The 144,179-nt window shown below is 43.0% G+C and overlaps 3 protein-coding genes across 10 annotated transcripts in view; 1 reads left to right on the forward strand and 2 right to left on the reverse strand.

Moving 5' to 3' along the window:
• Positions 1 to 3,679: 3,679 nt before the first annotated feature.
• On the reverse strand, positions 3,680 to 62,112 carry LOC147034979 (acyl-CoA dehydrogenase family member 11-like). Of its 6 annotated transcripts, none has more exons than XM_085891851.1 (16): positions 61,970 to 62,112; positions 46,553 to 46,746; positions 45,081 to 45,349; positions 44,883 to 44,982; positions 43,727 to 43,840; positions 43,371 to 43,395; positions 43,132 to 43,277; positions 27,131 to 27,331; positions 26,805 to 26,899; positions 26,489 to 26,588; positions 12,256 to 12,432; positions 12,032 to 12,124; positions 9,083 to 9,190; positions 8,785 to 9,001; positions 6,067 to 6,133; positions 3,680 to 4,211 (listed from the first exon to the last, which is right to left on the reverse strand). In XM_085891851.1, the coding sequence occupies exons 2-16, from the start codon at positions 46,736 to 46,738 to the stop codon at positions 4,097 to 4,099; spliced, it is 2,013 nt and encodes a 670-aa protein (XP_085747977.1). In that variant the 5' UTR covers positions 46,739 to 46,746; positions 61,970 to 62,112; the 3' UTR covers positions 3,680 to 4,096. The 6 variants fall into 6 exon arrangements, 5 of the variants coding, with proteins under 5 accessions (XP_085747977.1, XP_085747996.1, XP_085748004.1 ...); XM_085891870.1 differs by lacking the exon at positions 61,970 to 62,112 and adding an exon at positions 55,864 to 56,156 and having other exon boundaries at positions 12,322 to 12,432; XM_085891878.1 differs by lacking the exon at positions 61,970 to 62,112 and adding an exon at positions 55,864 to 56,156 and having other exon boundaries at positions 8,789 to 9,001.
• A 1,093-nt stretch (positions 62,113 to 63,205) lies between these two features.
• Positions 63,206 to 69,666, reverse strand: LOC147034980 (myosin regulatory light chain 2, ventricular/cardiac muscle isoform-like). The gene is made up of 7 exons (XM_085891897.1): positions 69,406 to 69,666; positions 68,299 to 68,382; positions 66,512 to 66,587; positions 66,179 to 66,283; positions 65,402 to 65,480; positions 64,666 to 64,714; positions 63,206 to 64,028 (listed from the first exon to the last, which is right to left on the reverse strand). Exons 1-7 carry the CDS (start codon positions 69,406 to 69,408, stop codon positions 63,927 to 63,929), a joined length of 498 nt encoding a protein of 165 aa, XP_085748023.1. The 5' UTR covers positions 69,409 to 69,666; the 3' UTR covers positions 63,206 to 63,926.
• A 7,129-nt stretch (positions 69,667 to 76,795) lies between these two features.
• The window catches only part of LOC147034981 (protein CASP-like), a 71,260-nt gene continuing 3,876 nt past the window's right edge, over positions 76,796 to 144,179 (forward strand). The window contains exons 1-22 of one of the 3 annotated variants that reach the window (XM_085891910.1): positions 76,796 to 77,056; positions 86,148 to 86,258; positions 87,549 to 87,596; positions 89,090 to 89,168; positions 89,282 to 89,410; positions 89,515 to 89,638; positions 89,755 to 89,831; positions 95,990 to 96,056; positions 96,167 to 96,215; positions 96,304 to 96,402; positions 107,287 to 107,457; positions 113,746 to 113,804; positions 117,144 to 117,207; positions 117,301 to 117,385; positions 117,528 to 117,661; positions 139,363 to 139,423; positions 140,479 to 140,558; positions 140,953 to 141,069; positions 141,220 to 141,303; positions 141,474 to 141,530; positions 141,950 to 142,030; positions 142,205 to 142,269. In XM_085891910.1, coding sequence (XP_085748036.1) covers positions 76,874 to 77,056; positions 86,148 to 86,258; positions 87,549 to 87,596; positions 89,090 to 89,168; positions 89,282 to 89,410; positions 89,515 to 89,638; positions 89,755 to 89,831; positions 95,990 to 96,056; positions 96,167 to 96,215; positions 96,304 to 96,402; positions 107,287 to 107,457; positions 113,746 to 113,804; positions 117,144 to 117,207; positions 117,301 to 117,385; positions 117,528 to 117,661; positions 139,363 to 139,423; positions 140,479 to 140,558; positions 140,953 to 141,069; positions 141,220 to 141,303; positions 141,474 to 141,530; positions 141,950 to 142,030; positions 142,205 to 142,269 — 2,024 coding nt within the window. In that variant the 5' untranslated portion in view covers positions 76,796 to 76,873. Of the gene's footprint in view, positions 77,057 to 86,147; positions 86,259 to 87,548; positions 87,597 to 89,089; positions 89,169 to 89,281; positions 89,411 to 89,514; positions 89,639 to 89,754; positions 89,832 to 95,989; positions 96,057 to 96,166; positions 96,216 to 96,303; positions 96,403 to 107,286; positions 107,458 to 113,745; positions 113,805 to 117,143; positions 117,208 to 117,300; positions 117,386 to 117,527; positions 117,662 to 139,362; positions 139,424 to 140,478; positions 140,559 to 140,952; positions 141,070 to 141,219; positions 141,304 to 141,473; positions 141,552 to 141,949; positions 142,031 to 142,204; positions 142,270 to 144,179 lie in introns of those variants that run through there. The other 2 variants (XM_085891918.1, XM_085891927.1) reach the window with 2 other exon arrangements.

The following is a 144,179-nucleotide window of genomic DNA, read 5'->3' on the forward strand; positions in this document are numbered from 1 at the left end:
CTGGTAGGCTCGGAGGCAGTGTAGTGCCCGGGGGTGCCATAGCGGGAGAATCGGCAGAGGGTCGTGCCTGCCAAAGGGAGCCACGTGTCCCAGCCATGAGACCGTGTGAGGGCACGGAGAGAAAATTGGGGGGCGAGGCCCGAAATTGTGAGGACACCAACACAGGCGACGGGAATCTGGGTTGTTAGAACCAATAGTTTAAGCGAGAGGCGCTTGTTGAAAGCCCAGGGGTAGTTTAACAGTTAAATGGTTAGGGTAGATTAGGAGATGTACCCCTCCGCACCATCCATCCCCTCGCTGTCGTTGTGGGCCGCTGGACCCACTTTGGGTTAGATAGCCGAACTCTGGGGAGGCCATTCTGAGGCTTCGTTGGGCCTCGACACAGGACGTTAGCTCTCCCTTATTCCCCTCCGGGAAGGGAACGTAGGGGTTGGGAGTAGGCTAGGTGACAGAATAGGTTAGCCGAACAAGGAAGATAAAGGGGGTTAGGGGACGATTTATAGTGGGGAAGTAAAAATAAAAACAACAAAAAAATAAGTTGGGGCTAAATTGGGGTTTGACAAATTAAGGGAGTGGGTATGTACAGTGACAGGCAAAGGCGATAGGTTGGGAGGGAGACAGGTAGGTAGGTCCGAGCCCGCCCTCCGAGTGGCCAGCACCACCGCACTCCCTCCACCAACCTCCACTGAACGGCAAAGGCTGGCCCACTTCATCTGCTGGCTGCCTTTCTTCAAGGCCTGTGCCGGCTGGATCGTCTGCAGCTGCTGTGCTGCAAGGCCTGTGCCGGCCAGTTCATCTGCTGGCTGTTTTTCTTCAAGGCCTGTGCCGGCCAGTTCATCTGCCGGCTGTGTTTGCCTGCGACGGCCTTCTTCTGCGGGCTGTGATTGCCTGCTCACCTTTGCCATGCCATGCCCACTGCCCACGTTCACCAGCCCCGTTCAATTTTTGCTTTGCCCCCCCCTGTTCATTGCCATGTGCGCCAGGATCGTAAAAGCAACAGTTTGCAAGCTGCAAGAACTGCCCTGTTGGCAGCTACAACACGGGCCTGCAGTGGCGGCCCGTGCACCGTGTTTGTGTTCATCCATCCATTCTTTGTGCTCATTGCGTGTGCCACTTGAGCTGGCACGGAGACTGCGTTGTGCAGCCCATGCACCATTGTGGTTCACTGCGTTCAGTTCAAAAGGGAAGGCCTTGGACTGCGTGTGAGCAGCCAGCCACGTTCCCTGTCACCTGCATTGTTTTGAGCCAGAGACTGCATGCGGGCAGCCTGGCTCCCTGCTAACTGCTTTCTTTTTGCAGAGTTCAATGATCCTGGGCCATGGTTTAGTGTAAAATTTGTAAGTTAAGGTTAAGATGTACTGTAAATATGAGTGCGCCCCCGGCATGTCTGTCTAGCGCCGGCAATTTTATTTAAGTCGTCCGTGTGAGTGAGTTTGTTTAGGTAGTTACGCAGCCCTCAGGTTATTTATTTTGGGGACACGAATACCATGAATGTCGCACTCAGGGATCCGTAGGTAAAATGTACTCGGGGAAAACTACACATGATGGCACACGAAAATTTGACGACTCGGGACGAGTCTGTAAAAAGGGGAGGGGGTAGTGTTGTGGTTACCAAATTCGCAAACCACCATTCAGGTCCCTTAGGTGAGGTATCTCGGTAAGTACATGTGTAGTTAGGCCCAAACCCGTTGTCTAGTGGGAATACATGTCATTTATGCGTGCTGCGACTCTTCAGGATAGCCGTTTTTCTTTTACTATCTTTAATTTGGACCAACCGCCATTGTTACCACCACCAGTCACAACATCAACCACCAACCACAACGCCGCTTCACCACAACCTCCACGACCTTCACGTCACACCTCGCAACCGTCACCTCGCCCCCAGGGCGTTGGAGGGCGATCGATATATGCAAATTTATGGATCAAAAAGCATTCACGCCCACTTTTTCTCGAGCCAATGGGGAGCGAGGTGAAAGGTCGAAGGGAGGGGGTCAAAGATGAGAGGGCGAGGCTACGGGGCTGATAAAAGCGACCGTGTTCGTCAGTCCAGGGTAGAGAGTAGGAGAGTCGAGAGGGAACAGAGAGTCAAGACTTCGCGGGCGGTGGAGTTGGCAAGAAGGAGCTGGTCGTCGTGTGCGTTGGAGTCGGAACGGAGGGGACGGAGCTGTGGAGAGGCGGCGAGGGCAGACGAGGGGGTGCTCGCGTCGTGCAGGGAGCTGCACCCCAGGGAGGCCGACAGCGTGACCTGGCCGAGGTGGAGACGCTCGTCGCGGGGCAATAAAAATCCTCTATACCCCGAGCATCAGCAACCCCCTCCTGTTTCCCCCCGCGCTGAGATAGTGCGACCAAGGGGGCCCCTTTCCCACCCCCTACCAGACACTGCCCGCGAGGCCCGCGGAGTTGAGGCACCATCGCCGCTCCGCGTCTCATCACCAGACGGGTAGGCCCGACCCGGTCTCGGCCTCAGGCCCGCCTCATCCTTGAGGGTATTCTTTCCTTGGTTTTGGGTATGTGTTGTCGGCGCCGTCTGTGAAGTAAAATTGTATAAGTGTTGCCGTGTGCTCGTGTAATCGGTATTAGATCTGCATTGTTTTATTTGCTTTTTGTGTAAATTGAATTGTGTTTTTCTTTTCTGTGTGCTTTTGGTGGAATTGAATATGTGTGCTTCCCGTGTGCCGCGAATAAATGTGCTTTGTGTTGAACTGTTTCCCGCTTCGCTTCGTCATTTCCTTCATTGAATCCTCATCTTGCTTCACGTAAAGGGTTGGTAGTGGGCTGAATACGCCCGATAATTAATCGAACCGTCGAGGTCGACGATAACACCGCTCGGTTATCCCGATAGTACGGAACGGGTCGCTTAAGTGGCCCGTGTCCGAAGTCGACCTGCGGCGAGGTGCGATCGCCCGGTCTACCCTCCGCGTGGGTACTTAGGTAGGTCGAATTTGGCGAGCAACCCTATCCCACGCGGGGGCTGATTGGCTCGATCGCGGTGAGACCGAAAGGTCCACCCATGACTGGTTCCCGGCGTTAGTCCGAGAGGGTCACGACTGGATTGTCCGTCCGGTGGGCGACGTGCCGCGATTCGAGTTACGTGGCCGTCAGCACGCCGGCGGGCGCGAAATCCGCAACAATATATATATATATATATATATATATATATATATATATATATATATATATATATATATATATATATACATATATCTATATGTATGTAGATGATATATATGTGCGTGAATCTGAACCAATGATGTGCCTTCTGGTTGAAATTGTTTGCATGAGCAAGAACAATCATCTGGATGGCAGACGGTTGTTCTTTGCGGATGTGGTTTTACCATGTGAGACATAATCCGTGGCGATACTCACCATAAGTCAGGCGGTGCATCTGATGTATGTGTTCATATTTTGTCCACTTTCCAAAGCAGAAAAAGGCAATAAAACATGGGAATTCCTCTAGATTTTTTGCAGTCGAGTCTAAAGCATCTTCGGTAAAGTGAGTGTGAAAATAACATGGAGTCCTCTTATTCGTGATACAATTGAGGGTTCTGTCACGTCACCTGTAATACCCTCTCCCTCCGCCACTGGGAGCGGCGCAACATGGTGCACATTTACGAAAATAATTTGCTTTGCCCCACCTTTGGAACCCCTGGTTCGGGGGACAAATGAATTCACTACAACCTTTGCCAGATGACCCTTTGTCCGATTAACAAGTTTAATTGGTTGAGATCGCATAAGTAACGACCGAATACATCAGCGTTATACATACGGACATCAAATTGCATATTTTGGTGTGATGACAGACCGACAGGGCTCACAGGTGCCCCAATGCGATACTGTTGTCTTTTGCATTGGGCTCACAATTCACGAATGCTGTCTCTGCAGATGCCTCAATGTCTTGTCCCTACTTTCTTCAATGATCAACACACAAAGTTCTCAAACTTACATCAAGAAAATTAAATGAAATTGAGATTCATTGAGCAATCATATGGACCATCATACAATGCTGATATGCTAATCTGTTGCTATAAAAAAGACTTTCTCCAAATCTAAGAGAAGAAAGGAAAGTATAAATGGAGAAAGGTAAATGATTTGAAAGTTAATGTGGTGGCTGCATCTTTCTCAAGCTCTCATTCACAAGCTCCTTGTCCATGGCATGATCAACACTGTGGCAGCCTTGTGCTGATACTAAGCACAGCTGCTGATTACTCCACCTAAGGAAAGATATCAGCAAAATAAATGCACATGTGATGGGAAAGGGGAAGAAAAGGTTAAAAAGTGCAAGTTTGAAAAACAGATGTCATTATCAAAGTATTTAATGACCCAAAAGTCTGCTTTTTTGAACAAAAATGAGACTCGTTGAGGCGAGGATATTTCACAGAGTGGCAAAAACAAATGGATACAACCAACGCTAAAGTGTGAAGATAAATCAAATGGAAAAAAACAATCTGAGAGATTAACTGAGCTAAATTGAAGGATGTAAATGTATAAGCTATTGATCAAGAAGAACGTCGAAGGATAAGATACACAAATCATATCAAAGTTACAAACTTGGTGACAAGGTCAAAGTAAGTCAGTAGGTCTTGGGACATAGATGGTGTGACAAAAAAATGAAATGGGTGGATTATAGACTCTCTTGTCAGCCCTCACAAGCAAACCAGGAAGGATTCTTAAGATCACACAAAGCAACTCATTCGGATGGGCCAAAGACAAGCTATTTGTGATGTCGAGTGCCACATCTTGTACAATGGCTTTCCCATACCAAAGGAAATCACAGATTCTCACAATGCCCCTTAATATGCAGTATTTACAAAAACTCCTATAAAAAGGAATCGTTGGTGATGAAATGCCAAGTGACCTGGTAAAAATTACAGCAGCCTTGTAACCTCAGATCATCTTGAATACAGATGTAAATTCTGAGATATTCATGCTGGTTGATACATATGAGAGAGGAGATTGGGACCATACTCTGTGCAGAGCATTGGTGCTGCCTAAGCAGTCTCCTTGGCTAATGGGCACAATCCTGGATGGGTCGCCAATCAGACACAGTATACCAGTATGCTGGCACTCATTTTGCTGACCTCGGAAGGATGACAGGTTGAGTTAACCCCACCTGATATTAATTCAACAGGTAAGCGGGATTTGAACTCGGGACCCTCGGATCCAAATCCCACCACCCTAACCCTTAAGCCAACACCAGATACATATGGCAAGACTGCAAATTAAACCATATGGTCATCAGACTGTACAGAGTAAAAATCTTGATTTAGTCAATTACACAGCATTCCCAATGACGACCTACTGATATATAAAAAATAAATAAATGACCGTTTTTACAGCCATTTTTCCCTGCTGTGCAGGGGTTGGGCTTTTTCTAGAGGCAATGTTTTATGGCCGGATGCCCTTCCTGACGCCAACCCTGGTCGCCTCTTACGACACACAGGGATACGGTACACCTATTCTAACCAGGGCATACACCGGGACCAGTACACTGGTACTCATTTCGTCGACCTCGGAAGGATGACAGGCTGAGTCAACCCCTGGTGTTAATTCAGCAGCCAACGGGGCTTGAACTCAGGACCACTCAGGACCCTGGGATCCCAAGCCACCACCCTGACCACTAAGCCAACACCAGGCTTAACCTACTGATATATCAAATGGGGAATGTCATCATATCTCCCACTTTGCAGAATGCACCTCAGCCAAGCTCAAGAGGCCACAACATTACAATGGTGCACTGAAGGGCAAAATTCATTACACGATAGGGGTCTCGGCAACACTCAATGAGAAAAACAAAATTAATTCTTATCTAATTGTGATGGAAAATGATGAGGGGATTCCAGTTCCGATTTCATGGCCTTTGGACATACTCTTGCTTCGCTCTTGCAAATCTAAGTTTTGTCTCCTGTTGCAACTGGCGTTTTGTAGTTTACATTAACTACAAGGTATTGTTCTTCCTAATGAGAATGCTAAATGACAAAGCAAATTCCAGGAAAAAACTGTTGGAAAAACATTTTGAAGTACAAACTGCCAGTTTCTTTTTTAACCTGTTCTGAAATAACCTCTCACCTCTGTGCAGCAAACACATCTGTTGCCTGAGCTCCTGTCCAGCTCGCATGGTCAATGAGGAGATAACCTGCCAAAAATACAAACACTTAACTTTGTTTCCTTCCGTACACACACACACACACACACACACACACACACACACACACACACACACACACACACACACACACACACACACACACACACACACACACACACACACACACCTCATCCATTGTGGTTGTCTTAAAGGGTATACAGGCAGGGTCTTTTGAGTCCTTGGGGTCTTTTGGGTCATCTGGGTATTTGGGGTTTTTTGAATCCCTGAGATCTTTTGGGTCTTCGGGTTCTTCTGGATGTTTTGGGTCTTTTGGGTCTTCTAGATTTTTGAGTCATCTGGGTTTTTTTGGGGTCTTCAAAGGTCCAAGGGTCTCAGCAGCCAAAAAGGTCAAAAGATGCATTCCAATCGTGCATAATTAATGAATAGATGTATGAAACAAATCGACACAAAAAAGTATGCCTCCCCCCCCACCCCCCGACCTGACACAAACACAAACACACACCCCTCATCCATTTATCATACATTCATAAATCCTTTGACAGCCACTTGCAACACAACATCATGAAGGAGTTCACAGTGGAGGAGTGACGCCTATATGAACGAGTTTCTGCTTACCAGCATTGTCAGCACATTTTGACGACTCCCTTGTCCACATTCTCCACCTCGCACCCCAAATCCCCCGACTTAATAGGGCATCCCATCTGAGATAATGGGTGATCAATGGCAAACTATCTAAAGAAAGACGCAGTTTAGAGGCCAAAAGCTGCAATTCGAATGTTATCAAATGACATCTGAAAAACTGCGCTCATCCCCATCGATTCCTGTGAAAGGAGTGCCCAAAATTATGTCGACTCAAGATGAGTTACACAGAAACGTATGTACTTCTTTGCACACATTTATATTCCAGATTTATATTTGTTATATTCTGGATTTATGGCCTCTACATTTATATTCTAGTGAGGTGTGAATCTGGAAGCAGAAAAAGACCAGTGTGTTGAGCAAGGAGATGAGGAATGCTCCAAAATAACAGGATGAAATCTGACTTGTTTCAGTATTGGAGTAAACAGGGGCAAGTTGAGTAAACAACTCGGCAAGCTAAAAGATAATATAAGGATATGGCCAAGAATACTAAACAAAATAGAAGGCATTATTTTGTACATAAAGCATAAACAGGTTAAAGCCAAGTATGGGGCCATTGAGGAATAGCATAAGGGGATTAGTTAGGAACAAAACTGAGATGGTTGTTGTGTTACACCGTGCACGAAGCGCAAAGCGAGGTTAAGCAATTCGTCCATTCTGTATATCTGTCCGTCTGTCTGGCAGACATGAGTCAATGATCTAGAAAACACTTGATTTCGATTGAATTGTATATTTTGAACACTGTAGAACACAAATCGAAACACAAATCAGAACATGAACCTGCAGGACTTTAGTTTGGCTCTAAATTTGGTATATTGTACAGAATCTTGTCCCGAGAGTATATCGGCAGAAAGGAGTATGGTAATTGACTTTCAAACAGGCAGACAAACCAAAACAAACAAAATTGAAATTCATTCCAAACAGGAAACGATGTTTTTTTAGGGACGTCATGAAGGACACAAACAACAGGCATGAAGAACTCATGTAACGAGTTAAATAAGGTGATGTAAAGATGGTGCATCAACGGCAGTAAACTTTCAAATAAATGTTTGTTTCTTTTTCTACAGCCTTTAAAACTTTTTATAATTTAAATTTAATCATTTACTTAAACACTGTAGAACACAAATCGCCCTGTTTGCACCTCCAAAAACCTTCAGTTTTGCATGACTTGGCCCAAATTGTACACAGTCTTGCGCAAACGAATTTGCCGCATTCTCTGAGAACGGAGTTGGTAGAAGATTCAGCTCTGGACTATTCCGTTTGAGACCAGCTTCGTATGGTTGCCACCAAGCCTGTTATTCAAAGTTCATGAACAAAGCTAATATAGATCGTGCTTGGAAACACAAAGCAAGACTTGAAAAGACCATTTTTCTCAAGATTGCGAGGGGTAAGGTGTTCTATGAACTTTCTTGTTACCCTCACCAGAGGAGAGAGTATTGCATTTGGGTCCGTTTGGCTGTTTGTTTGTACAGAATGTGCTAACGTAGGCCACAAACACGACCGAGTGGTATAGAGTCGTACACATTAAAAAATTTTCAACCGGGTACCTCCATATAATATGGACATTTAGAATGCAAGTTGGTCTATAAAAGACGTACTCTTAAACATTTACACAAGAACTAAATACATTGGTGAAACTAGCGACACTTTGGCAGGCTGGCTCACAGAGCATTGAGTGCCTTGCATAGTGACCATGCAAACCAGTTGGCTGTGGCAAGACAAAAGTGTGACTTACATTCCATTGCAAAGTTTTTGGATGGTTACGATTTGGATGGTTACGAAGTGTTTTGCATTCACATTTCTCATTCCCTTCATATATACAGTACCAGCTATTCTCATGCCACTGCAATTCTACCACTCCTTGCATTATGTAATGTATGCATTAATTGCAGATCAATTTTTTATAAAATATAAACCATCATGAATAATTTTACAACATTCATTCCAAAGATGTTTGAAAATTTCACTTGCCACAGCTCTTTTCACAAGAATGTGCAAATGTCTTCCAACTGTTTTGGTACTTGAGGCAAAAGCCTTACCTACATAGCAACGAGCGAAGCTGTAAGCAAGATTTCTTGCAGAGGACTCGAGGACTTGAAGGATTCCTTTATCGTTGTCCTCTATACATTTGCCTGTTCCCACAGATTTCTCCTCTTGCATTGACCAGCGAGCAAAATCCACAACCAAGCGAGAGGCTTGGATAACTTGATTGGCTGGAGTCTTCAGAGTAGATGGAAGATGATGAGAGAGACCTTCCTGGAAAAAAAGTGGAAGCAAGTATGAGAAATTGATAGGGTTAGATGATTGGAAGATTACTCTGCAAGAGCAATATCTGACCTCAATATGATCCAAGAAATGTGTCAGCACTGCAGCTCGTGACTTGTGCAGGACACGAACCATATCCAGCGCAAGAACATTGGTTGTCCCTTCCCATATCGGCAGCACCTAGGGTTGATGATTCAGGCACCGTTTGGAGTTGAAAATCGTCGTGCATTTTCTTGCCATTAAGTTTTAAGTAACAATAAAAATCAATCGGTTTGATAATATAAACAAAATTTTAAAATAACCTTTTCGGTGTTGTAGAATTTATATATATATATATATATATATATATATATATATATATATATATATATATATATATATATATATATATATATATATATACATACAGTGGTACCTCTACTTACGAATGTCTCTACATACGAATGTTTCAGGTTACGAAGCGCCTGAACGGGAAAATATTGCCTCTAGTTACGAAGGCGTTTCAGGATACGAAGTCAAAAATACAGTACAGTACGCGCTGCTTTTCGCTGCTCCCAGAGTTTCCCGAACGTAAACAAACTTGTAGCTGCTCTGCCATTGGCTATCGCCTAAAATCTGCCTGGCAACCCTTTGCGTATGCGTGTATCCCAGCATGCTCTTCGTGTCCCCGTCCCGCTCTGTAAATATAGTTATACTGTATACAGTCTATGGTCCCGCTACGAAGTGCTCGGACAGTGTTACAGTACAGTACGCGTGTGGATTACAGTAACTTTTATTCACAATGGACCCCAAGAAAGCAATGAAGAAAAGTGGACAAGGAGAAAAGAAGAAGAAGAGAGTTTTTCTAGCCATACAAACAAAGCAAGAGATAATAGAAAGGTATGAAAAGGAGATGCGTTTGATTGATCTCGCAAAAGAATATGGCCGTAATATATCTACGATCGGCACGATAATAAAACAAAAGGAAGCCCTAAAAGCTACGGCTCCTTCCAAAGGCCTCTCTGTCATTTCGAAGAGGAGGTCGGCAGTGAACGATGAGATGGAGAGGTTGTTACTCGTGTGGATAAAGGAGAAAGAGATCGCTGGTGACACAGTGACAGAGGCCATAATTTGCGTAAAGGCAACCGCCATCTTCACTGACCTCGTGAAGGAGGATACAGGCGAGGGAAATTCGGCGCAAGGACTACACCAGGAGTTTAAGGCACCGCGTGGGTGGTTCGAGAAGTTTAAAAGGAGGACTGGACTTCACTCTGTTCTTCGCCATGGCGAAATTATTTCGCTGGGAAAGGGCATGGGTCTTGAGGTGGATGACGAGGACATCAACGAGCTGATTCAGGAGCACAACGAGGAGCTTTCGACGAAGGAGCTGCAGGAATTGGAGGTGATGCAACACACCGCGGTGCAGGAGGAGTTCAAAGAGGACGAGGAGGAGGAGGAGGAGGAGGCAGCCATTATTCCATCAGCCCAAATCAAAGACATTTTAGGAAAATTCCATGAAGTCTCGGAATTTGTTGAAAAGAATCACCCGGAAAAAGTGTTCACAAGTCGGGTTATCGCGCACTATGACGATGTCTGCCTCGCGCATTTCCGACGGATTGTTAAAAGCCGGCAAAAGCAGACGTCATTGGATCAATTCTTCACGAAACGCGAGGCAAAAAACACTGCTGATAAGGACCAGTAAACAAAGCGGCCAAAAAGTAACGAGAATAGCAGTTAAAAGGTAAATGAATATTTTTATTATTTCCTTTATTCTTTGTTTTTTACATTATGTGCCTCTCGTTTTATGTTTATTGTGCGGTAATCTAATTTTAACATGTTTTTGTTTCATGTTCTGATGCATTTTTATGATTTATTAAAAAAAAATGTCCGAATTTTGCGGGGCTTGGAACGGATTAGCGCATTTACATTCAAAAGGCGCCTCTACTTACGAAGGTTTCAGGTTACGAAACTACTCCCAGAACGAATTAAATTCGTAAGTAGAGGTACTACTGTATATAGAAGCATTTCAGGGTTTGGCATGAAAGTTGAGCAAAATCAGATATTAAAATCTTTTTGGCTTTTAGGTAAAAACAAATCAGATTAACCCTTTAAGTGGGGTCGAGGGGTTAGGAAATATGACTGCACGTCTAATGGGTTATAAATGGGCACACAGACATTTTTCAAGCAATTAATGTACTTCTTTCATTTCATTAAAACAGTTATAAAATTACCCAAGATAAACCCCACTCTTCATGAAAGAGAAAGGCTGCACCAACGGTTGAACCTGTGGATATGATACAATTTGGAGGGCCGTAATGGTGTTTCTCAGTTGAAAAGGAAATTCCTTAACGAGACTATAAAAATGTAGCAAATTTTTGGATGAAATTGTTTGGTTTTTTTATTTTGTGAAGAGAAAAAGACAAAGAAGAATCATAAGCCACTAGGACGGCACTCGGTACAGTGTCTACCTCCACCAGGTTGAACAGTTTGTTTTGTATCCCAATGATAGTCCGGATCTGGATCCAGAACTGAATCAAAATCGAATCGGCTTCTTCTCATCACACACCCAACCTGTCCACAAAGTTTCTGCAGAATCCATCCATAACCTTTCGAGATCGAGATTGTACTATGTATCGTTTTTGGCCCTATCTCTCAATGGTGAAGAATCACTTGAAAATACTATTGTCTGGATCTTCACCAAAAATCTAATCAATTCGTCCATATCACACACCCAACTGTCCACCAAATTTCATCCGAATCTGTCAACATCTTTTTGAGATATCCTGCTCACAGAGAAACAGACAGGGGTAAAAACATAACCTCCGTGCACCTTCGGTGGTGGAACTTGATACTGACATCTTTATCGTAGCAAACTGTTAAATACTTTTTCCTTAACGTTCCCAAATAAAGGAGAGAATTTTTAAACACTCAAGGCCACAAACCTCTCAAATATATAAAATCGATGAAATAAAAGGCACGTGCATTTTCCTTTTGCAAATTTTTTGATGTAATCAAAAAGACCAAAAAAAAGGAAGCGGGAACCTGTGTGTCTCGCAGAAGGCATGGAATTCCAGTCTCCTCCATATACCCTTCACCTCCAAAACATTCAAGACCCTCAGAAACCACTCGAACAGCCTGCGGTACCAAGCAATAGAGTGAACGGTTGTCATGGTAATCTATCACACGTCAGCGTTGGTTCCAAGGCCACCGCAGCAACATCAACAACTTCAATACATCAACAAAATCATTTCCATCAAACCGGGAACCTGTTTTGCTGTGTACAACTTGGCAATTGGTGTAAGAAGCCGGAGAAGGTGTTCATCTCTTATCACCATCTTTATCTCTTGCTGTGCATCTTCCTGCTGTCCCCAATTACGACCTTCTGCAGCTCCTAACAGTCGAGCAACTTCAAGTGTCAGAAGAAGTGCTCCACGTGTTTCAACCTGACAAAAGGGACAGTGGCAGTACAACACAAAAATTGAATAGATAGGCTGGGTGTATGTTTTAAAATGCTCTTACTAGAATCACCAGCTATCATCTACAAGGAAAAAGCCAAAGAGTGAACTGTGGTTCCAACAGTTGCATTCTATTGCGACGACCTTTTAGATGCTACAGTTTGAAACGTATGTATTTCAGAAATCGAACAGTTAAGTAACACAACTAGCTTGATCACAAGAAAGTTGGCAGCTGGGAGTAAAACTACTGGAGCATCAGTCCATGTGTCTCATTCCAAAATATTATGATTAGGAATTAATTACCTCTCTAGAATATGAAGAAAATTAGAAAGTTAATCTTCAGATTGAGAAGAATGAGAAGCAAGGCAAGAGAAAATGGTGAAAAGAACAGTGTGGAGATTTTTAAGGCTTTATAAAGATGATGCAGATCCGATCTTACTTGTGAAAATTGTGATGGAAAAGGAAAGAGAGTAGCTATAATGTTATCTCAAGAGTAAAGAGGTGGAGCTCTGACAATGTCTGAAGATATTGAGAGATTGAAGGAGTATGTTGAGGAATCTACATTATAAATGGAGCCGTCTCTGTCTGTCTGTTGTGTTATAACATGAGAATGGATCAACTAATTTCAATAAGTCCAACGACGGTGGTTTCAGGGAACTCCCGGGAAAGTTTGTGATGAAATATATATATATATATATATATATATATATATATATATATATATATATATATATATATATATATATATATATATATATATATATATATATATACATATATATATTTTTTTTTTGTGGGTACATGGGCACATGTACAAAAACTGCAAACGCCAACTTGCGACGCTAGTTATCCCCGCAATCCCAGGAATCCTTTTTCTTCTTGCCCTATTGATTAGCCATCACAGCAAAGATTGGTATTTCCATCAGCGAAGTGACGGGTCTTATGCTCTAGTTATAGGAAAAGAAAGACAGGTCGAGAAGATTGCAGATAAAAGAAAGCACTGAGGTTGCAATTCGGAATTTGGGGCACATCTGATTGGGAATGAAATTGAAGTGGCAGTGAGTGAGTTAAAAACTAAAAAAGGCAGGAGTGCATAACATCCCATTTGAGATGTTAACTAAGATGGTGGTAAGGCCACTGATAAAGCAATAAGCATTTTTATAATGATGGATGAAAAAGGGAAATTAACTCTGAATGAGGGGATTAATGAAAGCTATGAAAATACCACTGGAGTGACGAGCATTCGTGCGATACATTTTACACATGATAACATTATTTCTCAGCTGGCTTTGGTGTGCTCCTGATAAACACGGGCTGAGTTAGCAAAGGCTTCGGATGGGACAAAATGAAGTTCGGTACTCGTCGCAATCTACAATATAAAAGTAGCTCGGTTTTGGTGTGCCTGTGTCCGGCCATCCCTGCATGTGTCCATCCTGGTGTGTCCCCATCAACAATTGTCCTATATATGGGATAATACTAATGAAGCCCAATCTGCAAACAATATGATATAATTGAGTAAGGTGAGGATAGATATACACAGTGTTGAACGTTGTGGCAAAGTTTAATCGAAATTGTATGTGTAGTTTCAGAGAAGTTGCAAGTATTTGCAGATGGATGGATGAACGGACGACACGCCATTCCATGAGCTCCCCAGAACTACGTTCCTCCAGGTGAGTTCAGAATGGCGAGTCTCATTCAATTCCATTTCTCGTATCGATTAAATGCTGGCTATATTCAATACTTTTTATGCCTCCGCTGACGAAGTCGCAAAGAGGCATTATGTTTTGGGGTTGTCCGTCCGTCTGTCTGTACGTACATACACGTATGTCCGTGCTAATTTTCTCTGCAACTGCTTATCCGGTTGACACAAAATTTTGAACATCGGTGCGACGAATCATGTATAATGTATAAATGATAATTAGAACACCATAGGTCATGTGGTGTGGCAGCTGTGTTGGAAAAGAGGAGAAACTGAGACCTCTATCTCCGAAACCGCTCCAAGGAAAAAATTTAAACTTGGCACGTGTGACGTACTCCCCATTGGAAACAAGTGTGATTTTTAGCTGACCTGGAACATAGTTCCAGGGAGATTACAGGATGGCACGTCGTCTGTCCATCCGTCCACAAATACTTGCAACTTCTTCTCTGAAACTGCACATCCAGTTTCGATGAATCTTGACCACAACCTTCATCACCCATGATGTACCAAAGTTTGTTCATGGCATTAAAAAAATCTGGCCTAAAGGGGATCTATGGGGGTTGCCCCCTAAAATAGGTATTTGCTTTCTTCTCAGACACTACACACACAATTCCGATGAAACTTGACCAACGCCTTCATCACTCGTGATGTACTAAAGTTTGTTCACATTTTTAAAAAAAAATGGGGTCTAAGGGGCTCTACGGGGGAGTTGCCTTCCAAAATGTGCATTTGCTTTCTTCTCAGAAACTACACACATCATAACGATGAAACTTGACCACAAACTTTATCACCCGTGATGTACCAAGGTTTGTACACAAAATAAATTTTTTTTAAATCCATAGATATTTACTTTCTTCTCCGTTACATATTTTGTGGGTCATCCATGCCCACCAGTGGTTCGCAGGTTGTCTTATCCAACCACAACCAGTGAACGCCCAGGAGTATTGCCCCTATGTTGTTGTTGTTTTTTTGTATACGCTGTCAAGGCTCGTATGAGATCTAACAGAACGTACAACAAGGGGAGCAGGAGACAAGAGGGGTGGGAGAGGGAAGGTAAAAACAGTGTGGAACAGAGACATGAGATTCTGTGGAAGTGAGAGCGATGGGGTGGGGTACACAGGGTAAGCAAGATGGACAACACAGGGACTTTCAGGTCCTTACACAATGGGAACTTTCAGGAAGGAAAGCAGGAAATTTGAAGGAGGTGGGTTTGAGGTGAATTAGTGGGGGTAGAAAATATCGTGGTTTTGGAAGGGGGGAGATATGATATGGTGGTGAACAGTGTATTGGAGTTTGTTCCAAAGGTGGGAAAAAGGGGGAATGAAAGGGTGAAGGTGAGCAGTGATTCTTGATTTTGGTCGTTTTACCAGAAAAGGGTTGCTGGCATACCATGAGCACCCTGTGAAAAATATGGGAAGGGGGGAGGGGCATATCTCAGACAGAGCAGGGGAGCAGGCCGGAGAGGAGACAGTAGAAGACAGAAAGACGGCCAGCCAGTGGTGAGAGAGTGAGAGACCCAAAGACTCAGCCTCATCTCGGGAGATCCTAATGATCCTAAATACCTTGGTTTCCACAGCGTGAAGTCGAGAAAGGTGAGAGGCAGGAGCACCAGCCCAGAGGGGACAGCAGTATTCCATCAGGCTGTGAATGAAAGCTTTGTATGTGGTCAGGAGCTCAGGTGTGCCAAGGAAGGACTTTGCACGATGGAGGATGCCCAGTCGGCGACTGGCTTTGGAGACCGCCTTGGAAATGTGGCTTTTCCAGGAGAGATCTTGGCAGATATTGAGACCTAGAAGTTTGAATGAAAGGACTTCTTCAAGAGGATTGTTGCGAAAGTAGATTGGAGGGGGGGTCTTCCAGATGGTCCTTTTGGAGCGACCTAGTGAGAGTGGGATATCTGTGAGGATTGAAATTCCAGTATCTGTGATTGTTCCACGTGTTGGACCAGTTTGTGATTTTATACAGATATGCAGAGTGAAGAGGCTGCTGCTTGCCGATCTGAGGGATGACAAATGGTATGGCAGAGGGTGGAGTCATCAGCAATAAGATAAGGAGGATTTTCTAGAGTCAGAGAGATCATTGATGAAAACGGGAAAAAGAACAGGGCCCAGAACACTGCCTTGAGGAACTCCAGTCTGGACAGGAAGAGGGGATGAGAATTCCATTAAGGGCCACATGTTGGCTGAGACGGGAGAGGAAGTCTGCGAGTCATGAGTGGAGATGTCCTTTGATATCATAGGAAGAGAGTTTTGTGAGCAGGGCAGGGTACCAGACCATGTCAAAAGCACACGATATGTCTAGGGATATTGCTCTGATCTCATGTCTGGCATTGAGGACCTCCATCCATTGTTGAGAGAGCAGAAGCAGCATATCCAGGGTAGAGTGACCTGGTCTGAATCCAAATTTATGATCATAAATCAAGCCATTTGGGAAGAGGAAGGATTTAATGAAGCGATAATGGATTCCATAACCTTGCTGATGATTGGGAGAAGGCTGATTGGTCTGTAGTTGCAGGGATATGTTTTTGCACCTTTTTTATGCAGAGCAGTAATGCTTGCTGATTTCCAAGCAGATGACCTTAAGCAAATGAGAGAGTGAATAGAACAGAGAGAATGTGAGCAAGAGCAGCAGAGCGGCACAGCAGGTTTTTTTACCATACTTGAGCTCATGCCGTCTGGACCGGTTGCAGGATCTGAGTCGAGGTTTGACAGCAAGTTCTCCACCTTGTCAGGAGAAAAGGGCACACAGTCCAGGAACAGCTGGGTTTGACTGGGTAAGGTGGGTACAGAAAGCGATGGGTTTGGGACATGAGATTAAGAAGCAAACACGGAGTTTAGCCATTCAGCCTTTTCACGTACATTGTCAGCTATGCAGCCATTTTGAGGTAAGGGAGGGATGGAGGGTGAACATACACCAGAAACAGACTTAACTAGATGCCACCAGGATTTGGAGGAGGGAGACAGGTTTGAGAGCTCAGATTTGAGATTAGAAAGATGTTGTTTTCTGGCTCTCCTGAGGGGAGACACGTGCTTGTTCTCCGAGCTTTGTCGAAGGAACTGAGATTGTTTCAGTTGGATTTGCCTTCCATGAGCGAAGGCAAGTTGTTTCAGGACAACTGCCTCGCCACTATCTTCAGTGTACCATAGGTGGGAGGAAAGGTAGGACAACTGAAGATGAGTTTGGATGATGATGTCACACGTAAAGTTTCCTTCGTCCGATACCGTTCCCTCTACCACCTCAGGTCACCATGTGTGCGTGTTGATCTCCGAGTGAGCCGAATCTGGGTGCGCCGAGTGTCGAGAGTATTGATACCAACCAGAGTGCGTCGAGTACTAGGCATCAGCCGACCAACATGGATGCTCACTGCTCCGACACGGGCCGAGGCATTATCAATGGCACGCAGTCTTGACGCACAAACTGTCCGTGCACTTCACCTTCTTCAAACACTTAACCCTGCAAACTGACTTCGAACACCAAGTGGTCAAGCTTGGTCCAGGCGCTGGTTTTGTCGGGGCAGCTTCAGCACTGGAATCCATGGAACCAAACAGTTCTGGTTCTGGTACTGGCAGTTCACCAGTCGCTGTCAGCTGGCATCGATTGCAGACTATGCTTCCTATGTGCACGTCGTAGGACCATGGTGCGACTTCGCACAAGCAGGTGTCAGCTGACCAATGTTGCTTAACTCACAGGCACATGTGCAATGTGTCACCAACTCTGAGGCATAGCAAAGGGTGTGCACTCGTCATAATAGTAGGCTTGCCTGGCCTTTAGCCCCTTGAGACCAGCAGTGTCCCCTGTAATATCATGCCTTGGTGCCCGGTTTTTTGGCAATACAGTCCGACAGTGATGGCCAAACGCGTTGTGTGGGGCTGGTGCCCACACCTTGAGTCAGAGTGTGGCGCCAGTCCATTAGCACAAGATATTCAGACTGAGTTGTGTCCCCGCATTTCTTGAAAAACTGTTTTGTGATCTTGACTGCATTCTCACTTTTACCATTACTTTGGGAATAGTGCGGGCTTGAGATCTGGTGTTCGAAGTCCCATATCCGAGCAAACTGCTGAAATTTCCCAGAATCAAAATGTCTGCCTTTGTCTGACACCACAGTGTCAGGGATGCTGTGTCTTGCAAACCATTCAGACAATTTAATCAAGGCAGATGAAGTCATGCTAGTCAGCTTTATAACTTCAATGTAGCTGGAGTAGTAATCTTCAGCTACCAGCAGTTGGCATTCTTGGAGTTCACAAATGTCTCTACCGACCTTGGACCACAGCCGGTTACCCACCACGTTCTGCACAATTGACTTGTGGGCTTGGTTTCGTCCGTTGGTCAAACACTTTTTGCACTTCGCAGGACATACTCCCTCATGTGTCTGCTTATTCGTGGCCTGAACACATTCTCCGCAGGCAGGATTCTCGGCCCACATGAGCCTTGTGAGCACACTCCATGATTTCTTTTCTCATTGATGCTGGGATGACCAGATGTTCACCTTTGAATACTGGACCGTCATCCACCGTAAGTTCGCTCCTGAAGCTACAGTATGGCTGGGCAAATGTCAGGCACATCGTGCTTTTCAGGCCATCTGTTTAGAGTTATTCGCATCAGTTCAGGTAGTACTACATCTGCTCGCATAGCGGCCCTCACATATTTAATGGCAATCTGCCCGAATGGACAGTGTTAACAACATTCACCCCCTGTTGGCTTCTCCCAAACTGTGATACTTCTTTGTCCTGCAGGTAAGCTCGGCTGAATGTGTCTGCAACATGCATCTCAGCGCCCTTGTGGTACACCACATCCACATTGTACCTTTGCAGTCATGCAGGTGCAGTTGTGAACGGCTTCCTGAATATGATTTGCAGTAGCATGTGATCACTCTGTATGGTTATCTTTTCGTGCCTGAACCCAGAGACACAAAAGCGTTAACACCCAAAAACAATGGTGAGAAGCTCCTTCTCAATCTGAGTGTAATGTGTCTCTGCATCTATGAGGGTATATGGGGCGCACGCTGCAGGCTGGCCGTTTTGTAACAGCACAACCCCTCACCCTGTGCTGGATGCATCACACTAGATGGTGACTCCAGGCTGTAGTAGCGCAGAACGGGACATGCTTGAGAAACCGCCTGCTTAACTCGAGCAAAGGCGCTTTCTTGCACGTCACCCGAGGTCCAAACAATCTCCTGAGTTAGCTCCCTGAGAGGCTTTGTCATCTCAGACAAGTGAACCAGTACCTTGCAAGAACTTTGCCAGGTACTGGACAAGCCCCAGAAATCTTATCACACCTGCCACGTCCCCTGGGGCAGGCATGTTTATGATTGCTTTGATCTTGCCTGGGTCAGCTTGCAGACCATCCTTCGAAGTAGTGTGTCCAATGAAAGGCACTTCCGCAGCATGCAGCTGCACCTTTTCACTGTTGAATGTCAGTGCCTTTTCTTTTCACCACTTCACTTCCAGATTACTCTCATGGTCTTGTGTGGCATCCTCAGTGTAAACTCCAAAACCAACCACCAAAAAATCATCAGCGACTACCTCACACCCACGCATGCTTTCCATGACTTTGTGCATGCGGCGCTGAAAATGTTCTGGTGCTGATGAGATACCAAATGACATGCGCTTCCATTTACCATCCAAACGGTGTATGGAACATATTCAAAAGTGATGACTCATCGTCGAGTGGTACGTGCCAGAATCCCGACCACATCACGGACTGAGAAAATGTTTGCACATTGCAGGCGCGTAGCGACGTCTTCAATTGTCGACATCAGGTAGTGCTCCCATTTAATAACTTTATTCAAATCACAGGGGTCCAGACATATGCGTAGCTTGCCATTCTTCTTGAGCGCGACCAACATAGGGTTGATCCACAGGGTAGGACGAGTGACCGGTGCAATAATATCCTGTTGCACCAGGCCATCAAGAGCTTCCTTCACCTTGTGACGCAGCATGACTGGAACTTTGTGTGGTGCATGCAACACTGGCTCCACAGATTTGTCTATCTTTATGTGGTGCACCCCTTAGAGCTTGTCGACCTCATCTGTGAACACAGTCTTGTATCGAGATGTCAGTTCTTCTGAAGTTGCAGGCTACCCATGCTCACCCTTGGTTATAGTTTGAGCCATGGCATGCACATAAGCGCCACACATCAGGCTTCTTCACCATTTTGTTATCCAGCACTTGAACAGATTTCATGCCAATGCAGGCTTTACATCCCAAGATAGGGTGAATGTGACGACCATCCACCAGCAGCAACCTCAATCTTCTACAGGTCAGCATGTGCCACCACACACGTAATGACGGTGCCCTTCACATGCCACTTATGCCTTCCATATGTTTCTATGTGCATGTCAATCGGCTCCACATGCAGCAGCTTCTTGTCACCAGTCACGGCTTTGTTGATGGGCAGGGGCATCACATGCACCGAAGCCCCATTGTCAGTCTGGAATTTCACATAGTTTTCACTCAAGTTTCAGTGCAGCAGACTGTTCATCAGTCGGTTTGAGAAACAGCACCCGGTTGATGTTAAAGACCTTGTTTCTCCCAGCAGTAACAGCACACACCGGCTTACTGTCCTTCGCTTTGCACTTCTTCTTGAAGTGCTTCACCTTCCCGCACTTTGTGCATTCTTTGCCCCATGTGGGACACTTCTCCTTGCAGGATAAGATAACAAAGGTCTCGATATGTCACAGATATCATAAATGGCTTCGTTATGACATCATAATTGCATACGTCCAACGCCTAATCCAATCAGCTGGAAAATTTTTGAGGGTCATCTTCTGCTAAATTGTATGGTGGGGGGGGGAGGGGGAATTGATGATGTCATCGATCACGTGGTTCGGCAGCCATGTTTTGTTTTACATAAAAACCTTCAAAAATCTTCTTCACAACGGCTGTACATAGCAAGGCGAAACATTACAGATATGAATGCCTATTCCTGAGAAACAAAAACTTCTCCACCTATGATGTCATAGGCCACATGGCTTAGCAGCTATGATTTTTTGAACAACAAATCTTTCAAAATCTCCTCCTTCAAATCAAGGGGAAACTTCACCCACATATTCCGCAAGCCTTGGAGATACCAGGGTGTTCACAAATAATTAATCGGTCACATGGTCTGGCAGCCACATTGGATTGTTAGAAAAATCTTTCTTTTCTCTTGAACCACTTCATAAATCGATGTGAAACTTCACAATTATGATCTAATAATCATGGGGAATATATGTTTTAAATTTCAACCCGATCGGACACAGGGTCTGGCAGCCAGATCCATTTAGTATTTTCATTGTGGATTGGGTGATTTAAACCAAACTTGGTACAAGTATGTAAAATGATGTAATAATGTGGGCGGAGGCATATCTGATGATATCGCCCGTACGTCGAAGATTGCCGTCGTAGTTTTTCAAACATTTCTGTTTGATTCATATCGCCCTATCAAACAGTATTTCCGATTATACACTGCCTTTCAAACCATCACAAAGCAGGTAGCTCTACTTGCAACACAGGTGAGAAAAGGAGACCAACAAAAAAGCAGCTGATATTTCTTTGCACGATTATTAAAAGGAGAAAGTTCACTTTTTATTTATTTTCTCTGGAAGCGACGGGGTCTTACATTCCAGTTATAATGAAAGGGGTTGTCTGAGAAAGACGATTAGGCAAAGGGAAGTTATAGATTATTGGCGATTACATTTTGATGGGGATTTCAAATAAATTGTACAACTGGATCACTTCTGCAGAGGAGCCTTTCTTTTTTTTTCTTTTTTTCATCAAAGTTGCCATTCTTGCATGAAAACTTGGCAGGTAAAAAGATTGGCGACCAGCATCTAATTACATCCATCGGTCAGGCCTGACGTTCGGCGAAGGTTTGGGAAGGAATTTGTAATTTGGCCAGGGTACCGGTGATAGCTCACCTACTCTTTGCGGAAGACATGGTTAGAGGACAAAAGGGAAAGACAAAATGGTCATATATACATGCTTATTGGAGGGACGGGGTCTTAAATGTCCACCAACTAATGCCGGAAGACGGGATGACCGCTAAATGTCCATCCTAAGGACGGCACACACGATGATGAATCACCTTGTCTGTGACACACCGTGATGACAGTTTATAGCTGGGTCGAGATTCAAACCCAGGCGAATGTGCGTACCTCTATAGTCTATGCCATCCAGCCAGGCCCAAAGCCCCCATCATTCCTCCCCTATGAGCATAATCTTTTAAATAGTTTTCCTTTGTAATCTGGCAATGTGTTTTTTTTTTGGCAATCATTCTGCAGCTTCGAAACCAGCGAATAAATAATGCACTCTCCCCTCAACAAAGCTTATCCAAAACCTCCACCTTCTGAGTCAGACATCACTTTCCCTGACTTTTTTGCACTTGCTTCACCACTAAAAACAGTTTTCCTCTTGGGAGCCATGGTTAAAATCACTCGGGTAATATTAACCAAAAACAAAGGAATTGATTACGATTACACTGAATGTCGTGTTGATGAGGAGATGGGTACAGTCCAGTCAGTAATGTATGCGCTGCGTGTCTCAGTTACCACCTGCACCGCAGCGGCCCCGCCGATTTACAATTACAGTAATCCCCCGCAATATCGCAGTTCACCTATCGCGCCCCCGGTTTATCGCGGGTTTTCCCTTGGAACCTAACTAATTTTTTACGCAGATTCCCCTGGTATATCGCGGTAATAATATATAAAATATAAATTTAAGCAATAAATTATAAGGCGTGGCGCTTGACCAGTCACACAACGCACGAGACAAAGTTTCGCTTGTGAACTTCGAATATTTTCTACGTTTTTTTCTCCAAGCCCCACGATGCCGCCCAAACGCCCTGCACTTTCTAAGGCTTCTGGCAAGGAACCGAAGCGCCGGAGGAAGGTTTATATTCACGCGATATAAATCAAACCCAATCGTGTTTATACACCGCCCAGCGTTTAATAATCACTCGATATAAATCAAACCGAATTGTGTTTATAAACCACCCAGCGTTTAATAATTCACAATGTAACAAAGATTTTGTTTGAGTGAATTTTTTGGTTGTTTGTCTTTTATTAGGGTTGATATCTTGATAGGGTTCGCCACCATCTGCTTGAGCACCAGCGTCCAGAGCAGTCAGGCTTTACACCAAAGAGGTCAACGATTGACCGTATCCTTGCCCTTCGTGTCCTCACCGAACGCAGATGAGAGTTTCGGCAGGGGCTGCTTGCAGCCTATGTTGATCTCTGTAAAGCGTTCGATTCAGTGAATCGGGATGTCCTCTGGAGGATTCTTGGTCTTCGTGGGGTGCCACCAAAACTGATCGATCTGATATCTGAACTCTACTCTGGTTCTGAGAGTGCTGTGAAGTGTGGTGGTACCACCTCTGACTTATTTCCAGTTGTTACTGGAGTTCGTCAGGGATGTGTACTTGCCCCCACACTTTTCAGCATTTGTATGGACTGTATTTTAGGGAGGATGTCGGAGAGATCAAGTTGCGGTGCATCGTTTGGGAATGTCAAGATCTCGGACCTTGATTTTGCAGACGATGCAGTCATCTTTGCGGAGACTTTAGACATCCTTTTGGGGGCCTTCGAGGTGCTGAATGAAGAGTCGGAGCCGCTGGGATTAGGGGTTTCTTGGGTCAAAACTAAGATCCAGGCTTTCGGTGACATCTTGGATGCTGCTGTCCTGTCTGTGTCTGTTTGTGGTGAGGATGTTGAGGTCGTGGAGAGATTCACTTACCTTGGCAGTGATATTCATGTCTCTGCTGGCTGCGAGTCAGAGGTCAATAGACGTCTGGGTCGGGCCTGGGGAGTCATGGATTCACTGGATCATGGGGTGTGGCACTGCCGGTACCTGTGCGGGAGGACGAAAGTCCGAGTCTTCAGGTCCTTGGTACTTCCAGTCTTGCTCTATGGGTGCGAGACTTGGACTCTGACCAAGGATCTGAGACGGAGACTTAATTCCTTTGGTACCAGGTGTCTTCGGAGAATCCTTGGCTATCGCTGGTCGGATTTTGTGTCCAACGAGTGGTTGCTGAGAGAGACTCGGATGAGATTTGTTACCTGCATAGTCCGTGAGCGTCAGTTGCGGCTGTATGGACATGTGGCTCGTTTTCCTGATGCTGATCCTGCTCACCAGATTCTCTCAGCGAGGGAGTCTCATGAGTGGAGGAGGCCAGTGGGCCGACCACGTGCCTCATGGTTGCAGCAGGTTGACCACCATCTCAAGGAGATGGGGATTGGCCTGGCATCTGCCTGGGGGATGGCCAGATGGAGGCCCCTGGAGTACCGACGGAAAGTGGACGCAGCGACGCGCTGTTCTGGCACATGCTCCCATACCTGACCTGACCTGCGGGGGGGGGGGGGGTTTGGAACGTAACCCCCGCGATAAACGAGGGATGACTGTATATGTGGAAAGTGAAAAACTTTAAACAATAATCACTTCTTTTCTCCATCGTTTTACACCTCAGCATCATAACGGTGCATGAGAAACAACAAAAGGCTCATGGTGCAAAATAACCATCACAACTCTGCTCAAAAACCACGATCGGTCGAAATTAAACCGTGATCACTAAATCAGGACACAAGAGGTTGCCTTCGATTTGTAAAACCCCACAACATTTAAGGGTTTCTGTGGCTAGTTTGTGATTTGAAAACAAGCCAAACAGCTTAGAGATGAGTGTGGGTACTTCTCGGCTTTCCTGCTAGCCTGATAGAGGTAATAAGTAATGAACCAAGGGTCGAAAAGGAATGGAGGCTAACAAATATGAAGAAGACCAAGGCAATGAGAATCTTAAGGATTACAGGCAAATGCTTCAATATTTACGCGGGTGGAAACGAATTTGAATGAGTCGGTGAATTTAAATAGTGAAGGAGTAGGCAAACAGAGAATGGGATATGCCACATTGCGAACAACAGAAGAATTGCAATGGGCAAGGTTTTCAACAAGATGGAAGAATTGTTGAGAAATAAATATATATATATATATATATATATATATATATATTTGTTTTTTGGAAGGATAAGGAGCTCCTCTATATAGATCAGCTCCCAAAACGTCAAGTCTGTTTCAATCCACATCTTGTGATGTTGGTTTGTCATGTTTCAATCCTCTAGCGTCTCGGGAGTTGTCATCTCCGGAATTCTCATGCAGTTTTGTTGACTCCTGTTTATAAATTCAGTACTCCTTTTGGGAGAAAGCGATAAGTGGTTATTTTTATTGTTTTCTATATCTCCTATCATGATTTTGTACAAGGTGTTGTGCATTCATTTTTGCTTGTGGGTTTAGTAGTGTTCATCGAGATTCGTGGGAATTATTGAGTTTTATTTGGAAGTGTGCATTCGTTTTAGTGGCAAGTCAAGTGGGATTTGGTTTTTTTTTGTTCTTTTTTCCACTTTATTTTCATTCACTTTCACACAAACACAGCCGCTAAGATTGGGGCAAGTGATGTCACTTCCCCAAGCACACTGGGTAGCAGGGACGTCATCTTTATGACACCGCTTCTCTCTGTGCATTCAGCATAACAATCAAGGAATTTCCTCCTTGCCGTGGATGCCAAGCAATGGGACTGTTTGTCCATGCTCTATCCTTGAAATGCTGAACTTCAAGCAAAGAAGCTGCACATACCACTTTTAAAGTCTTTGCTATGACAGTGGGTGTTTGAACCACCATCCTCCCAGACTCAGAGCAGACATTCTAACCATAATGCCACCAAATAGTGGTGGCAAGTTCTTGAACCCTTGATTGGCCTCACCTTGACGGTGCAAATCTGTGTCCATTTTTCACTCCAATGTTACGTACAGGTGAATCAACTATTGCATATTAAAATCACCTGACTGCTCCATCATCATTTGATCCACCTCTTTTGCCCTATGCTAGGATGTCATCATTAATCATCTTAATGAGCGAAGTCGTTGAAGGCATTCATTTACTCAATTAGTTAATCTGCATGCTGGTCATTAAACCATTACTTAATCTGATAATTGTGACATGATTTATTAACCTTAATCTTAATGTTCCAAACAGACCATGTCCATTGGAGGCAATTTGTTCCTTCGTTAAAGCTGCTTAGAAAGTTAAATGGAATGTTTATGTATCTCAACAATGTGTGCTGCCAGCAAGGACAGACAGAGGCCGAGCAAAGAGTTGTCACCATCTTGCACATAGACAACTGCAACTGTGCTTCTTCAATGACAGTTACTCTACATCAAGGTATCTATTCTTGCAAATTGAATTATCATTTTTACCAAATGACTCAAAAAAAATCTTGTCCAATATCTGACAAGCAGTTATTTTGTTTCTTGAAAAATGCCTGATCAGTTTGGTATGCCAAGCAAGTAAACGAAGGAAAAGCAAAAAGGTACTTGCCAGTTACCTCCATGCAAGACAGAGTATGAACATGGAGAGGATGCTCAATAAGGTGTCGACTGAATGCTGAACGCCTATGAGCATAATCAATTGCCAAACTTGTGATCCTATGGGAAAAGGTGAAAAAAGGGAGGAAAAAAATTAATAATCAGGAAGTACGGGAAGGGGTATAGAAAAAAGAAAAACACATGTTAAAAGAAAAATAATCATAAAATTGGAAGGATGCATCATCAGTGTGAAGTTGAGTCTGCAATCAATCATGGAAAAGACTAAAATATTCGAAGAGTGGAGGGTTGAACAATAAAGATGAGAACAATAAAGACCGGCGCATAGCTGCTGCTGATGAAATGGCATTATGCAGACGTGTAATCGTCAACATCTTCGACACTCCAGAAATTCCCCTGCCTTCTTCAGATATCTGTGTGATATAAATGTGGAGTAGCTATGATGCCCTCTCACTCATTCTGCATGCCCAAAACCATATTTAACATATGCTTTCCATATCTTCCAAATTACAAATCTCCAGTTCGTAAGAATTCACATAACATTAAAACAAACTTTCACTATTTTTTTCTTCTCCAGGTTCTTTATGTGCGTTTCACTTTTACCAGGGGCAGGTGGAGCGAGGGTTCATCCTCCCAGTGCTCACCAATATAGCAGGAGTTCCACGAAGTTCTATTTCGGCTGTTGGAAGTTGCCTCGTTCCCAGCTTGTTCTTGAGTCTTCGAAGATGTAGACTCTGCTCAACTCCCAAATCGACCCCAAAATCAGCCCCTTTATCATCTTTACTCCACATTCCCCTGTGACCAAATCCAGTCTCCACATAAAACAAAGAAATTCCTTTGGTTCCCTGGTCAGGGGAGGTGGAAAGAAAAATGGATAAAAAGAGACTATAACAAAAGCAGATGATAAATGACAGCAACTTATGCATCAATTGAGGATAATCTACAAGGTTTTTTTACATGAAATAAAAAAAAATTAATATTCTGACATTTCTTTCCCTAATCTAATCCAACAAAAATTCAACTCAAGAGATTATCTGTTCCTGCTTCACTGGGGAAACTGCTGCCTGCCCACCAATGTGATGTGAAAATCGTGTGAAGAATTCAACATTGTATGCAATGTTTGTCTGATGTTATCAACAAAAGTCATGTCTGGTGTTGTCTCAGGTTTGTGCGTGATTTGTGTGACAACACTTCCATGAGTCTTCGACTCTTTTAATAAATACAAAACCAGATATACCATGCAATTTTTCCTTCTCCAAATGTAATCCCAAAATTAAAGCTAAAACTTTCAAATTAGAGACAAAATCAGATACAACTCGAGAGTTCATAGAACATGATACCCCAGCAGTGTTTAAGTGTATACAGGAGGGCCTTGCCATTCACGGGGGTTACGTTCTTGAAAATCGCCAAATGAGTATATTAGAGGGACAGCGCAGGTCGGACTGTTTGAAGACAAAGTGAGAGAGGCGAGATTGAGATGGTTTGGACATGTGCTCAGGAGGGAAGCGGAGTATATCGGGAGAAGGATGTTGAAGATGGAGCCGCCAGGCAGGAGGAGAAGAGGAAGGCCAAAGAAGAGGTTCATGGATACGGTGAGGGCGGACATGCGGGTGGTTGGAGTGTCAATGGAAGATGTGGAGGATAGAGCGAAATGGAGACGGTTGATCCGCTGTGGCGACCCCTAACGGGAGCGAGCCGAAAGAAGAAGAAGAAGAAGACGTTCTTGAAAATCACCGTGAATCGCAAAAACGCAAACTTAAGGGGTAATGGGGAAAATAGAATTTGGGAATTCAACTTTAAAATTTGTCCAAACTGGACCCTTAATTAACATGTTTGTGGATTGTTTTTGTGCTATTTATTTTCATGAATTTGAGTTATTCAGAACATAAAATAAAGTGTTATTTTCCTGTTTTGAAAGAACATAAAATAAAGTTTTTTTTGTTGTTATTATTATTATTATTATTATTATTTAATGTGCAACCTGTGACTGCTGGTTGCACCATTGCTCAGAGCACAGCTGTGCCGTTGATGCAGTAAGCTGGTACTCATTTTGCCGATCTCAGAAGAATGACAGGCTGAAACAACCCACCTGGTGTTATTTAATGGCACGACAGGGGCTGAACTCAAGATCTTAAGCCAGCCACATATGCCGTTAAGGCAACACCCTGCTTATTTTCCTGTATGAAGAAGATAAAGTGAAGTTTATTTTGAGTTATTAAGATCATGAAACTTACCTTTAATAATGATGATGATGAAGACGACAAACTTGATCCAATAATGTGATGGCGACGTTTATGATGGCGATGCTAAAGACGCGTTTATGGAGATGACGATTTGTGTCCTTTATGACATCTATAAAAACAGTTAGCTTCCTGTTTAGAAAGATTTTCAATTTTGTTTGATTTCCAGATGAGCAGACAGGGTAAAAAATATTACCTACTCCTCTCTGCATGTGTGCGATTGGAACGAATTCAGAGCCAATATACGGTAAAACGGCAGACATATTTTGAACATGAATCGGGACATGAATAGAAAGACAATTAAACATATGATTTAAATAAGTTGTTCCTCGATCATAAACTGACGATCATAAATTGATAAGACAGAAAGACGGACAAAAACCAATTGCTTAACCCCGCTTTCCGCTTCACTTGTGCAGAAATAATGTGAAAATACACTTTTTTTTTAATCAATAAAACATGTTTAAACCATCACAAATAAATCGCAGCTGGCTAAAATAGAGCTCCACTGTCATATTATGGCAGAGAGTTAAAAAAAAAAAGTTTTGAAACAAAAAATGCATTGAAATTCGTTTGAGAATGAATAAATTTGAAAGCAGTGGCTTTTCAAAGTAAAAATTTTTCAAAATCAGCAAATATACAACCGAGTGAAGGTTCATGATATTACTACATCCCCTAGAACACCAATGTGTCTCACGAGTAACGTCATCCATAATGTGGAGTATGACATACCCGAAAAGGAAAAACCTTTTTTTTTTTAAATACTTCCAATTACTATTTAAGTTTAAATAAAAAACATTCTTAGTATGTTAATAATGATTGAAGGTGCATTCCAAAATCATTTATAGGCATTATCTATATCTTCGCTGCACTAATATAGACACATATCACACTATTCTTCGACATCTTGTGTTATTTTCAGGTTCTGGCCTCTGCACAATTTGTGATGTGAAGGAACATATTACTGCCTGAAAAAATTAAGAAATCACAAGTTATAAACACCGTATATAAAGTGAGTCACTATAATCCATTATCTGGGCATCCTATACCCGACAGTGTATAAAGGGTTAGCCTTTAAACACTAATGTGGGTATAAGATGCCCAGACCATGCTATATAACATAAACCAGGAAAGGGAGCTTGGTGACTTACCCTCTCTCAGTAATTCTGCCCATGCACTGAAAGTATACGGAGTCCCAAGCTCTGACTCACGGGGTAACCTCGTGGAGAATCGAGCTGTTCACTTTGTGCGGGTACCTCATACCCCACGTTGGCAGGGTTATAGTTACAGACATTCATCTTGCTCTACATCTGCACCAGAGTCCAGTCCTTTTGTGCCAAAATTCATCCAACTGGACATGTCGCTTGGACAGGTACTTTGTAAGCACGAGCACATTCACCATAAGCAGTGTTTTGAAGATAAGCAGACCACAAATGAAGACTGTTGCCAAGCTGTATTATTTTATCATCTTACACTGGTACATGCTTCAACTAATTACAAAGTACTGGGCTGTGGTACACATGTGCATGGTTCCACTAAAGAAAAAGTGAATATTCTCCAAAGGTGGATCCATTATATTGTTGCAGTTCTGCGAAGCCGGCACCACTCCAAGGCAATAGGACCCAACATATAGCGATCCCGAGACAGTTATTTCGTTCGTATTCGTCTTGTTAGCCCTTTCCACATGTCTAGTGGGTAAATGGGACAAGATGCAATGCGTAGAGCTTTTAGTTAGGTCTTCAACCCCTTGTTGTTTCATCTGTTTCAACCCCATTTCTTTCACACACAACCCCCTTCACACATGCATGCACGTCAGGCCAGTAATGCCAACTGCAGAACATCAAGCAGGCACAGCAACTCAGCTCATTTGCATACGCGTGCCATTTCCCTATTCAAACGGCGTGCCATAAACCAACCGACACCTCATCTCAGACCCTCACCATAATTCTCATAACGCCTCCCCAAATTCCCCACAACCTACGCTCGACCCTCTTGCTACAATCACCTCATCCACTTCAGTCTCCTCACCAAAACAGCCTCAACCATTCCCAATGCTTCAACGCCTTCACCACGAACGCCACAGTGCTTCCTCGACCTCACAACAACCGCTACAAACCGCCCCAATCACAGTTATCTCCATGGATGCTCACTACAGTCTCTGGGATGCCGGGGGAATGAAGGATATTACAAGGCGGGTACTGCGGCATGTAACTCGAAGTGCAAATATGTGCTGGAGCGAGTTCAATGATGTCTGGGTGGCCCGACCGTTCCGCTAAATAACAACACTCAAACGGAGTTCAGCACACATTCATGGCAGGAGAGCACTCCTGAAAACCCTCAGCCAATGTAAATTACGGAGCTCTGTCAGTCAGACGGTGAGGCTGGAGAGTAACTGAAGCCATTTTTGGCTCTGGAGCCTGGCAGGGTGTGCCCACTGCTCGGGGTGACATCTACGCATCAATGGGAATGCACGGAAATGCCCACAGCACCTTTTGCTCCACTTCCTGGCTCCTCCTCCTCCTCCACTCTGGGTTCTATAAAAAGAGAGCAAATCCGAGTCAGTGGGTCTCTTTCGTCCAGAGGTTTTGTCAAGCTGAGCATCATCCGAGCTGAGAAGGCAGTGCAACCAAGCGAGGCGAGCAGCGTTTGCCGGGTCGTGATGTGGCGGGTCATCACCGAGTCAGCGACGCTCGGCTTCCACGACGTTCCACAGTCATCCTCGTTAACCATACACATACAGATTTTTTTACATGTGCCCTGTTAAGCTCTTTCTCTCACACTTCTTCTTTCCCATCTGAATGTCTCATCCACTGTGGATGCACAAACTAATTAGACTAAACTAAAAGAGCAACAATTACCAATTCTTACCTCACACTGCACATTTTGCACCTCCCACTCACACGCCGTAAACACCCCAGTTTTCTTCCCTCCTCACCCTCCAAAGCGATTGAGTTGCGTAGGTCCGCCAACCACGCCAGGTACAAGGGGATCGTCTTCACCTCAACTGCTTCTCTTCTTTCTGAACTCCAGCTTCTGTGTGTGTGTGTGTGTGTGTGTGTGTGTGTGTGTGTGTGTGTGTGTGTGTGTGTGTGTGTGTGTGTGTGTGTGTGTGTGTGTGTGTGTGACATAAGTTAAGATTGTTGAAGTTATTATCGGGTTAATTCTGCTCTGTGTATTCTGCCTTTGAAAATAATAGTTGCATTTATTTTGCCACACCCACAGATCCCTTTGCTTTTCCTGCAGTACATTTTGTGAATAAACACTTTACTATGCCACGTGACTTTCCTCACCCTTGCTTTTAATAAATTGCTTTTGTTATAAATAAACTCAGCCCGTTTTCATCTTTTCCTTCATTGGTCCAACATGGTCCGCACATTAGCTTAGCCGGGAAGTTACACCCCAATAATTTCTTATTAGCCAGCACACACTCACTGGATCGCTTGGCAGTAATCTGAGTGTGCGCTGAGGGCACGAGACCCCAATTGATTCGGCCATCCAAAGGGAAGGTATCACGTGAAGTCGTGTAACCCTGCCCATATTGGCAGTGCCAATTGGCATTTGTGGTTGCTTATCAACTTGCCAGTGTACGGAATTGTCTGTGCCTGGTGGCCTAAGGACCGGTTCGAGAGGAACCCGAGTACTTCCCCTCGTGGCAAGCCTCGAACCCTGAGTCCGCAACAATATCATCCGAAGGATCAAACAGCATGGCAAACATCGCTGCTTGGTAAAGGAGCTCATGGTTAACTTGGAGAGGAGAGCCACCTATTTTTATATTTTTATATGTAGAAGAAGCAGTTCATACAGCTATTGTTCCTTGCAGCACTGCAATGGAGAACGTGCATCTTAGGTTGAGAAATTCTCACAAGTGAATTGCCATAAGATGGCGAGTTTTCTTCGGGGTCATCCACATATTACTCTTTCAAAACAATAACAATTTCTGCTCACACCCTCACCTTCCCAAAATTCCCCATCCATATGCTCTCCAAATTTGTATGTCCTCCACCTGCCCACACTTTTGCCTATCATCCTCCATCCTTTTTCACCCACCAGAACAATGACACCACTACTACAAGGACTGGTAGAGTGGCACCCTATCCTATGCATGAGGGCATGTTGAAAAGTAATGACATCGTTTTTCTCCAAAACAGGACATGATGTCACAACAGGACATTTCCCCCAAGTAAATATCCTTCACCAACAGTCAACTTTTCCTTTACTGGAACCGTGTACATTTTACCAGCATGAGAACTAGTTAAATACTCTCCCTAACAATTTCTGACGACATCCAAACAATACGAGTCATTCACCAATTTTGTAGTTTACAATTGTGGAAGTAGATTTGGTATACAGTGGTCTGCAGAAGTATTCACCCCCCCAACGTTTTCATATTTTGATGCTGCATGAGCATATTTCATGATGCTTTAAAATCAAACTTTACATATATATATATATATATATATATATATATATATATATATATATATATATATATATATATATATATATATATATATAGTTACAAATTTGGAATTCGATTGCACACAACATACAGGTTCCTTTAGTCAGCTTTGTCGATAAGTGCTTGTTCCCTAGATAGCTCACCTTCCATTGTTTAAATGTTCAGAAATCGATTAGATGTGTTGCGGATGGATTTAATAGTTAGGGAACGAACAATGGAGACATCCCTCCCCCTCTTCTGCGAAGAGCAAGAAGAATCCTGCCGTCCCGTGACTCATGATGTCAACAACTCCCTCCCACCCGTGGCTGAGCGGGGTATGGAGCACGAGGGCATGAGTCATGAGTCACGCCGGGAGCTGGGGAAGGGCGGGAGAAGGATAAGAGGAGATCTTTTCTTTGTTCGTGTTTTGGGAGTTGAGTAGTAAGCTTTTTGCTTCGGCAGAGAGTAGTCATTCAGCAGACCGTCGGGTCCTGCTTGGCTTGCGTTAGGGTTGAGGCCTTCGGAAGCTTTTTGCTTCGGCTGGCTCGGTGAGCTTCGGCTGAGGCCTGGCTCGGGAGGAGGCTTTTTGCTTTGGTGGTTCAGTGAGCTTCAGCTTCTGCTTGGCACGGGAGAGCTTTTTGCTTCAAGCTGCTTTGCTTGGAAGAGAGTTGAGCTGGTCGCTCGGCTCGAGCTGCGAGTGGTAGCTTCTTCTTCTTCTTCTTCTTCTTGGTTCGTGGAGCTCTTTGTTCTCCATTTTGGTTCCCGGCTTGGTGCGACTCATTGACCTTTTCTTGGAGGTGGTTCCTTGGGGGAAACGGTGCATCGACGGGAAGGATTGGCGCATCGACGGGAAGGATCGGTGCCTCGTCTCACCAGCACGTGTTGAGAAGCGCGGGAAGATTCACGGGAGCTCGTGAAGGATCGCAGCTCATGGCAATTGGATCCAGCTCGCTCTCGCTGGAGCTCGGGTCCGAACAACTTGAAGGCCACACGAGGTGGAGAGGTTTGAGATAGGCTCTGGGTTTCAGCTCACCTGTCCTCCGAGCTGGAGCTCGTTATTAAAGGCCTCTGCCACCATTTCTTGGGTGTGTGTGTGTGTGTGTGTGTGTGTGTGTGTGTGTGTGTGTGTGTGTGTGTGTGTGTGTGTGTGTGTGTGTGCGTGCGTACGTGTGTCCGTGGGCCCGTCTAATATGTGGGAAATTGTTAAGTGCTTTGTGTGCTGTAAATGTTTGCATTGCATTTCGTATAGACGGTCGTAGTTCTTTTGTCGTGCTTTTGTTGCTTCTATAATTGCATACGTGTTTTGCCTTGTTTAATTTCATACGTGCTTTATTATAATAAATGTCCTTGTGTGAAAGTAAACCTGTTCGTTGCGTCCATTCCCTCATTGAACTGAGGTATTGAGGTCGGAATAAATAGTTGGTTTCTTAATAGCCGGTAAAGTGATCGGGTCCAACGGGAATGCGCGATAATATCCCGCTCGGTATCCAAAAAGGAAGCGAGCTGCTTAAGCGGCTATATATATATATATATATATATATATATATATATATATATATATATATATATATATATATATATATATATATATATATATATATATATATATATATATATATATATATATATATATTGTTGTGGTTACCAAATTCGCAAACCACCATTCAGGTCCCTTAGGTGAGGTATCTCGGTAAGTACATGTGTAGTTAGGTCCAAACCCGTTGTCTAGTGGGAATACATGTCATTTATGCGTGCTGCGACTCTACAGGATAGCCGTTTTTCTTTTACTATCTTTATTTTGGACCAACCGCCATGATTACCACCACAACCACAACATCAACCACCAACCACAACGCCGCTTCACCACAACCGCCACGACCTTCCCGTCACACCTCGCAACCGTAGCATCGCCACCGTTCTTGCCCCGCTGTGGGTACCGGTGTTGGACTCGTGCAGAGCGCGCGTCGAACAGCGTGTACAAAATCACGGATTTTGTGCTTCAAAAACGGATCAAAAACGACACACGCCCACTTTTTGCCGTCCAATCGGTGAGCGAGGGGCGATTTGGCCCCGCCTCCAGGACGATCGATATATGCAAATTTGTGGATCAAAAGCCTTCACGCCCACTTTTTCTCGGGCCAATGGGGAGCGAGGTGAAAGGTCAAAGGGAGGGGGTCAAAGGCGAAGCTACGGGGGATAAAAGGACCGTGTTCGTCAGTCAGAGTGTGTGGAAGTCTGGAGCCCGAAGCCTGCAGTAGCTGGAGAAGCTGAAGAGAGTCGAACGAGGAGAGCCCAAAGAAGAGTCCAGGGTGGAGAGTCCAGAGGCGGAGAGGCGGCAGCGGCGAAGGCAGACGAGGGGGTGCTCGCGACGGTGCCGGGAGCTGCACGCCCGAGGAAGGCCGGCAGCGCGACCTGGCCGAGGTGGAGACGCACACCAGGGATAATAAAGATCCTCTATACCCCGAGCATCAGCAACCCCCTCCTGTTTCCCCCCGCGCTGAGATTGTGCGACCAAGGGGGCCCCTTTCCCACCCCCTGCCAGACACTGTCCGCGAGGCCCGCGGAGTGAGGCGCCATCGCCGCTCCACGTCTCATCACCAGACGGGTAGGCGCGACCCGGTCTCGGCCTCAGGCCCGCCTCATTCTTGGGGGTATTCTTTTCCTTGGTTTTGGGTATGTGTTGTCGGCGCCGTCTGTGAAGTAGAATTGTATAAGTGTTGCCGTGTGCTCGGTAGTCGGTATTAGCTCTGCATTGTCTTCGCTTTTATATTTGCTTTTTGTGTAAATGGCATTGTGTTTTCGCTTGTATATTTGCTTTTTGTGTAAATGGAATTGTGTTTTTTTTGTGTGCTTTTGGTGGAATTGAATATGTGTGCTTCCCGTGTGCCGCGAATAAATGTGCTTTATTATTGAACTGTTCTCCCGCTTCGCTTCGTCTTTTTCTCCCATTGAATCCTCATCTTGCTTCACGTAAAGGGTTGGTAGTGGGCTGAATACTCCCGATAATTAATCGAACCGTCGAGGTCGACGATAACACCGCTCGGTTATTCTGATAGTACGGAACGGGTCGCTTAAGTGGCCCGTGTCCGAAGTCGACCTGCGGCGAGGTGCGATCGCCCGGTCTACCCTCCGCGTGGGTACTTAGGTAGGTCGACCCGGCGAGCAACCCTATCCCACGCGGGGGCTGATTGGCTCGATCGCGGTGAGACCGAAAGGTCCACCCGTGACTGGTTCCCGGCGTTAGTCCGAGAGGGTCACGACTGGATTGTCCGTCCGGTGGGCGACGTGCTGCGATTCAAGTTGCGTGGCCGTCAGCACGCCGGCGGGCGCGAATACCGCAACAATATATATATATATATATATATATATATATATATATATATATATATATATATATATATATATATATATATACATATATATATATATATATATTGTTATGGAAATGGCCCTTAGTATGCTATTAAATATAGAATTAGCCCAGATCTCAATTAAATGCATGTTTAGCCAGGTTGTTCGGTAATTTGACGTTACATGTGTGTCGGGAGGTGTCACAGGATGTTATTTGTTTGTGCAGTGGTAGTATATGAGAGCTTCTTCTTCTTCCTTCCCCTCTCCGGACGAGGCCCTGCCCAGTCGGCTGAGAGGGGGAGTGGCCAGACAAGAAAAGTACAAAACTGCAGTCGGCTTTGAGGTGAGCCAGCGCCAGAAAAGAGGAAGTGAAACTGGAGAAGTACAAAACTGCAGTCGGCTTTGAGGACAGCCAGCACCAGAAAAGAGGAAGTGAAACTGGAGAAGTACAAAAACTGCAATCAGTTTTGAGGCGTGCTCAGGCTTCGAGGTGAGCAAGCGAAGGAAAGACAGTGGTGATTCTGCAGAGAGAGAAATTGAACCTGGGCGCGCCGGGTATGCCTTCTGTGGCCTGGAGATGCGAGCCAGGGCCGAAGGAAAGGCAGGGAAAGGACTGCATGAGGTCTGTCTGCAGTCGGCTGGATGAGAGACGATTGGTGGGGGTCGTGATATGCTGTGTAGAGGACGGCTGTGTCTGTCTGCGATCTGCTTCGTGAAGGAGGCCTAGTGAACAGGTCAGGCCTGGACTTGTATGCTGGACCTTGTGAAAAGCCAGCTGGAGCATACCACCGTGAATCTTTCGCTCTGGTGCAGCCGAACTCGTGGGGTCTGAACGCGCGAGAATGCATGAGGTCTGTGACAAAGGAGGACTAGCGCCATTTTTGACACGCAGCGTGCTCGAGCTTGGGGCTCGAATCCGTGGACATCGGCTTGTTACGAGCCACATTCATGCTTTTGACACTTTCCTCTCGTCCATGAAACATCACCAAGTACTCTGTCTTGACTGCATGCTGTCCATCTCTTGTTTGCATGTCGTTTAAGGCTTATCTCATTAGAGTTCCCTTCGAAACCCATAATCCATAGCCCCCGAGTTAAGAACGGGTTATAGATTAATTAAAACATTGTCGTGAATGTTTTGCTTGTGTCATGTTCCTCGCTGTCTCTCTCTGGAGACTCTCGTATGAAGTTGCCGCTTTGAATTAATTTGTGCCATGTCAAGGAAGGATCTGCTCGATTTGGATATAAAAACGAAAATGGTTACAGACTGGTAGACTCCACTCGGTCTCTGACAAAACCAGTCTGTAATCCGGGGATATTCCCCCAGCTGGCAAGGTACAGGTGTAATTTGGTATCGTGGTTCGAGACGCGTAACCCGAGAACTGTGCCGAACCAGCCGGCGTTATAACCCCGGAGACTGCGGTGGTGAGGGTGGCGCCGAATCTGTACTATTTGGCTCTCAAGATTCGGGAGCGACCCCCCCCCCCCCACCCCCGGATCCGTAACAATATACATACATACATACATACACATATACATATACAGGGTAGCCCGAAAGTTACTTTACCCCTGATAAATTTCTCGCACTTCCCTCCGTCCTTTCCCCTCTGCCCTCGCCCCTCACCCGCTTTGTATGCGGAAACACTGACTCAGAAGAATGATGGAGCACATACAGATACAATGACAAATTAATTATTGTAAGTACTGTGCAATAAAACCTGCATATTAAAAGAGTTCAAGAACATTGCTTCACTGGGAAGGGGTAAAGTGACTTTCAGGCCACCCTGTATATATATATATATATATATATATATATATATATATATATATATATATATCTATATCTATATCTATATATATCTATATCTATATCTATATCTATATCTATATATATATATATATATATATATATATATATATATATCTATATCTATATCTATATCTATATCTATATATATATATATATCTATATCTATATCTATATATATCTATATCTATATCTATATCTATATCTATATATATATAGTTGTGAATTCGCGCCCACCGGCGTGCGATCGGCCGCTCGACTCGAATGGCGGCCGCCTCGCCCACTGGAACGGACAATTCAGTCGTGACCCTCTCGGACCAACGCCGGGAGCTAGTCACGGGTGGGGGTTTAACCTCACCATGATTGTGCCAATTGCCCACCCGCGCAGGATAGGGTCGTTCGCCAAATTCGATCTACCCAAGTACCTGCGTGAATGGTCGACCGGGGATCGCACCTCGCCGTAGGTCGAATCCGGACACGGGCCGCTTGGGCGGCCCGTTCCGTGCTATCGGGATAACCGAGCGGTGTTAACGCCGACCTGGATGGTTCAGATTAATTACCGGGCATATTAAGCCCACTACGAACCCTTTACGTGAAGCAGGATGGAGGGTCAATAAAGAAAAGACGAAGCGAAATGGGAAAACAGTTCACACAATGCACATTTATTACGCGACACACGGAAAGCACACATATACAGCCAAACAGTCAAAATGCACATGTAGCAGTAAAAACAAAAGAAACAATGACGCAGAGTTACTACCGACTACGCGCACACATGGCAACACTTATACAGTTCTACTTTACAGACGGCACCAACACACATTTACTCAAAAGCAAAGGAAAGAAGCCACCCTCATAGACAAGGGGCAGACGGGCCTGTAGGCCAATATGCGCGCGTGACCTGAAGGAGCGGCCAGGTCCGCGAGACCGGGGGGTCCTACCCGCGTCTTCGTGACGCGTTGGCGGACGTGCCGCAGATGTGGCCGCGTGGCTGTGCCCCGACTCCGTGCTCCTTGGCGGGTTTCGTTGGCACGACGTTTGGAGTGGGGTGGGAACGGGGCCCCCTTTTTGCGTTATCTCAGCGCGGGGGAAAGGGGGAATTGTTGATGCCCTGGGGGAGGAGAATGGCTGGCTGGCTTTGGTCCCGCGACGAGTGATCTCACACCGCGACGTCGTCGCCGACCGCCGTCCTTCTCGCCTCGGACCCGAGCTCCTTTGCCTCTTCCCGCAACTCTCCTCAGCCGACTGCAGAACCCAACTCGATGCCTTCGCAACCCGACTCCACTCTCTGCCACACCGATGACTCGACTCACTCTGCCCTGCCAACAAACACTGCTACTGCCACACTCTGCCCTGCCGACGCACACTGCTACTGCCACACTCTGCCACGATTTGCCTTGCGCTCGCTGTTTTATAGGCCTGCAGGAGAAAACAATATGCAAATATCCGGATCAGGATGACCTCGGGGGCGGAGCCACGCTCCCCAATTGGACGGAGGAAAAGTGGGCGTTAACCTCCCCTGATCCTAGAATTTGCATATATCGATTTCACACAGACGCGCCTGGAGACGGGGCCAAGCCGCTCCGCACTTGCTAATTGGACGGATCAGAAGTGGGCGTGTATCATTCGTGATCAGACTTCTCCTCGGAAAGGCCGCACTTTGTACCCGCGGCTCAGCGCGCGCCCTGTACGAGTCCAGGATCGGTGCGGGAAAGGCCGCAGAAGGAGAGGTGCAGGTGGCGGAGGGTTTATTGTGGCGGTGATGGCCATGGCGACGCTTGGAATGGCGGTGATGCGATGTTTGCGGGAGCGAGTTGTGAAGGTAAAGGTCGTGGCTGTTGGCGTTGTTGTTGTCTGAGGGTTGGAGCGTGGTTGTAGTTGGTGACGATGGCTGGCATGGTGGTTAAGGTGGTTGTTGTGTGATGGCGGTTGAGACGTGGTTGGTTCAAAATAAAGATAGAACAGAAAAACGGCTATCTCAAAGCGTCGCAGCCCGAATGAATCACATTTATTCCCTCGAAACAACGGGTTTGGGGCTAACTACACATGTACTTAGAGTTTTCTCACCTACGGGCCCTTCATGGTGTAATGCGAATTTCCACAGCCGTAACAATAGATATAAACATATGGAGCCTTCACAAACTAAACCAAAGTGATAATGCTAAAAAATGCAGATAAAATATGAATAAGTTACATTGACAGAGAAAATCAGATGATTCTCAGTTGCATAAGTATTCAAACCCTTTGACTCATTAACCCTAAATCTCTCCAGGAGCAAATTATTTGTTTGAAAGGTTAAAAATATAGGTTTCACCTGTATATAATTAATCAGTGGTTTAAATTAAAAATTAAACTCCCCCACTTATCTGAGTTTCAAGGGGCATCTTACCTGGGTAACAAAAAAGGAAAACAGGAAGGCCAAAGATCTTTCCAAAGAGGTCAGATGTAAAGTGGTGAAGAAGCATCATTCAGGATAGGGTTATAAGAACATTTCAGTCACTCATTATCCCTTTGAGTATGGTGAAATCCATCATTAGGAAGTGGAAGAGATATGATACCACCCAGACTCTACCCAGATGAGGTCACCCATCCAAACTCAGCAGCTGAGCAAACAGGAAACTGTTTTGGGATGCCACTGTAAAACCAACAATGACTTTGAAAGATCTGCAAGGCTCTAAGTTTGAGATGTGGGTCAGTGTTCAATCACCAATATCCAGCTCCCTTGACAAAGCTGCCTCTATGGTCAGCTGAAAAGAAAAGCCATTCCTGAAAAAGGTCGGATGGAGTTTGCGAAGAAGCATCTTAATGATATAGCACGCATTTGAAGAAACGTTTTGTGGTCAGATGAGACAAAAATTTCACTTTTTGGTCTAAATTCAGTGTTGCGTCTTACACAAGCGTAACACTGCACATCACCCAGTCAACACCATCCCTACTGTCAATCATGGTGGTGGCAGCATCATATCTTGGGGCTGCTTTTCATCAGCATGGACTGGCAAGCTTGTCAAGATAGAAGGGACAATGGATGGTGCAAAGTACAGGAGAATCCTTGATGAAAACCTACTTGAATAAGTCAAGCTTCTGAAATTGGATTGGAGATTCATATTTTAGTAGGACAATGATCTGAAGCACAAAACTAAAGCCACACTGGAGTTGTTGAATAAGAAGAAAATAAATGGTCTTGAGTGGCCCAGTCAAGGTCCTGACATGAACCCAATTGAACATTTATGGCGACACTTGAAGATTGCAGTCCATCGACGATCCCCATCAAACTTGGCAGAACCAGAGCAATTTTCACATGAAGAATGGGTAAAGATTTCACCATCTCACTGTGCAAAGCTGGTAGAGACCTATCCAAAAAGACTCGTAGCAGTCATTGCTGCAAAAGGTGCTTCCACCAAGTACTGACCGAAGGGGCTGAACACTCTTACAACTCGTGAATTTTGATTTGTACTTGTTTTTTTGCAGATATTCCAGACATGTAACCTCCTCCAACTATAACAATGCTGAGTTTGATCTCTTCAGTTATGAATTAAAAAGTTAATTTGGAAAACAAAAAAATTCTGCATTATTTGTAATTCATCTAAATGTGTCATTATTGGTCGGGGGTGAATACTTTTGCAGGCCACTGTAAGCAAAATACAACAAAATTAAATACAAGTGATTTATTTAGATATCGAACAATGGTGGAAGCTGCCCTGGTGGTGACGCAGATGCTAAAACCCATATATAATCATGGCTTTAATCTTAAAAACACTGGAAAGTTACAACAACAAAGAACATGTTCAAATGGTCACATGGTCTCTTTGTCTTTTCCAACATTATTTAAGCTTAAGTCACATTAGTGATTTGTCAATTTTCATGAATGCAGGATGTCCAAAGGGGTGAAAAAAAAAAAATCCTCTTCTATTGACTAATCTCTGGGACCACTCGAAATACATATGTCCTTCTCTCTTCTAAACCACTAAATGCCACATTTGTAGCTTCAACATCCTTTCATCATCGCCTCAGTCCAAGCATTGTCATCCAATTTAGCCACGATTATCTGTATAGAAAAGGAACCTTCCATACGTGCAAGCATGCTCCAGACCCCCCCAATACCTTTAGACCCTTTGACATCCCGTAGACCCCTTAAAGACGCAAAGACCATTTAGAACCTTAAGACCCCCCAAGATCCATAAAAAACCCTAACACTCCCCCCCCCCCCCCCAAGACCCTTTTAAGAACCCTAACAGCCCTGACTACCCCCAATGCCTTTAAGACACCAAGATCCCAAGACCTTTTAGACACCCAAGACCCTTTAACACCCCTAAGTCCCCCTAAAATCCCAATACCCTTAAGACCCCCAATATTCTTAAGACCCCTCAAGACCTCTAATAACCCTTAAGAGAAAAATAATTGCAAAATATTCAACCCCTACAGACCCCTAAGACCCCGTTCACATTTAAGACCCTTTTGACACTTAAGACACCTTTAGACCCCTTTAGACATGTTGGACAGTTTGGACCCTTGACCATTTCGAGCTTTAGTCCACTTCATAGATTAACCCCTTGGACCCTAACTATGATTGGAACATACCGTTTCAACCTTTAAAGTTTAAAGTTTAGACCTTCAGACCATGTAGAAGCTTTTAGGCACACACCAAGCAAGCCCTCTAATCTCCTTGCAAAACACAAACTATACTTTTTTCTCAGAAAGTAATGTGCAAACTCGACCCACCCAGAGGGTGGGTGCTCTGCTAGTAATAATAAAAAGCAACAAAATGCATAAAAGAAACATGTCAATGGTCAATCATCCCTCTCCCCATTTCACCGATGTCACGTTGTCTCCTTCATCCTGAATTCGAGCCAAAACCAACGTCATGTTAGCATCACTGGCTGAACAGAAATGCTTGTCACCATAAAGGCTGAATGAGCCACTGTTTGCATCCTTCTTGGCTATGGTCTCTGTCGCACCAGCTGCAGACAAAAAAAAATATTTAAAAGTTAAATGAAAAAATTGATGTTCTTCCAATAATATTCAAATCTTCTCTTCGATAATCTCTGCTTTACCCTGATCAGCAACCACTGCAACAAACTAAGAAAGAAAAAGGTGAAATTGTAAAATAGTCAACCAAAAAATTATAAAAGCAACAAATACTTGCAGTTTGAGAGAATGATATTCATCAATAGATATTTGGCAAATGTAAAAATACAAGAACTGTATAATCGAAAAAAAAATAGAGAATGGTGAATAAAACAAAAACAAAAGCCTTCAGTGCCAAAAGCCTTTTTAAAAAGGGAATGGATTCATCCAAACCTTCAATCAGAGAATGGTCTTCAGTCACCAAGAAGATCCTGAATTTACAATAATGTACACAGGGTTTACTGAAAGAGAAAAACAACTTATCTCTATTTCCCTCACCCACATCAGAGCCACCACGCCTCTCTGTCATCCATTGGCCAGAAGTCCAAAAGTGGGTGGGGTCTCTAGAAGTCAAGTGTTCAAGGGCCACAGCGAGCTCACCTTTTGCCTTTATGTCCTGCAAGTGTAGATATAATTACCGCGGTTTTGGTTAATACACGGCCGTGATTTATACACCGGAAAATACGGTACATACTGTTATGTTTGTGGGGTAGATGGAGGAATTTCATTGAAAAGGTAGGATTGTTCAGTGTAGCATGGTCCGTGGATGGACAGGAGACATCTCGATGTAAATCAAGTTGGAAAAACTGTTCGCTGAAGATCGTTTTGTGTCACTACACGGGGGTGGTGCTATGTTAACCCGCTCGGGTTGAAGGCTAGTTTCTCCCAGTATGTGATTGCCCTCTGTGACCTTTTTCTACATTTTTGCATTTACAAGACCGGAAATAACCTTGACGCATGATTAAGGGTGAAAACACGTGTGGAGGTCAGGTCTCAATTACTTTGACGCATGATTAAGGGTGAAAACACGTGTGCAGGTCAGGTCTCAATTACCTAGACGCATGATTAAGGATGAAAAACACATGTGGAGGAATTTCAAAATATATGTCTTTCCCACATTCTCTTCAATCGCATTCTTTCCTCCTGGGATTCAAGACAGCAGTTCACCACCATCTCAAAACATCCCCCATCCAAAACAATGATCTTTTCTGCCCTTAACAACCCTCCCCATGACCACCTATTTCCAAGTTTCCAGTTTTTCTTTCCTGAAAGTTTGTGTCTGTATCCTTCTTGTTCACACCGTGTCCTTCCCAAGCTCTCATTCTTCACCACATCCCTTATTTCTCAAAGTCTCCCTCGATTTTATCCCTCATCCCTGCTGTTGGTGCGTTTCCCCCACCTCACTTTCTACTGTTGCTTTTGTTCTGTTACATCCTGATCCATTCTATGTTCCAGTTCCTCCACAAGCTTCAATATTGCATACAAAAAAAAAAAATAATCAAAACAATACCATTCAGTCATGTCACTAAGTTATCTTAAATAATAATTAATACATTTGAACGTTAATGATTTGTGGTAGTGAATAAACACTCCTGCTCTGTAGTAATCTCTGACACCAAAGGTGGCAAGCCTTTCTCTTGGAACAAAATTTTACTCACTTTCAATACAGCAGCTGCTCCATCACTCATGGCAATAGGACAAGTGAAAAGTCCAGAAGAAGGAGAAAACAGGTAGAGTTTGGCAGCTTGATGCACACGGCTGCTCTCACGCACACATCATATGCAAACCCAGCACAATAGTCACACTAATTGATGAGTGAAGTGTCTCGACACATGATAACCCAAAACAATTCTCACCTCCAATCTCCATGCTTTCTCTCATAAGGAGCAGACACCAAGCCTTCTCTGGCAGACATTTTTCGAAGCAAACTCCAACCAGGGGAGATGAGCAAGAAGTCTCGTCTTCCTCGCTCTGCAAAGTCTGCTCTCCTGCCTTTTGCTCCTCCAAACCCTCCATTTGATAGCAACATGGGCCCCCAGGTCTCACAGGAGCGACCCAGCCCATCAATTTGCTCTTTCACAAGGTGTGAGAAGCGAGATAGGTCAGCTGTGACATCTGTATGGGTCTGAGTGAAATAATATTACGTGAGTAACTTCCTTTTTTTTGGCCTCAGCTAGAATTTTCACCTTGAGTAACTTGACTCTTTTTCTACCTTTCCCATCATCACCATTCAAGGGAGGAACAAATGGGAGGAGGGGGATAAGTAAAGTGTGAAAAATAAAATAGAGAAAAGGAAGAAAAGGGTTAAAACAAGGAGATAGGCAAAGTGTTGAAAGAAGGGGAATGTTGGGAATATTTGGAATAACAGGTGTAGGGAGGAGGGAAGTGAGATTTTGAGTTTTTTTTTTAATCTAGGCTCATGGATGAGCGAGGAGACAGATGACAAAATGACAACATACAGATGGTGGGGCCACAGTTGGACGCAAACAAGGCAATGGACAAATAAGAAAGAGTAGAGAATTTTGGCAAAAAAAAAATACTTTTTGGTTTCCTGAAGGATGGAAAACTGGATTATCACGATATTTGGGTTTTATATGCATAGGGGGCATGATTGTCTTCAATTTGGTACCATCTGTGCATATATAAGAGTAAATATTAGTTAGTGCCTGTATGTAAAATTTATCAAATTTTGAAATGTCACGAATCGTGTACACGACGAGCCACATGAATATGCTCACAATTCAGTTCTTGAAACCTTCAGAGAATGACGATAACTGGGAATTTCTAGTCCCCAAAGGTTCCCTCGAGCCAAATAAATGGGTTTAAGGTATAAACACTGGGAATTGCAATTTAAGCCACTTTATTGAAGTTGGTTCCTCCACTATAATGGAAAAATGTCAAATTAAAACATGAATTTAACATCCATCAGGGCACAGTACTTGCATATTCCTTTGCTGTGGTGTTAGTTCAACACCATATAAACAGCAGAATTCCATGTAAATGGCTCCATCCTCTCTACAAAAAAAAATCAAGGATGGTGTTTATCGATATTGGAAAAAAAAACGCTTTTACTCAACATTGTTGCAAAAACACAATGTTGGTGTCTGTGAGTATAGTTTGTGTCTAATCACTATTAAAAAAAATGAAGTACAACAGCTTGCCTTCAGTGACTTTCCAAGCTTTGGAATGGTGTCTGTTAACATTAATCAATGCAGATTTTTGGAGCAAGGCCCTTTATGTATGCAAATGACCGCAGTCCTTGCTATCGTGACAAATGCTACGAAACATTATCAGGTAAAGATCCCAAACACAACATTATTTATCCTACTTGTTTTTGTAGATTCCTCATGAGATAGCCTTGAAGCAAGGGGTCTGTGCTGTAAGGATCAGGAAGTTCAGGTTCATCTTGGTAGAATGATGAAGGGAAAGTAGAGGAATATGAAGTACAAGCATTTGGAATCCCCGACACCCTTCTTCGGAGAAGGGGATGTAAATGAGAAATGTGTTTCAACATTGGAGAAGCTGTGAGAAAAACAGAAACTGGAATTAGGGTTATCATGGTGAATACAATATGTTATACTGTGCTGCAAAACTGCAGGTTCGTGTTTCGATTCGTGTTCTAGTGTTCAAAATATACAATTAAATTGCAATTAAGTAGTTCCTCGACCAAAGACAGACGACTGTAGAGACAGACAAACAGACAAAGTAAACCAACTGCTTTTCCCAACTTTTTGCCTTAACAAAACACAAAAACCGGCTGGGCCAAACTCCACCAAACTTTGCATTCGCAGAGGGAACAGGTATTAGGAGTCGATGGGCACATTATGGATGGGAAGTCAAAAAGTACTGTTACAGTTGTGGGGGGCGGGGGGGGTGAGGGGAATTATACATTCCAATCGAACAGATAGAATGGAATGGTCCGTGTACGAGGAGCTAGCCCATCTTGATGTAACAAGTAGGACACGTCAGCTTCAGGATTATTTTGTTTGTGCACCATACAGGGGATGGTGCATGATGGTAATTAATTAGGCGTTATGGTTAAGGAAATTGAATGTATAACCCCATTGTAAACATCTACTGGTGGCAATGGGAGGTAGTGCAAGAGAGAAGGGCAGAGCTTGGATCATTTCTAAAGCGAGGGTTGGAGCGTTTCGTCACCTCCAAAGGGGCGGAGCTTTGAATCGCCTTCAAGGGGTCGAGTTTTCATTGCCCTGAGAGGGGAGGAGCCTGAATCTGGCGGGTCCGAGGGGTGAGAGAGGATCGTAAAGGGAGGATCGTAAACCAAGTGAGAAAAAAGGAGTTCTGAGGAGAACTGATGGAGAGGATCACGAACTCAGGGGGAGAATAGTCTCCCCGAGGAGAGAAAGAGAGTTGGGGTCTCTGAGGAGAGCAATGGAGATCGTCTTGCTTGCTTGCTTGCCTGCCTTCGCCCAGAGCCGTTCGTCTGCCTGTTGCCTGTTCATCATCCTGCGCCCATCACCTCCTCATCCCTCATCACCTACTCCATACCCATCTTCTCCCCCCACCGTTCGGTACATCATGAGATTTTAACCTCCCGCCGCAACGAGCTCAACATTAGTTGAGCCTTTGACGCTTCAGTACTTTCTGAAAAGGGCATGTGGGCTGGATGGAAGACGTGATATTCAGTGGCAAAACAGTGGATGCTTTACCAAGGACACCAAGCTGTGTTGTGGCATCCAATAGACGGTGATGTTTGACATCAATGAGGAGATTGAAATTATGCAAAAAATCCACGCCTGGGATAGAGTATATGGTGTTGGCAATCGTAAATATCCACAGAAATGAGCAACATGAACCCAAATCAATCTGGAGGAGACGTTCTCCAAAAGTAGCAATAGCACAGTTGTTAGCGGCATGTAGTGAATATTCCTGTTGATTTCCTCGTTCAGTAGCAGACGGCAGCACATTGTTCACCTCTGCCCCTGAATCCACAAGAAAACAGTCTGCTACTTAAATCCACCATGAAGGAAAGGCAACTGACGTATGGCCCAGGTGAACTCGACAGCATTAGTTGTGGGTTTCATTTCCTTGTGGCCGGTACAAAGTCATTTCCTTGTGGCCGGTACAAGCACAGTGCTCTACACAAGCAAGCCTCAACACCGAATGTCATGTGGAATCAACACCTAGCTGGAGAGTATACGGAAGGTGATGACGAACATTACCACGAGGTATGGCGTTTCTCTCTGTCCCAAGAAGGGGTCACCAAAGATGGGCATGATTAGTGTTGCACAGCATGGAGCTCCAGGACGAGCTTCTTAAGGTCCACCATTTCAGATTGTAGTTGTGTGACATGCTGTGCTGGAGGTGTCACATTAGCCATGGTTGGTGTAACGGTGTCCATGAGATGATCGACCAGATCCACAGTGGCAGGTAGTGCCAGTTATGTGCCAGCTGCAAGTATCATGTGGATGTGTGGAGGTAAAGGTTGCAAGAAAAACTCACGAAGGAGCGACTGGTCGAAGGTGGTGTGGCAGTCATCGAGAAGCTTCCGCATGTCACGCAATAGTGGTGTGGGTCTTCAATCTCTTAAATCCTCGGCTGTAAAAAGTTGGTGAAAGTGGTGGTGCTCAGATGGAGTCGTGCATATGAGGAGCACGGTCTTCAAAGTCCGTGCATGGGGCGTTTGTTGGATGTTGTTGTAAAATATCTCTCACCTCCATGGCATGCTCTGGTGACGAGGAGCCAACAGTGTATTTGAACCACTTCAACGTGGTAGTAATATTTTGGGAGTCAAATTGCACTTCCACTTGCATAAACCACAGCTGCGGGTCATGAGGCCAGAATGACGGCAGCTTTCACGAAACCTCTACCATCGATAAGGCAGGCTGTTCGTTCCAGGCGACTGATTGCATGCTTGCAACTCCTCGCCCTTCCATTTGGATCATGTCTGGGTCAGCAATTTAGCATGGAAAAGACATCCAGGCCATTCGGATTCTGAGTCGAGACTTTACCGCAACGGTGAAACCTCTCAAAAAACCCTGCCGGAAAATCCTGTACGAGAAAATTCCCTGATAATCCAAAGCTAAAGCGTATTCACATATGATGAAACAAAAGGCAAAAATGATGCCCTTCAGGCTCAAGCTTCATTTAATGATAAAAAGCACAGTGTTTGGTTTTTCTTTGTAAATGTATGCTTCATCCATTAATAACTAGAACGACACTCAGTAGAGCGCGCACCTCCACCTGGCTGAACAGTTTACATTTTGTATCCCACTGAAAGACTGCCTCTGGATCCAGACTTCAAAAATCAAATCAACTTGTGTTTGTCCAATACCCAACTCGTCCATCTCGTTTTGTCATAACTCATCCACAACGTTTTGAAATGTCATGTTATACGGTATATCGTTTCTAGGCGCATCTCTCAATGGTGAAGAATCGCTTTCAAAAAATAATAATAATCTCATATCCAGATGCGGATCAGTATCTTCAACAAAATCGAATCGATTCCTCCTCGTCAGACACCTAAGCTCTCCACCAAATGTCGTCCGAATCCGTCCACAACTTTTTGAGATATCCTGTTCACAGACAGCCAAACAGTGGTGAAAACATAACCTTGACCCACCTTTGGTGGCAGAGGAAAAGATTGAAATAATCCATACGAATAAATGTCAATGTGTCAGTGCGTCTCCTCAAAAACTCCAAAACGATAAAACCTCACAGCCTGAAACTTTGCATGCATACGACGAAAACTCCAAGGAAGCACAAGAGTGAAAATTGGATGTTTGGGTTAATTAAAACACTCCTTTTGATTATAATTAACGGCCTTATTTAATTATATCCTTTCTCAGGCACATCCTCGGTCACTGCTCAATAAGGGGTCTTAAGGCATATCCTAGGTAACCTCGCTGGGGTCTGAAGCGGCCATGTTTTTTGGCCTGCTCGACCATGCCTTCCTCGACTTGGAACAGATTGCAACGATTACTCAATGATAAAGTTTTTTTATCCACTTTCCTCACTCATATTATCAAATGCCTGTTCATAATGGCTAGGAATCGCTGTGCACATTGCATTTGTAAGTGTGATAGTTTTCAAAATAGGAGCTTGGAGTGATTTCATGCATGATATAAGATTTTCCATGATCTACTTTCACAGACTCATTAAAGTATATCATCGAAATATTATTTCTGTTTTGAGGATCGGATATCGTCTGAATTAAGTGTCGAAATCTGGAGGGAAATCTCATAATTTGAGGAAATAAAAGGTCTTATTGTTACGAATCTGGAACCCATCGCACACAACAGCCAGAGTCCTTATAGATCAGTTATATCGGTAAGTATGTGTTTCTCGTTAGGGTCCCGTTCCTTGTTTAATGGGTGATTAAGTGTATGTGCGCTGCAAAGTTGTTTTATAGTCAGGTCTTTAAATCCTTAGCTCCGACAAACTAACCACCATGCTATTCTCATTCACAACTCCTCCACTGAGCTAGCGCTTTACCAGGCTCCCCTTGCTGTTCAGTTGGAGCGAACAGCGCGTTACCATTCACAGCTCCACCACTGAACTGGCGCTTTGCCGGGCTTCTCTTGCTGTTCAGTTGGACTTTTCACAGCGTGTCAATACACCTGATCCCTGTCTAACCAAGCGCGGACAGAGCGTCCGACGCTGAGGCTCCGCCCCGCTCAGAGAGTGGATGAAAAGACCAGGCTTCCTTTGGTGTGTGTTCGTGTTGGCGTCAGAGCCTGGTTGTGTGTCGGATCCTGAGGAGAATCACTTGCTTCGCCTGCCTCGCCGCCTCCTCGCTTGTTTTTGCCGTCCGGATCATGCTGGCGTCTGCCGCTCCACTCCTGGTGCCTTCGTCCTTGACGCCACGTGAAAGCTGTGGGTTTGAGTCCCGCCACTAAGCCAGATCATAGAGGACCGCACGAGGTGGACAGGTCCAAGCACAGGATCTGGCCTCCAGCTCACCTTTCCTCAAGCTGGAAGCCTTCAATAAAGACCTGCTGGGGTCCGTTTCTTTGTGTGTGTGTGTGTGTGTGTGTGTGTGTGTGTGTGTGTGTGTGTGTGTGTGTGTGTGTGTGTGTGTGTGTGTGTGTGTGTGTGTGTGTGTGTGTGTGTGTGTGTGTGTGTGTGTGTGTGTGTGTGTGTGTGTGTGTGTGTGTGTGTGTGTGTGTGTGTGTGTGTGTGTGTGTGTGTGTGTGTGTGTGTGTGTGTGTGTGTGTGTGTGTGTGTGTGTGTGTGTGTGTGTGTGCCCGTCTCTTAAGTAGAATTGTCAAGTGCTGTTGCTCACTGTATATTGCCTGCCTGATATTCGGATAACTCTGCCCTTATGTGCTTCCCGCCCCGATTATTATTGTAATAAATTTCCCTATTGTTGAATGTCCCAGCTTGTTTCTGTGTTTCTTTCATTGGCTTAGCATGGTGTGGGTTTGAGAAATAGTGAGGCTGTAAATTGTTCATGTGGTCCGACGGGCTTTGGTAACCATCCGCTCAGGTTACGCACGGTTCGGGCACGGTAACGGCTCATTCCGCTCGAGGTCTGTCGAGGGTGTGAATTCCCCGGTAGCTTTGCCGCGTGGGTAATTAGGTATATTGAAGTTTGGCAATTGACCCTACTCCACACGGTCTAATTATTGGCGATTCATGGTCCTGTAAGGGACCTTCCGGACTTCATGGTCCTTCCGGACTTATCCAAAAGGCACGACCTAAATTCCGGTGTGTTCGGTGGAGCCAACTCTACTGCTCCCTCTAGCGGTCGCGCTCGCCACTGATAGCCGGCTTCACAACATTAAAACTAAGCCGATATACCTATTTACTTAAAGCAAGCAAGGCTATGTTCATCATACACACATACACAAGAAAATGTGAAATTTCCAAATCATTAAACTTTTATTTTTCTACTGTTTAGAGAATTATATTGAGTGAACAAAAAACTTGAGGAACGTGCCAAAATTAACCAGCTTCATTGAGCAATATGATTTAATGCATTCACTTTTTGACCTGTCCCCAAAAAGGACGACCTATCCATCGCGTCTGCCAGATCTATGTCCGATTCCCTGGAGAGCACCGCGATACCTCCAAAAATATAAAGCAAATCTGGTGAAAAATAGACGTTTTAAAATAAAGTTAAAACGTTTGTGTGGACCCCGAACAGATGTACCACGTGACGCATACACAGACATCTACCGGTGGCAATGGGAGGTCGTGCAAGAGTGAAGGGCAGAGCCTGCACTGTTCCTCAACATTGGTTTACATCTGGAGTGATTGGTAATAGAACACACCCCAGGTCATTAGAAACAAGAAAAAAGGCAACATGGCAGACTTTCTGCAATGTTTATTTCACAGGTGATTGAACTTTGCGATGTCTCCAAGGTTGTTCTGCATAAAGCAGCAACTCTTTTTTTGGATCGTCATTATTTAAATGAATTCATTTTATTTCATTAACTGCTACGTGCGCGGTGAAGACTGGCTTTAAAGTTAAAGGCATCCCATGTGGGATGCAGCAACAGCCTGGCCAACTGTCCCTTGTCACCCATTTAATTGGAGTGCATGCTGGAGTGCTGATGCCACTTTCCGAGCAGCCATTGTCGATAGAGGTATTGCGCGACATCATTCTGAGTGAATTGTTCACTCACTGCGGATGCTTTGCCGTGCTTTGTCATTCAGAGCAGGTGGTCCGTGCCTCGCAATCCTGAGCGGGCGGTCCGCGCCCCGCCGTCCCGAGCGGGTGGGTCCTGGTTCGTGCTCCGTCGTCCTGAGCGAGTTGTTGTGAAATAACACCCAATTTCTGAGCCGTTTGTCGGATTAACGTGTTTTCTAAAAACATATCTCTGAAATGTCCATGTAAATGCAACGTTGTTTTTTGGTGAAAGCTACTCAAGGTTTTTGGATTGTATGCAGTGTGTCCTGTCGTCGGTAATCACACCGATTTCAACCTGCCGATGTCAGCCAAGTGTGTGTGTGTGTGTGTGTGTGTGTGTGTGTGTGTGTGTGTGTGTGTGTGTGTGTGTGTGTGTGTGTGAGTGTGTGTGAGAGAGAGAGAGAGAGAGAGAGAGAGAGAGAGAGAGAGAGAGAGAGAGAGAGAGAGAGAGAGAGAGAAGAGGAGAGAAGAGGAGAGAAGAGGAGAGGAGAGGAGAGGAGAGGAGAGGAGAGAAGAGAAGAGAAGAGAAGAGAGAGAGAGAGAGATAGAGATAGAGATAGAGATAAAGATAGAGATTCACAAAGCATAACATATTCTCTCGACTAACTCACCGACTGCAACCCCTCTCTCTTTGTTCCATCCTTGCTCTACCCCTCCCAATACAGCGCAACACCTTCATCGCACACCTCTCTCACTCCCCTCTCTCTGTGTCTGTCTCGAGACTTATCCGGACGGTGATTGTCTCCGGACGCGCCCGAGCGGCATTTACGTCCGGATGGGAGTTTGTCTTCAGATGTGTTCGAGCAGTGTTTGTGTCCAGACGGTTTGGCTCTGGATGCGTCTGGTGGGTTTCGTCTCCAGACATACAGTTTGTCTTCAGACCGTATTTATTGTATGACCGTTAGAAAATGGATTTCAGACATTATTTTAATGCCATCTTCACTGTTATTCTGTGCAGAATAATTTTGATGAAACAGTATGAATCGTAATTAATGCTCCACCACACGTCTGCCTTCCCTTCATCTCACTGCACACCATCTTCCCTCGCCCCCCCCCCGCACTCCTCTTTGTTTCCCCTCCCTCCTCTCTCCTTTCTCCTCCACCTCTTCACTCTCTCTCCATCTGTCTATCTCTTTCTCTTTCTCTCTCCACCACCCCTCTTTAGTTTTCCCTTCGAGGAAGTGACAGTGGTATTTGTTTGTAATTGATATATTTTTGTAAGAGTTTCGATATTTATAAATACTGGTGCGTGCCCGTACGTGCAAATTTTTTTTTTTTAATTTCAAACGACATGCCAGAAACAACAACCATACAGGCCGTTCCTTCGCTCTTGAGTGCCCGTACGTGCATGGCCGTACGTGGAAGAAAAAAAAAACATTCAAACCGCTTGCCAGAGACAACAACCACACAGGCCGTTCCTTCGCTCTCGCATGCCCATACGTGCGAAAAAATAATAATAACTTTCAAACCGCATGCCAGAAACAACCACGCAGACCGTTCCTTCGCTCTCCCGTATGTGCGTGCAAAAAAAAAAAACTTTCAAACCGCATGCCAGAAACAACAACCACATAGGCCGTTCCTTTGCTCTCGCATGCCCATACGTGCGTGCCGTACGTGCAAAAAAATAATAATAACTTTCAAACCGCATGCCAGAAACAACCACGCAGACCGTTCCTTCGCTCTCCCGTATGTGCGTGCAAAAAAACAAAAACTTTCAAACCGCATGCCAGAAACAACAACCACATAGGCCGTTCCTTTGCTCTCGCATGCCTGTACGTGCGTGGCCGTACGTGCAAAAAATAATAACTTTCAAACCGCATGCCAGAAACAACCACGCAGACCGTTCCTTTGCTCTCCCTTACGTGTGTGCAAAAAAAAAAACTTTCAAACTGCGTGCCAGAAACAACAACCACACAGGCCGTTCCTTCGCTCTCGCGTGCCCGTATGTGTGTGGCCGTACGTGCAAAAAAAAAAAACTTTCAAGCCGCGTGCTAGAAACAACAACCACACAGGCCGTTCCTTCGCCCTCGTGTGCCCATACGTGTGTGGCGATACGTGCAAAAAAAAAACTTTCAAACAACCACACAGTTCGTTCCTTCGCTCTCGTAAACGACGACTGGATTGGGGCATTGTGTTTATCTATAAATGCGCATAAGAAGTCGAGAAATTATTATAATACAGTAAGTCATCACTATCTGGAAGTCCGTACGTTGTAACCCGTAATGGGGAACGCGCTCCAGCTTGGCCATAACTTGGGAACCACTTGTTCGATTAATTTCAAACCTTTTGAAAAGCAAACAAACAGAGATTGCTGGAATTATAGATAGATAGAAGATAGTTACTGTGGCTGCAAAACACCAAGCAACGTGTTCTGTCATTGGTAACTAAATGGCGCCCTTTCCCCCATCGGCCACACCTACGCAGCAACGTGTCCTGTCATTGGTTTGGTAAATAAATGGCCATAACTTGGGAACCACTTGTCCGGTTAATATCAAACCTTGAAAAGGCACATTACATACTCAGGTCCCCAGCAATATATCTTGCAAGTTTCAATTAGATCGGACCAGTGGTTGTCGAGAAACAGCGGTCACAGACAGACAGATTGCTGGAATTATGGATAGAAGAAAGATAGATACTTTTTATTTTTTTACACTGTTACTTTCAGCTAAATACGGCTGCTGCTGTGGTTTCGCTTTGTTTAGGAGTGTTGCTGTTCTCATTTCGGATCGTACAGCAATCAGCTGGTAAAGCGCTCGCCAAGCGGCTTAAGCATTTCAAGAAGCACGCCAACGAAACGGTTGATAAGGAACGGCTGGCTTGGCAAGCAATAGCGAGCTGATCGGTAACGGAACACACCCCAGGTCATCAGAAAGTTAAACTAAAATAGGACGGCCTTGAGAGGTCGTTTGCCCCGGTGCCTGTGCTGGCTCTCGAGGTCTCTGGGCTTGTGACGAGAAGAAAACGAGCAAGCGGTTTTAATGAGCTCTCCTTCAGGAATCCGACATCGATCATCAGAGCAACAGGAAAGGAAGCTCAAAACTCACCAACCACTCGCCGAAAAACTCTTCTGGTCTCACTCCCCTCACGCCGCACAAGATTGACGGCACGTTTGGTGCTGCTGTTGTTGGTGTTGTTTCGTCTGTCGTTTTAAGCCGTCCATAAAAAAATCTCTCATTAAGCGAAAGGAAACAAATACAGCACCAAAGTCTTCTGAAAGCGTTCAAAGGGGGAAAAAAAAACTTTTAAAATGTTTAAAAATAATGAAAATAAGGATGCAAATCCTCACGGAGAAAAACCTCCAACGAAAACGTTGATGTTGGGTGATAAGTGGACGCAAGTTTGGGTGACTTCCGGGTAGCGACGGCCGCCGCCATTTTAGCGCGGTGAAAACAACTCCCTAGCAACGGTTTGAAATACCACAAGGAAATCGGACCCGGGGTGGAGGCCGTTCAGACCATCGCGCCTGCGCGACATCAACACCGCACTCAATTTCAACACATGATCCAAAGAAGAAAAATGCAAAATATATTTATTTATTTTTAAAATGTTTTTGTGGGGTTTTTATTTATTTATTTCAGGTTTTTGTCGCTTTTGTATTTTTTTTTTGTAATTTTTTTTCTTCTCCTCAGGGGAGGGGGGCATGGGCTTGATTTAAAAAAACACACATCAACAACCACACAGCACCCCTTGACGAGACCCCCACCAACAGCATTCCGTACACAAGCACACAATCACCCATCAATGCTCAAGATATATAAAAGTCCAGCCAACATCCCTATACCCCTCTATCTCCATAACTTCGAGGAACCTATCGAATTCCAATTTCAACTTGTCTACTGTTTCTGCTGCCACTACCTTTCCAGGGAGACCATCACGTGCATTGACTACTCTCTGAGTAAAAGATCCTTGCCTTACCACCATCTTAACTCTCCCCTTCTTTACTCTCAAGCTATGGCCCCTGGTTCTATCACAGTCTGTTCTGCTGAATAATTCATCTGCACTTATTTTATCCATACCTTTCATTATCTTAAACATCTCTATCATATTGTTGTGGGCCGGGTATCGGTGGCGAGCACGACCGCTAGATGGAGCAGTAGAGTCGGCTCCACCGAACAATCGGAATTTTTTAGCTCGTCACCCCGGATAACTCCGGAGCCGACGGGTCCCTTATAGGACCGAAGATCGCAAATAGGTCAACCACGTGGGGTAGGGTCGATTGCCAATTTCAATTTACCTAAATAGCTACTAAGTCCAAACTACTGAGGAAATTCACCCTCGGCGGAGCTCGAGTGGAACGAGCCGGTAGCATGCTCGAACCGTGCGTAACCCGAGGTGATGGTTACCGAGATCCGTCGGTCCCAGTGCACAATTTACCCTCGCTACTTCTCAACACGCACCGTGCTAAACCAATGAAGAAAACACAAAAACGAGCTGAAACATTTCACAGAGTATTTATTTATAATGGGGGAAAAGGGAACACACAAAGAGCAGAGTTATCCGACTATAATAAATGCAGTCAATGTACAAGCAAAAGCACTTATCCAGTTGCTGCTTAAAGACGGGCCCACAGACACAGACACCCACACACAAACAGAAATGGACCCCAATGGTCTTTACTGAAGGCCTTCAGCTCGAGGACAGGTGAGCTAGGAACCAGAGCTATCTTGGTCCTTCCCGCCTTCTGCGGTCTTCGACGTCCTAGATCGGCGGGACTCGAACTCGCAACTTGAGGCCGCTGCAAACACTGGGTACAGAGGGTAGTGTCAGGCTCTCATACACTCCTCCGGCATGCGATGAGACCAGAGCCAGCGACGAGACGAGACCAGAACCAACGACGAGGCGAGACCAGACGCCAGCGACGAGGTGAGACCAGAAGCCAGCGACGAGACCAGAACCAGCGACGAGACGAGACCAGAAGCCAGCGACAGGACGAGACCAGAAGCCAGCGACGAGGCGAGACCAGAAGCCAGCGACAGGACGAGACCAGAAGCCAGCGACGAGGCGAGACCAGAAGCCAGCGACGAGGCGAGACCAGAAGCCAGCGACAGGACGAGACCAGAAGCCAGCGACGAGGCGAGACCAGAAGCCAGCGATGAGTCGAGACCAGAAGCCAGCGACAGGATGAGACCAGAAGCCAGCGACAGGACGAGACCACACGCCAGCGATGAGGCGAGACCAGACGTCAACGACAGGATGAGACCAGAAGCCAGCGACAGGACGAGACCAGAGCCAGCAACAGGATGAGACCAGAAACCAGCGACGAGGCGAGACCAGAAGCCAGCATCGAGGCGAGACCAGAAGCCAGCAACAGGATGAGACCAGAAGAACCAGCTTACCATGCCGTCCCATCTATTTCTTCCCTCCCTGGCGTCGGGGCGAGGCGGACGTGTCTCACCCTCCTCACACCTCATTCACCGGGGAAATCCGTCGTCTCTCCATGATTGGTTGGGGGGCGTGTCAGGGCGTCTCGATTCCCCGCCCTCCGAAGAGGCTTTGCTTCTCTTGGAGCCCGCTCTGCAGCCATTGGCTGAAAAATGACGCATACCCTCATTTGGCGCCAGGCCAGAACGAAATGCTTCGTGAGCGCGCGAACAGTTTGGACAATTCCTTGAGCAGTGTTGTTGTTGGCATTGTCAAAAGTGTAAAAATCCTATCTATAAAATAACTTCGCGGCACATTTACCCTTAATTCCCATTAGACATAGAGGAAAGGGAGCTTTCTATCCACATTTACTAATCGAAATAACTGAGCTATGGGGACCTGAATGTTGAGTGCAGTAAGCTTCCAAATTCGTAACAATATCTCCTCGCAACTGCCTCCTTTCTCGTGTATAAAGCCCTGTCTCCTTCAACCGCTCCTCATAGCTGAGTCGAGCTCAGCCTGGAATCAATCTAGTCGCCCTACACTGAATCCTCTCTGGCATCTATGTCCTTCCTGAGTCGTGGTGACCAAAACTGCACACAATATTCTAGATGTGGCCCTCACTAAATTTCTGTACAATGTTAACACCACCTCTTTTGATTTATAAATGATCCCCCTCCTTATACAGCCTAAAACCTGATTTGCTTTACCTATAGCTGCCTGGCATTGTGCTGCCTGCTTACCTCCCATATCTATTACCAGCCCCAGATCCTTCTCCTGTGTGACACACTCCAAAATTACCCCTTGCATCCTGTAATCTCTATTTTCATTGTTCTTTCCAAACCCAACACCTTACACTTGCTCAGGTAAAATTGCATCTGCCAGTCTTTTGCCCAATCGAAACAAGTATCAACACTTTCCTAAATCTGATCACCACCCCCTCTGCTATCCACCTCACCTCCAAGCTTCGTAGCATGAATTCCTTATTTGATACTGTTCATTCGTAATTTTTGTTGTGTAGATATATAGGCTGCTCAAACGTCGTTCATTTATCTGGTTATTCGTAACAACGATGCCAAACATCGTTATTCGGTGAAATTGGATGCGGTGTGGGTGAGCAAAGTGTCCTTATTTGAGCAGTGAGCAAATGTTTGGATTGACAATCCCAAGTTATGGCTGCAAGTTCTGATGTTAATGATAGAGAAGCAATGTCCAAAGAGACTGATGGGTTTTATCACGCACCATCCAAAGAGAAGCCCCAGAAAACGTGCACCGCTCCCCCGCTCTCTCTCCCTTTGCAAAACCAACGGCAGCGCTTCCAGTCCAATGAACACCAAGTGACAAAAATGACTGCACTACGCTCACAACCTGTGACAAAATCCCGTCCAGACCGATTGGGAAGTGCACGTTAATATCGATCTTAAAAGACGAACAACATGAATGGGAAACACACATTTAATGCCCTATAAAAACATTAACTCGACGCCTGTCATCCATGTCAGCCTCCACCACGGTTTTACCAGAAAGAGCTGATTCGTCACACTGTCACGGATTGTTTAACCCCAATATGTGGCCATTAAAAAACTACCTTGCGCTATTGTTTTCAGTAGTTTATGTTATTCAACACTTGATCATGTAACTTCAGCTTGCTTACCATGTGTTCTGACATTAAATCTGATGCTCATCATTTTTATTCCATATATATATATGTATGTGATTAGATATTTCGGGGTCCCTTGGTGTTGAGAAAACACTCCACCCAAACAGAACCAAAAGTGAACTGATAATGTAAATGGGATGAGGAAGGCCAGGCAAGAAAATAGAATTTTCGCGGGAAGGGGCACAATGGCGGGGGGGGGGGTTACTCGAATCCTACTACAAATACATGAATACAGCTTTTTAAAAGGAATACATTTAATAGAAATAACAAATATTTCCAAAGGACGATAATTCAAAAGGGTAATGATGATAATAATGAAATGATAAATCCTAAAGTCGAGGCACCCCCTCACACAGAATCAAATATAGACAAAGGGAACACAAAATAAAAAGAAAAACCCCCCTTTCGAGTATTCTTGTACTTAACTTGGCCTCGAGCTGATCCTTGTGGAACTGGAATCGAGGGGCTCCGATTCGCATGTACAGACGCGCACGAAATGGCGCTTTTCTCATAGCGGGACAAACGCACGCCAGGAAATCCATGAGCGGCACTCCACATTAAGGCTCAGAGCCCCAGTGTAATGGCTTCGTGTGCTCCGATCGTCCTCACTGACCCAACCAAGAGCCAAAGGCCAGCATCTTGCTTCACCACGTGAGCCAAATCACCTCAACACAAATTCAATGGTCACGTCAGCCTCCTTGGCATGCACTCTGTTCTTGCCTCTCCAAAACATGCGCCTTGTGCCTCCACTCTGATCATGGCTCTGCACAAATGCGCAAGCCTACTGAGCTTGATGCCTCTCAAAAAGTGCCAGCCTGACCTTCCTCTCGATCACGCCTATATCCTCCTCCACCTCTTGGGCATGGCCTGCTCACACAAAACCTGGCAAGGCAGGGCTTCTGCCTGCTCGGCTATCTTCTGGCGTCACGCCCATCAATCATTCCTCGGGGGAGTGACTTCGCCTATTGATTCCCCTTGAAGGCGGATTTGAACTGAGCAGGATTTGAACTCAGGACCCAAGGATCCACAGCCCGCCACCTGAACCATTAAGCCAACACCAGACATATTTTATAGGACTCTGGGTGTGAAGGAAGAGGAGGAAGGAGGAGTACATGAAGAATTCAAAAGGGCATGTGGTGAGGGAAGAGTATTGATTTTGGGGGTTTTCACTTGCCAGGGATAGATTGGGTGCAGGAACAGGGAAAGGGCAGAGCAGATGAGGATTTTCTAGTTTTAGTCCAGGATTGCTTTTTTAACCCAGTTTGTAGATAAGCCCACTAGGGGGAGTAACGATCCCAATATGGTGGACGAGGTGGAGGTTGGGGAGCATTTAGGAGCAGGTGACCATAACATTGTGTGTGCAAAGATTCTGTTAAGGGTTAGAGCTTAGGATAGTAGGGTAAGGCTATTAGATTTCAGGAAGGCAAACTTTGAGGGTATGAGGAGAGAATTAGGTGATGTAGATTGGGAGACTCCAACAACAGGATAATCAGCATCAGAAAAATTAACCTATTAGTTTGACTTCAGTTGTGGGGAAGGTGTTGGAGACATTAATGAAGGACCAGATGAGGAACCATTTAAATAAATACAAACTAATTAAAGGTAGTCAGCATGGGTTTACCAAAGGTAGTTCCTGTCTAACAAATCTTTTGGAGTTCTATGAAGCAGTGTCTGATTGGGTGGATGAGGGTAAGACGGTGGACATAGAGGCGTGGCATTAGGGGCGTGAGGTGACAAAGACCCCCGAGATGACAAGTGGCCCCACACGACCGATCATGGTTCACAATCTTTCGAGATGGGCCCCTGAGGGTGGGGTCTCACTTTGCCGACAAAACTTATCACCTTGTGAGTGGTGATGAACACATCGCAAAGGGAATGCTTCATCTCAGGGAAAGAATTATGCACTGTGATCTAATGAGTCGATTAAAATAAACGTTTCCCCTGATGTTTAACTTGAGAGGACTTCCAAAATTATGGGGTGAGGTTAGGTTGGTGGAGAAATTAGTGGAATAATAACTTCGTTAAATGTATCCAAATGCAACAATAATCACAACAAAATTAGAAAAAATTCCGTCCATAACGTTTTGAGATATCCTGCAGACAGACAGACAGAGAGGTGAAAACATTACCTCGGTCCACCTTCCGTGGTGGAGGTGATGACTACTCATATGCATCGAACGGGCTTTAAGCTGGGTATCCTCTCTCCAAGAATTGATTGCTGGTGGACGTTAAAAATCCCACCGTGTTTAGTCGAAGAGTAGGTGAGTTCCCGGTGTCATCTTTGTAAAATTCTGGAAAATCCTTCTCGAACCTACATGTGGCACTGTATCTACATGGGGTACACCTACATGTGGCACTATATCTACATGGGGTACACCTACATGTGGTGCAGCCATGTTCTCCAGCAAAGATTTGGCTATTTTATTTCGATTGTCAGATAAAAATTTTATTTACATGTTCGCTGCTTGAATTTATAGATTTAGTATAATTCACTAAAGCCTAATAATAAATCACATGGAGAAGTTTTATAACCTGGTGCCTCAGGAGGAAGTTTGGAGATGTGCAAGAATTGTGGAGTCCCTGAGAGGTATGTACGACAATTGCATGATATGTATAAGGAGTGCCAGACAAGAGTAAGAAGCAGTGTATGTGTGTGTGTGTGTGTGTGTGTGTGTGTGTGTGTGTGTGTGTGTGTGTGTGTGTGTGTGTGTGTGTGTGTGTGTGTGTGTGTGTGTGTGTGTGTGTGTGTGTGTGTGTGTGTGTGTGTGTGTTTGTGAGAGAGATAGAGATAGAGATATAGATATGACCTTGGATACCATAGGAAGAGTGCAGGGCAGCGTGTCAGACCGTATCGAAAGCACGTGGTATGGCTCGGCACTAAAAGCACGAAAAGCCAATGTAAAATGAAATGGTTATGAATTCCATAACCTTGCTGAGTTGGCTCTGATTTCATGTCTGGCATTGAGGACCTCCATCCATTGTTGGAAGAGCAGAATGAGCATATCCAGGAGAGAGTGACCTGATCTGAATCCAAATCGATCATCGGAAATCAAGCCATTGGAGAAGAGGAAGGATTTAATGTCTGAAGCAATGATGGATTCCATAACCTTGCTGATGATTTGGAGAAGGCTGATTGGTCTGTTGTTAAATTGAGTTGGTCCATCGGTTCTTACCAGAAGAAGCAGAAAGTCCCTGAGCTTGTAACATTACTGTATTTATATTTGTTCTTCGGAGGGCAGTGTTGTCAATACAACTATCGTTTAGTGTTGTTTGTTGACTCATTAACCAAGTTCATGTCAAAAAGAAGTTAAAGCTCATTTCTCAATCGAAAATCAGAAACAGAAAGAACAAGCAGACAGCACCTGTTGCCATGGAAACAAGGTGGTACTTTAATGGGTTGCCAAGACAAAACCGTTGTAACAAATGTGTCCATATTGAAATATCATGACCTCATGGTGTGAAACTTGACATGATTTCAGTTATTATCATGATGGTACAAGATTTGTTACAGCTACAGCACACCATTGTAACACTATGTGAATGTTCTCATTGTTGCCATGATGATGCATTCCTGCTACTCGTTCTAAGACACGTGACCGTGATGGCACGTTGTAAGTACTCCGTCCCAGTGCCATTTTGTCATGATGACACAATGAGAAGATTGAATGGTGTTAATAAGACAGATTCACATCATACAATATAAACAACATAAAGATATAATATTTTTAAAATCAACATTGGCCTAAAAGCTAATGTGAAATTTGTTTCAGCTTAGAGCCAATATTACATTGTTTACATTGCCTGCTGTATGTGGGTATTTATGAGTGAATATAATACCAGGGTCATAATATCACAACACTCGTGATGATGGTACCCTATCCTTATGGTAAGTAACATGACAGCTGAATGACAACTGAAGTGTTTATACCTGAAAACATGTGAGGTGGCATTTTGATGTAATTGCGTTGTCATTGTGACTTGCATCAAGATGTAAGGTCCCAAAGTTGTCGAAAAGCTTATCAACAGTGTGACATCAATGCCCTTCTGCCATACCCCCTCCACCCCCACCCCTTCAAGTCTCTTGGCTCAACCCTCCTTGTCATCTCCGTGTGTGATGACATAAACAAGGTTCTTGTAGTCAAGGTTTCCAGCCACATCCGGTGGGAACGCCTTGAAGAGGTGATCAATCTGGAAAAAAAAAAAGAAAAGATTGAGGCTGAGTAAACCAGGCAACGATACACAAGTAACATAAACATTTCATAAAGCAAATATTTTTTGTGTCATCCTGTAGTTTCAATAGTCTAAGTCTCGAAGACATGCTATTTTCTGTGTGTGTGTGTGTGTGTGTGTGTGTGTGTGTGTGTGTGTGTGTGTGTGTGTGTGTGTGTGTGTGTGTGTGTGTGTGTGTGTGTGTGCATAAAAAAAAAAATATATATATATATATATATATATATATATATATATATATATATATACATACATACATATACACACATACCACTGATTAACTCATTAACTCGGTCACTGATATAAATGTTTAGTACATAATTCCTGTAAATAAAAATATCTGTGAATAAAAATCAGCCTGTGCAGGCTTGTTTGCTCATGGCAGGTCAGGTGACCCAAGCCAATGGAGCCGACACCAAAAATGGCTGCTAGGCAATGCTAACGCGCACCTCGTCCGTCTCTTATTTTCTAACCTTTGCTGTAATTTACATTAAAAATGAAAACATATTGTTATATGTATGTGTTTTTGAAATAAAAGTAATTGTTGAGAAGCAATGAAAAAAAATGTGGAAAAAAAACCCCAGAAGGTTATCATCACCTCCTCCTTGGTAAACCGATCTGCTTGCGTCGTCAGCATCTCAGTGAGGCTGAATGGATAAAGAAAACATTGCAGCATTGATTAACATTCTATCCATGAACCGAAGAGTTAAAGTGTAACATGAACCCTATACTGGTAATTTAGCACTTGCCTGCATTCAATGTTTAAAACCATTGTTACCTCTGCCACCGAAGGTGAAGGAGGTATGTTTTCACCCCTCTTTGCCTGTCTGTTTGTTAATTGCCGGAATCATTCGGATTTCGACAATTACGTTGGTCGGTTGTTTGCTTGTCTGTCTGTTTGTTTGTTTGCAGGATATCTCAAAAAGTTGTGGACGGATCCGGATTAAATTTTGTGGACAGGTTGTGTGTGTGACAAGGACGAACTGATTAGATTTCAGTGAAAATCCAAATCCGGATCTGGATATGATAATTATTTCATTTTTAAATTGATTCTTCACCATTTAGAGGGCCAAAAACGATATAGTACTGTATGGCATGATATTTCAAAAATGTATTGAGCCTGATATATTCTCGTGGATCTCGCATTACGTGGTGGAGGTTACGTGGCTTTATTACGTGGCTCTGCCGAGTGCCCTTCTAGTTTTAAAATGTGACTGCTTTGTCACCCTTTGGCCTGAATGGGATTAATGGTATCACATATTGTTATAATAACTAGAATGATAAAAGGGAAGCATTGGGGTGGGAGGAGGTGCAACAGAAGACAGAAAGCTTACTAATCTTTCTTGACAGATCCTGCTGCAGTTGGATCAAAAACCTTGAATGCACCAAGGATGGTTTCCTCAGGATCAGCACCTGTAGGTTGAGACATATTTAAAAGCATAATGAAGACAAAGGATATTTTTCTTATTTATTTATTCATATGCAGCTTTTGGCTGCTTAGCTGCATAATTTTCTGGGGGCACGGCTGTACCGCTGATGCAATTACATTAAAAATGAAAACATATTGTTATATGTATGTGTTTTTGAAATAAAAGTAATTGTTTGTTTTACAATGCCTCTATTAGTTTTACAATGCCTCTATTACCAACAATGCCCAACAGGGGGCTTGAACTCAAGACCATAAGATCTCAAGCCAAGCACCTTAACCATTAAGCCACCACCAACACTACAAAGGATATGATAAAAAGAGATGGAGAATGGATGAACCGTTGGTGTTACAAATAAGGTTATATGAAGCAATGCAATTGTGTGCATATCAAATAATGTTATGCAAACAATTACATCAGGCATCTTGCAATGCTAATAAAGTTCTAACACACTCATATATCATTAGTAAACCGTCATATGCTCAAGCTTTTCCACTGGAGTGACCGAGATTGGTTTTCCTTTCAATCCCAAAAAATCCTCTTCAGTTTTACAATCCTGGACATAACTCTGCCAACACCTGTTTCAGCAACTCACCCCATTGTTCTCTTCTGGATACAAAATAAATAAAGGAAACAATGTTTTTTGTAGAATGATCAGCTTTTCCCCAAAAATTGAGAGATCACCTTTCAGCTTTTCCCCAAACATTGTGAGAAAGACAGTGAAATTGATGGTTCCAGGAGCCTCCTTAATCATTTCATCCAGCTCTTCAGCCTTCACATTCACACGCCCTGCCAGAAATGGAGTATCACGACAGCGTGAAATGGATAAAAGAATGTTAAGAAAAATAAAGTATCAGAAAGAACAAAGGCCCAAAGACCAATGAAACAATATATTTATGGAAGACAATTTTTTGAAGTTGGATGGGAAGAATGTCTGTGGGTAAAACAAAAATATTATATTACAACTGTAAAAGAAGAATGAGTCAAAACAATGGCAAATGAAGCTGAAGAATTTACCCATGGCAGCGAAAGTATCCCTGAGATCATCTTTCGTGATGATTCCATCCCGGTTTTGGTCAATCACGGTGAATGCCTAACACAGTCAACAGGAGGAAGATCAAGAAAACTCCAAGGCTCGTTACATTCTTTCAGATAGAATCACATTTGTTTGAACTACTTGTTTTGGATCTCTGCATGCAATTTGTTTCCAAGTTTCCTGAATCAGTGTTTTCCGTTTCAGGCTTGAATTTATAGCAACCATCTATGTCGACAAGGAGAGAGGAGGATGCTAAATTGAGAAAAGGATGACAAATGGAGAAATTAGCATATGGGAGGGAGAGGGAGAGAAAGTAAAGTAGATGTGGTTGGCAGCAGAGCCGGATTTAATTTAAACATCCCCCCGGGACATTCGAGTACTAGAGGCAGCCCAGGGACATGAGGACAGTGAGCGAATGAACCACTCATTGGGAAGGCTTCATATAGAAGAAGCAGAAAAAAAACAACAAACCTTAACATTTTATAATCAACTTGTGATAAAGCACAAAAAAATCCAACAAACCTTTTGACCATGCATCATGTCGAGTAAACTTTGGGAAATCGGCACATTATTCTGGATTAAACACTTTTGGGCTACACACTGTTCAAGTGATGAAGTTATTCCATCTCAGACGGTTTATTTTCATTCAAAGAAATTAATAAATCAAGATTAATTCAAGGATCCTTTATATTTTCACAAAACTCGAAGAAAAATCTTTGAATGATTTGAGTGATAAAACTTTTAAAAAATTGAGCGATTCATACTTCTTTCATAATTCCACTCTCTGAAGAGATATATTAAGGCTTGGCAAACAGTCATTCTTGGCAGACAGTCCCAACTGAAGACCACGGTGATCAAAATTATACATTTTTTTCTGCTCAAATAAAATCTGGAGTTGATTATTATCTCCGCCACCGAAGGGTGTTTTTTTTTGTTTTCACCCGTGTCTGTTTGTCTGTCTGTTTGTGTGCAGGATATCTCAAAAAAAAGTTGTGCACGGATTCGGATTAAATTTTGTGGACAGGTTGGGTGTGTGAAAAGGATGAACTGGTTCGATTTTGGTGAAGATCCGGATCCGGATCCGGCTACTAGAATTTTAAAAGTGATTCTTCACCGTTGAGAGATAGGGTTAAACCGATATATAACATGATATCTCAAAAAGTTGTTGACGGATTCCGACAAAACTTGGTGGGCACATTGGATGTGTGACAAGGAAGAATTGATTCGATTTTGGTGAAGATATGAATCCACATCCACATACGAGAGTTATTCACTTTTCAAAGTGATTCCTCACCATTGAGCGATATGGCCAAAAATGATATATTTCGCATGATATTTCAAAAAGTTAATGGGCCCAATATGTTCTGCTGGGTCAGGCAATATGTGGTGGAGTTATGTGCTCTACCGAGTGCCTTTTTAGTTTTCCTGTGTTGTTTTTTTACATTTTGTGATCCTTACATTATCACAACTCCAAAAATTATATATATATATATATATATATATATATATATATATATATATATATATATATATATATATATATATATATATATATATATATATATATATATATATCAACGATCCTGATCATGAACACCAACTCCCCCCACCCATCTCATATGAGCCCAAAGCACTGACCAAAACCCTGCCTTCCATTCCCTCTGCGCATGTTATAAATAGACAGACCTTTGTAGAATATTTGTCTCACTCAACAATATGAAGATCTGTGCAATGTTGGTACAAACAGTATATGCCTTTGTTTTCTCACCTCCTTAAACTCCTGTATCTGTGTTTGATCAAACTGAGAGAACACATTTGTGCTATCCATCTTCTTCTTCTTCTTGGCGACCGGCTGTGGATAAAAGTATCAAAGAATGAAATTCATTTTAATGAAAGCATTTGTTTCATTTTGGAGTGTTTCTAACTGTCTGTGCTCCTTCTGTCTTTATAATTTAACTTTGAAAGCAATGAGATCTATCATTATCTGATCTTGTCTTTCCTTCTGATTTTCTAAAAAAAAATTCTTCGAGAAGTCACAGAAAGGTAAATAGAACTTATTGCAATTTCAGCTCTATTTGCAAAGCATAAAGTAAGTTCTAAATGTTTGACGAGTATAGTTTGGTCAACATTGTTCAACCCAATCAGTTTTTATAATTATCCAACCAGCGTGAAACGATCTCCGACTTCTTTAACTAGAGTCCATTTATGGAATGTTATGAAACCACAAACAGCTGTAAAAACTCCACGATTCAATGGTCAACAGCATCTGGATTTTACATCCTGTCTATGCAACTTCATGACAATCAGGATTTAGTCGAAGTTTGAGGCAGTGTGGGTTCAAATTCAAATTTTAAAATGTCGGTTCAATTAAAGTGTTTGGACTGGCACGTTTACGTTCCCATCTGAGCGTGTACAATTTGATTCCGCATATGTTCAAATCCCATGTATTTTGTCGTCTCCAAATCTTGTAATTCATATTGCAACATACTAATTTTTTTTTTGTCTGCAACAATATATGTATGCACCTCCATGAACTCTTCAATGTGTTAAAGAGAGAAAACAAATGTCACTATAGCAACCGTGTTTTTCTACTGCCCCGAACTCCATCTCCAATTATTTTAGTGTATCCAAATCAGTAATTATGATTGAATTCTAACCCCAGAATTAGCTTTCTGGAATGCAAAACAAAGTACCAATCTGCCATTTGCATCGTCCAACTTTAGAGTGAGCTGTACTGATACAGTGGAATAATATTGAATACATGTGCTTGGATATGACATTGTTCGGATGGCACGATGAGTTTAATAGAATCATTATATCCATGCACAAATTTCGATGAAAAGCATTTAAAAAAAAAAAAAATGAAATCACTTACCATGTTTGCAGTTTATCAAAAAAGGACAGAAATCAAAAAGAAGAAGGATGTCTTCCTGGAGACCAAGAGCTGAAGTTTTGGGGGTCCCGTGAAGCTGGTGGAGTCGAGGGATTTATAGGATCCCTTGGGCTCTTCTTTTCCATAGGAGGTCTGGCCCACCGGGTTAATTTTAGATAAAGACTCTCGAGTCTGAAGGACTTTATATGGACAAGTCAAGGAGAAAGGGGATACGCAAGGAAATTTTATGCTTCTCTTTGCACGCTTTCATTCCACCCCCCACCCTCCCCCTCCCCCCCAACGATTGCACACTCCGTCACCCTCAAAACTCGGGGAGGCCATCTCCACCATTCCCAATGGAGCTTCAATTATGCAAGATGAACTGCTGTTTCTTTCCTTTTATTTCTTATTTTCTCCTTGTTCATAGTTAATCTGGAGGCAACTCTTTTACTAAATCCCCTTGCCCCTTTTGCTTTCCTTCAAAAGGTCTTCTGACTCACAAAGGTGTTGAAGCTTTCCTCAAATGGACAGTCAAGACAATAGGTGATAAGAAGTAGCTCCAAGCATCAAAACTGCTCACTAATCATACAACAGCTCATCTACTAGATATAATATCACTCAGCTCACTGCTTTCTGGGAAGGTTGCTGTTATTGATTAAACAACTTTGGTCTCCCAGTGCGGCCAGTTTCCTAAGGAGGTTAAATCAGGAACACAGCGTTTGCAATATGGAGTCTGCTGCTGAGACAGCACAAGAAGAAGGAAAGAAGAGAAATTAAAATGCAAGTCTCAGTGAGAGGAGGCTGGAAGGGAGGGGAGAGATTGAAGGATATTGGGTATGTGGGGGTGGGACGTGGAATGGTTTCCGCAGCTGTTTCTGTCAATGTCTTCATCCTTCCCTCTTCTGACATCTTGCATTTGCACTACTATATCATTGTATATTACCACATACATTTTACTTCTTTTTATTTGTATTTTTTTATTTTTACACCCAGAATTTGGATTGACTGTTTACAGGTTACTGAAAAAGGAATGAATACAAGAATTTTTTTCATTAATTTGTAACCACCTCTTTTACGATGCCTATAGCCAAATACTTTGGGGTCTACATTGTAAGGTAAAAGGATTAATGGTCTTATTTACTTTTCAAGGACAAAAAAGGAGTTATATGGTGAACGCAGCAGATGATGATAGATGTTCCATAAAGTGAGTCCAAATGACAAAAGAACTTGATCTAATTTTGGACGAACATCACATTGATATGAACCAAAATTAGTTAATGCACATTTAAGGGCTCAGAGCCAAGGCAAACTTGTATTGTGTGTCAAAGCTTTGATCCAGTTCACTGTTTGCTCATTCATTTCATTATTTAATTTATTTATATGACTTTTAAGTATGAAATACAAGGCAAAGTTCAAAAAGCGAGAATTGCTCATTATAATCTACTAGCAAAAGTACGCATCCCCATTGATGGGAAAAGTTTTAAGTTCAACTCACAATTTAAATTATTTCAAACGTTTTGAAAAAGTTAATTCCATTACACTCTTAATTTCATTCAGAGTTAAAGCTCTGAGCTACTTATACCGCCCACCGCAAAATGGTGGTGCAACTGTAAGCAGACCTGTGCTCTCTGCATAAACCTGTGGGGGAAGACAGGTGAAGGAAAGGGTAGAGTGCAGGCCAGAAAAGAGGCAGCCGAAGACAGAGAAGCCACCTATCTGACTGCGACGTGAGAATAACAGGCCCAGAGACTGGGGCCCAGAGGGCCAATAACCCCAAAGCCCAGAGGCTTTCGAGGCCAATTTAGATATGTGGCCTGCCCAAGAAAGATGGCTGATGGTGGGACCTAATAGTTTTAATGAATGAACATTTTCAAAGCGATTGTTAAGGAAGTAGATGGGAGGGTTCGCTCGACAGTTTGTGCATAATTTTGGGAGTGACGTTGCCTTCAGGAGTATTTTATGAAACGCTTGAATCAATTGTCCAGTAATAGTGACCTACCTAAACATCCCCTTCTTCGCTGGGCTGCCGACATGCACATTTATGTCTTCACACTCTTCATTTCAGTTTTCAAACTTATATTTTTGTATCATCTTTGGCCAATATTTATGAAATGACCAGTCATCCTTTCAAAGAAATAAAGATACTGGAAACATTTGCAAACTATTTTCCAGAAAGGTGACTTTGCTAAAAGTATTGTTCTTAATCCAAAGCAAGGGCAACACTGTCATATAAGGCAGTATTAATATGGTGGAGCTCTTTCACCAAGAGAGTAGGTATGATGCATGGAATGGTCTTCTGGAAATGTTGTGGTGGTGGAAGCAGTGGATACGTTTAAACTGCTATGAGATTGGTACCTATGAGAATTGAAGATAGAGGGTTACGTGGATATTCACAGGATCAGTGGGTAGCCAAGGTATGGATCGGTGATTGGATATGTTTGTCGTGACTGTGATGTCTATAAAAAACAAAAGTGCCACTAAAAGGTAAATGTGCAGTCGGTGCTTGTTACTTCCTACCCAACAACATCCCAACCCCCCCCACCCCCATACTAAAACATAATGTTACCTGTGTGGGGTGCATAAAAATGTAATGGCAGCATGCATGGTACGTGTGCCCACGTTTGGGTGAAGGACTGTGTTTAGGTTAAGTTGTCCTGTTATTGTTGGGGATGCTCTTGTATGCTATTGGGAGGCAGTGTTGTTTGCGGCAGAGCTTAGTTGGGTAAAGAATGTCGTGTGATCTGCCCTTCCTGTCTGAATTGGCGAGGGCCAGGTGAGGCCAGTAAGGAGACCCCACAGGGAGGCATTTATATCAAATGGCCCCTCGTGCATGGCAAAGATCGGTCCCTTTTCTTCCTACCACGTCACTGCGGCCCTAGGGCGTCATATCTGCCGGGTCATCAATGTCACCAGCTGTGGCACGACCTCGGAAGGACCCTCCTGCTGTCGTGCAAAACAGTTCACAATTGGTCCTCCATCATCAGCAATATGCCGTATTCCTATTGGTCAGAGCCACTGGCATCCTGTAATTGGTCTACTGGCTGGAAGATGCTGTCACATTAGCCACGTGGGGGCAAGAGGAGATGTGGATGGCATAAAGGGGGAAGGATATCAGTGTCAGAGAAGTTGGATTCTCTCTCTTTTTGCCAGGGATGCTCTTGTTGCTGGAACGCTGTGCTTTGCTGCAATTGGAGGGCAATAGAGGACTATTCTGCTCTTCTTGGTGCTACTTCAAAGACACTTAAACCCTTTAAAAACTCTTGTGTGTCTGTGTGTGTGCAACAGTTTGATTTAGTGGTAAGTGGGTGGACGTTCTGGGTGTTGAACATGTTATATTTAACGTAAGATGTGCAAGATTTAATTTAATCATAAAACGGAATGCGTAATGGGAGAAGTAAGTATGTCATAATACATTAAATCCTCGAGCGAGTAGCATCTTTTTGGTGATGTTGCATTGATGGGTTCACTGACTGACTGCCTGGACACAACTGAGGTTGTGGATCCACTGATGTCGGTAATCTACTGATGTGGACCCGTGACCAAGGTTGTGGATCAACCATTTGGAGAGGTTCTGGGTTAAGGATCGAAACCTCGAGGAAGAACGGTGCCCAGCTGATGATCCGATGCCCATTATTCCTCCTCCACCAAACTTTACAGGTGGTACTATGCATTCAGATAGGTAGCGTTCTCCTGGCATCCACCAAACCAAGATTCCTCCATCAGACTGCCAGATGGTGAAGCGTGATTCATCACTCCAGAGAACACGTTTCCACTGATCCAGAGTCCAATGGTGGTGAGCTTTACACCACTTCAGCTGACGCTTGGCATGACGCATGGTGATCTTAGGCTTGTGTGCAGCTTCTCGACCATAGAAACCCATTACATGAAGGTCTCTACAAACAGTGCTTGGGCTGACGCTTCCAGTCAGTTTGGAACTCGGTAGTGAGTGTTGTAACTGATGGACGACTTTTCCATGCGACGTGCTTCAGCACTTGGTGGTCCCGTTCTGTGAGCTTGTGTGGCCGGCCACTTCACAGCTGAGCTGTTCTTGCTCCTAGATGTTTCCACTTCATAATAACAGCACTTACAGTTGACCGGGACAGCTCTAGGGCAGAAATTTGATGAACTGACTTGTTGGAAAGGTGGCATCCTTTCTCTGACAGTGCCACGTTGAAAGTCACTGAGCTCTTCAGTTTGGCCCAATCTACTGTCAATGTTTGTTGCTGGAGAAGGCCATGCAGTGCTAAAAAGTTCAAGGCAAAAGATTAATAAATCACTCGGAGTACTTGTTCTTCTTTTGTTTGTCGAACAAGGCTGCGGGGTAGCATCATTGGCTGAGGACGTGGCTGTGATGCTGATGCAGTGCCTTCTGCTGGTTCGGGCAGGTTATTCGTAAATTGGACACAGTGCCGGCGATAGCTCGCCGACTCTTTGTGAAGGACACCACGGGATATTAAACGTCCAACTCACGCTGGCAGATGGGACGTCCAGTTGAACGTCCATCCGAGAATCCGAAGGATGGCACACACATTGATGAATCACCCTGCCTGTGGAACACCAGGATGACAGTTTATACCTGGGACGGGATTCAAACCTCGGCGAGAGAGCTTGGAGACGAGTGTTCATACCGATCGATAGGGTTGGGTGAATAGTGAAGTTTTTTTTCGGTTAAGTGTCTTCGCATAGCATTTTCTATGGCCATTTTCGATGCTGAATCTGAAAACGTTGGAATTTTTTTTTACCTCCGATGACTTTTGACCCCCGGATCTTGAATTTATTCAAAATGGCGACAAAAAAAAATGATATTTTTATGAATTTCTGACCAACTGAGAGAAAAATAAGGCTTGTAATATATCAATTTATAGGTTTTTCCGATCAGGAAATATGAAAATGACACTTATGCAACGATTTGATGATTTTTAAAACACAATTTTTGAAACCGCACAATATTTTTCAGAAATTGAACTGTTTTTGTCATTATCAGATCAACATAAGACCGAGATCACACCAGTGCCGCCAACAAAAGTTCATTAGTTATCCTGCACGGATTCATCGGGTTTGATAGCATTCTTTATAGAGTTGTGTAGCTAGGTCAAACTGAATTTTTGAGTGCGGAATTTCCCTGCTCCATCCTTCACACGTCTTTGTTGGCGTATGTCTGGGGCTACGGTTAAGCGTAAATATGTCACTTCTGCTAGAAGTTCTTTCTCCTATAGTGTACTCAGTGAATATAGACTGTCTGGGGTCAGAGGTCCTTTGTGCTTTTTGCAAGTTTGTATAGTATTCAACAGCCTAGTATTTTTAGATTCCCGTGGAGGATCTATAAGTCTTACTCACATTGTTGTTCTTCATCTTCTTCTTGTGCACTTTTTTGTTTCACAGCCTACAGTTTTCATCGAAACTTCCTGAAACTTGGCATATATATGTAAAAATACCCTGCGCAGACAGTAACCATCTCTGATTTTGAAAATTCCTCCGAGAAAAAAAAGTTATGACGTCAAAATATCTCCGCTAATGGAAATAGCCTAAAAATTATCTCCGAAACTAGGCAAGCTTTTTGAATTCTGTTTGCGGGAATCGAACAGGCCATTAGCAGGGATGAATTACCGCACATATGATGCATCACTATGACGTCATATCAATTTTTATGACGTCATTCCTATTTTTTGACATTTTTTGTTTCACACCCCAGAGTTTTCATCGGATCTTCGTGAAACTTGCCATGTATATGCAGAAAGCCCACGCGCAGGGAGTAACCATCTCTGATTTTGGAAATTCTTCCTACAAAAAAAGTTGACGTCATAATATCGTCGCTGATGGAAATCGCCTAAACCATTATCTGCGAAACTGGGCAAGCTGTTTGAATTTTGTTTGCGGGAATTAAGCCGGGCATTAGCACAGATAATTAATCGCAAACCTGATACATTACAATGATGTCATATTCCTTTTTATGACGTCATCATTAAGAGGATGAGGATCTTAGCTCATTTGAGCTTGTTCTTTTTGTTCAAGTCTTCCTTTTTCCTAAATTACTTGATTTCGGTCCTATGCAACATCCAATCAATTTGAAAATGTGTTTAGCGTATTCCTTGACCTGAAAAACATATGAAATGATATAGTACAAGCCTTGTTAGTGACATTAGAGAAGGAAAACATGAAAATTACCCCCGTGTGGGGGTGACGGTCATCTCTATAATACCACAAGTTCTCAATGTTCAGTTATGACCGAAGACTACTGCGCAGTTCTACTGCGCAGCTCGACTGCGCAGTTTGGTTAAAGATGACTCGGCATTGTGGCGCGCGCACGAAATTATATTTTGAAAATAAATGCCGACGTTTACATTTCAAGTTTTGAAACTTTGCACCTTCGGCGGAAAATGTATAAATATACAAGGTCAGCTGCTATGCAATGACACCATTCACTAACTTTTACCATGCCCAGTAGAGAATATATAGCCTCCTGAAGGTAGGGCAGTTTTTGCAAACTTTGAAGTCACGTGACGCGAAAACGATAGCGAAATTTGAAAATCCATCCCGATCAAATTTAGATATTGTCCCATACATTCATATGCCACAATCAAATTCAAGATCGCTTGAGAAATGTTGGAGGAGATAGATTTTGAAAATCGTCATTTTCGCATTTTTTTGCCAACTTTGCAGTCACGTGACACGAAAAAGAAAGCGAATATCGAAAATCCATCCTGACCAAATTTAGATATTGTCCCATAGATTCATTTGCCACAATCAAATTCAAGATCGTTTGAGAAATGTTGGAGGAGATAGAATTTGAAAATCGTCATTTTCGCAACTTCAAAGGCCTCGTGACCTTGACCTTGACCTTCGGTGACCTTGAAAGTCATACCATTGTGTAGTCTCATCGACCTCTATCAGGATTACTAATGACCAGATCTCCCGCTTCAACTTCATTGTGAACGGACGGACGGACGGATCAAAGGACATCGACACCCATATTATTAGGTCATACTCGAAGAGATGACCTAAAAAAGGTCAATTTTAGCCGCCATTTTGAATAAATTAAGGTTCCGGGGGTCAAAGGTCATAGGAGGTAAAAAAATAAAATTCGACCGGATTCGGCATGGAAAACGGCCGGAGAAAATGCTATGCACAAAATTTCAATCATATTTACCCATTCCTACTATCTACCATCCCGCCAGCCTAACACCGAATAAAGAGGTCGTTCACACAGCAAATGCAAATTGAGGTGTATAACTTATAATTTTCAGCTCGATGGTGACTCCCTTTTGGGAAAACCTTCAAACTTTTTTTTTTTAATCTTCGCATATATAACTCAGATAAGTGAAATGCCAAAAATAATAAACCACGCAGTTTTATTAATATATACATGTATAAACTCAAAGCTGTTACCAACCAAACGAACAAACAGGAAGAAAGGAAATCCAAAACATTGGTCGGTGTGCTCAGGGCGCTTTCGAAGTCGCCACGTTACACAATGGACCAAGCTGCTGTCGCGAGCACTTCTTCTCGCTCTTCTCGCTCGGCCTCACCAGGCGTCTCGACCCAAGGCTGTCCGTCTCCTTCGTCGACGTCGATCGCGTCTCTCACACAGCCCTTCACATCGTCCCTGTCCGCGGCGGCTGGTTCCTGGTACCAGTTCGACCTTTCTCGCGTGCAGGTACCTTGTGACGACTGTATAAATCTGCTGCACGGTCTCAAAACGAACGTGTTGGCAGTTTAAAAAAAAAACCATTAAATTACCAACATTCTTGTAACGATTCCTGGACACGTCATTTGGTTCGTGGTTCCTGCTCGTCCTTCATTGATCATCACTTCGTTTGCACGAAGCACCTGGTGGAAAGACCTCAAGCGACCCCCCCCCCAACCCCCCTTCCAAGTTACCTCCCGGTCATCTGAAATCGATTTCATCCTACTCCCGACGATTTCATCCTACCCCCGACGATTTCATCCTACCCCCGACGATTTCATCCTACTCCCGACGATTTCATCTTATCCCCGACGATTTCATCCTACTCCCGACGATTTCATCCTATCCCCCTACGATTTCATCCTATCCCCCTACGATTTCATCCTATCCCCCTACGATTTCATCCTATCCCCCTACGATTTCATCCTATCCCCCTACGATTTCATCCTATCCCTCTACGATTTCATCCTGTCCCCCTACGATTTCATCCTACTCCCGACGATTTCATCCTACCCCCGACGATTTCATCCTACCCCCGACGATTTCATCCTACCCCCGACGATTTCATCCTACCCCCGACGATTTCATCCTACCCCCTACGATTTCATCCTATCCCCCTACGATTTCATCCTATCCCCCTACGATTTCATCCTATCCCCCTACGATTTCATCCTATCCCCCTACGATTTCATCCTGTCCCCCTACGATTTCATCCTGTCCCCCTACGATTTCATCCTGTCCCCCTACAATTTCATCCTACTCCCGACGATTTCATCCTACCCCGACGATTTCATCCTACCCCCGACGATTTCATCCTACCCCGACGATTTCATCCTACCCCCTACGATTTCATCCTACTCCCGACGATTTCATCCTACCCCGACGATTTCATCCTACCCCGACGATTTCATCCTACCCCCTACGATTTCATCCTACCCCGACGATTTCATCCTACCCCCGACGATTTCATCCTACCCCGACGATTTCATCCTACCCCGACGATTTCATCCTACCCCGACGATTTCATCCTACCCCGACGATTTCATCCTACCCCGACGATTTCATCCTACCCCGACGATTTCATCCTACCCCGACGATTTCATCCTACCCCGACGATTTCATCCTACCCCGACGATTTCATCCTACCCCGACGATTTCATCCTACCCCGACGATTTCATCCTACCCCGACGATTTCATCCTACCCCCGACGATTTCATCCTACCCCGACGATTTCATCCTACCCCGACGATTTCATCCTACCCCCGACGATTTCATCCTACCCCGACGATTTCATCCTACCCCGACGATTTCATCCTACCCCGACGATTTCATCCTACCCCGACGATTTCATCCTACCCCCGACGATTTCATCCTACCCCGACGATTTCATCCTACCCCGACGATTTCATCCTACCCCGACGATTTCATCCTACCCCCGACGATTTCATCCTACCCCCTACGATTTCATCCTACCCCCTACGATTTCATCCTACCCCCTACGATTTCATCCTACCCCCTACGATTTCATCCTACCCCCCTACGATTTCATCCTATCCCCGACGATTTCATCCTACCCCCTACGATTTCATCCTACCCCCTACGATTTCATCCTATCCCCCGACGATTTCATCCTACTATTTCATCCTATCCCCCTACGATTTCATCCTATCCCCCGACGATTTCATCCTACTATTTCATCCTATCCCCCTACGATTTCATCCTATCCCCCTACGATTTCATCCTATCCCCCTACGATTTCATCCTATCCCCCTACGATTTCATCCTATCCCCTACGATTTCATCCTATCCCCCTACGATTTCATCCTATCCCCTACGATTTCATCCTATCCCCCTACGATTTCATCCTATCCCCCTACGATTTCATCCTACCCCCTACGATTTCATCCTATCCCCCTACTATTTCATCCTATCCCCCTACGATTTCATCCTATCCCCTACGATTTCATCCTAATCCCCTACGATTTCATCCTAACCCCCTACGATTTCATCCTAACCCCCTACGATTTCATGCTACCCCCTACGATTTCAGATCCCCCCCCTCAAAACATTTATTTATGTTTGTTTATTTACAAAAAAATAGTCATTTAATTGAGGGAAAAACCGTTGACCACATGACAGCTTTTAAGCCACTGTCACACCTTGATGATTTAGCCAGCGTATGCCGATTTATGAAAAATTTGTCTAAAACGCTGGCACACGTCGAATACGTTGTTGGTACGTTTTGTATACGTTAAGAGCACGCTGAAAAACACTGCCACAAGTCGTAGTACGCTGGCTTTAAACGTTGTACTTTTGGATTGACCTCAAATTTTTGCATGTTTGAAATTTTACGACGTATGACTCGCAAGTTCCGCATACGCCGGCATAAGTTCTCTGCACGCTCCGCGATTGTTGACAGACGTCGACACACGTGTTTCGACTTAGGAGTAACTTACAAGTAACGTCGAGGTAATGTTTAGCGTACCCGAAACTTATTTCTAACCTACGAGTAACGTTTTGTAAGCACGCTACACGAACGTTGTTCACACTTCGCAACACGTTACTTGAAAAAGACGTAGACATATTTGACGTCTTCAGGATGACAACAGAACTTGATGAATGCGTTTCTAACCAGATACCGTATAATGGCGTATTGGCAGCGATGAGGGGAATTGGTATATAAAAAGGGGCTTCGCAGGAGGAACCCGTCTTATTTTTTAGCTTCGTGGTGAGTACATGTCCATGTCATTCCGAGAGATGGAGGATACGGCAAGGCTGAGACGACAATATCTACCTGTCCTCGAACATCAACATGACCTCATCGAGTTGACACTGCACCAGTTGCGTGCCAATAGAGCCGGGAGAAGAAGACGTGAACGGAGGAGAAGGAACTGGGTGAGACCATGGATCGGGAGGCGACGCCATTACGGCATATATGACCAGCTCATGGTGGAACTCCGGAACGAGGACCATGCATCCTTCATCAACTTCCCGCGAATTCCCCCAGCGATGTTCGACAAGCTGCTAGCCAGAGTGGGTCCAAGGATAACCAAGCATTATTATTAAATCATTTCAATAGTCCAGTGGAAGCGATTTAACTCGTTCAATGGAAACGATTTCAATTGACAAGCACCAGCGTCCAAAAACAATAGGCGAGTGACAGGCATTTATTAAAAGTGAAGTTGCAGCCTATGAATAGAAAACCACACGTAATCGTCGACGATCCGCTGCCTCGCTATGCATACGTTAGACTATCGTTGGGCATAGGTTGTGGACGCCTAAAACACGCTAATCAATCGTTGGTATAACTTGTGTATTTGTTATCGAAGCGTTCTGTGTTCATTACCAGAACATTATGCATTTGTCCAAGTCGTTTTGAATACTTTAAAAACTGAAACAAAAAAAAAAAGTTCATCGTGGGAATGAGAAAAAAATGAGCTGAAAAGAACATCGAGCAATTGTGCAAAGTCGTCTCCTATTCGTGGACGCAATATGGATCCATCATCACCCACACCCTCCCCATCACGCTCACCTACTACGACTGACATGGACCTACTACGACTACCAATACTACTACTACTACTGACACGCTCACCTACTACTACTACTACTACAACTGACACGCTCACCAACTACAACTACTACGACTACCAATACTCCTACTACTACTGACACGCTCACGTACTACTACTACTATGACACGCTCACCGACTACTACTACTACTACTACTACTATTACAACTACTGATACTACTGGCATTGACATCTACTCAACATGGAGTCTGGAACACTGTCGGGTTCCTCTTATGAAGCCCATTTGTATATACCAATTCCCCTAAACGCTGCCAATACGCCATTATACGGTAGATGTAAGTTAGAAACACGTTCAGTAAGTTCTGTGGTCGTCCGGAAGACGTCAATCAAATTAGTCTACATACGACAATGTGCGTTTGAGATACGTGACACATAGGTTCAAAGCACGCTTCTCATAGGTTCAAAGCACGTTACTCATAGGTTAAAAAATAAGTTTCGGGTATGCTAAACATTACCTGGATGTGTTTCGACTTATGAGTAACTTACAAGTAACGTGTGTCCGTGTGTCAACGATCACGGAGCGTGCAGAGAACTTATGCCGGCGTATGCGGAACTTGTGAGCCATACGTCGAGTACGTCGTAAAATTTTCAGCATGCTTGAAATTTCACGACGTACTAGACATACCACGGAATATGACAGCGTACTTCCTCGTTTTTCATCGTGCTCCTAACGTATACACAATTACCCATACCGTATTTGACGTGTGCCAGCGTTTTACACACATTTTTCATAGGTCGGCATACGCTGGCTAAATTGTCAAGGTGTGACTGCGATGTTGACACTTCCAATTTTCAGGCGGTTATGATTTAAATCGGCGTGCGGCATGTTTTTAACAGGCTACGCCACAAGTTCGTCGGCGATACGTGCAGCGCGCTATGCCTAAGTTAAACTATCGTTGGGCATAGATTGTGAACGCCGACAACAGGCTAAGCATTCGTTGGTATAAGTTATCTTTTACACAACGAAACGTTCTGTGCCCGTTACTAATATGTTATGCATACGACCAACACGTTACGAATACGACCAAAACTTTAAAAAAAACCTCAAAACTTCAGCGTATGCCAACGTTTTACATACTTTTTTATACGTTGCCATTGCTGGCTAAAACGTCAAGGTGTGACAGCGCCTTTTATAGAGTTTGCCATGAATGATTTTATCTTAATATTGATATAAATTGAAATCAGTATTTCACATTCAGTTATAATTTTTGCCACATTTTTATGAAATCCTTCTTCGATATAGTTGATCCAAATAGACAAACTGGTATATCTTTTTAACCAACTCGGTCTATATTTACAATTATGGAAACAACGCAATAAAATCAATGTACAAGAAAGGCAATGAAAACAGCTTATTTTTAATTCACAATTTCGTTGTGGTGGTGGTGGTGGTGGTGGTTGTCGTATGGCAGCTTAGCTTCCGGGGTAGCTATCATTTATTGAAGCGCGACTGTGTCGCTGATGCAGTGCCCCTCTACCAGTACACACTGGAACTGGTACTCATTTCGCCGACCTCGGAAGGATGACAGGCTGAGTCAACCCCCTGGTGTTGGCTCAGTGGTAAGGGTGGCGGCTTGGGATCCTAGGGTCCTGAGTTCAAGCCCCGTCGGCGCTGAATTAATACACCAGGGGGGTTGACTCAGCTTGTCATCCTTCCGAGGTTGGCGAAATGAGTACCAGTTCCAGTGTGTACTGGTAGAGGGGCACTGCATCAGCAACAGTCGCGCTTCAATAAATGAGAGCTACCCTGGCAGCGAAGCTGCCATACGACCACCACCACCAATACAATTAACATTTTTGTTACATTTTTTTATGTTTCCAGACTTTGAGACGAGCTGTGGTTTTAATACTTCAAACATTTTTGTTACATTTTTTATGTTTCCAGACTTTGAGACGAGCTTTCAATCTTGTATGTTTTACGTGTTCTATTCAACAAACATATCATGAGTTGTGGGCATAAGAATTTATCATTTCAGCGAAATCTAGGGAGAGAGGTAATGTCAAAGTGCGGGGGTAATATGAAATCGGGTTCAGGCTATCCCCGGGGGTAACTTGAAATCGATTTCAGATTACCCGGAGGTAACTTGAAAGGGGGGTAGCTTGAAATCTTTACACCAGTGTTCCCATGGTAACACTTTTGACCACTTGCCTATGGTACGAATACTGATAGTTTGTTGGTTTTTTTAATTGGGGGGAGCAACCTTGGAGAACGGAAGTGACGTCACTTTTTAATGGCTCAGTCACACAGGCCGCAGTGCGAGTGGTTCGCTGACCTCTGCTGCAGATGAGTGATTATTCACCCACATCACAAAATACATTTGCCCAATCTCCTCCACGATCCTCACATTCCCCAAATTGCTCCTAAAGAGAGTGGGTGTTTCTGGTATGTAGAAAGCTGAAAGTTTGGGTGTGGGAGTGAAGCCTCGATCGACCCACGTGACTATGTCTATTAATTACGTACTGTTTGAACATGAGTTGAACCGTGAGAATGTCTTTTGATGACATAAATTATTGGAACGTACCTTTTTAGATCCCTTACACCATTTACACCCTTTCGACCTTATGATATTTGAAGACCTGGGTGCAAGAAGTACTTAAGTCACATTTTTGAAAAAAATGAGCTGGCACCAGTACTGTAATCTATAATGGCCAGAGCATCATTTGATACCAAAAAATTCCGAAAATAAGTACTCAAGTCATGTATGTTGGGATATGATCATTGTTGAATTCACTAAAATGTAGTGCAAGAAATACCCAAGTCCATAAAGTTTGAGCAAGAAGTTCCTAAGTCCATGACTGTCCGATCAAAATGCTAGTATGTGTCACTTGACAAGCTGTGAAAATAGCGACCATGGAGGCTGGACAGCATGGTGTGAATGAGGATAACCCTGATAACAGGCATGCCAGGGGCAAAAAACGTAAAATAAACCCTGGAGACTCAGCTACAAAGAGAATGAAGGATGCCAAAGCATCAGGTATGTACTTTCTATGCATTATACTTTGCTGGTACTGAAAAAGGCACTACATTCGTCATCAGCTTTTGAGCCCTCATAGAACTGTGCAGTGCAATGCTGTGCTGACCCAGATTCCCTGTGTATTGGATGTATGTACACTGTACAGCCCCATGAGACATAGTAAAAATGACTGTTTGGCAATCAAAAATGGGCAATAAAGGGCTTTGTGTGTTGAGAGTACCTAAGTCCAGCCATTTTGTCACAAAAAGTACCTAAGTCCAGGTATTTAGCCACAAAAAGTAGTTGAGCCCAAAACTAATTTTCTCGTTTTCTTCGAAATAAAGGATTATTTTCCCACAAAAAAGGGTTTGTCTGCTCTGTATAGCCCCTGGAACCAGCAACAGGCTACATAGTATGCCACCTTTAAAAAAAAAAAGTATCTGCAGCATGTTTTGAAAACTTTGATCCTCAATATCTCAAAAGTGTTATGTTGTGACTAAAGTACTTCTTGCACTCAGGTCTTCATTTCGACCCTTTAGACGCATACCACGCAGACATCTATAATGTCTTCTTCCAACATAGACTATGCTTTTTCAGCAAGTAATGTATAAACTCTACCGACTGAGACGGTGGGTACTCTGCGAGTCGTATGATGACACAAAAACCTGGTTTAAACGAACTTGTATGGGGAGCTCATCAAGTGAGAATTGCTGCTTATGTAATCCACTGTGGACCAGAGTTGGAATTCCTGCAAAGCAACTTCATTTGTCATTTACTTCCACAACCGAAGGTGGATGGACGTTATGTTTTCACGTCTGTCTATCTCTGTCTCTCTTTGTCTGTGTTTGTTTGTCTGTTTGTGAACAAGATATCTCAAAAACAATGTGGATTGATTTGGACGAAATTTGGTGTTGAGCTTGGGTATATGACACGGATGAAACGATTAGATTTTGGTGAAGATTCGGATCCGAGAATTATTTTTAATTCATTCTTCACCATTCGGTGATCGGGCTAAAACGATATGTAGCATGACAACTCAGAAAGTTGACTGATTCGGATGAAACTTTGTGGATGAATTTGTTCGGTGATGAGAACAAGCCAATTGAATTTTAGTGCAGACATGTCCGAATCCATATCCAGCCAATCAGTGGGATCCATCTATCCATTGGGACCATACTCTGTGTAGAGCGTTGGTGCTGCCTAAACAGTCTCCTGGGCTATTGGACACAATCCTGGACGGGTCGCCACTCCGACACAGGATACCAGCATGCAGGCACTCATTTTGCCGACCTCGGAAGGATGACACGCCGAGTCAACCCCACCTGGTATTAATTCAACAGCAGAGCGGGATTTGAACTCAGGACCCGAGGATCCTAAGCCCACCACTCCAGCCATTAAGCAAACACCAGCCTTATAATCAGTGAGATTATAAAAAAAACTTAAACTAATAAGCCTGGCAGAGGTATGCGCTCTTCCGAGTGCCCTTCTAATTTTGTGTTGAGATGATTGCTGGTAATGGATGAGGGGAATATTACACTGAAAGCCTAAATGGAATGTCCAGTATTGTGCGCAACCTTTTCGTTCAGAGCAATTTTGAATATCGAGCTTCAGCAGATCTGCGCATCCTATGAAAATTGCTGTAGACGTGAGTAAAACAACTGCTGCCAACTATCATCGTAAACTATGCACGTGATATTTTGATTCGCCAGTTTATCGAACAAACATTCGTTTGTGATGAAAAACAGATCTTGACGTTCGCTCTCAGATTACTGCTGCTCAGTTGTTTGAGTGGATCTGGCAATGTATATGACTGGCTAACATGGGTATAACCGAAGTGTGCAACACCTTTTCTTATGTTGCCTTCGCAAAAATGGATCGGCATGTTGATAAATTGGTGTCGTGCCGCAACCTTTGTTCATTTATTTTCCATGCGCAGCAGTTATAAGCTTGAACATGACACTGGCACAGCACAATGTGGTTTATGTTGACTTGTATCTATATTTTCCTGATAATCTGGTCAAACGACATTTTCATTGAGCGATTTGGGTACAAAATTAGCTCGGTGGTTCATCCGGTTCATCTTTTTAACCACATTCTAGATTTTAGACTCCAGAGGATAGTAATGCAACAGAAGAAAGGATTTTTGCACCTCCGCTGAGGAAGTGGTTTTTTTTTTTCTTTCTGAAATTGCTAACTACAGCACAAATAACAACAAAAAAAACTTTTTAAGTTGGTGGTTGGGTATTGATGAATAAAGAGAAAGATGGGGGGGGGGGTTGAAAGCTGATTTATTCTTCACTAACTTAATATCTTCGGCAAACGGTTTCCTCGTTACCTTGTCATCCGGTATACTTTGTGGAAAGTCATTGTGTGACTGCGATGGTGTGGATGGTTCTTTGAAAGATTTAAAATATATATTTGCTTCAGGAGAAAAAAAAACTTTTTTTTTCTTTTTATAACATTATAGAGACTTGATTGTCTCACCAGGTAGGTTTTTGGAATTTTGTTTCAGGGAGATTTAGATGGAGTGACAGATGGTGTGCTGAGGAGGCAAGACGAAAGTGACGTGGCAAGGAAGAGACTTGTTGAGCTCAGCAAGGATTTCAGGAAGACAGCTGAAGAGGTGAGGGACAGAATGAGTTGTTAAAACTTCTTATCGCACTCCACACACACAATTAGCCAAGTCACAAGAAAATGGCATCATGGTGTCGACGTCATGTCAACAGCATCAGCAAATGACTGCATGGTTTTTCTCTCGGAGGTCACCATCCAACCACTTTACAAATGGCGATGGCAACTGAGCCGCTTCTAGCCAAGTAAAACAGTGTTGCTTTCCCTGATTCTTCCCCGAGCCGACCCACCACCACACCATGTCAACGAATACACGGTCCAAATATCAGATTTCTCATTTATTTATTTATTTCATTTCTGAGCAGGATGGTACTTTCAAACAACATGTTCTCGTGTCTTGCACATAACAATTTGGCAAATATTCATTCGTAAGAAGTACCTTTTAGAAAATGGTCATTCCATGAGACTACATTACTTTTAGTTTACTTGGGGATAAACTGATTAGGTCCAGTGTTGTCAGTGGCTGTAGTAACTCAAAAGACCAAGAGTTCTTCTTGCATGTTTCTAAGGATGTGGAATTGCATAATTGATGGCTTCACTCAGTGTGGCTTTTGAAAGGCCACTCCAAATAACGTGTTTTGCCAAAGAGTATTTTGATGAAGATCTTGGAGTTGTGACATCATTTTGGATAAAATTCCATTCCAAGAAAGAAAACGACAAAACAAAACTTCTCAAATTCTTTTTGGTGGACTTTATCGAGTGCTTTGCAAGGTTAGTTTGCTTCTTGTACTGCGGCTCATCGGAGCCATGCAAACGCATCTCTGCATTGCATGGAGTTAAAATTTTGTGCCATTATGATGATCGAGAATCTGTTTGTCTGTGTACGCTCATCAGCAGTCACATGCATTTTATTTCATGGCTTGGGATCCTGTCAACCATGTCAATGTTACTTTTGTGTGGTGTTGTTATGGAATTGTTGAGACCCATTTAAAATCTGCTGCAACGTTGAATCATTTTAGATGTGGACAACACAAAGGTTTTGTGGTATTGTCACCACACTTTGTAAAAAAAAACCAAAAAAACAACAGGGAGATGTTGCAATTTGGTGTCTCTGTCTGTCCGCCCATAACGCTATCTCCTCCTAAACGGTTGTGCAGAAATTCTCCAAACTTGGTAGTTTTGATAACCACGTGTGAGAACGGTCTCATTTTTCTTTGACCCTGCCCGTTATTTTGTAGTTTACACATATTTGTTGTTGCGATTTCTTTGTATGTAATGCAAGTCTTTGTTTTGATTCATCTCCTCTGGGCCTTCCATTCCTTTCGTTTTTCTTCTTTCTCAGGATGTAAGGCGAGCAGTGGCTCCTCTACTCAAGATCTTCCAAGCAGAGGTGTGTACTGTTGAAACCCCCTTTCCTCTTCAATTACCTTCATAATTCCACCGTCCATCCTAACCTGTCCTCTTGATACGTTTGATCAACTTTCTACACAGTTATTAAATGTTGCAGATGAATGGATTTAAGAAGGTGGCGGCTGAAGAAAATGAGATGCGGAAACATAATGGAGTTACACAGATGATGAGAAAAAGAGTGGAAATATCACTAAGTGTGGTATTTGTGACCCTGAATGCTGCAAGTGCCAAACAAACTGTTTCTGGTACACAATAGAATGAACAAGAGATGAAGGGTGATATGAGGTCTTGAGTTCAAATCCTGCTCGGCCGTTGAATTAACACCGGGTGGGGTTGACTCAGCCTGTCATCCTTCCGAGGTCGGCAAATTGAGTGCCAGCATGCTGGGATAATCGAGCCATTCGAGTAAACCGCGTCAAAGTGGCGACCCATCCGGGATTGTGCCCAATGGCCCAATAGCCCAGGAGCAGCACCGATGCTCTGTATAGAGTATGGTCCCAATGGATGGGATGGATGGAGAGCTACGGGTTGAGAGTAAACGACAGTCTTTGAAGGTTAGCAGTTTGAATTTGGGATAAATGAGGAAAGGATGTGCCAACGGTACTTTCTCGAAGTATTACGGAAAAATTGTATGCCATCCCGACCAATCAAATTTGCTGCTCGCCCTCTCAGGGTGGGGAAATATCGAGATTCAGACAAAAATGGTGGCGTTCATCGGTGCAACGACAGAGTTAACTTCTTCCAAAAGATTGTGTTTGTGTGGTGCATATTTTTTCTCAAAGATCGTTCCAAAACCGTCTGCTTCTCTGAGAAGAGTTTGCAGAAGGTTCATCTCTGGACTGTGACGTGACCCTTCGGATTCATACGTTTACCATCGCGCCTGTTATTCAAAGTTCACGAACAAAGCGAAAATAGATCGTGCTTGGACACGCAAAGCATGAGCCTGAAAGACCCTTCCTGTGTCCTTTTTAAATTTTTTTTTTCTCAATACCGTGAGGGCGAGGTGTTCTATGAACTTCCTGTGCACAAATTGTTCTGTGTCCGGACAGAGTGCTTGCCATGACATAAGCGTGCACAAGGGAATTGTGTGGAAACACGGACAGCACACTTAGAGTTCACACCGAGATGAATTTTGAGCTCTGGAGAAGCATTCCAGAGGAATTGCATACGAAACCTGTTCATATTCCCATCTGACCACCTGGCTCATGATGCTGGAAACTCAGGTTCCAGTCACATAGACCACGTGTGTTTGTTTCTATTCTAGTCCATTGGCTGCATTTAAAAGCACACGGATGATTTGCATCTACTCGTTTTTTTTTGTTTGTTTGTTTTTTCCTCCTTGTTGGTAATGTGCAAGATCCTCCATGAGCCTTGGATCACTGCAGTGTAAAAAACAAATGTCGTTTTTAGTGAAACGGCAAATGGTGAAGTAAAAAACAAAAAAAAAAACATGTCTGTTCTTCTTTCTTTCAGGTTGATGCTCTCTCCCGGCGCAGTGAAGAGGCAGAGACTGCGTTTTTGGAAGTTTATAAACAACTCATGGTGTTACCAGGTAATCGGTACTGACTCTTTCCACATGTCCTCTTTTCGCATCCTCAAAGTCCCACCAGCAGCTTCCCACCATTCCCACCACCACCTACACAAAACTTTAACTTTAACTTTTAGATCCTGCACCTCTCTTGGAGAATGCGAGCTCTCGGCTGATCAAGCTGCAAAATGTGGAGCTTGAGAGACAGAAGCTGAGGGAGACATTGTCTGATTATCACACTGAGTTTGCTCAAATTCGAAACCAAGGTAACGTTAACTTGTTTGTTCCAATTATGAGGATATGTCTGCTTGTGCATGCACGTACCATGTTACGTACTCACTCTAGGTTCTCCCTTGTACTATTGCTGTAGATGTGACGGTTAAGAGTTTGAGGGAGAGGCTACGGGAGCTGGAACTGGAGCTGGAGAGCCGAGCACAGCAGCTGGCTCAGGAGAGGATTGAGAGAGAGCGAGCTGAGGGAGCACAGAGAGAGAGGTAAGCTGAATTAAATTGCTTACAGTGCTTCAACTGCAGTAGCTGCAGTAGTAGTAGGACAGGAATAGTAATAGTCATTTTATCCACCTCTTTACACCCCCCCACCCCCTCCATAGTTCTTTGAGAGAGGAGAAGGAACGTGCACTTTCCCAACTTCAGCTCGGAGAAAGGAGAGCACGAGAGTTGCACTTGGGTTAGCATGACCTCAGTTCATGATCTGCGTGGTTTGGGCGGGGGTGGTGGGGGCAAGTGGGGTTGCAGACAAAGGCCATTTTACCTGTCGCACTCAGTTCTGGTGCGACTGCACACACTGCAGATGATTATTTTTGAAAACAAACTCTCAACCTTAATACCACAGCAAGTGTGTGGACATGATCATATTTGAGACAAAAGTATGAGGATGAAAACAAATTACAGGAAAGACATTGTTTACCATTGTGTGTGTGTGTGTGTGTGTGTGTGTGTGTGTGTGTGTGTGTGTGTGTGTGTGTGTGTGTGTGTGTGTGTGTGTGTGTGTGTGTGTGTGTGTGTGTGTGTGTGTGTGTGTGTGTGTGTGTGTGTGTGTGTGTGTGTGTGTGTGTGTGTGTGTGTGTGTGTGTGTGAAAATTTAGTGCTGCTGCCAGACATTTCAAGAACCAAGTTCACTTCCTCAGAGGCACTAAGTTCCCATGGGACGATTGTGTGTTGCAGATTGGTCCACATCCCTACCAATCACTGTGATTCTGGTCTTCAACAAGGGAATCCCATTGAATAATAACGAGCTGTCGATGGGTTGAGCTGTGAAATAATCGAGGCATGGCGGTTGAGCGAGAAATTAATAAATTGACACATCAACTTGAATACCATTTACCAGACATTGCATAGCCAACTACAACACCTACAAAAGCCGGAACAAACAGACAATGCTGGCATCAACGATATGCATCACCACAAGATAACGCTCTCAACACAGGACCAGGACACGTGGACTCCAACACAATCAGCACCTGTGATTGGCATGGATGCTGACCAATATACAACACGCAATCGCTCCCACCGGAACTTTGTGTAACATCACGCTGACACTGCACTTATCGGCTCTGAGAAAGGGAACTCGTCTGTTCATGATGAAACATCAGGGACAATAAATAAGTTTCATTCTTAACTGCTCAGTGTGCTGCTTTTTCCCACAAATATGAATCATGAGCTGAAAATCTCCCAGTGTTCATAATCTAATATATGAAGCTCTTTCGAACCACTGACTGCCTGATGTAAATGTTTAGCACCACCGAGGTGGGGTAGAAAGCTGACATTTTGCAGACTGATGCAACTTGAAGCCAATCTCCCACAGGAAAATAAATAAATAAACCAATGTCACCCGCAGGGTGACCCGTATCTTGCCAAAAGGTGACCACGTGTGACTTCTTTAAGGTCACACTGAGGTGAACAGAGCTGCTATTCACCAGGAGCGACTCCTTGAGGAATATCTGCCTACGAGAGATTCCGATGAGAATCGTTCTACATAGTAACCATGAAAAATATGCTTTTTCCTCATAACGTCACGAAATGACGTCATAATGTCTCAAGCTTGACATATCTAGAAAGCACTCATCGAGGTGTTCAATTTGAGGTACTCACACGATATGGTTCCTAAAACTTGAAAATTTGACCTTGGGGTCAAATATGTTTGACCTTAGGCGCTAACCATGAAGGTCAAGGCCAATCGCCACCAAAAATTAATCAGCTGAGCGCCAGACCATGAACTATATTCCCATGAAGTTTGAAGACGATCCGATCAAAATTACTCAAAAAATAAGGGTTTCGTCGACTCCCCTGATTTGCGACAAAGTGACCTTGACCTTCAAAATTTTGTGCACTGAAAGGGACCTCTATAGTCCTCTGATATGCGAAGTTACAAAAATTTCCAATGATAACTGTGCTCTGCAGAATTTTTTTATACGTGATTACAGACAAACAAACAAACAAACAAAAAAAAAAAACATACAAGCTGACTAACATATCTTGCAAAAACTTCGTTTTGGCAAGATAATAAATCACAAAACAGTCAGAAAAATTTAGTCAACGCAAATGGCCACAAATAAAAGTCGGCCGGTGCAGGCTCTGTCTGCTCACTGCTGGTAGACAATGGAGCTGACACTGGAAAAGGTTGCTAGGCAACACAAACAAGCACTGCTTCTGCCTCATATTTTATAACTTTTTCTGCATTTACATTAAAAAGTACTCTAGCTGTAAACTTTTCAGCAAAGAGCTCATTTCCTCACCAACTGTTGACTTACTCGAGTGTTATTTAGCTGCTTGCTGGATGCAACCACGATGGGCGAAAACAGTTAAAGGCGACCAGACCATACAATTATGAAGCAATTACAAAGATAAAAAAGGAAGCAATTACAGTTAAAGTAATTCCTCTGAATAAGTCTCTGATCTGTGATGTGCTTATGCATTGATGTTTTAAATATCACTAATTACCAAGTACATAATTGTAGTAAATAGCAATTAGTTAATTACCAAGTAATCATAGGAGTGATAGCACACTTGAAATATTGCGTATGTAATTTTTTTGCATTTTAGGTTTCATGACGCCATTTCTCTGCTCATCATTTGATTAAGTCAATCATGAATAGGTAACATTTCAGTTACCCCTGGAACCGAAGGTGGATAGAGGCTATGTTTTCGCCACTTCGCCAAAGCAATAACGAACCATACTTCCTCATTCTCAGGTTTCTCACATGCAGAGAGCACAAAAAGACTGCACTTATTTTGAGATATTTGCATTTACGGACACTTTCCATCAGGGTTCTGCGATTTTATCCCGGCGTATCGGCTTCGATGTCCGTCGGCACAAAAAATTTCAACTTTCTCGGTCACCCGGAAGGTACCGAACATTCATATCAGTTTGTCAGTGAGCCTTATATATCGATGTCTACACATAGGATGTAGTTGCTTGCAGTATGCAAGCATGCCCCCCTGCCCACCCCACCCCGATACACGTAGTTTAAAAAATAATAAATTTTTAACAAGCATGTACGCACGGACACACATCCCACTGGTTATTGGGTAGCACACCCTTTCGGACCACTTTTGTCAGAGCGCTAATTTGCATAATCTTTTTCCCGAGCACAGTAAAACCCTTCAGTTGTCCGTGTTACCAAGACCCAGTGATCGCGTGGCAGGCGACACATGCCAATTACAATTTCCGAGGCAACAGAACACAAATTTGTGCCTCCACAACAGGAGGAGGAGGAGGAGATTGGGACCATACTCTGTGCAGAGCGTTGGTGCTGCTTAAGCACAACAGCTAAAGGTTAAATATCTAAACGTATATCAGAATAAAGAATTACAAGCCTCAACTTACATTTGGAAATGTTTGAACATCTTGGTGGCAAAAAAAAGGGTAGCACTCACTGAGGCTGCATCCACAGCTGTTGTGCATAAACCCCGATATTGTCGAATGACTGCAATACCATCACCCCATCTTTATTGATGTCATTACTTTTCATGCGCATCAGGGTTGGAAATGCTCAGGATTCAAATTAAAATATGCAAAGTGATGGCAAATTAGCTGTGCATTGCGTCATCTTATCAAATGATGTGTTCAATTTGGATGGGATGCACCAACAGCAAAATATGGATCACATCAATCAATGCGAATGTTATCTTCAAGAAACAGCTGCTTTCAGTGCTTGCCAAAAGCATAAGTTACAGTGCAGACACCTCGGGATATTTCGCGCCGCTGACACGCCAGGTAGACAGAAATGCATCGAAACTACATTTTGTCAAAATGTGACGGAGGTGGTGCATTTTGGGCCGTCACACGGTTAATCGTGGTTCCTGCATCTTCCGCGTCATAATTGGCATAGCTCCAGCTGCAATCTCCTGTCTCTGTCTCTCTCTGACTCTGTCTCTGTCTCTCTCTGACTCTGTCTCTGTCTCTCTCTGACTCTGTCTCTGTCTCTCTCTGACTCTGTCTCTGTCTCTCTCTGACTCTGTCTCTGTCTCTCTCTGACTCTGTGTCTCTCTCTCTCTCTCTCTGACTCTGTCTCTGTCTCTCCCTGACTCTCTCTGTCTCTCCCTGACTCTGTCTCTGTCTCTCCCTGACTCTGTCTCTGTCTCTCCCTGACTCTGTCTCTGTCTCTCCCTGACTCTGTCTCTGTCTCTCCCTGACTCTGTCTCTGTCTCTCCCTGACTCTGTCCGTCTCTCCCTGACTCTGTCCGTCTCTCCCTGACTCTGTCCGTCTCTCCCTGACTCTGTCCGTCTCTCCCTGACTCTGTCCGTCTCTCCCTGACTCTGTCCGTCTCTCCCTGACTCTGTCCGTCTCTCCCTGACTCTGTCTGTCTCTCTCTGACTCTGTCTGTCTCTCTCTGACTCTGTCTGTCTCTCTCTGACTCTGTCTGTCTGTCTCTCTCTGACTCTGTCTGTCTGTCTCTCTCTGACTCTGTCTGTCTGTCTCTCTCTGACTCTGTCTGTCTGTCTCTCTCTGACTCTGTCTGTCTGTCTCTCTCTGACTCTGTCTGTCTGTCTCTCTCTGACTCTGTCTGTCTGTCTCTCTCTGACTCTGTCTGTCTGTCTCTCTCTGACTCTGTCTGTCTGTCTCTCTCTGACTCTGTCTGTCTGTCTCTCTCTGACTCTGTCTGTCTGTCTCTCTCTGACTCTGTCTGTCTGTCTCTCTCTGACTCTGTCTGTCTGTCTCTCTCTGACTCTGTCTGTCTGTCTCTCTCTGACTCTGTCTGTCTGTCTCTCTCTGACTCTGTCTGTCTGTCTCTCTCTGACTCTGTCTGTCTGTCTCTCTCTGACTCTGTCTGTCTGTCTCTCTCTGACTCTGTCTGTCTGTCTCTCTCTGACTCTGTCTGTCTGTCTCTCTCTGACTCTGTCTGTCTGTCTCTCTCTGACTCTGTCTGTCTGTCTCTCTCTGACTCTGTCTGTCTGTCTCTCTCTGACTCTGTCTGTCTGTCTCTCTCTGACTCTGTCTGTCTGTCTCTCTCTGACTCTGTCTGTCTGTCTCTCTCTGACTCTGTCTGTCTGTCTCTCTCTGACTCTGTCTGTCTGTCTCTCTCTGACTCTGTCTGTCTGTCTCTCTCTGACTCTGTCTGTCTGTCTCTCTCTGACTCTGTCTGTCTGTCTCTCTCTGACTCTGTCTGTCTGTCTCTCTCTGACTCTGTCTGTCTGTCTCTCTCTGACTCTGTCTGTCTGTCTCTCTCTGACTCTGTCTGTCTGTCTCTCTCTGACTCTGTCTGTCTGTCTCTCTCTGACTCTGTCTGTCTGTCTCTCTCTGACTCTGTCTGTCTGTCTCTCTCTGACTCTGTCTGTCTGTCTCTCTCTGACTCTGTCTGTCTGTCTCTCTCTGACTCTGTCTGTCTGTCTCTCTCTGACTCTGTCTGTCTGTCTCTCTCTGACTCTGTCTGTCTGTCTCTCTCTGACTCTGTCTGTCTGTCTCTCTCTGACTCTGTCTGTCTGTCTCTCTCTGACTCTGTCTGTCTGTCTCTCTCTGACTCTGTCTGTCTGTCTCTCTCTGACTCTGTCTGTCTGTCTCTCTCTGACTCTGTCTGTCTGTCTCTCTCTGACTCTGTCTGTCTGTCTCTCTCTGACTCTGTCTGTCTGTCTCTCTCTGACTCTGTCTGTCTGTCTCTCTCTGACTCTGTCTGTCTGTCTCTCTCTGACTCTGTCTGTCTGTCTCTCTCTGACTCTGTCTGTCTGTCTCTCTCTGACTCTGTCTGTCTGTCTCTCTCTGACTCTGTCTGTCTGTCTCTCTCTGACTCTGTCTGTCTGTCTCTCTCTGACTCTGTCTGTCTGTCTCTCTCTGACTCTGTCTGTCTGTCTCTCTCTGACTCTGTCTGTCTGTCTCTCCCTGACTCTGTCCGTCTGTCTCTCCCTGACTCTGTCCGTCTGTCTCTCCCTGACTCTGTCCGTCTGTCTCTCCCTGACTCTGTCCGTCTGTCTCTCCCTGACTCTGTCCGTCTGTCTCTCCCTGACTCTGTCCGTCTGTCTCTCCCTGACTCTGTCTGTCTGTCTCTCCCTGACTCTGTCTGTCTGTCTCTCTCTGACTCTGTCTGTCTGTCTCTCTCTGACTCTGTCTGTCTGTCTCTCTCTGACTCTGTCTGTCTGTCTCTCTCTGACTCTGTCTGTGAAAACACTGATTCGTGAAACAAAGTGAATGATTTTGGGCCCGTGAGGTAGACAAAAAAAACAATGTCGTTGCGATTTGTTTGATATCGAATTGTGATGGAAACTGACCTGGCAAGGGGGAATATCATGTTCTTTCTTCATTCTCCCTTTCCATTTCCTCTTACCGTCCCCCTGATGACTTTCCGATACCTTTCCCTGCATTTGTCCCCTCTGCCATTGTCTTTGCATAGCCCTGGCTGCTTGCCAAAGTGAGGTCCTTGAAGTCAGAAATAAGTATGAAGAAGAGGCATCAGCAAGGTGAGAGTTTGGAAATATCCTGTGACGTTTTCCATGGTATGCAAAAATATAGGAATTCATATAGGTCACAAAAATTAATTAACACATTGATGATTATCATTTCTTACCAGCTCAGCAGAGTTGGAGCTGCTCTTAAGTGACTTGGAGAGAGTTACTCAGGTAACCAGCAAATGATATGGTGGAGTTAATGATGCTGCTGAGCTTTTATTTTTAGTTGTGGAGATTGTTGTGTAAATTTCATCCCCAGCGGGCAGAAGGTGCGGAACGAGAAGTGGACAATATGAGAGCACAGGCAACGTCTGCCATGGCCACCGCTGATAATGCAAGGCATGCAAATGAGAGGGAGGTACGTCTGCCAGACAACCACAGAAGTCAGTTGAAGAAAACGATGATATCGGGGAACAAGTGTTTTAATAATAGTGGGGCAACTTAGCATAACAATTGTGCATTTTGTGAGGAAAGCACCAAATTTGGCACACTAGTAACCTCTCATAATATGAACAATTTGGACATTGGGCCATCTCAAATTTTTGATGGCAGTGGAAAATGGCTGCCACAGCCATCAGTGGCTGAATTTGAGATGGCCCAATATCCAAATCTGTTCATAATATTGTTGCGAATTTGCGCCCGCCGGCGTGCGATCGGCCGCGTAACTCGAATTGCGACCGCGTCGCCCACCGGACGGACAATTCAGTCGTGACCCTCCTGGACGACCGCCAGAAACCAGTCATGGGTGGGGGTTTAACCCCACCACCACCCAGTCCGCAGTCGACCCGCGCGAAATCGGGTGAATCGCCGAATGTCGATATGCCTAAGTACCCACGCGGGTAATCTGCCGAGGGTTGGGACCACGCCACAGGCCGACTCCGGACACGAACTGCTGAAGCGGTTCTTTCCGTATTACAGGGATAACCGAGCAGAGTTATTGTCGGCTTTGATGGTTCTGATTAATTACCGGGTGTTTTAAAACCCACGATTAATCCCTTACGTGATGCAATATGGAGATTCAACAAAGGAAAGGACGCAGCGAGACGGGGAACAATTGGACAAGCACACTTTATTACACACACACAAGCACGTATATACAGCCATACAGTCCAAAGGAAGCAGGGAAAGAGTTAAAACTGAATATAATTATTACAACACTTAAACAGTTCTACTTTACAAGACTGGCACCACCCACAGACATTTACACAAAACCCCAAAAGAAAAGGAAGTCGCGACTTCCCTGAGCACGTCGAGTCCTTGGTGACCCTAACTCCGAGTCCCTCCTGCGTGGTCCACGAGCTCGTGCCGCGCGTCGCTCGTGTGGTCAGCTCGGACGAACGAACAGAACCTCCGACCAGGGACGATCACCACAACTCCCCACAATTCCCCTTCAGGGACAAGGGAACAGGAAAGGGAACGACATTCTCGTCGACCTTCACGTCCACGCCTTTTGTCAATCGCTTGCACCAAGAGCCTTCAACCTCCAACTGGGACAAGGGAACAACCAACCAACCACGACTCTTCACGCCCACGCTTTTGTAGGGGCCGGCTCCGCCCTTCGCTCCACCCCGCCCCCCGCCCCGTTCTTGGCTCCTCCTTCCTACGAGACGCTTCCAGAAAGCTCTTGAAGGGGGGCGTGCCCCCACTCCGACCGCCTCGCGCCGTGCATCCACCAATTGGGAGCGAGCTGCCGCACCCTTTCCCCTTCACACCTTGCGTGGTGGGGGGGATTCAGGCGGAAGCATCAGGCAGGGAAATTAGGTGGGAAAATCCCACCAGCGTTGTTGGTTTTTGTTCTTGCACGCGCCCGCATCGTGCTCGTTGAATGGCGAGTGGCGAAGATGTGGTAGCGTAGTTGTGGAAGGTGGCGTCGTGTCGTGAATGGCGTGATCATGAGATGTTGGTTGTGGTGATGTTCGTTGTTGTTCTTGCAACAAATTAGGTATAGTGGTATAGTGTATGTCTGCAGTGCCATCTAATGGGTCTAAATTTAAATTCCGTACTGGAATATTACGTGCAGGATGTTAGGTACAAGTACAACCCGACAAGGGCATAGAATGCAGAAATTTTCTTCCATCCATGAAGTTTTCCGGCACGCACACGGACGGCACAGCTACACACGGTTTGTTGTTAACACGTCGTCATTGAAGTGTGACGGAGGTTAAATAAAATTGGTGAATAAAATGTTATTATTATGCAAAGATTTGACAATGTATGATAATTTTGAGCTTCCAACATGATATTTCCACTTTTTAGATCTGGCAACACTGTATGAAGGCTTCTGGCCTGCACACAGCAGCACAGTTTGCCGTGTCGTCATTGAAGTGTGATGTAGCACTCGCTGTACAAAACCTCCGTCGCACTTCAATGCAGACACGTCTTGAAACGGCAAACCATGTGTGACTGTGTGCTTGCCTGCGAGCTTCATAACGTTACGCCGAGACGTTGAGCTTGTTAAGATTTGGCAGTTCAGGAAAATTGGCAACGGAAAACGCCAAAGCATGTGGCTTGAACGACGTAACTTCCATGTAAAGAGACATAATTCAAAGCCTGGGTACAAATTGATGGACGACGCAACTTCAGATCGACATAAATCGGAACAACGTAAATCGAGGTATATCTGTATCTTTATCCCCACGGCAAAATATTGCACGTAAATCGAAAAAATGAATAGAATTGTGGCTGAGAATGTTCAAATGTTTGTGAACTCTCGTGACAAATTTGGCAAATAAGAAAAATAATTACAGAACATCGAGGTACAACTGCAGATAATTTGCACGATTGACCAATCACAAGTTACGTTCTATCCAGCATGACTCCCGATAAAGGCAATATGGCAGACCCAATGTCTGACTGATAAGAAAACTGTCAGGTTTTCATCAAAAGTTTGCATTACGCACATTGTTTCTTCAACAAATAATAATTTCATTCCATTCACCAACAAATCCTGGTTTTGATTCATCAGTTTTGTGACTGATTGGAGGCAGCACGAGTGCAAAGAAAGTAAAGTTGTTGACAGTGGAACTAATTTTGGTTTAAATTTTGAAGATGTTCAACTGAGAAATGACAATATAGCCGACCATCATGAGTGTTACAAGCACTTCTGTGATGCCAGTAAAGTCAGGAGGAAGCCAAAGAAATCTGGTGCTCAAGCTGAGATATGAAACGTGCTTCACTTTCAAATTTAACTGCAGGCCAGCCCAGCTCGCCTAAGCTATGTAGGCTTACATGTGATACAAGTGACAAGTAAAATAATTTTATGTTCAACACATATGAATACAAACAAGTGCATTAATTTTGTGTTGAAAACTTTTTTTTAATGCCTACACTGACGAAGTTACTGGAAGCATGATGTTTTTGGGTTGTCCGTCTGTCCGTCCATGCTAATTTTCTCTGCAACCGCTTTTCTGACACAAAATTTTCATCATAGGTGCGACTGCTCATGTAGAATGTTTTTAAAGTAATTATGATGTCATAGGTCATGTGGTGTGGCTGCCATGTTGGAAAAAATTTAAAACTTTGGACCTCTATCTCTGAAACCGCTCCTTGGAAAATTTTTTTAACTTGTCACCTGTGAAGTTCTCCCCATAGGAAACAAGTGTGATTTTAAAATATTTATTTATTTATTTGATGTCAGAGGTGGCTTCAATATGATATCATAATTGCACATGTCAAATGCTTTATCTGATCAGTATGAAAATTTTTGAGGGTCATCTTCGGGCTAAAAAATTGATGCCATTGTCGGTCACATGATTCGGCAGCCGTTTTGATTTTAACATAAATCCTTTAAAAATCTTCTCCTCTGAAATGGCTTGAACAGATAGAGGCAAAATTTTACAGGTATGATTGCCGATCCATGAGGAACAAAAAGTTCTCCACCTTTGAGGTCATAGGTCATATGGTTTGGCAGCTATGATTTTCTTGAAGAATAAACCTTTAAAAACTCCTTCTCCAGAACAGCTTGACAGGTGAAGGGAAAACTTCACCCACATGTTCCACAAACCTTGGGGGGGGGGGATACCAGGATGTTCATGAATAATTAGTAGGTCACATGGTCTTGATGTGGAATTTTTAACCCACCTTGTTGTGATCGTTGTCCTCTTGAAGGATTCCACCTGGCCGATTGTGGAATCCGATTTGACTTCAGGCAGAGTTTAACGTTTGTCCGATTTGGTGATAAAAATCCTGCATAAAACCCTATCAACACTGATAAAACTGATGTCCACACAAGTCCTTCCTTGTGAAACAATTTATTTTCTAATTATACACCATACACTTCTCACCCTTGTACAATGAACTTAAGAATCCCCATTGATTGCAATATTATTTGGTTCTATTTCATTTATTCTTATTTTAGTTAACAGTTAGACCAACCCGATTCAATTCACTTCCACATTACATCAGAGAGTTTTAATCTAACTTGGTACTTGGTCAGTTCCAAGGAGTACAAGCCACTGAGATTCTAATACTTTCTCAGGTACTTGCACTGAAACAATTTTACATTTCAAAGCATTTTATACTTTCATGAGAGAGTGGTGGGGGCTATTCAACCCAGACTGCAGACGTGTCCTTTAGACGAAAAGCCACTTCGTTTGTTATCAGCTCAGTCACTGCTCCAGAACAACACATTTCTTAACATTTAGGGCAAAAGTCTTTTGGCCAGAAATGACAGCCAATTCAACTTGAAGCGTAACAGTTACATTTCTAAAACTCCATTTGTTACAATTTAGAATACATTAATATAAATTTTTCCCCCACACTCCCCCGTTTTTTTTTTTTAAGGAAAATTTGAATAATTTTTCTTACACATGATTACCATGTCCCATTCCTGAAGGAGAAAAGATTTCCATTATTCAAGTTCAATCAACAATGGCAGCGAGTGCTCATATCAGAAAATGAGTGAGTTGCCATTTAATTAATGGCCTGTTCATCAGCACGTGTCACACATTGAAAACATGCTACCCGAAGTCAGAAGATAAACAGCTCAGGGTGTGGATAGAGCGGCACCCAACAGGAAACACAATCGAAGCACTCCTTGAGCTGAGGAGAAGGTAGATGTGGGCAAGTACAAGCTTGGGCCGGACACTGGGTTCAAGGAGACGAAAAGGAACACATGTTGTAAATGACTCGCAGTGTGGAACTCCAGGCCTGTCTTACATTGAAGCAACCACAGCAAGTTCATGATGTATTTGCAGAGCGGCAATCGAGAGTGTGGCTGAGAACATTCCTCCACGCAGGCACCACACAACGCCGATGTTAAGACTTTGCTCAACCTTCTCCTCAGTGGGTTTTTTCTTTCTTTTCCCACATTGCTCCATCTTATCTCCTCAGGAAGGGGCATGATCATGTGTTGAATGCTCAATCACCCGAATCTGGGTTCTCCCATCGTCCAATCTTTTTGTGGAAGTTCTTTCCAAGCTTCATTTCGACGAAATCGTACATTGCTTCAAAGACTGCTTTCAACACTCCGAAACAAACAAAGCATCAATTAAACACCAATCAATAAACATCATGGGCACAGCTATTTCAATAAGACTAACAAAGGTTCTTATAGAAGCATTTAACTTGCATTATATGTCATATCAATATTTTAATCCCTTTCCTTGTTATTTCCCAAAACAACATGCTAAAATGTACAGAAATCCCAGTTGTACGTATACTCAAAACATCCATCTCATTTGCTATTTCCATCGACATTTTAAATCTCTGACATTTCTCCATCTATCCACTTCTCTCACCAAAACAGCGAACATGCTGCCATTTTTCCAACTCGCACACAAAAACCATCTTTCACTTCCTCTGACCTTCTCAATTACGAATCCATTTTCCTTTATCAAAACAAATAAATCATTTTAAACAGTTGTACAAAAATTGTCAAATCACTTGTCAAATCTGTCATCACGCGAATATCATTTAAATTGCAGCTCAAACACTCTGTCTACACATGTAGCTACACCCTCCCCAAATTTTATCCCAGTCTTGGAAAAGCATCTTAAACTTCAGACTAAATCAAAAATTAAATCTTCAGCATCTATCCAATTAAATCATGAATTTACCTTGACTGGACTGATCAAAGGGTTACACTGGGTTGGTTGCCATTGCCTTCCCAGCACAAGTTCAGGCAACCTCAACATTCGCAGACGAATAAAACAATATGCCTTTTTCAACGTCCATCCGAGGGAATCGTCAATTATCTGTGAATTGCCCCACGTCATCATCAAATCATTAAAATCATTCCAAATCACGTTTCTACATTTAAATCACATCTTTTAAGTACCATGGTTAAAACTCAGATCAAATCTTCAAAACATTTCTGACACGTCCTCAGAGCTTGCCCAGCACTTAAACCTGCCGGGTTGTGTAATTACAAATCATCACAATGCCAGTGAGAGCTCAACTCCCAAGGCTTCACATTCCGAATACAGTATATCCCACATTCACAATTGTTATTTCACAATTTATTCAAAATCCCTATGGTTTTTAAGTAAAACTCGCACTTTTCCCCAAATGGAGTTTACTTCAAACAGATTCAATCGAGAAGGTGCACTACAAACACCGAGGAACAAGGAACAGGAAGTTCTCTCCACATCCGGTGGGAAGAAAAAGAAAAAAAACTCTGAGATAGGCAAAACCCACAGTTTAGCATTTCACCTTGTCATGGCTTCAACATACACACACTAAACAGCATTGTATCTCATTGACTCACGTGTGATTACGTGACAAATACCAATCACATTTCTATCTAATCCTCTTGAATCTGCATATGAATCGAATTTCACACTTAAAGCAAAGACTCAAACACAGACTCAGTGTAAAGACATGCCACCCCCCACAGATCCAGTGGAGAGGGGTCTCACACAGTGCAGCTTGCGACCTTTGCGTGAAACCACAATGCCAAGAATGCATAACATGCCATTTCAAACAGACCCACAGCTTAATTCAGCACGAGTTAAAATATCGTCAAAATCCCAACAGAACACATTTCATTGCAATGAATATTGGACTCACACAAGTTTCATTTTATTTTTTTTTACTCTCAGTAACACATGCATCTCAATGCAAATCACCAACCACGCTCCCAGCCGGTCAATCGTCTCCTGCACTCTACACAACGTTTCGTGCAAATCATTGCATTTACAAATCCGTAATACCTCCACACAATATAATATAACAACCTCACTGCCAACAAACTTCCAGTGAGTTCAATGAACAAAAGGTAACTCTTATAACTCTTACAAACAGGTAACTTATAATATTTATCTATTTTAACCCCATCTCGGCGTCTCAGCCGTGTCCTCGGCCTCTCTCTCACAGCCGGTCCGTATCGATGCAAACATGTTGCATGTCGCTTCATCATTCCCATTTAATTACGCGTCTGGCTCCTTATCGAGCCTCTTCTTATCTGACTCCTCTTCTTCTCCAGCACTTTTCTAAAACAACTACAGTACTTATCGTTTACTTTAAAACGGACTCTCTCCGCCGGATGCTCTTTTTTTTTTCTATCAATAAAATTATTTGACAATGAACTTTTCTTTGTTCGAAATGCGTTACCTGCTGAGAGCGCTCTCCCTTACCTTCGCTCAAGCACTTGTCGTTCCTCCGGCAGATTGAGCACCTCCGGTCACGAGCACCGCACCAACGTCGGTTCGAATCCGAGTCACAGCACCAACTGATGTGCAATTTTTTAACCCACCTTGTTGTGATCGTTGTCCTCCTGAAGGATTCTTCCTGGCCGATTATGGAATCCTATTTGACTTCAGGCAGAGTTTAACATTTGTCCGATTTGGTTATAAAAATCCTGCATAAAACCCTATCGACACTGATAAAACTGATGTCCACACAAGTCCTTCCTTGTGAAACAATTTATTTTCTAATTATACACCATACACTTCTCACCCTCGTACAATGAACTTAAGAATTCCCATTGATTGCAATATTATTTGGTTCTATTTCATTTATTCTTACTTTAGTTAACAGTTAGACCAACCCGATTCAATTCACTTCCACATTACATCAGAGAGTTTTAATCTAACTTGGTACTTGGTCAGTTCCAAGGAGTACAAGCCACTGAGATTCGAATACTTTCTCAGGTACTTGCACTGAAACAATTTTACATTTTATACTTTCATGAGAGAGTGGTGGGGGCTATTCAACCCAGACTGCAGACGTGTCCTTTAGACGAAAAGCCACTTCGTACATTTCTAAGCAAAGGTTCGTTTGTTATCAGCTCGGTCACTCTGCTCCAGAACAACACATTTCTTAACATTAAGGGCAAAAGTCTTTTGGCCAGAAATGACAGCCAATTCAACTTGTAGCATAACAGTTACATTTCTAAAACTCCATTTGTTACAATTTAGAATACATTAATATAAATTTTTCCCCCACAGTCTAGCAGCCACAATCGTGGGTATGGCATCCTCTCTCGATCTTGGCAGATAACCACAAGATCTTGCAATCTCTGTTGTTTCATAACAGTGCTCTGTTAAATGTTGTGAGCACAACAGTGAATATTTTGTAGGACCGATCCACACTCGCGTATTTCGGACAAACCTCGTCCAATTTCTGGCAAACGTAGGGCCTTTCAACCATTTGTGAAGCACGAACCTATCTCAGTTTGTATTACTACAACCACCAAGGACGCATTGAATCAGCATATTTGTGGAAAATTATTTGCTGTTTGAGTAAATTGTATCGCAATGTAACTTGCAGACAGTACGAATATGGCGGTCGACTTCAGAGTGTGACATCACGGCTATGGGTGAAAAAGAAGAATTTAACTTTTAATCGCCAAATTATTTTATAAATCAGAAAAAGACGTATCTATTTTGTAGGCATGTGGGGTATCACGGGATAGATTAGCGTTGAGGTGGTCTTAGCGTTTGAGTTCCCCTTTAATAATAATAATAATAATAATAATAATAATAATAATATGCTTCTTCATGTGCCCATCCATCTGTCTGTACTATTCCGTTTCACCCATTGGTTGAACAGTTTGCTTGACTCCACCCACAATTTCTATTTAGAAAATAAATCGTACGGTCCTCATGTTGGTGCTTCCTCTTACACGAAGTCAAAGACATCGAGGGGGCTTATATATTCACGATCGCCATAATCCTCCCTATAAATTTTGCTTTCATTGTGAAACGACAAAAGAGACAGTTAAAATAATTTTGAGCCAATAGGAGTCATGAGCCTTGTGAAAAATTGGCCACAGCAATCGAGGCAGTGGTCTGTTAACTCATATACCTCCCAAAAAACTTTGTGGTATTCTTTCAAGCAAAATTTAAACCCATGTCATTATAAAATATTGTTGTGAATTCTCGCCCGCCGGCGTGCGAACGACCGCGTCTAATCAATAGCGGTCGCTTCGCCCACGGTCGCAAGATGGCAGTTCAATTGGGGAAAGAGGACACAACGAGCAGGTTCATATTTAAAGAAGCATATTTATTTCCACACGTGTACAGTGATGCAGTCATGCAATGAATGGGGGGGAAGCACGCATGCAATTATACAGCCAAACAAAAGCAATGTAAAGGAGCTACGACTGTTTATTTATTCTTTCGTCACTTATGCACAGTTCTACTTAACGGACTCGGCGCCACAACTTTCGTACAAAGAAAAGCAAGGAAAAACCCCCTCAAAGACAAGGGGGTCAGACTGGACCTCTCAGGGTCTTTATGACATGGAGCTTTGAGGACCAAAGGAGCTCCAAGAGGCCGCGCAGGTTACCTTCACCTCGCTGGGGCGACCCGCGACGTTCCGTCCCCACGGCAGCTAGCGTAACCACGGCTCGGCCGCGGCCTGGTGATTCGGGCCTCAGCCGGCAACGCCTGAGAGGAACGAACAGGTCTTTGCTCTTTCTCAGTTGATGCTCTCTTTAAGAACCCGTCCGTTCCTCAGCGATGCTCGGACTGTTCCAAAGCCCGATCACCTCAGACCGTTCGGTGCTGGTTGGCGAGCTCTCTCCGGCTCTCTCCACATCCCGCACACGAACACGCAGCTCCGCGCAGCACAGCAGGCTTGGCCGTGCTCCCCGCTCGCGTCTCCTCCGCTCTCCTCAGCTTCTCCACCAACTGCAGGCTTCAGGCTCCAGGCGCTCCAAACCCCGACAGACACTCCACAGACTCCCCGCGCTTTGCGTTCCGCTCGCCCTTTTATAGGGCCCGAGAGACAAGATCTGATCTCCACACTCACCTCTGACCCCCACTGGCTCCGCCCCTCTCGCTCTCTTGATCCGAATTCCGAGGCGAAGCTTGCACAGAGCGGACGTGCGCGAAGACAGCGACCCTGCGCGGCGAGCGGATGTGCGCGAAATCACTGACTTGCGCGGCGAGGAAACCCCCGCGTCTGCCTGCAGCAATGCGGACTCGCCGTGGCTGGCGCCAAGATGGCGTCATTTCAGAAATGAAGGTGAGGCGACGTTGTTCGTGTTGATTTATCGGGGGAGATGTGGTTTAGGAGATGGTGAGGGGATGTCGTTGTTGTGAAGGCAGTGTGGAGAGGGTGGTTGGTGGTTGGCATTGTGGAGGAGGTGGTTGGCATGGAGGAGAAGGTGGTTGGCATGGTGGAGAAGGTGGTTGGTGTGGTGGAGAAGGTGGTTGGTGTGGTGGAGAAGGTGGTTGGTGTGGTGGAGAAGGTGGTTGGCGTTGTGGTTGGTCCAAAATAACGATAGTAAAAGAAAAACGGCTACCTCAAAGATCACAGTCCGGGTGACACGAATAAACCCCATTCGACAACGGTGGGGAAATCTATCTGAACACAGACTTATCGGCATAACTGAACTAAGGACCTATATGGTGCTCTGCGAATTTCCACAGCTGTAACAATATATTTTTCCAAGGCCATTATTTACTTGTAACGATGTGTATATACACCTCAGGAAGAAGATTATTATTGGTTTCAGGTCGTTTATTGTCACACGTGTTTTCTGCATATCTCGTGGGATCGTGAGTTGGACAGGTGACTGTGACGGACCATGACCTGTTCATTAGTGGGTTGAAGGCTTGAATTGGGGAAGGAATTGTCGCCTTAGGGCTGTGAGGGGAGGGTGAGTTTTTGGGGTTGAGAATTTGTGGTTTATGAGGGGGGGGGAGAGTTGAGGTCTTGGTCATGTTTTACATCCATGGATTGCTGCTAGTTATGTATAAATACTTAAATGTGGGTCAGCAGGTCTATCGTTGGGAGATGTGCAGGATTTGGGGATACTTGGATGGAGACTAAAACTGAATTTTTTGAATTTCAGGATGAATTGGTGCAAAGAGAATGGGACATTGATCAGAGAGAGCAAGAAATCGAGAAGAGAAGGTGGGACCTACAGAGAAGAGAACAAGATATTGAGAGAAGAGAACGAGGGCTCGAGAAAAGGGAGCAGGAGGTGGAGATTTTGCAAATTGAGCAAGCCAAAAGGTTACAGGTATGGAAGAGCCATCACGAAGCGCACAGAGTCTCTGGTCTTCGTTAGATTGATCTGGAACCTTCTTTTTGGTGTCAGAACATATCCAAGGCAGATTTCACGATCATGTTCCATTGTACATGGAAAATGTACAAAGACTCATTATAGCAAGCATGTGTTGTGAGCTAAAAGACCATGCTGGTAATATAAATGGTGGTTTCTCAAAACTTCTGATTTTGCATGTGAGTTATTATCTTCATTGGAATTGGTGTCCTTGAACATGCAAGTGGATCATTGGTTTCACGGTTTTCCTGCTTGATCAACCCTCCCTAACCCAACCCTGTTATTGCTGATTACTGTGTTTCATCCCCTCCTCTTGCTCTATTTTCCTGTTTTCCTTCTTTACTTTGCTTCTTGTGTCCAACTGTGGCTCCACTGCTGTCACTTCATTTCCATTTTACCCTCCGTCACCTCACTTTTGCATGAGTCTAGATTTTTTGTGCAGAAAAAAACCTTGCAATTTACTATTTATAAGGGAATTGCATTGAAACACCTTTGTAACTGCAAAGGCACTCGGTTGAGCACATATCTCCACCAGGCTGAACAGTTTACATTTGGTAGCCCACCAAAATCTAATCTGCTTGTTCTTGTCGTACACCCATCTCACCCACCAAGTTCTGTCCGAATCCGTGCATAACTTCGATATCATGTTGTATGGTATTGTTGTGAATTCGCGCCCGCCGGCGTGCGATCGGCCACGTGACTCTAATCGCAGCACGTCGCCCACCGGACGGACAATTCTGTCGTGACCCTCTCGGACTAACGCCGGGAGCTAGTCACCGGTGGGCCTTTCGGCCTCACCACGATCGTGCCAATCGGCCACCCGCGTGGGATAGGGTTGTTCGCCAAACTCGACCTACCTAAGTACCCACGCGGATGGTAGACCGGGCGATCGCACTTCGCCGCAGGTCGACTCCGGACACGGGCCGCTTAAGCGATCCGTTCCGTACTATCGGGATAACCGAGCGGTTTTATCGTCGGCCTTGACGGTTCCGATTAATTATCGGGCGTATTAAGCCCACGACGAACCCGTTACGTGAAGCAAGATGGAGATTCAATTAAAGAAAAGACGAAGCAAAACGGGAAAACAGTTCAACATAATGCACATTTATTCCGCGGCACACGGAGAGCACACATATACAGCCAAACAGAATGCACATATATCAAATGCAACAAAAGAAACAATGACGCAGAGATACTACCGACTAAGACCGACACACGGCAACACTTAAACAGTTTTACTTCACCAGACTGGTGCCACACACACACGTTTACACCAAACCCCAAAAGAAAATGGAAGTGCGACTTCCCTGATCGCGTCGAGTCCTCCTTCGGCGACCGCAACTCCGAGCCCCTCCGGCGTACTCCGCGAGCTCGTGCCGCGTGACGCTCGTGTGGTCCGCTCGACTGTACGGTCGGGGTTTTGGGGAACCGGACGGGCTTTGTTCGGCGCTCTTTTCCGCGCTTGCGCACGGGTCAAAGAAGCAAGGCAGGAACCACAAGCTCGCGACTCGAGCCAGAAGACGACCATGAAGACCAACCCTCGACCAACCAACTCTTGACCAACCAACCCAACCACCCTCAAGGTCCGTCCTGTCTGCCTTTTGTAGCGCGGGGCTCCGCCCTTCGCTCCGCCCCTTTTTCGGCCCTGCCTCCCTTCGAGCTTCTTGGAGAAGCCTCTCGAAGGGGGGCGTGACCCCTCGCTTTCCCTCCACCCCGCGCCGTGCGGGTGCCGGAGGAGCCAGTCTTGGCTCAGAGCCAGGGAATTATTCCCCCAAAAAGAGGCCCCCCACTCTTTCTCACCTTTGACCCCTGCATCGCCCCTCCTCCACACCGAGCGCAGAGAACCTCGACGGGGAAAACCCCCAAGCAGAGTTGTTGGTTTTTGTTTGTTCCCGGAGATCGTAACCGCTCAGGGCCTACTGAATGGCGAGTGGCGAAGATGTGGTAGCGTTGATGGTGGAGGCGGCGTGGTTGTAGTGTGGTTGGTGCTGTGGTGGGGATGGCGTGGTTGTTGAGATGCTGTTTGTTTGAAATAAAAGATAGAACAGAAAAAATGGCTAACTCAAAGCGTCACAGCCCGGATGGATCACATAAATTCCCTCTATACAACGGGTCTGGGCTAACTACACATGTACTTACAGAGATATCTCACCTACGGGACCTGAATGGTGGTTTGCGAATTTGCACAACCATAACAGTATATAATTTTGGCCATGCCTCTCAATGGTGAAGGATCACTTCAAAAAAATTATGCTTTCTGGATCCAGATCTTCACCAAAATCTCATCAATTCCTCCTTATCACGCACCCACCCTTTCCACCAAGTTTTTATCCAAATCCATCTATCACTCAGATATCTTGCTCAAAGACAAACAGACAGGGGTGAAAATCCTTGAAAGTTTGTGAGAAAAGCTCACCATTACTGAAGATCATGTTGGGTGGCTTGTATGATCTCACATCTATGACACCTTAGCACTTTTTATTGCAACATGTCGACTTATACTGCATCACATTACGTAATCATTTCATTCCTGCAACCAGAAAATTATGCTTCCCATCAGACATTTGGAAGATATACAGTGCCTTCAGAAAGTATTCACACCCCTTGACTTTTTCACATTTTGTTGTTACAGCCTGAATTTAATTAAAATGGATTAAATGTATTTTTTTTTGTCACCGATCGACACAAAATACCTCGTAATGACAAAGTGAACACATGTTTTTAGAATTTTTTTTACAAGTTGATTGAAAATGAAATGCAGAAATATCTATTTTACATAAGTATTCAGCCCCCTTGGTCATTACTTTATTGAAGCGCCTTGAGCAGTGATTACAGCTTCAAGTCTTGGGTATGTTTGTATCAGCTTTGCACGTCTGGATTTGGGGATTTTCTCCCATTCTTCCTTGTAGATTTGCTCAAGCTCTGTCAAGTTGGATGGGGAGTGTCGGTGAACAGCAATTTTCAAGTCTTTCCACAGATTCTCAATGGGATTCAAGTCTGGGCTTTGGCTGGGCCACTCAAGGACTTTCACGTTCTTGTTCTGAAGCCATTCCAGTGTTGCTTTCGATGTGTGCTTGGGGTCATTGTCCTGTTTAAATGTAAATTTTTGGCAAAGTTTCAGGTCGTTTGCACTTTGAAGCAAGTTCTCCTCAAGGATTTGCCTGTATTTGACTACATTAATTGTTCCCTCTGTCCTGACAAGTTTCCCAGTTCTTGCCACTGAAAAGCATCCTCGTAGCATGATGCTGCCATCACCATGCTTCATGGTAGGGATGGTGTTGGATGGGTGATTAACTGTGTTTGGTTCAATTCAATTTTTGTCTCATCAGAGCACAGAATATTTTGCCTCATGCTCTCAGAGTCCTTCACATACCTTTTTACAAACTCCAAGTGTGCTGTCATGTGCCTTTTTGTCAGGAGTGGCTTCTGTCTGGCCACTCTCCCATAAAGCCTAGATTTGTGAAGTGCTATAAAGATTGTGGTCCTTCTTGCAGGTTCTCCCATCTTAGCCAAGGAGCTCTGTAGTTCTGTCAGAGTGGTCATTTGGTTCTTGGTCACCTCCCTGACCAAGGTCCTTCTTGCCCAATTGCTCAGTTTGGTGAGACAGCCAGCTCTAGGAAGAGTCTGGGTAGTTCCATATTCTTTCCATTTCCTAATGATGGAGCTCACTGTGTTCTTGGAAAATTTCAGCACCAGAAATTGTTTTATACCCTTCCTTGGATCTATGCCTCCTCACAATTTTATCTCAAAGTTATACGGACAGTTCTTTGGAATCCTTGGTAGAGTTTCTCATCTGATGTGCACTGTGAATTGTGGGACCTTATCTTGAAAGGTGTGTTTCTTTCTAAATCATGTCCAATCAATTGAATTGGCAACAGGTGGACTCCAATCAAGTTGGAGAGACATCTCATGGATGATCAAAGGAAATTGGATGCACCCAAGCTCAATTTGGGGTGTCATCGCAAAGAGGTTGAATACTTATTTACACAAGTCATTTCAGATTTTCTTTTTTAAGTAATTTGTAGAAATCTCTAAAAACATGTTTTCACTTTTATGATGGGGGTATTTTGTGTGGAATGATGACAAAAAAAAAAATTAAATTTAAATTTAATCCACTTTAAATTCAGGCTGCGACACAACCAAATGTGAAAAGTCGAGGGGTGTGAATACTTTCTGAAGGTACTGTACATTGTTTTTGTAAACCTACCTGAATATTTCTTCTTTTCTTCTGGTGGTTCTTTTTTTTTCTCATGAAGTTCTTTTATCTGTTTTACCTTCGGTTTCAGTTCAGTTCAGTGTTTAAGGAGTCACCATGGTGTTTGTCATAAACAGCTGAAATGTTAGCAAAGGGTGTAAAAGTAATTACTGATGAGTTTTGGACTGAAGCCTCAGTCTGATTGCTAATTCTGCTTGTGCTCATGAGTAATGTTTTGCGAACAAACCCTTGAGAATGAATTTTTATTTGCAGATCTTGTTTTTAACACTGATCTAAGGCTTATACGTAAGTTACGTACGTTACAGGACAAATATAGAATTAGCCATTTGTGTACTTTATACAAATTGCAAGGGCATTAGTAGATGCTCGATATATAATATTTAGCCTGTTGTCCTCGTGTTTCACAGGCAGGGTGATTCATCAATATGTGTGCCGTTCCTCAGACGGGTGTTAAGCGGGCGTTTCTTCTACCGGCATTAGTTGGTGGATGTTAAAGATCCCACGGTGTCCATTGCAAGGCAGTAAGTGAGCTATTGCTGGCACCATTGCCAAATTCCAAATTTAATCACACCCAATTGAGTACCCTGCGTTGGAGTGGAGACCCATCCAGTATTGTAACCAGAGCTGCCAAACTGATTCCGCAGAACCAATACTCCGGTACATGATGATCGGGGGTCAAAAAGTTTCTCACTTTCTCAGCTGAGCCTAAAAGATGCCATTCTATTTCAGTTGTGTGAAACACATTTGCCCACCTCCGCGATTTGAACATGGGATCCCACCATCGTGAGCTATGGTTCAAACAGGAATGCTGAGTTTCCTCTCCTCCTCATGAGCTATGGTTAAAAGAAGCAAAACTTCTGGAACGTATTGATTAGTGCACTCATTGTTTGAATGAGTACATATTGAGAATCCTTTGACGGTGTCAATGGCTACTTCGTATGTTTATGAGGAATGATATACATTCCAACCAATGACACTCTGCACCACCACCACCACCACCACCACCACCACCACCACCACCACCACCACCTACAAACAGGAAGGATAGCTTGGAGGTAGCAAACTCTCCATTGAACTGTTTTGTGTCGGTTCCCCTGGTTCGATCAAACTTCACTCAAAACTCCCGTTATGATGCAGTGCCCACAGGGGGCGCTGTATCTAAGAGCATGGTGTCCTTTGGACGGTGATGCAAAGCCAGCTGTCATGTCTGTGTTTCAGTTATGGACTTTACAAGTCCACATGTATCTTTTATAATGAATAAGCCATAACGTTGGTATGTGATCAAATTCCCTGCCTGTCAATCTTCAAAGAAGTAAACAGTATAACTGGGATTTTGATTCCCATTCTGATATGCATGTTCAAGGGATCAAAATATTAAATTATCTTCGACCTCTCTGATGATCTGGAAAACCTTATCTTCCTTTTCGCAGACAAATCCACATTGTGTTGGACAGTTCCCTATCCCTCTGCTAGGCAGACGGCAGCTGTGTGTCTCTCTCCACTGTCGCCGATTTATAACACTGGCAATTTGAATAGGCACGGGGTATTTTATTTAAATCTTTTTGGGAAGTGGGAGCTGTTGCTTCCATTGTATAACATACTTTGGATATCTGTGTGATGGTGTCATTCAGGCATTGTCTTTCTCAAAAATGTAGCTGTGTTGGAGGATGCTCACTTAATTTAAGTACATTGACTGACTGAAGGATATCTTGATATCGTCGACCTGTCAGGGTTATTCAATCCATATCCAAGTGTCATACCATGATGCCAAGTACACTATCTCGGCTGTATTGTTTTGACAATAACTTGATATTGTTTTGTCATTTTTTTTTTACCAAGATTTATCTTCTAATCTATTCGCTCTGCAACTCCGAGCTGTCACAGTGACCTGTTATTGGTGGGAAAGAGAGAGAGAATGACGTTAATTAGCGAGTCCTCGCACACCATTTCACAACAAAATGGAAGCGACGTTTATGGATCATAATCATTGTTAAGTGGAGATTAAGTTTGTGTTCTTGCCTTTGCTTTAGGAGTTGGAAAGGCATTTGAGATCACAGTCGGACTACGAAGAAATCAAGGCAGAATTGAGGTGAGAGAGGAAGAGAAGTGGGGAAAGAAATCCCAAACAAAGTGCCTGTTTGTCATTCCAATATCGTTTACTGGTGTTCAACAATTTTGATTCATCTTAAGCTCACGGCGTTGCCATCAGATGATAAGCTACACTTTAATATTGTGCTGCCATGCTTTGGTAAGCGTCTCAGTTTGAGTGTACTGACAATCGGTTCACAGAACATGCACACTGCTACGCTGACATTTACTCTCCCTCTCCCGTGCTCCACCCTGATTCTTTTCACCACATGGCATAGATTTTTTTTGGGGGGGGGAACATATGCCAGCAAGGGTTCAAACTTTTGTGGAAGGTATATTTATAAAATTTTATAACTTTAACAACAACTTTATTTTGTTAAGGCAATAAAACCACAAGCTTCAACAATTCCCCATCCAACAAATGCTTGATGTCTTCAAACTTGATCCAAGGCATTGAACACACATGTTTATAAAAGTTACTTACTTAATCTTGAAGAATAGATGTTATAATGAGGATGCTCAGAAGGAGCTCACTTCTGGGCTTCAATCATTGCTTCAAACAAAAAGGTACTTGCAATCGTTAACACGTGTGCCTGCATGCTGGCCTTGATGGAATGATGAAAATTATTAGGCTGATGTCAACTTTCATGTTGAGATTCAGAAAAGTGTGTTTATATGGGGATATAGTAAACCCTCCAATATCGAGGAGGTGAGGTTCCTAGAAAATTCCGCGATTGTGGAAACCAAGGGCCAATGGGAAGAGGGGGGTTTAGTTCTTGGGATTTGAGAATATCGAGGAATATCGACAGCAGCAAGAAATTTTCACATAATTGAAATAAACATGTAATATACATATATATATATATATATATATATATATATATATATATATATATATATATATATATATATATATATATATATATATATATATATATATATATATATATATATATATATATATATATATATATATATATATATATATATATATCATGCTAACATTGAAATAAACATATCAATACAGTGTAAATTAAAAACACAATACTTTTATCTTTTAAATTTATTACAAAACAGCGAGGTGGGTGAGGGTAAACGCATGACAAACTTGTTCGTACTGCACTCTGCCGAAAATAGAAAACACAAAACTTAGCTTGCAGATGATGATACTGTTGGAGGAGGGAGCATGGAGGTTAGAAAGATGTGGCTGTTGGATCATCGGGAGCACGACAAAGTTACCTGCTGAATAGCCACGCAGAAGAAGGGTAAAACGATCCTTAGCTACCGTGACCCGGAGCAGCTGGATCTTCCTTGTTTGGACTGGAAGGTATGAGATGGCATCCTCTTCCAAAATAATCCTGTCTCTTTGGCGTTTAAAAACCTGCTCCAGCATAAATCCCTTTTCCTCAATTCGTTCCGTGAGCCGTGGTTGAACTGGAGCCTTCGGCCCCGGGTGCATCATGAAAACGTTGGTAAATCCACAATGATTTCTCCCATACACCGGTTCACTCAACGTTGGAGTAAATCCACAATATGTTCCCTGTACACTGACCCAGTCAAAGGCATTATTTTCTGTTCGGTCCTCGATCCAAACATTAAGCGCTTAAAATTTTTATTTTTTTTCCCCATCCTTTAAATGTAATGATCATGGGACTGGAATGAGCCTTTTGCAAAGCGGGAACACTTGAACGGATATTTGACTCGTGTTTGCACACAGTTGATCCAGTAATGGCGGCCCACAGAAGCGTACTTTCACTTCTTGCTGACGTATCTATCAACTATTTCTTCGTACAATGTCGTATCCCTTCACTGCCTTTTGGTACAATTTGTCCGTTTTACATTTGGGTGCCATTATTCACTTTTGTGTGTCCACTAAATCTTGTAGCTGTCGTGTGACAGGATCTCTGCATGTCATTTCCTGTTCGATGAAGATTCATTTTTAAGTTTAGCTTTGTTCCTGTATGCTGGTCTGACTCCGACATTTAAAGGTGCACGAGAAACTAGAAAAGGCTCAGAGTGGGAGGTAATCATACACGTGGACACAGTTTGGGCACCATTATTAACAGTTGTGTGTCTACGAGATCTTATAGATCTAGTATTACAGGATCTCCTTATGTCCCTGTTCTTCATTGCACAGTTCGTGAGCCACTGGCAGCTCCCTGGTGGCCCAAAGTGTGACCTCTGACACGTGATCGATAATACACAAAAGTGGAGAAAAAAAACCCATCATAATCCACCATAAATGCTATCAAATTGACCCAATGGTTTCAAATGATTGTTTCAATGGAAAGTATAAAAGTAACATCAGTAGATGGCAGTATGTAAGCAATTGTGCTTGCAGCCTAGTTACCACAACTTAAAAAAAAAAAGAGTACATGGAGGCGAGGCCAAATAGCAGCCATTTTGGAGTCCTGCAGGTGGTGTGGCAGTCTCACACTGATGTCTTATCGGCAAAAAGTGTCCCCCCCCCCCAAACAATAATGAAGATCACTGCCTCATGTCATGTCATTTCATTGTTAAATTTAGCTTCTTTCCCATGTGCTGGTCTGATTACTACAATTAACGGAACGCGAGAAAACAGAAAATGGTCGGAGTGGGAGGTAATCGTACACACAGAAGCAAACAATAATTCGGCTCAGCTCAAAAACTGCAGTTGGCCGAAATGAAATGCAGCGATAACGAAATTGGAATGCAATAGGTTGCCCGCAATTGGTTGAAGCCCGTAATATTGGAACCCACGATATTTGAGGGTTTACTGTATACGCTAAAAAATAAAAAAAATTCCTTGAAACATGAGTTAAAATTTTTTTTTTTTTTTAAAGAAGTCTTCCATCTATTATATAAAAGGAGCTCGGTCTCAGCGTGCCGGCCTACCTGCATCCATCAATGATTGTTCTATACAATCTGCAGTGCAGCACACACACACACACACACACACACACACACACACACACACACACACACACCATATAACATGCTGCACATACATGCATGAGGAGAGTTTGTTTCCTGGCATGGCCTGTGCCGAATATGTACCCCAGTTTTATCAAAAGAAGGAAGAGAGGAGGAGAGTAGAGGGAGGGTGAGAATATTATTTTTTGATCTTCGTCTTCAAGTGTTGTATATTATTCGGAATTCAGCATCTAAAAGGCTGTGATGAATATCCCATTAACACTCTCCTCTTCGCTCCCTGAGTGTATAGCTTGGGCAGTATCTATACACCACCAAATTTTATTTTCTCCTATTTACAACCACCACTTTTTTGTTGAATGAAGAAAAGAGTTTGTTCGCAAGTTGATGTAACTAACTTACTTTTTTATATTTGTTCCTCTCCTTGCAGGCTGCTTCGCTCTGTGGAACTTGCTCATAAATCGGAAGCAGATGAAGAAGAAGGAGAGGGCGAGGTGAGTCATTCCTCTTTGGTTTTTGACTTTCTTTTATAAAGAATATAATCTCTACCATGTGTATAATTTTCCACTACATTTCACAATACCCAGCCATTAGAAGTATTGTTGTTGGAAAGAAGCAGGCGATTACAAGACGAGCTGGCAGCCCTGAGAGCTTCGGCTGGAGAAAGTGCGGGTAAGTTGCAATGACGTACGGCAGAAAAAGAGAGAGGGGTATATCGAGTCAAGGAAAACTTTGAAATGGGATAGGGAGCAGACACTCAAGGGAAGATTGATTAAAAAAAAAACTTTTAAAAAAAAAATTCTTCCCTTTCCAGCTCAGTTTCTTGATCTTGAAACTCGACATAAAGAAGTTGAAAAGGTTGCTTCAGACCAAAAGGAGTTGATTGGTCGGCTGGAGCATGACCTCCAGATGACGCTGCCACTAATTGGCAAAAGAACAGAAGCTGAGGTAAGAAAGTAATAGTGCCTTTGATTTTCTCATTTTATTTTATTTTTCGATTTGCCACCCCCCCCCCACACCTTTTCTTAAAGATAAGTCAGTCATTGTGTGACAATGTTAACAACTTACACCCAACAACCAGATCATCAGTCGAGGTACCTCCACCAGGTCGATTGGCCCTTTTTATCCTCAATATGATCTATGTAGCTGTGGTTGAGTACGCAGTCACCACCTCTTCCTGCTGAAATGATTCTTCCCTCTACTGTATGACGACTGCGACACATGTATATTTTTTTGTCAAATACAGATTGCTGCTTCCACTGCTCTCTTCTTAGTTATCCTGTTCATTATTCATCAACGAAAGAAATTCTTCCCTAACCTCTGCAGTCCAACTCCACAGAGAAGCAGTGTTGCCTCCAATTTCTTCATTCACATTCACCTCCGATTTCTGTATACTTCTTCATCATAAACTTGTGGTCCCTATCAATGCCCCCTCCCCAAAGATAATTGACTCTCCTTGCATCACTATCTTTACTTTCTCTGACCATAACGTCACATCAAATCTGAGGTCAGTTGGCACCGTCTGTTGGGCAATAACCATCGGCCTCCTGGGATCCACTGGCCAGGTTAGATCTGTTAGTTGCATACAGGATCTCTTGAAGATTTCCTCTTTATTTAGCTTTTGAAGGGGTCTCTTTTTTTTTTTTTTCATTGAGGGGGTCCTGGGTTATGTTTCTTCATTAAGAGTCCTGAACTGTTCTTTGGATGCCTTCTTAATTTCAGCTAACACCTGATTATTTTGCTGCGTTCTCTTAACACCACTTCACAAACAATTTGGCCATGTAGTGTATATTATGTGGACACCTGCTCGTCCAACATTTCATTCTAAAATCATGGGCATTATTATGGAGTTAGTTCCTCTTTGCTGCTATAACAGCCTCCACTCTTCTGGGAAGGCTTTTCACTCGATGTTGGAACATTGTTGCGGGGATTTGCTTCCATTCAGCCACAAAAGCATTATTGATGTCGAGCACTGTTGTTGGGCGATTTAGGTCTGGCTCGCAGTCGGTGTTCCAATTCGTCCCAAAGTTGTTCGATGGGGTTGAGTTCAGCACTCTGTGCAGGCCAGTCAAGTTCTTCCACAACGATGTCGACAAACCATTTCTGTATGAACCTCGCTTTTTGCACGGGGGCATTGTCATGCTGAAACAGGAAAGGGCCTTCCCCAAACTGTTGCCACAAAGTTGGAAGCACAGAATCATATCGAATGTCACTGTATGTTGTAGCATTAAGATTTCCCTTCACTGGAAAGAAGGGGCCTCGCCTGAACCATAAAAAACAGCCCCAGACCATTATTCCTCTTCCACCAAACTTTACAGTTGGCACTATGCATTTGGGCAGGTTGTATTCTCCTGGCATCTGCCAATCCCAGATTCGTCCGTCGGACTGCCAGATGGTGAAGCGCGATTCATCACTCCAGAGAACGTGTTTCCACTACTCCAGAGTCCAATGGCGGTGAGCTTTACACCACTTCAGCCGGCGCTTGGCATGGCACATGGTGATCTTTGGCTTGTGTGCGGCTGCTCGGCCATGGAAACCCATTTCATGAACATCTCGACAAACATTGCTTGTGCTGATGTTGCTTCCAGAGTCAGTTTGGAACTGGGTCGTGAGTGTTGTAACCGACGACAGACGATTTTTTTTCATGCTACGCACTTCAACACTTGGCGGTCCCGTTCTGTGAGCTTGTGTGGCCTAGCACTTCATGGCTGAGCTGTTGTTGCTTCTGGACGTTTCCACTTCACAAAAACAGCACTTACATTTGACCAGGACAGCTCAAGCAAGGCAGAAATTTGACAAACTGACTTGTTGGAAAGGTGGCATCCTATGACGGTGCCACGTTGAAAGTTACTGAGCTCTTCAGTACGGCCCATTCTACTGCCAATATTTGTCTGTGGAGATTGCATGGTGTGCTTGATTTTATACACCGGTCAGCAATGGGTGTGGCTGAAATGGCCAAATCCACAAATTAGAAGGGGTGTCCACATAATTGTGGCCATGTAGTGCATGTTTTCAAAAACCCAATAGCGCCACACTTTAGGCATTTATCTTCTGTAGTTTTCCTCCGCTTCGAGATTACTTGCTGTCAACACAACATTGTACTGTCGTGATGCAATTCATTACCAAGTACGCCACTGACAAAATCTCTGATGGTGGCAACTTCCTCTTTTCACTTTCCATGTCCACACATGAATGAGTAAATTATATTGTGCTCTTCACAGCCAATTCCCTTTCAATTACTACTGGCACGTCTCTCTTAGAAAATAGTCTTAAAATAGGCAAATATTGGATTACCATTGGATATTCACTTGCTATCATAAGGAAACATCTTTGAGGAGCAATTTTGCATCAAATTTTAAATCGATGTGACAAAACAAGTGATTAATTGAAGGATGTAGTTCTTTGATGAAAATGCAAGTTATATTTTTAACATTGGGCAATCCAATGCAGAGATTTTTTTTTGTTGGTTGAATGCACAAATTAAAATACTGTTGGACCCCACCATTCATGGATTTGATAATAGCGGATCCCACATATTTGTGGGTCATAAAGCGTGACGTGCTTCGACATTCACGTATTCCCAGTTTTTTCTTCTTTTTTTCCTCTACTTCAGGACTGGTGTCCTGTATCCACCTGGGAAATTGGAAATCAGCCAACATCACAGCATTACATAAAAAGGTGAAAAAAAAGGATCCTCTTCATGACAGCCCAATTAACTTGCTTCCAATCATCAGCAAGGTCGTGGAATTGATTATCGCAGCTGATATCATTCATTTTCTCCAACAGCCTCATCTTAGATCATCAATTCAGATTCAGAACTGGTCACTCCACCTTGGACATGCTACTTCTACTCTCCCAACAATGGTGGAGGTCCTCAATACCAGACATGAGATCAGAGCTGTCTCTCTGGACATATCTTGAGCTTTTGATGTAGTCTGGTATCTTACCTTGCCCTCCAAACTGTCTGCCTATGGAATCCAAGGCCAACCCCACTCTTGGATTCCTGACTTCCTCGACTCTTGAAGGCAATGTGTGGCTCTCAACGGAACCCTTTCATCTCCTCTCCTTGTCAAGGCTGGAGTACCCCAATGCAGTGTTCTAGGCCCCATATTACTCATAATCTTCATCAATGATCTCACTGACTTTCTGGAAAATCCTCTTTATTTCTTTGCTGATGACTCCACTGTCTGCCATGACATCTCTCATCGTTCTGACAGGCAGGCAGCAGCCTCTTCCCTCTCCTCAGACCTTGACAAAATAACAAACTGGTCAAACACATTTTTGCTTCTGTGTTCATATTGTCCACTCTTTGCGTTCTCCCTTACCCCTCGTCATTACTTGCATCTTTTGTTTGTCTGTTTCCATCTACTTTCTCCCTCTGCCCTGCTGTTGGTGTTTCTCCTTTCTCCTGCTGTTCTCTTTGTTTTATTGTGTGTAATTGCTTTTCCATGAGTCTCGGCCATGTCAAAAAAAATAATAATAAAAAAATTAACAATGCCCTGACATTCGTGACATTTTTCAGGAGCATATCCCCCACGAATAGCGGGGTCCGACAGTACTGTATTTTGGTGGAAACGTGTCGTCAGAAAATGAATGGGAGATTTTCTCCAATTTACAAATAAATATATGCAGTTCATTTGTTTTTTCCTCAACCAGGAATTGAATAGATCTTGTGGTAAATTACAAGGCCATGTTGCTCTATCCATCCGAGTGAGATTCTAGCGCATACCTGTTATTCCCCGACTCAGGGTACTTTTTGGGGGGTGGGGGTGGAGGGGAGGATTTGGAGGGTCGACGGCTTATGGTAGCGCTGCAAGTAGATGTTCAATGGGGTTTCTGGGACGCCCATTCAAATGAATGGGGAAAAACTTTCTGACCCAAGTGCCAAAAGCTCAAAATAGGAGACATTTTCTCCCCACCTATCCCCTTCCCTCCCATACAAGCAAATGTAAAATTGAGACGATGAAACATTGAGACTGACTGATTCAAGCAATTCTTCCCTTTCAATTTTTCATTCCACTGAAAGAGCGAGCCAACGAATATTTGTCCATGTTCTACTTTCGGGAATAACTTAATTTTCTTATAACATTCATTTCCATTCGAGTATATTCACAAAGAATAACTTGGAACTTGGTTCTTGGTTTAAATGTCTTTGTTGAGCAGAAATGAAATGATAAACTTCTCTTAATGCTCTTATTTGACCACCTCCTGAGCCACATATCATTTTGAGATTGCAGTAAATTGTTTTTCCATTGTTCAATTGATGACAATCAAAGTTTTCAGTCCATTCAAGGGTATTAATTTTTTTCTTTACATCCTCAAACTTATTTGTAATCAAATTTATCCGCTTATTTGATTTATTGACTTTTGCCCTGGTTATTTCTTCAAAAAGACTTATTTGATATTTCTCACATTCTTCATGTTTCCAATTTAAATACCAAGGCTGATGACATCTCCACACTTTGGTTTAGTCATTGCTTGGTTCTATCATTTATAAATCAGTAAAAAAAAAAAAAAGTGGTAGCCTGTTAAAATTCGCAACCCAATATCTTAACACTTATACTTAAAGCCATAAGGGAGACGATTGATTCCATTCTCCAAAATATATATTTTATCATCAAAAGCTCCTAATGCTTTCTTATTTATCTCTTCTGAAAATAATTGTTGTTTATAACTTCTTATTGTATTCATTTTTCTGTACTCTTCCTTCTTTAAGATTAAACAGTTGTAATAATGTTGAAAGTTTATTGTTTCCTTGATAATGTTTTTCTTTATTTCCTTTAGCTTCTTATCACACCTTTCAATGTTATTATTATCAATAGAGTGAAAGCATAAGACTTTGATCTCAATCCTATAAATTCACTCATGACCTTCCCACCCAATTCATGTTTAAACTTAGAAATAACCTTTTTACTCTTTGATGAAAACAACACATCACCTGACTTATAATTACTTGTATCATATATATATATATATATATATATATATATATATATATATATATATATATATATATAATCAATCATATCCTCATATACATCACTTGTCTTAATTTCTAATAGAAAACTATCTGTATCCATATACAACGATGACACATTATCCTTATACTTTGATTTCAAATTATTAGAGTAATAGTCATACATTAACGACTTTGAACAATCAAGAATTGATGTTTCGATACAAATATGTTTATCCATTTCAATACTCTCTTTTTTTTTCAAATGAATAGCACAAAAGTTCTCTGAAAACACCTCTGCTCGCTCAAAACTTGGTGTATTAATTAACTTTGAAGCCTGTTTCCAAGATGTAGCAAGTCTTATGTTTTGTTGATTCCTCACATTTTCAATAGTCTTTCCAAATACAGCATTATTCATTAATTTATAAAAGTCCTTCTCAAAATCTGTTTTTGCTTCTGTTCTCCTTTTTGTATTAAAATCAATATACTTCTTTAACCAATGACTGTTTAAATTTCAAAATCATATGAATTTTCCTCACTCTCAACCCAGCAGATAAATATTGTCTCAAGTTCCTTTGATGCAAAACATAACTTTCTTTATCATTGAATGTAGTAAGTAGTTTTTCTGGAGATTTACCTTTTATATTAAATCACTTAACGATTCTTTTCTTGGACTTTCTTTATCAGGGGCATAAGGTAGGTCTTTATGTTTGTTATGAAGTTCTTCTGGATATCTTAAATCAACCTCAAAATAATATCCAACTTCAGCTTCATCCAATTATTTTTGAGAGGAGACAACAATGTCTTGTAAAACTTTTTCATAATGTTTTTCTTTAACCCATTTAAGTTTTCCATAAGGTAAAGATTGAGAGATAGCCCACCCACACAAATTGTTCGCATAATAATACATCAGGAAAGAGTTTTCCTCATTATTCTTATAATCAGGAAGATATTTGCTTTAGCATATCTCTTGGAACATACTTGAGATATTCTTCCTCTTTCTGCCTTCTCTATCATTAAAAGCATATCCTATATCACTGATAAATTCCAAATTCTGTTTTGTCATTTTTAACATAGCACTCCAAGCCAAACCCGGGGCTGTGTAATAGTGAGCGGGGTCGAATCCATAAGAATTTTTATTATGACGGACTGTTCCAAAAGTTTCAAACACATCAGCCAATATCAATACATCAGTTTTAAGATACAAATCATGATATGCTCCAAGATTCTTTATATTAAACTTCTCCCAAACCTTTTTGAGCTTGTGTATAATCTCTATCGGAAATATGAGTTGTATTCAACTTGCTATAGAAACTTTCCCTTGAAGGAAATTGTGTTTCTTTAAACTTCTCAAATGAATCCATGTAGTCGCATGGATAGTCGTATGGATTCCCTTTTGTGATGAGATCAATCTCATCTTGATTTGAGAAATGTGATTTAAGATTCGGTAAGTTTTTAATATTTGATGCTAAGTTAGATAATGGACTTGCCATAAACTTGGATGTGTCAAGAAATCTGATATGGGTTATGGGGGATGTATGGATTGTTTTTGTGAATGAGATGTATTTTTGGTCTGTATTCGGAATAGCAGAAATATCTCCAGATGTCTTTAAAAGTTCATTTATAAATAGATGTGTGTCATAGTGAGCGTTGTTGTGAAGAAAGACAGGAATAAAGTTTGGGGGCTTGTCATTAAGATTACAACGGGAATGAGCTGGACCTCTATATTTACCAGTAAGATGACAGTGATCCCTAACCTTGACCTCTCTCTCAATTTTCTCCTCACAAATATGACAGATATTGTTCTTTCTCACTTCCTTTTTCTCTCCCTTTGTTAATGACATTGGTTTATAGGTTTTAACCATTATTTATCTTCGTCTTATACGGTCTTTTTCCAATCGTCTTACAAACTCCTCTGAGGCATCTTCTCCTCTATAAAGTTCGAACTTGTATTCATCACCAATAGACAATTTGATATAATAACAGAAACCACAAGGAGTATGTTTTTGATATTTATTTGTGTACGATTTATTTGGAAAAACAGAATCCATCTTTTCAAAGATACGTTCAAAATCAGCATTTATCACAAATGGATGTTTTATAGATTTGGTAAAATCTTTGAATGATATGTTTGAACCTGCTTTTGGTAAATTGATTACGGTTGATTTATGATTACTGAAATGTTTTGAATGTTGATTTAATCGTTCTTTTGTATGAAAGGAGTTGAGACATCTCTTTCAAGGATACATTTTACATTTCTCTTGTATAGTTGTGATTTGGTTAATCTTGATAAATTTTTGATGAAAGCATAATGTGATATTTTTCCTTTGACATAAAGTAGAGAAGGTCAATGTGTGTTTCATCATTTTTATAGTTGTTTGAAATTTTTAATATCTGAACTTTGTATCTTAGTCGGGAAACTTAGCATAACAATTGTGCATTTTGTGAGGAAAGCACCAAATTTGGCACACCAGTAGCCTATCATATTATGAACAGATTTGGATATTGGTCCATCTCAAAATTTTTGATGGCAGTGGAAAATGGCTGCCACAGCCATCAGCGGCTGAATTTGAGATGGCCCAATATCCAAATCTGTTCATAATATGATAGGCCACGAGTGTGCCAAATTTGGTGCTTTCCTCACAAAATGCACAATTGTTCTGCTATATTTAGCTAAGTTTCCCCACTATCTGTTAATCCATATACATTAACAGATAGATTATTCATTTTCTCAAATTTAGGAATATCTCTCAATGTCATTGGAAACTTCAAATCTTTAACATCTAATGTGTTCTCGTATTTATTATAATGTTCAACCCTTTCTTATAATGTTCAAAAAACTAAATGATTACAACATTGAAGATATAATTCAACTATTTTGTGATGCACAGAGATATAAAAAGAAATCAAAGCCGATAACTTGTATTCTTCGTGATAATACGGATGATATACCTTCTCCCCAAGATTTGGATAAATAAAAAAAGAACCTCGTTATCTTTGATTGTGTTGATGAGAGAAACCAAACGGTAATGTATAGCTACTCCATGAGAGGGAGACATTCTTCTTGTAATTGTATTTATCTTAGTCAATCATACTTTCAACTCCCTCGTCGCTCAGTAAGAAACAATGCTAATACTTATATTTTATTCAAGTTAAATTCAATAGATATAAACAATTTTTGGAGAGACAATTGTTCTACATTATGTAGAAAAAAGGAATTTGGGGATAATATGAAGCACACGACTAATAAAAAAATATATATTGTTGTGAAACAAGATGAGGTATTAAGGGATATATTTTTTTATTTTATAAACAATTACATATATAAATGGCAACTATTATTATAAATCTTGTGGGTAAATTTGCTTCTGGAAAAAAACTTTCATAAATCAAGGTTCTTGAATAGTACAAATGAAAATATTGTAAATTTTCGAAAAAAACCACCATGTGATTCGTATTGCATCTACAACAACCAGAGCAATGCGACCAGAAGTATAAGGTGAGGATTATTACTATATTTCAGTTGAGGAACATATGTGATTGAGGAACGAAGGTCAAATATTTGAGGTTTCTCTTGGTACAACAAAATATTCACATTGTAAGAGTGAGTTAAAGAAATTAAATTCTAGTGGTCTTGGGATATTTCAAACTAATCCAGAAGGAATGATACAAATTATTCAACATCTGAGTGGTAATGGAGTTAAGATTTTATCATTCGGTTTTGATGTTGATGAAGAAACTCAACACAAATGTATGAAAAGCAGAGATACAAGTATGAGTGAAGAAGAAATTGCAACTCGTATTAATGTTAACAAATAATTTAAAGAAAAGGATTGATTTGAACACATCTACTTGGACGATGAAGAGAGAAAATTTCCCTGTTGACCTTTATAATTCAGTGAATGATATTTTCCAATAAATAAATGGATGCGAAAGAAAGAGCAAGAAGATTAAAGCAACATCAAGAATTTGTTTCAAAAGTTGTAAAATAACAGGAAGTCATAAAGAAGAAACGCAGACAGAAACTAATGGGTGAAGAAGCATTTGAAAGAAAAGAAGAGAAAAATTTTTAACCACTTTTGAAAACTTCCCAAGAAAAAAATTATAGATGCTTGCACAGTTCGCACAATAGAATATACTCTGAAAAAACTTCATATGTTAAAAGATTTCAGTCAAATGACGGAGGAAGTATTAGAGCATATAGTAGAATTAGAATATGATGTTGAAGGATTATTTCAACAACTGGAAGAGATTAATCAACCCCTGATTATATTGTGAAGGCTCTTCAAAACAATGAATATTCAGCAGATTAAAAAAACCAAAGCAAGACTGAACAACCAGCAATATTTCATCTTGCTCAAGAAAAGGGATTGATATTCAATGATAAATTAAGGTTCTTGAGGTCTGTTCAACCCCCTGTTAAATTAACCCCCAGATTAATGTTTCTTCTCACAAAAGATGGAAGACAAGGTTCAACTGTGAGGGATGAATCAAAGTATTTTGATAAACCATTGGATATGAAAAATAAGGATGACAGAGTGTATATTGATCTGCTGGACTCTCTTAATTATAGGGTCAATATATCTGGTAAAAGTAGGAAGAATGAGGAGAAACACATCATTCAGGCTTTAAGTAGGCTTGGTTCAGGTGTTGGTTTTCTTCCAAATGACCCATCACAATTAGTTAATAGACTGTTATTGCTGTTCGGTAGTAAGATGGCTGAAAATAACAATTGTTTTAATTCAGCATCAGCCATTTTAGCCCAGTTGATGAACATGAAAATAATTAATAAATGTCAATACAAAGACATTTTATCCCATATTAAATAAGATGAGAAGCACAATTCTTAGTTTTAATTTCACAACAAGGGACCACACATCTTCATTTTCATACCCACGACAACTTGACGCCACAAAAGAATATGAGGCGGCTTTATTTTCCATGGAAACTTATACCTTGTTTCATTTCACCGAGAAAAATGAGAAGTTTAGTTATAATCCGGGAAGTGGATACAAAACGATAACAGTTTCACCCGGAGCACATGAGATTTCTCAAATATCTTCCAAAATTGCTCGCCTTATGAAAGAACAGGGTGATGAACCAAAAAATATTGTTATTGATCTTCAAAAACGTACTTCAAAATCAATGATTAAACTTAAAAATAACTACAAGGTTGATTTCACAATTGATAATTATCATTATCACATTATGTTATTATTATATAATTATCAAATTATTGTGAATGAGATGTATTTTTATCGAATGAGATAATTATCAAATTATTCACAATTGATAATTAATGAATTATAATTCATTGAGAGAGTGTATACAATCTATGCGATTGACCTGAGTGCTCAAAAGGAAACTATAAAGTCTAATAGAGTGGATACTTCCCCATACATTGAAAGAGGAGAGAGTAAAGAAGTTAATACATATTGTTTGCTTTTGGAAGAAACAGAATTGCAGATAAATACAGATAATGGTGTTATGATTAGTCTCACATAATTTTTTTGATAAATAAATGAGTAGTGAAGTGCCAACTGGGGTATATGTTAATCAAATCAATCTTCATAAACTATCATCTTGCATTCAAAATCAAAAGCCTTGTATGATTAATGTTAATACAATTCAGAGAAAAGGAGCAGTAAGAATTGATGTTTTGCTCACAAGAAAACAGGTGAAAATCTTGAAAGATATTGGCTCACTTAAAATTAAAATGTTAAAACCAATGTTGAAGAAATATTCAATAAGAGACGAGTGGAAGATTTCTCCAATTTCTAATTCCTTTATTTGCTGGTTTAAGTGTGGCTGGAGCATTGACGGGTGGTATTTCAGCAGCGTTGAAAACTGCCAACGAAAGGAAGGCTCAACTCCAGGCTCAAAAAGAGTTGGAGAAAATTAGTGGAAGAGGTGTCATTGTAGATTTTGCTGAAAAACTTGAAAGTTTACCTGATAAAGCGAGATTGTTAGTTGGAGATATGCTTTCTTCGATCGCACAAGCAGGTGTAAAATTAACTAAAAGGGGTAATGGATTATATCTCTCATCAATAAATGAGCATTGATGAGTGGTTTAAAGAATTTGGAAAGAATACAATATCAAATTTGGAACTTATCAAATATTGTAAGAAATGAAAAATTCATAATGTGGTTATTTGTATGAGAAGTGAATTAACAAACGTGTCTCAACATACAAAGAATATCATTATGAACTTAGAAGATAATATTGGGAACGGTTCTCATTGGGTTTGTATTTTTAATAGTCAAGACAAGTATTATTTTGAGAGTTATGGTCTTCCACCACCCATTGAAGTAATAACATTCTTACAGAATGGTGTTTATCAAACATTTTAAGTCCAAGAATTAAATTCCAAGTGTTGTGGTCAATTATGTCGATGTGTTATTTCAACTCAACAAAAATAAAAATTTTAATGACATTATTTTTAATCTAATATAAATGACTGATGTTGGTAAAGATGGTTCTATCTTTGGTGTATCCCAAGAACTGGATATTGATTTATCAAATTATTACACAAAGGCACAGGCTGAACGACAGAAATATAGTATCGCAAAAAATATTGAGATGAAAAATGTTTATAAATTAATAAATTATCCAAGCCCGATTGACGCGAATGACTTGGTGAGATTAAGTGATTTATCACAATATATATCCTTCAATAAGAGCCTGGTGTTGGCGCAGTGGTTAGGGCAGCGGCTTGGGATCCAAGAGGTCCTGAGTTCAAGCCCCGTTGAGCCACTGAATTAATACACCAGGGGGTTGACTCAGCCTGTCATCCTTCCGAGGTCGGCGAAATGAGTACCAGTATACTGGGCCGGTGTATACCCCGGTTAAAATAGGTGTACCATATCCCTGTGTCGTAAGAGGCGACCAGGGTTGCGTCAGGAAGGGCATCCGGCGTAAAACATGTGCCAAATCACAATGCGGATCATACGGATGATCCGCTGTGGCGACCCCTAACGGGAGCAGCCGAAAGAAGAAGAAGAAGATATATCCTTCAATAAAATGGCACGTTTTGTTAAAGGAGTAGAATTTACAACCACAACACCTGGTTCAACAAACCATGCACCTTTTCTTATTAAATATTCAATTATCTGCTCAGTATTGAATTTTATAAAGAAGGAAGTATAGTTATTCTGAGAATAGAGAAATGGAGGTATAATATGCATGATTTAGGATATAATTGGTCTTTTTCATTAAACCTAGAAGACCTACACGATTTTTATCAGTTTCGTAAAGAAGAATATTATCCTCTTGGTAAGAATCAGGAGAAATGTGGAAACACAATTTGCAAACAACAAATACACAATTTCGGGAATAGGAAATTATATTATGGTGAAGCAATAGTTTATATGACGAAGAAGGAAGGAAATTGGATAATTATACAAAGTCGAAGAATACAAACTGATTTAACAACAGGAAGATGGGGTGGTATTGTTATGGAGTGTTATGGATTTGGAAGCCCTTTTGCACACATACAGTCCATAAATGTATGCAGTAAACCCATAGCTCAGTTATCTCGATAAGTATGTGTTTAGAGTTTGGGCCCCACCCCCTATGTCTAATGGGAATTGCATGTGTACGCTGCTGGTTTCTTTTGTAGTCAGGTTTTTTTACATCTTGAAGCCGCACAACGCCAACAAATCTCCTTCGTTCCTCACTCATCGCCTCAGCTCCGACTCCACCCTTCGTCCAATCAGGAAGCTCAACACGTCAGGCCAGCTCCGCCTTTGCCAGATGGAGTGTTCGGCCCAACCAATGAGGGGAGGCCATTGGTCGCCTGACAACCCCTCGTCCAATCAGGAGGCGAGTGGCCAGAGGAAAGAAAGAGTAGAGTGGTTGTCAGGACCAGAGTACTGCAGTGATCGTGGCTTATTGCTTTGCGGTGGCTCCTGGTGGTGTCGTGGTATGTGGTCCTTCGCGGTGGCTCATCGTGGTGGTGGTGGCCGAGCAGCCAGTCGTGGGCCTGTGGATTTCGGAACGTGGGTTTGAGTCCCACCGTGGTGGTTGGAGTTCGGTGTGACCGCACGAGGCGGGAAGGTACCCGGCCAGGCTCTGTTCCCCCAGCTCGCCTTACCTCTGGGCTGATGGGCCGAATAAAGACCCATGGGTCCATTTCGTGTGCGTGCGCGTGCGCGTGCGCGTGCGCGTGTGCGTGCGCGTGCGTGTGCGCGCGCGTGCGTTTGTGTTTTTTTCAGTCTGATAAGTAGAATTGTTAAGTGATTTTGCTCATTGTAAATTGCATTTTATTTGTGATTCAGTCTGAACTGTCTTATTATTGTAAATAAATATCTGTTAAATGTTCCAGTTCGTTGCCTGTCGTTTCTACCATTGACCCAGCACGGTGCGGGCTTGAGAAGTAGTAAGGCCGTTCGTGTCGTAAATTGTTCATTTTGACCGACTGATCTTGGTAATCCCTGCTCGGTTTACACCCGGCTCGGTAAACGGCCCGTTCTGCCCGAGGTCCGTCGAGGGTGTGGTTTTCCCCTGTAGTTCGACGACGTGGGTACTTCGCTATATTGAAATTAAGCAATTAACCCTACCCCACGCCATTGAAATATTGGCGACCACGGTCCGCTAAGGGACCTGTGACCTTTCGGATTATCCGAGTCACGACCAAAATTCCGGGGTGTTCGGTAGAGACGACCCTATTGGTCCCCCGAGTGGTCGTTTATCGCCACTGAACCCCGGCCCACAACAGTATTACGTGTCATCATATTAATCTGTCATATATTTCTGATACAAAAATGACAGCAAGAAGGCTTCAAGAAAATTATAATTTTTGCATTCAAGGATACCTACAAGAAAAGGGTGTTAGATTTTACATTCCTTATGAATTGGAACATACACACAGGCATTTTTCAGTTAAGAACTGGCCCTATACTGATATTAAAAGAACCCACAAATAGAGATTTGATTAAAATATTAAATAAAAATGAACTTCCAAAGGTGATGAAATATAAAACTCTTTTAGAAATGATCAACAAATCTTATTGGTTTCCTTTAATGAGAAAAATAATTGTGGATTCAAGAGTATCACAGAATCCAAATGAATATATTGTTACGGCTGTGGACATTCGCATTACACCATAAAGGGCCCTCAGGTGAGATATCTTCATCGGTACATGTGTAGTTAGCCCAAACCCGTTGTCTTGAGGGAATTTATGTGATCCATTCGGGCTGCGATCCTCCAGTTAGCCATTTTTCTGTTCTATCTTTTATTTCAAACAAACAGCATCTCAACAACCACGCCATCCCCATCACAGCGCCAACCACACTGAAACCACGCCACCTCCACCATGTACGCTACCACATCTTCACCACTACGTCCGCTTCCGAACGGAAAACAAAGGTGCCAAGGAGGGAACTGCGAGGTTGCGCAGGTTTCCCCACCTGTTTCTCCTGTTTGACTTCCCCGCGCTTTGGAGTGGAGGAGGGGCGATGCAGGTCAAAGGTCAGAGATCATGTGAAGGAGGGGTCTCATTTTGGGGGAATAATTCTCTGGCCCAGAGCCAAAAACTGACTCCCCCGGCCCCCGCACGGGGCGGGGTGGAGGGAAAGCGTGAGGGAACGCCCTTTTCGGGAACCCTCTCGAAGGAAGGTGATGCCGAGAACAGGGTGGGGAGAAGGGTGGAGCCCCACGCTATAAAAGATGCACACGGGCGGGTCGCCTCTTCCTCTTGGGCCGCTTCCTCTGTCGCCTCTTCCTCTTGAGCCTCTTCCTCTTGGGCCGCTTCCTCTTCAACCTCTGCCTCTTGCGCCTCTTCCTCTTGCGCCTCTTCCTCTTCCGCCTCTTCCTCTTCGTCTGGTTGGTCTTCGGTTGGTTTTTGTGGAGAGTTGCTCTTCGGGAAGAGGTCCTGCGCCTGTGCCTTGGCGAGCGGCCCTATCACGAAGGCACGGACGGAAGATGCGGGAGCGCCAGTGGTGAGGTGGATCTGCGCGTCCGGACGGATAGTGCGCCGGAGAGGGACTCACCAGCCATAAAAGGGAAGTCGCGACTTCTTTCTTTCTTTTCTTTGGGGTTTTTGTATAAATGTGTGTGTTGGCGCCGTCTGTGAAGTAGAACTGTTTAAGTGTTGCCGTGTGTACGCGTATTCGGTTGTAGCTCTGCATCATTTCTTTTGTTACATTTGCTTTTTGTGCATAATTGTATGGTTGTAAATACGTGCCTTCTGTGCTTGTCTGTGTGTGTGTGAATAAAACGCTTCCTTGTTGAATGTTCCCGCTCTGCTTAGTCTCTTTTCCTTTTTATTGACCCTCCATCTTGCATCACGTAAGGGGTTCGTAGTGGGTGCAACATCCCAGTAATTAATCGGAACCGTCAAGGCCGACGATAACACCGCTCGGTTATCACTGTAGCACGGAACAGACCGCTTAAGCGGTTCGTGTCCGGAGTCGGCCTGTGGCGTGGTACAATCGCCCGGTTTACCATCCACGTGGTTACTGAGGTAGGTCGAGTTTGGCGAACAACCCTATCCTACGCGGGTGGCCGATTGGCACGATTGTGGTGAGGTCGAAAGGCCCACCCGTGACTAGCTCCTGGCGTTGGTCTGGGAAGGTCACGACAGAATGGTCCGTCCGGTGGGCGACGTGCCGCGATTCGAGTTACGTGGCCGTTCGCACGCCGGCGGGCGCGAATTCGCAACAATATGTATGATATTATATGGGGTGAAAGTGGTTCAAGGATAATAAGGGATGAAGAAGGAGTTGAAGAAACTGAGACTTGAGAAGGAGGAGAGAGAGAAGAAGGAGGAGAGGGAGAAGAGAGAGGAGGAGAGGGAGAGGGAGGAAAGAGAGAGAATAAATAAATATAAAAATATGGAAACTAGTGAGATTTTATAAAGATTAAAGTTATTACAGAAAATAAATAAATCTAAATGCACCGAGGAGGAAAACAAAGAATTGGCAAGTCTATTAGACATATATACGTCAAGACTAACATCGATTTCAGGGAGAATATTTAAACGAGAAAGTGGAGATAAAGAGGAGAAAGAAGAAAAATATTATATTATTGATGATGTTGCTGTAATTGACTTTGAAAGTTTTATATTTTTTTTCTTCAATAAATGGAGGAGTGAGTGAAAACATTTCTAAGGATTCTTTATGTTTTAAAAATTAAGATTCAAATGTGCATGTTGGAAACTAAAAAGGTTTTCACACTCTGTCAGAATTTATGAGTTATTGTCTCAAATGTAAAAAGAAAACTCATACGAAAAATATCTCGTATTTTAAAAGTAAAAATAATAGGGTTGTACAAAAAGATACATGTTCGTTGTCTGGCTTAAAAAAGAGTGAATTCATCACCAAACACAAACGAGGGGGAGATATACAAAAGTTATCATCAGGAAGTAAATTTACAACAACTGGAAAACCAGGGGAATTACATCCACCAGGGTATTCTTTCTGTGGTCCAGGAACAAACTTGAATAAAAGATTAGATGAGGCAGACAATCCTAAACCGTGGAGCAAACCTTTCAATAGGGTTGATGAAGTGTGCATGAAGCATGATATTGATTACAGGAATAACATGACGTTGGAAGAAAACCATGAAGCTGATAGAAAAATGTTGTATAATTTGTCTCTGATACAAAATCCAACCTTGAGAGAAAGAAGTTGATAGGTTCATCGTGAAGAAGATGATCAGTGCTAAATTGAAACTTGGGCTTGGAAATTCAAAAAACTTATGGGTTCTAATGATCTCATCAAGATTGAAGAGCAATTAGCTGATTAATTACATAAACCAATAATCACAAAGTTTCATAGAAGGAAGGTTTATTCCAAGGAAGTTGATTATATCTTGTCCGCTGATTTGATTGAACTCAATAATGATAAAGGGTACAAGTATGCTTTAACCATTATTGATTTGAGGAGTTGATATGCATGGGTTGTTCCTTTGAAAAACAAAACAGGTAAAACTCTTATGTTAGCTTTCCAACAGATATTCAATAAAAGCAAGAGAAAACCTAAAAAATTGTGGACTGATGAGGGTACAGAGTTTTACAACAAGACATTTATGAATTTTCTTAAGAAAAACAGAATTACATTATACAGTACCTTTAATGAAGGAAAGGCGGTTGTTATTGAGCGTTTCAATCACACTTTAAAAGAGAGACTATATAAAAAGTTCACTCAACTCGGTTCTCAACAATGGTTATCTTTAATTCAGGACATTGTAGATAAGTGCAACGACACGATTCACACCTCAACAAAAACTAAGCCATCAGAAACATTTACAAAATTAGAATATGATAAAGAGATTAATGCCAGAAAGCCCAAGTTCAAAGTTGGTTATATAGTTCAGAATATACATGTGGAAATCTCATTTTGAAAAAGGTTATACCAAGCGATGGACACATTAAGTTTTTTAAATTATTGATGTCATCTGTACAGTTCCTTGGACTTACAAATTATGTGATTTAAAGGGGGAAGAGATTTTAGGTTCATTTTATTCACAGGAATTACAAAAGACAAGATAAATTGAAAAAACCCTTGGACTTACAAATTATGTGATTTTAAAGGGGGGAAGAGATTTTAGGTTCATTTTATTCACAGGAATTACAAAAGACAAAGATAAATTGAAAAAAACCCTTGGACTTACAAATTATGTGATTTCAAGGGGGAAGAGATTTTAGGTTCATTTTATTCACAGGAATTACAAAAGACAAAGATAAATTGAATTTTTTTTGACTCCGCCCACATAAGCGCCACCCACAAAAGCCACATCCACAGTCCACACAAGCCCCACCCACGCAAGCCCCACCCACACAAGCCACATCCACACAAGCCCCACCCACATAAGCCACATCCACACAAGCCCCACCCATGCAAACCCCACTCACAAAAGCCACATCCACACAAGCCCCACCCACGCAAACCCCACCCACATAAGCCACATCCACATCCATCATATCCACATAATTAGTGATTAGTTTATTAGTTCCCCACACACATGTTTAATTTAAAAAAAATTGTACCACCCACACAAGCTCCACCCACCCACACAAGCTCCACCCACCCACACAAGCTCCACCCACCCACACAAGCTCCACCCACCCACACAAGCTCCACCCACCCATACAAGCTCCACACCACCCACTCAAGCCACACCACCCACTCAAGCCACACCACCCACTCAAGCCACACCACCCACACAAGCCACACCACCCACACAAGCCCCACCCCCTGTGTACTCCCACCTTTGACCCAGCACCCCCCTCATCCCAACCCCCACCCTTCACACACACACGGGGAGGGGAGAGGGATGAGAGGGGTGTTGGGTCGTTGGGGGAGCGCACCTACCCCCACCAACCCGAACCCTCCCCCAACCCCCCCCCCCCTCTCCTTTACATCTCCTTTATTCTTTTTTTTGTAATTCAAAATTAGGTAATTATAAGGAAAGCATATATAATTAAACAAAAGCAAAAACATTGAACAAAATCTTCTTTCGCAGCAGTCTGATGGTTTGTGATTTTGAAATGAGGTCAACATATTCTGTTCAAAACAAAGAGTGAAGAACAATTAGGGTATATAAAGATGATTATATCATGATATTAATAAAATAATAAAACATTTACCTCCAGAAGATTAAGTTGTGTGTTTGGTTCATCGAGACAGGTGTTTAAACTGAAATAATAATAATAACAAGTGAAATCCTTCAATACAGCCTGTGTTGAAGCAAATGAGTACACTTATGTTAAAATATGCAATTTATGCTTTTTCAGTTGAAAAACAATTAAAAAGCGTACTTAATATTTGAAATGTAAAAATCTTGTTGTTATTGTGATAAGCACCTATATATATATATATATATATATATATATATATATATATATATATATATATATATATATATATATATATATATATATAACAGAAGGAATGAAATCGTTCGATACAGCGTGGCAGGGGGCCGCAAAAGAATGATAGCATAAGAAGAACTTAGCTTTCAGAATTCGGCGATCGGCGCGAAATGCGATGGTGGGCGGAAATGACGTCTTTCATTCGTTCGTACATGAGAGGGGTGCATTTCTTGGTTTTTTCCCATCAAGCAATAAATTAAATGGTTTTCACAGATATAACACATTAGTTTCACAAATTTCCATTGAAATACTCGGGTATTTCCGTCAATTCTCGCTATTTCCGTCGAGGTTACGCACTGCATCTACCAGAGGGCCGTCATTGTCTGTCTTGAGGCACGTGGGGGAGGGGGGGTGGAGGGGACAGGGGACACGGGAGACGTGGTAGACACCAGGGACGTTTCAAACTCGGTGCAATTGTATACAGCACACGCGCTGTAATAATAATAATAATAATAATAATAATGAGTCAACACTCAAGACAGACATAGAGACAGACAGAGATGGAGGATGTGAGACAGACACACACAGAGACAGACAGAGGGATAATTTCTCACCTTTGACTCGACTCATTCAAGGTCAGAGGACGTGAGAGGACTTCTTTCCAGCCAACAATAATGTCATTCAATTCTCTTCTGAACGATTGAATGTCTTTTAGGAAGTCATTCATTTTTTGCCATTCCTCGTGCTATTCAAAGGCTTCAGTTATCAACGATGTTCTTATTGGGGACAACCTGTTCGAAAAAAATACAATAATTATTGGTTGTATCGTGATTTAATTCTGTATAAAACAACAAATAATGAATTGATTTAAGGATCTCGCCTCTCATCTTGTGAAAACGATTGATCTGCAAGGTTGGAGTCGTCTTCTAAATACTCCATTCTCTGAATAAAACAAAGTTTGCATTTGGCAATAAATAATCCGAGTTGATGACATCATGGGAGATTACACAACAATGGGGTTTTCCGGGTGTGTCTCATAAAGGAAATGACCGGGCTTTATTTGGCTTTGTTCGGGTGTGAGGGCTGAAATAGAGATTTTATCTTTTCTCTCATTTAAAACGCGTTTAAATAGCTTCTTTTGTTTTCTTTTTGCTAAGCTTTGTTCTGTTAGTGTTCTGATGATTTAAGATACTAGTATGTGCTCGTAAAAAAAAAATAATAATAATAATAATAAAAAAATAATTAATAAATAAATATTCAAACCGCGAGCAACAAACAACAACCACACAGCCGTTTCTTTGCTCTCGCGTGCCCGTACGTGCATGGCCCGGAAGTTCGCATATTATTCACAGTTACGATTATTCGCAATTTAGTTTTAATACCTAATTATTCAATTAGCGCCAACGTATTTTACCTTTTCGCAATGGCAAGCAAAAACAAAAAGAGAAGAGAAGAGAGAGAAAAAAAATTTACTTCCTGGTTCGGAGCATACCAGCACTCTGATGTTACCGAAATTTATGCACGGTTTAATATGAAAACGATCATAACTTGGGGCATTGTGTTTATCTATAAATGCGCATAAGAAATCGAGAAATTATTAGAATACACGAAGTCATCATTATCCGGAAGCCCGTACGTGTAACCCGAAATGGGGAACGCGGCTGAGCTTCCCTTCCCTATCGGCCACGCCCACGCAACAACGTGTCTTGTCATTGGTTTGGTAAATAAATGGCCATAACTTGGGAAGCACTTGTTCGATTAATATCAAACCTTGAAAAGGCACATCCTCAGGTCCCCAGCAATATATCTGGCAAGTTTCAATTAGATCGGACCAGTGGTTGTCGAGAAACAGCGGTCACAGACACACACACACACACACACACACACACACACACACACACAGATTGCTGGAATTATAGATAGATAACCATGAGAGACGTGGGCACAGAATACTTCCTCATTTTCACAGTACGACTGTGATCTTGAAGGCACTTCCCAATTTTACAGAACCGAAGGAGGGATAGTAAACTTCCTTTTCTTTCATGCTTGAAGAGATAAAGTGAATATACTCGATGGAAATGAATGTTAAATTAGTCTCAATTTTACATTTGCTTGTATGGGAGGGAAGGGGATAGGTGGGGAGAAAATGAGTCTCCTATTTTGAGCTTTTGGGGCTCGGGTCAGAAAGTTTTTCCCTTTTCCCCCATTCATTTGAATGGGCATCCCAGAAACCCCATTTATCATCTACTGCTACACAAAAAAATGACACGTGTAGCCAAATACACGACTTCAGACAAACACAGCCAATGAGCTGGGGGAAAGTGACATTTCCCAGAGCACTCTGTCCCAGGGATGCCAGCTGCAACTTTTTTATGACAGTCGCTTTTTTTCTCCACACTCAGTGGGGAAAAATCAAGGAGGAATTTCTTGTCAACCTTTGGGGTTTTCGCATGCTCTGTCCTTTTAATGCTGAGCATCAAGCAAGGAAGCAGCACGTAGCATTTTTGTCTTTGGCATGACTTGGCCAGAGTCAGAATCAATGACTGACCTCCCAGACTCAAAGCAAAAACCCTAACATTTATGCCACAGAGTCGAGTTAGTTGGACTTTCTGAGCTGAAACTTTGGATTTTTCTCGGCCTTTTCCCTCTTTTGACAAAACACCGAGTTGGTTGTGCTTTTTGTTTGTTTTGAATTCATTTAATTCTTCAATTGCTGATTATATTCGCTCTTGGATAGTTTGGCTTGTTGCTTTTAATCCCAGCGTGACTCATTTTTGGTGATGAAATGAAGGTTAAATTATGGATTCATCAAAGTGATTTCTAAATGAATCCCTCTTCTCCTGATTCCTTTGTCTCTCTTACATACTTCCTCTATCAGGGAATGGCTGATGCAGAGAAGGTTGCAGAACCAGTTGTTGAAGCAACCACAAGATTTCTGTGTGAGTCAAACTGGTTATATGACTATAAATGCTCGATTAAACCACAACAGTATCCAATGATGTATGTGCACCCATTGTACAGCATCTTATATATTATTTCCGAGTTTGTGGTTTCGTGTCGTGCTATCTTCGACTTTGTTCTACGCTCGAGTAACGTGATATTCGGCTTACATTATCTCAAAGACCATATGAGGTGCATGGTACAAAAAAAGTAAATAAAATGGTTCTGAAACGGTGAAATTGTATTCCACTTACTGCATTAAAGTAAAATTACTACTTATACTCTGCATCAGTTCCTTTCTCAAACACACCCACCCCAACATGTCGCGCAGAGCGCGGGTTATGCGAGTAAAATACTACAAGCAGATAAATCCGAACAGAACAGTAGATATATAGTTTTGGTTCCTTGCATACTTCGGTATTTTAGGCCTTGATTGAATATTTTCATGAAAGTGCATGTCAGAATGATAGATTGTAATTTTAAAGGAATTGAGCAAGAGGGCAAGAATAATGGCTGACTGTATAAACAAACCAAAAGATATAAAACCGAGAAGATTTTTTTTAAGGTTTATAAGTGTCCAGAAAATGAATTGTGGAATTGGGGAATCCTGGTCCTTTGTTGTGAAACCAAATGCATGCATTGTTTGAATTTTGCACTATTTACTAGAATTTAATATGAGGTATAATAAAAGATGAAGAGTGATAAAGAGTGGTTGTTGGGGTGGCGGCTGGGGGGGGGGGGGCAGTAATGTCTGAAGTAGGAGAGCAACTGAAGTCTGTGATCCAGAAAATTTCCTACTTTCACCTCGAGCAAATGTTCCAGACCGATTTTGTAATGCAAAAAGGCAGAGCTGAGAGCAGCAAATGAGCCGAAGGTTGTAATCTGGAATGTAGTGCAAATTCAAAGTCTGGGGTACGTTTTCTGAAAAGGACGGGGAATGCGCCTTGCCATTCTGTGCTGACAAAAACAATGCAAGGCCATGCTTCCGTCAATCTCTGAGTTGCCAATTGTGCTAGCTTCATGTAATTTATAATTTGGGAATTTTCTTTTTCAGCTCAATCACCCCAGCCTCTTCTTGAAATAGTAACAAACCAGAGAGAGCGACTTCGTCAGAAAAACCAGGAGCTTGAGGCGGTGAGGACTGCATTCTAAAAAGAATTGTTATTCGGCTCTTTGTCTGACAGATTTGAAACTATAGGTCTGTGGCATGATTGTAGTGCAGTGATAATTGTGACGTGCCTGACATTTCAAACACCAGCCCTTCGTCAGATATATATATATATATATATATATATATATGTATTTTGCTCTGATAAAAGGACCAAGTCAATGTCGGTCACTTCGTCTCCCATGGCAGTAAATACGCTCTTGTCAATTTTTAGTTGATAGTCTATGAGATCCGTTGTTTATCTTGTCCACCAATACAGACCAACGCAAACATCACAAAGACGAGTATTTTGTAACATCTGTGTTGGATACCATTTTTTTTATTGCCTCTTGGAGAATGTGAAGTCATGGCTGGGTGCAGGAATGCAGGAAACACAGACAAACACTTCAAGGTGTCCAGCAAGAGGTGGAGTCTCTGCGTGCTGACAACGTTGCTTTGTATGGCAAGATTCAATTTTTGCAAGGTTACTCCAGCCAGGTTCGTACTCGTATCGTCTGTCTCCTATTTTGCCAATCCAGCAAGTTGAATTTTCTCATCTGTCGGCACACTTTCTTTCATTTTAAAAAAATTCCTGTAATTATTTTGTCTGATTTGTTCCTACATCGGTAATCTACTTTGACTTTTCAGGAGAAAGGAAGCAATGAGAGGGAGCAGAGATACCGGGTGCAGTATGAAGCCAATCTGGACCCTTTCAGTTCCTTCAGCCGCCAGGTTACTTCTTACTTCTTATATGAAGTTGCCATGAGTAAAAACCTTTTTTTAAAATTTAAAAATGCTTTGTGGTTTGAAAATAAAACTGATATGTTCAGGCTTATTTACTCCCTTTTATTTATTACTATTATTTATTTTAGCTTGTGCACTTATTAATCTTTTTTCTGCAGGAAAGACAGCGACGTTATACAAATCTCACTCCCTGGGACAAGGCAACACTTGGCCTGGTGAGACCAGCAGGCTGACTGGTGAATGGAGGAGAGAGGGGGGTAGTCAGGGTTTCTGCAACAAATATTTAGGTTGCGAGATCAAATGTATTTTCAACCCATAACGATGGAAATGTGACAATCAAAACCCAATGTGCGTTGTTGATCGGCCCTCGTGCAATCCTTGCGACCACACATCTGCATTCATATCCCTTGTGAAGCTTTGTGGACGTCAAACTTTATCGTCCTCATAATGAGGCCTTGTGGTGGCCTTCGGGCCTTCAGGTTTTGCCTGGTTTGAAAATGTCATGCCTTCCTTAATTGAATTGGGTGCATTTTTGTGTTTCAATCTGAATCCATCTACTTTTGTTGTGAGGAAGATTACAAACGTTTAAAAATGGGGGAAAAAACAAAAAATAAATTTCAAAATTTGTTTGCAGGGCCGGTTGGTCGTAAACAGCAAAACTGCACGATCAGCGCTTTTTCTCTACACACTTTTACTGCATCTCCTCATCTTCCTGGTAAGGCCGTGATAGGTGACAGGTAACAGCAGGGCTTAAAGACTGGGTTAGATGGAGCAGTTAAGATAAGAATGGCTTGAAATGGTAATCCTGATGGATGGTAGCTGATTGGTTTACCGTCTTCCTCTTTCTTTCATCACCCTGTGTAAACCCTTTCCCTCCACTCTCCACCAGGTACTTTATCGTGCTGCATGGAGTGAGAGCATTGAGCGGGATTGCTCTACCTTTTGTGCTCAACGGTAATATTTTTTATTTTTTGCAATTCCTCAGTGGTACTTCAAAGTTTTACCACCTTCAGCTTTTGCTTAAAAACCCACGTTGACGTTAAATGCAAGGTTCCCTTTGATCATGAAATAATATGGTGCTTTTCTTATTTCCTAAAAGGTTCAAGTCTGTGTGAATGGGGGGTGGGGGGGGAGTACAAAAGGATAACAGTTTCCAAAGCCTAATTTGCTAAAACAGAATCACAGCTTCTCGACTGGGAATTTAATGACCTGCCTTCCGACAAAGTAAAAATTTACAGCGGACGTTTATAAACCTCATTATTAAAGCAGAATGAATATCAATCGTTCCTTCTGCCATCGAAGGTAGTATTCACCCGTTTGGCTGTGAGCAGGATATCTCAAAAAGTTTTTGGTGAACACTGGAATTTATTTTAATTTTAAGTGATTCTTCACCATTGAGAAATGGTACTTAAAATGATGTATAGCATGACGTTTCAAAACACTGCGGACAGGTTATGACAAAACTTGATGGATGAGTTGGGTAGGTGACGAGAACAAGCCGATCAGATTTTGGTTCAGGTCGGGATGCAGAGCCGGCCTATTAGTGGAAGATGAAACGTAAACTGTTTAGCCTGGTGGAGGTATTCACTCAACCGAGTGCTGTTCTGGTTCTAAATGGTTTCAGCCTCAATTGATTCAATGTTCAAAATGCATCTGTCAGAGCAAACGGCACACAAATTATTTTGGTAAATCAACATTATATAGCTCGAGATTCTGGGATGATGGTGGTGTTTATAATAAGACTACCCACACCACATCCGAGTGATTTGTCACATGCATCCCAAGAAGAAAGTCACCTTTTACAGCAATGGCATCAGTTCTCCAACAATTGATTTCAATTGGGTAAACAAAAAACCCTCCTCAGGCTGATGGCGTGTATCTTTTATTCCCTCACTCTTCTTATTATTCTTACAGGATGGCCTCGGCCCAAGGGTTGCACATTCACCTCGATGCTGTCTCGTCTGGGTTCGAACCCCAACCCAGCTTTAAACTGTCATCCTGGTGTTTCACACGCATGGTGATTCAATGTGTGTGCCAACCCTCAGATGGATGGTAAACGGGAATCTTGTCTGCCAGCATTCGTTGGTGGCCATTAAATATCCCACAGTGTCCTTTGTGAAGCAGCGGCAAGCTATCACCGGCACTGTGAACAAATTCCAAATTCCTGCCAAAACCAGCAGATGGCATTGCATCAGCGGCACAGCCACACCCTCACCCAATGATGCTACCATGCAGCCTGGTGCTGCATACGTACGAACGAAATGTTGCTGTTTATGCTTCATTTGAAGATGCACATATCACATGCATTCTTCTTTTTTAGAACTCCATTTGTGACTTTGATACGTTGTTGTTTTGTTCGTGCAAGTCTGTTTTACCAGCACAGCTAATGAATTATGATGCCATTGTAAAGGTGTGTTCACACAGAAACACAAGTCCAGAGTAAATCCGAAGTTTCAAGAGCCGAGCTGTCTGTGTGTGAACGAAATTGAAGTTTCAGATTACAGTAGTTAATCCGTCCAATATCGTGGATTAGTAGTAAGGAGTAGGTTTGCGTGGACACGGCTGAAATATTTGGTTGTGTTATTTGCTCTCTGTTGGTGCTGTGGTATTTCTTGCGGTGATTGATCAAATGATTCACCGCGACATCTTTTTGTGATGCCATCTCATTCAGGACCTGGTGCCTGGCTCATCGATATGTCAGACCCCATTCTTCACTATTCACAGGCCCCTAAGTGTGACCTGCTTCTAAATTTGTGCTCCCCCAACCCGAAACACTTCAGGACTGGTCGCCTATATCCACCTGGGAAATTGGAAATCGGCAAACATCACAGCATTATATGAAAAGGTGCAAAAACGGATCCTCT

The sequence above is a fragment of the Eptatretus burgeri genome, chromosome 1, assembly GCF_056783735.1.
Source record: "Eptatretus burgeri isolate ZD-2024b chromosome 1, Ebu_testis_v1, whole genome shotgun sequence".
In the NCBI taxonomy this organism is placed as follows: domain Eukaryota; kingdom Metazoa; phylum Chordata; class Myxini; order Myxiniformes; family Myxinidae; genus Eptatretus; species Eptatretus burgeri.

Coding starts and splice junctions, on each gene's coding strand:
- LOC147034979 (XM_085891851.1), bottom strand. CDS start 46,738: ATGTTGAAACACATTTCTCATTTACATCCCCTTCTCCGAAGAAGGGTG. Junction 43,841..44,882: donor GAGCAGCTGCTGTATTGAAA/GTGAGTAAAATT, acceptor CTACACTTGCAG/GACATAAAGGCAAAAGGTGA. Junction 26,900..27,130: donor GTGGAACTCCTGCTATATTG/GTGAGCACTGGG, acceptor TATATCACACAG/ATATCTGAAGAAGGCAGGGG.
- LOC147034980 (XM_085891897.1), bottom strand. Junction 64,715..65,401: donor GGATCTGTCAAGAAAGATTA/GTAAGCTTTCTG, acceptor TTATCCATTCAG/CCTCACTGAGATGCTGACGA. Junction 64,029..64,665: donor ATCGGTTTACCAAGGAGGAG/GTGATGATAACC, acceptor TTTTTTTTCCAG/ATTGATCACCTCTTCAAGGC.